At 43.6% G+C, this 144179-nt stretch overlaps 1 protein-coding gene and 2 non-coding genes across 3 annotated transcripts; 2 read left to right on the top strand and 1 right to left on the bottom strand.

Moving 5' to 3' along the window:
• Positions 1-72, top strand: trnae-uuc (transfer RNA glutamic acid (anticodon UUC)). Its single transcript has one exon. It is a non-coding gene; the product is annotated as a tRNA-Glu (tRNA).
• Positions 73-13114: 13042 nt separating this feature from the next.
• On the bottom strand, positions 13115-13186 carry trnae-uuc (transfer RNA glutamic acid (anticodon UUC)). The gene has a single exon. It is a non-coding gene; the product is annotated as a tRNA-Glu (tRNA).
• Positions 13187-51114: 37928 nt separating this feature from the next.
• LOC132883318 (histone-lysine N-methyltransferase PRDM9-like) lies at positions 51115-135104 on the top strand. The gene is made up of 17 exons (XM_060916777.1): positions 51115-51234; positions 78543-78890; positions 81397-81466; positions 81648-81751; positions 81843-82115; positions 83697-83790; positions 83930-83997; positions 84136-84318; positions 84444-84482; positions 84594-84719; positions 84807-84884; positions 84999-85121; positions 97226-97397; positions 101714-101985; positions 125051-125118; positions 125288-125466; positions 133186-135104. The coding sequence occupies exons 2-17, from the start codon at positions 78798-78800 to the stop codon at positions 134592-134594; spliced, it is 3351 nt and encodes a 1116-aa protein (XP_060772760.1). The 5' UTR covers positions 51115-51234; positions 78543-78797; the 3' UTR covers positions 134595-135104.
• Positions 135105-144179: the final 9075 nt, after the last annotated feature.

Here is a 144179-nt window from a genome sequence, read left to right as displayed (position 1 = left end):
TCCCATATGGTCTAGTGGTCAGGACTCCTGGTTTTCACCCAGGTGGCCTGGGTTTGACTCCCGGTATGGGAATGTGTCTTTATGTCACTCGAGTTGCAAGTCACATGACCTTGAGTGAAATCTTCATTCTATAGGCTCTTGCTTTCATGAGTCCTTTTGGTGTCATGATGGGACAAGAAGTCTGATGACAGTGCAGAAGATTCCAGGATTCACTCTTGGCTGACTCAGCTTATCTCTCTCTTACCCCATCTAACGTCCTGGGCATGGCTTTTTGTTAACTCCAATAAAGGCTGTACTCTGAATCTGACCACAGCAGCCAGTGTTCAGCGTTACAGCTATTTTTTAACACCGTGGGCTCAAACCTGTACAGAGGGAAAGAGTAATGGTCCGGGTTTTCACTACACCAGGCCAAATGGGTGCCAGTGCATCCAGCTGTTCTTCCAACATCTGATGTAGGGGTGGCTACCATGCCCATAACCATAGTAACCCTTTCACAGTACAGTTTGAACACACCAATCTCTGTATTCAATGCCATGTTCTATCTCCACCCATTCTTCTCAATCCATGTAACGGTAGTGGACAGAGACGATACCAAATACAGTGACATCACGACTGCTTTAAACCAGTGGCGGCACCGAAATTCTGTCTCTCTGGCGGTGGATTTCCTCTCTGGCGGTGGATTCCACACGTGAAAGAGAAGCCGTGCATTGGCGCTACAGAAGGACAGAGAACGAAGAACCAGCTATTGATACCAGACTTTAGCCAAAGTTCAATGTATTTGACCTTTGCAGAGTTGTAATAATAATTGAATTGGTTAGTTACTGCAGCCCACGCAGTGTTTCAAAGAGAAAAGGCAACCGGATTCCTTTTCCCTTTTTCAATGTCGACAAATTATAAACAAGATTCCTTCTAGATTATCAGACAGCCAACAGGACACCGAGGATCTTCAGCTGACAAGCTGTAAGGAACAAAACCGTCTTCATCCTAGATCTGCATCCCACGCTATCTTCGGAGAAGGCACACTTCAATCGCTAACAAGAGCAATCACCCAAGTGAGGCGAGCATCTGGACAAAATGTGTTAGTTTTTACTTGCAGTGAGTTAATAGTGTTCTTTATTTGAATTCATTTATGATTTAAATGTACACATTTTGATTCACATGAAAGTCAGTCTTAGACCACATGTTGTTTGATTTACTTTATTTGCGATCTGTATTTAGTTATTTTGTGCATGCATTCTCTCTCTCTCTTTTTAACTCCCTCCATCGTACTTCACTCCTCAACACTGGGATTTTAGTAGAATTTGGGTTTAAGGCCGAGCCAAGACTAGTTTGAACTACAGATTCCTTTGTTCAATTTCGCACGCCCTTTCTGTGCTGACCATCCACCTTTTGGGCATGGCTGCATTCCATTCGCATTACACACACACACACACACACACCCACAAACACGTGGTTTCCCTATCACATTTTTAACATCCACTCACCCCTACACTGCAAACTTGGATATAGCTTATTAATTCACCATTAGTGCCTTAGTTATCATCATATACACTACTGATTCTTATTTGTACATATTGTATCACCAGTTATATTGAACTATTCCTTGGCTGCTATCGTTGCTATATCCGATCAGTATTAGTTTGCTAATTCATGTCAGCTATTTCAATAAATGGTATCTTTTGAAGAAAGTCTCTCTCTCTCACTCTCTCTCTCTCTCTCTCTCTCTCTCTCTCTCTATATATATATATATATATATATATATATATATATATATATATATATATATATAGAGAGAGAGAGAGAGAGAGAGAGAGTTACGGGTAATAAGTTACGGGTAATAAGTCCTATTTCAATTGGTGTAGAAAAAGGATGCCACGGGCTGACTCCGAAAAGTGGGAGGAGCCGCCATGCTCCACTGATCAGCTACCGCCTGCCTGAAGCTGGGCAGCCCCCAGTCAATAGGGTGCTGATCTATCACGGTCTGCTGCTCCTTTGGGTGTAAGTGGTTTAGGGCGCTCACGCTTGACAAGCAGGCCGATACTCAGCACACCTGCTCTCACAGAGCAAAGGAAGTCTCCAGCACTTCGTATAGAAAGCTGGAACATTAGGACAATGTTAACAGGATTGTCAAATGACTTACAACTTATCGATGACAACCGAAAAACAGCTGTCGTTGATGCTGAACTTGCCAGACTAAACGTGGACATTGCTGCACTCCAAGAAACTAGACTTGCAAATGATGGCTCGTTACAAGAAAGCCAATACACCTTCTTCTGGAAGGGGAAACACCAGGATGACAGACATGAACACGGAGTTGGATTCGCAGTAAGAACATCTCTCCTAACCATGATAGAAGCACCTTCTGGCAGTACCGAACGGCTACTGTGCCTTTGTCTAAACTCCACAAACAGTCCAGTAAACCTTGTGTCTTTCTATGCACCCACACTTAAGTCCCCTACTGAGACAAAGGACAAGTTCTACAATGAGCTCGATGAGCTTATTAGTCAAATGTCTCCAACAGAGGACATCTACCTGCTTGGCGATTTCAACGCCAGAGTTGGCACTGAGCACGATGTCTGGCTGGCATGCATCGGCCACTTTGGAGAGGGCAAAATAAGTGAAAATGTACAGAGACTTTTGGAACTATGTTGTGCCAGGAACTTATGTATAACAAATACTTATTTCCCAAACAAGGAAAAGCACAAAGTCTCCTGGATGCACCCCAGATCACATCGATGGCACCAGCTTGACCTCATAATTACCAGAAGGAAAACCCTCCAAATGGTGCACAGCACACAGAACTATCACAGCGCTGACTGTGACTCCGATCATTCCCTTGTTATCAGCAAAATAGCGCTACAAGGAAGAAAACTACTGCACCATGCGAGGCCTAGGAGTCTCCCAAGGATAAACACTGCCTGTACTAAAGACATTGACAGTAAAAACAAATTCCATTCCTTTATCAACAGCCTGAGACTGGCCAGGGATGTTGTGTCAGCAGAAACACAATGGCAGCACCTCAGTGCTGCTATATACTAGTCTGCTATTGCCGCATTTGGGAGGAAGGAAAAGAGAAATGTTGACTGGTACAAAGCCAACCTTATGGTTATGGAGCCAGCAACCCGGGCCAAAAAAGAAGCATTAGTTAAATGGAAGAGGGACCCCACTTTGCAGAACTTACTCTTGCTAAAGAATGCTAAGGCTAGTAGTCAAAAACTAGCAAGGAAATGCGCAAATGACTATTGGCTATAGCTTTGCTCCTCCATAGAACATGCATCCTTGACTGGCAATGTTAGGGCCATGTCTGAAGGCATTAAGCAGGCCACTGGTCCGACCATAAAGAAAACAGCCCCCTTAAAAGCAAAAACTGGTGACACCATCACTGACCAACAGGGGCAGATGGATCGGTGGGTTGAACAATTCTTGGAGCTGTACTCCATGGAGAACACAGTATCCGAGGAGGCCATAAACAGCATTCCATCAATGACAGTCCTCGAAGAACTAGATACAGAGCCTACTATGGCAGAGTTAGAGAAGGCAATTGATGCCTTCTCTAGTGGAAAAGCACCAGGGAACGATGCAATCCCACCAGAGGTAGTTAAGGAAGGAAAACCAGTGCTTTACCTAACAACGTGTTTTCTTTCTCTCTCTCTCTCCCCCCCCCCAATCTGTCCCTCTGAGTTACATGTTGATCCTGGGATTGAGATGCTGGCCTCTTGTGCCCCTCGGCCCTGCTTGATCCATCCTGGTGCCCTGTGTCTGGTCGGAGTTTTATCGCCCCACTCCTGTGAAGGACGGCCCCATGAGGACAGTTGAGGGTTATACCTGTTAAAACTGTTAATATTATAGTCAGGCTGTCTGTTGTTGCCCAAATGAGGATGGGTTCCCTTTTGAGTCTGGTTCCTCTCGAGGTTTCTTCCTCATGTCGTCTGAGGGAGTTTTTCCTTGCCACTGTCGCCACAAGCTTCATCATTGGGGATAGATTAGGGATAAAATTAGCTCATGTTTTAAGTCGTTCAAATTCTGTAAAGCTGCTTTGCGACAATGTTTATTGTTAAAAGCACTGTACAAATAAACTTTGATTTGATTTGCTTCTCCCACACCTTTATGAACTTCTTTGCTTATGCTGGAACGAAGGTGAGGTGCCACAGAGCATGCGGGATGCCAATATTGTGACTTTATATAAAAACAAAGGGGATAGAACCGATTGCAACAACTATCATGGGATTTTGCATCTCAACATAGTTGGGAAGGTATTCGCTCATGTGGTTCTTGTCAGACTACAGGTACTAGCCGACCGTGTGTACCCAGAGGCACAGTGTGGGTTCAGAGTGGGGCGCTCCACTATCGACATGGTATTCTCAGTGAGACAGATACAGGAAAAGTGTCGAGAGCAGCGGAAACCACTCTACCTTGCTTTTGTCGACCTCACAAAGGCTTTCAATCTCGTAAGCCATAGTGGACTGTTCAGGCTACTTGAGAAGATAGGTTGCCCACCAAAGCTGCTCAGCATAATCAAGTCCTTCCACAGCAACATGAAAAGCACTGCCAGCTTTGAGGGTAGTACCTCCAAGCCTTTCCCGATTCTCAGTGGAGTTAAACAGGGCTGTGTACTTGCCCCAATGCTGTTCGGGATCTTTTTCTCACTGCTCTTGATGTATGCCTTCCAGTCCTCTGACGATGGGGTCACATCCACACCCGCCATGATGGCAAACTTTACAACCTGGCCTGCTTTCATGCCAAAACAAAGGTAACACGCCTGCTCCTTAGGGAGCTACTATTTGCCGATGACGCAGCCCTTGCGAGTCATACACCTGATGGACTCCAATGCCTGATGGACAGGTTCTCAAATGCCTGTAAAGAGTTTGCCTTAACAATCAGCATAAAGAAGACTGAGGTGATGGCCCAAGATGCTCCAATCCCTCCGTAATATCGATCAACGGCTCTTTGCTTGCTGTGACTGATCGATTCACATACCTGGGATCCACTGTCACAAACAACTTGTCTCTGGATGCTGAAATAAACACAAGAATTGGCAAAGCAGCCTCCGTTATGAGCAAACTCAACAAAAGAGTTTGGGGAAACAAAAACCTGACAATAAACACCAAGCTAAAGGTGTACCAGGCCTGTGTGCTAAGTACTCTCCTCTATGGCAGTGAAACACGGACGACATATGCCAAACAAGAGGCAAAGCTCAATGCCTTTTACATGCTGTGTCTTCACAGGATCCTAGGAATTAAATGGCAGGACAAGGTAACAAAAACTGGTGTTCTTGAGAGGTCCAGTTCCAGGACCTTATTTGCAACGATCAGTGAACGCCGCCTGATATGGCTTGGACATGTTCGCCATATGGGGAAAGGACATATTCCGAAAGATCTCCTATATGGGCAGCTTGAATGTGGTTCACATCCAACTGGTTGCCCGCACCTGAGGTACAGAGATGTGTGCAAGAGAGATCTTAAGTCGGCTAACATCAATGTAAACTCATGGGAGGAAACAGCAATTGACCAGTCAGCATGGAGACAAATTGTCAAAGCAGGGGTGAAGGAAGCTGAAGCTACCAGATCCCAACTCAGAGACCAGCGGCGACAGAAGGCACCTTCTGCCAACACCACCACATTCAGTTGTGCAGGATGTGGCAGAGACTGCCACTCTAGAATTGGCTTGTTCAGCCACCAAAGAAGATGCCGACCATGACCGAAACCCATCGTCTCTTTAAGACGGACGGAGGCCAATGATATATATATCAAGCTATGTTAGTTCAGAGTGCCACAGAGTAATTTTCTCACACACCAATCTGCATATTCCTAAAGGAATGTACTGTCTTGTACAGTGCCTTGCAAAAGTATTCATACCCCTTGAAATTTTCATATTTTTCCACCTTCCCACCACGAACTTAAAACTTTTTTATTGATATTTTATGTGAGAGACCAACACAGAGTAGCACATAATTGTGAAGTGAAATGAAAATGATAAATGCTCTTCAAAATTTTAAACAAATACAAATCCGAAAAATGTGGTGTGCATTAGTATTCAGCCCCCTGTACTCTTATACCTCTAAATACAATCCAGTGCAATCAATTGCCTTCAGAAGTCATCTAATTAGTTAAAAAAGTCCTAATGTGTGTAATTTTCTCTCAGCATAAATACACTTGTTCTGTGAAGGCCTCAGTGGTTTGTTAGAGAGCACTGAAGAACAAACAGCATCATGAAGACCAAAGAACTCACCAGACAGGTCAGGGATAAAGTTCTGGAGAAGTTTAAAGCAGGGTTAGGTTATAAAAAAATATCGCAAGCTTTGAACATCTCAAGAAGCACTGTTCAATCCATCATTCAAAAATGGAAAAAGTATGGCACAACTGCAAACCTACTAAGACATGGCTATCCACCTAAACTGACAGAGCGAGCAAGGAGAGCACTGGTCAGAGAAGCAGCCAAGAGGCCCATGATCACTCTGGAGGAGCTGCAGAAATCCACAGCTCAGGTGGGAGAATCTGTCTTATAGTTATAAGTAGTACACTCCACAAATCTGGCCTTTTTGGAAGAGTGGCAAGAAGAAAGCCATTGTTGAAAGACAGGCATAAGAAGTCCCGTTTGCAATTTGCCAGAAGCCATGTAGGGGACACAGCAAACATGTGGAAGAAGGTGCTTTGGTCAGATGAGACCAAAGTTGAACTTCTTGGCCTAAATGCAAAGCACTATGTGTGGTGGAAAACTAACACTGCTCATCACCCTGGACACACCATCCCCACTGTGAAACATGGTGGTGGCAGCATCATGCTACAGGGATGCTTTTCTTCAGCAGGGACAGGGAAGCTGGTCAGAGTTGATGGGAAGATGGAAGGAGCTAAATACAGGGCAATCCTGGAAGAAAACCTGTTGGAGGTTGCAAAAGACTTGAGACTGGGAAGGAGAGCCACCTTCCAGCAAGACAATGACCCTAAACATACAGCCAGAGCTACAATGGAATGGTTTAGATCAAAGAATATTCATGTGTTAGAATGGCCCAGTCAAAGTCCAGACCTAAATCCCATTGAGTATCTGTGGCAAAACTTGAAAATTGCTGTTCACAGACGCTCTCCATCCAATCTGGCTGAGCTTGAGCTATTTTGCAAAGAAAAATGGGCAAAAATTTCAGTGTCTAGATGTGCAAAGCTGGTAGAGACATACCACAAAAGACTTGCAGCTGTAATTGCAGCAAAAGGTGGCTCTACAAAGTATTGACGCAGGGGGGCTGAATACTAATGCACATCACATTTTTCAGATTTTTATTTGTTTAAAATTTTGAAGACCATTTATCATTTTCATTTCACTTCACAATTATGTGCTACTCTGTGTTGGTCTCTCACATAAAATCTCAATAAAAACTTTTGAGTTCGTGGTTGTAAGGTGGAAAAATGTGAAAAAGTTCAAGGGGTATGAATACTTTTGCAAGGCACTGTACAAGACAGTACGTTACTTTAGGAATATGCAGATTGGTGTGTGAGAAAATTACCCTGTGGCACTCTGAACTAACATAGCTTGATATATATATTATTGGCCTCTGTCCGTCTTAAAGAGACGATGGGTTTTGGTCATGGTCGGCATCTTCTTTGGTGGCTGAACAAGCCAATTCTAGAGTGGCAGTCTCTGCCACATCCTGCACAACTGAATGTGGTGGTGTTGGCAGAAGGTGCCTTCTGTCGCCGCTGGTCTCTGAGTTGGGATCTGGTAGCTTCAGCATCCTTCACCCCTGCTTTGACAATTTGTCTCCATGCTGACCGGTCAATCACTGTTTCCTCCCATGAGTTTACGTCGATGTTAGCCGACTTAAGATCTCTCTTGCACACATCTCTGTACCTCAGGTGCGGGTGACCAGTTGGACTTGAACCGCATTCAAAGCTGGCCATATAGGAGATCTTTTGGAATACGTCCTTTCCCCATATGGCGAACATGTCCAAGCCATGTCAGGCGGTGTTCACTGATCGTTGCAAATAAGGTCCTGGAACTGGACCTCTCGAGAACATCAGTTTTTGTTACCTTGTCTTGCCATTTAGTTCCTAGGATCCTGCGAAGACACCGCATGTGAAAGGCATTGAGCTTTGCCTCTTGTTTGGCATATGTCGTCCATGTTTCACTGCCATAGAGGAGTGTACTTAGCACACAGGCCTGGTACACCTTTAGCTTGGTGTTTATTGTCAGGTTTTTGTTTCCCCAAACTCTTTTGTTGAGTTTGCTCATAATGGAGGCTGCTTTGCCAATTCTTCTGTTTATTTCAGCATCCAGAGACAAGTTGTTTGTGACAGTGGATCCCAGGTATGTGAATCGATCAGTCACAGCAAGCAAAGAGCCGTTGATCGATATTACCAGAGGGCTTGGAGCATCTTGGGCCATCACCTCAGTCTTCTTTATGCTGATTGTTAAGGCAAACTCTTTACAGGCATTTGAAAACCTGTCCATCAGGCATTGGAGTCCATCAGGTGTATGACTCACAAGGGCTGCGTCATCGGCAAATAGTAGCTCCCTAAGGAGCATGCATGTTACTTTTGTTTTGGCGCATAAGCGGGCCAGGTTGTAAAGTTTGCCCATCATTGGAGGAGTGGAAGGCATACATCAAGAGCAGTGAGAAAAAGATCCTGAACAGCGTTGGGGCAAGTACACAGCCCTGTTTAATTCCACTGAGAATCGGGAAAGGCTTGGAGGTACTACCCTCAAAGCTGGCAGTGCTTTTCATGTTGCTGTGGAAGGACTTTATTATGCTGAGCAGCTTTGGTGGGCAACCTATCTTCTCAAGTAGCCTGAACAGTCCGCAATGGCTTATGAGATCGAAAGCCTTTGTGAGGTCGACAAAAGCAAGGTAGAGGGGTTTCCGCTGCTCCCGACACTTTTCCTGTAACTGTCCCACTGAGAATACCATGTCGATAGTGGAGCGCCCCACTCTGAACCCACACTGTGCCTCTCGGTAGACACAGTTGGCTAGTACCTGTAGTCTGACAAGAACCACATGAGCGAAGACCTTCCCAACTATGTTGAGATGCGAAATCCCATGAGAGTTGTTGCAATTGGTTCTATCCCCTTTATTTTTATACAAAGTCACAATATTGACATCCCGCATGCTCTGTGGCACCTCACCTTCGTTCCAGCATAAGCAAAGAAGTTCATAAAGGTGTGGGAGAAGTGCTGGTTTTCCTTCCTTAACTACCTCTGGTGGGATTGCATCGTTCCCTGGTGCTTTTCCACTAGAGAGGGCATCAATTGCCTTCTCTAACTCTGCCATAGTAGGCTCTGTATCTAGTTCTTCGAGGACTGTCATTGATGGAATGCTGTTTATGGCCTCCTCGGATACTGTGTTCTCCATGGAGTACAGCTCCAAGAATTGTTCAACCCACCGATCCACCTGTCCCTGTAGGTCAGTGATGTTGTCGCCAGTTTTTGCTTTTAAGGGGGCTGTTTTCTTTTTGGTCGGACCAGTGGCCCGCTTAATGCCATCATACATGGCCCTAACATTGCCAGTCAAGGATGCATGTTCTATGGAGGAGCAAAGCTGTAGCCAATAGTCATTTGCGCATTTCCTTGCTAGTTTTTGACTACTAGCCTTAGCGTTCTTTAGCAATAGTAAGTTCTGCAAAGTGGGGTCCCTCTTCCATTTAACTAATGCTTCTTTTTTGGCCTGGGTTGCTGGCTCCATAACCATAAGGTTGGCTTTGTGCCAGTCAACATTTCTCTTTTCCTTCCTCCCAAATGCGGCAATAGCAGACTAGTATATAGCAGCGCTGAGGTGCTGCCATTGTGTTTCTGCTGACACAACATCCCTGGCCAGTCTCAGGCCGTTGATAAGGGAATGGAATTTGTTTTTGTTGTCAATGTCTTTAGTACAGGCAGTGTTTATCCTTGGGATACTCCTAGGCCTCGCATGGTGCAGCAGTTTTCTTCCTTGTAGCACTATTTTGCTGATAACAAGGGAATGATCCGAGTCACAGTCAGTGCTGTGATAGCTCTGTGTGCTGTGCACCATTTGGAGGGTTTTCCTTCTGGTAATGACGAGGTCAAGCTGGTACCATCGATGTGATCTGGGGTGCATCCAGGAGACTTTGTGCTTTTCCTTGTTTGGGAAATAAGTATTTGTTATACATAAGTTCCTGGCTCAACATAGTTCCAAAAGTCTCTGTCCGTTTTCATTTATTTTGCCCACTCCAAAGTGGCTGATGCATGCCGGCCAGACATTGTGCTCAGCGCCAACTCTGACGTTGAAATCGCCAAGCAGGTAGATGTCCTCTGTTGGAGACATTTGACTAATAAGCTCATCGAGCTCATTGTAGAACTTGTCCTTTGTCTCAGTAGGGGACTTAAGCATGGGTGCATAGAAAGACACAAGGTTTACTGGACTGTTTGTGGAGTTTAGACGAAGGCACAGTAGCCGTTCGGTACCTCCAGAAGGTGGTTAGGAGAGATGGTTAGGAGAGATGTTCTTACTGCGAACCCAACTCCATGTTCACATCTGTCATCCTGGTGTTTCCCCTTCCAGAAGAAGGTGTAATGGCTTTCTTGTAACGAGCCATCATTTGCAAGTCTAGTTTCTTGGAGTACAGCAATGTCCATGTTTAGTCTGGCAAGTTCAGCATCACTGACAGCTGTTTTTCAGTTGTCATCGATAAGTTGTAAGTCATTTGACAATCCTGTTAACATTGTCCTAATGTTCCAGCTTGCTATACGAAGTGCTGGAGACTTCCTCTGCTTTGTGCGAGCAGGTGTGCTGAGTATCGGCCTGCTTGTCAAGCGCGAGCACCCTAAGCCCCTTACACCCAAAGGAGCAGCAGACCGTGACGGATCAGCATCCTATTGACTGGGGGCTGCCCAGCTTCAGGCGTGCGGTAGCTGATCAGTGGAGCGTGGCAGCTCCTCCCACCATCGGAGTCAGCCCGTGGCATCCTTTTTCTATGCCAATTGAAATAGGACTTATTACCCGTAACTGCTGACTCCCGTGTTGTGCCCTTGCTTGTAACCACAAAGATGGAGTGACCTCTCCATGACGCAAAATGCCGGGGCAGGGTTATGGAGATCTTCAGTTGCCCAAGTGTCAGGACCCCCCTCTCGGCCTCGCTGATGTGGTCCAGAGGAAAGCAGTGCAGTACATCTGGCACCCACTTGGCTGCAGGAGCTGCCGGAAGAGTTCACTGGTAGCCCGGTCAAACCGCCTAACGGGGCTCCGCTCCGAGTTTTCTGTCAGGGTTTACTTCCTTAGCCTTCCACTATCCCTAGCACTCACAAGGCAGTGAGACTATTTACCCATAGTTGGGGCCCTTGACAGGTGCTGTCACTCCGGGCAGAGCGAGCCTGGGAGTAGTGATAGCTAAGGGGTCACTCCACTCTCCCCACAGCCAGACCATGGCCCTTTCACCGGTTGCAGTTTAACGTCATACCCAGGACAATATATATATATATATATATATATATATATATGAGAGAGAGAGAGAGAGAGAGAGAGAGAGAGTTTATTCCAAAGATACCATTTATTTAAATAGCTGACATGAATTAGCAAACTAATACTGATCGGATATAGCAACGATAGCATCCAAGGAATAGTTCAATATAACTGGTGATACAATATGTACAAATAAGAATCAGTAGTGTATATGATGATAACTAAGGCACTAATGGTGATCAGAAGTAATAAGCTATATCCAAGTTTGCAGTGTAGGGGTGAGTGGATGTTAAAAATGTGATAGGGAATCCACATGTTTGTGGGTGGGTGTGGGTGTGAGTGTGTGTGTGGAATGCGAATGGAATGCAGCTGTGCCCAAAAGGTGGATGGTCAGCATAGGAAGGGCGTGCGAAATTGCACAAAGGAATCTGTAGTTCAAACTAGTCTTGGCTCGGCCTTAAACCCAAATTCTATTCAAATCCCAGTGTTGAGGAGTGAAGTACGATGGAGGGAGTTAAAAAGAGAGAGAGAGAATGCATGCACAAAATAACTAAATACAGATCGTAAATAAAGTAAATCAAACAACACGTGGTCTAAGACTGACTTTCATGTGAATCAAAATGTGTACATTTAAATCATAAATGAATTCAAATAAAGAACACTATTAACTCACTGCAAGTAAAAACTAACACATTTTGCCCAGATGCTCGCCTCACTTGGGTGATCACTCTTGTTAGCGATTGAAGTGTGCCTTCTCTAAAGATAGCACGGAATGCAGATCCAGGATGAAGACAGTTTTGTTCCTTACAGCTTGTCAGCTGAAGATCCTCAGTGTCCTGTTGGCTGTCCAATAATCTGGAAGGAATCTTGTTTATTATTCGTCGATATTGAAAAAGGGAAAAGGAATCCGGTCACCTTTTCTCTTTGAAACACTGCGTAGGCTGCAGGAACTAACCAGTTCAATTATTATTACAACTCTGCGAAGGTCAAATACATTGAACTTTGGCTAAAGTCCGGTATCAATAGCTGGTTCTTCGTTCTCTGTCCTTCTGTAGCGCCAATGCATGGCTTCTCTTTCACGTGTGGAATCCACCGCCAGAGAGGAACTCCACCGCCAGAGGGACAGAATTTCGGTGCCGCCACTGGTTTAAAGCAGTTGTGACATCACTGTATTTTGTATCTGGTATCATCTCTGTCCAATACCATTACAGGGATTCAGAAGAATGGGCAGAGATAGAACATGGCATCGAGTACAGAGATTGATGTGTTCAAACTGTACTGTGAAAGGGTTACTATGGTTATGGGCATGGTAGCTGCCCCTACATCAGATGTTGGAAGAACAGCTGGATGCACTGGCACCCATTTGGCCTGGTGTAGTGAAAACCAGGATGCTTACTGTTTCCCTCTGTACAGGTTTGAGCCCACGGTGTTAAAAATTAGCTGTAACGCTGAACACCGGCTGCTGTGGTCAGATTCAGAGTACAGCCCTTGTACTTTGTTGGATTTAACAAACAGCCAGGCCCAGGGCCTTAGATGGGGTAAGAGAGAGCTAAGGTGAGTAGGCCAGGAGTGAATCCTGGAATCTTCTGCACTGTCATCAGACTTCTTGTCCCATCATGACACCAAAATGACTCAAGAAAGCAAGAGCCTATAGAATGAAGATTTCACTCAAGGTCATGTGACTTGCAACTCAAGTGACACAACAAAGACACAGTCCCATACCAGGAGTTGAACCCAGGGCACCTGGGTGAAAACCAGGAATCCTGACCACTAGACCATATGGGACAGCCTTGAGGTGAAAAGGCCACCTTTGAAGTGCTTAGGCCATTGGTGAGAACTCAGGCATTTTCCAGAAAAGTAGCTGTTATTTTTTATTTTATTTAATCAGGCTGGAAAAGATTACAAAACCATCTCTAAATAGTTTGGACTCCATCAATCCACAGTCAGACAGACTGTGTACAAATGGAGGAAATTCAAGACCATTGTTACTATCCCCAGGAGTGGTCAAACAACAAAGATCAATCCAAGAGCAAGGTGTGTAATAGTCGGCGAGGTCACAAAGGACCCCAGGGTAACTTCTAAGCAACTGAAGGCCTCTCTCACATTGGCTAATGTTAATGTTCATGAGTCCACCATCAGGAGAACACTGAACAACAATGGTGTGCATGGCAGGGTTGCAAGGAGAAAGCCACTGCTCTCCAAAAAGAACATTGCTGCTCATCTGCAGTTTGCTAAAGATCACGTGGACAAAACAGAAGGCTATTGGAAAAATGTTCCGTGGACGAATGAGATCAAAAAAGAACTTTTTGGTTTAAATGAGAAACATTATGTTTGGAGAAAGGAAAACACTGCATTCCAGACTAATAACCTTATCCCATCTGTGAAACATGGTGGTGGTAGTATCATGGTTTGGGCCTGGTTTGCTGCATCTGGGCCAGCACGGCTTGCCATCATTGAGGGAACAATGAATTCTGAATTATACCAGCGATTTCTAAAGGAAAATGTCAGGACATCTGTCCATGAACTGAATCTCAAGAGAAGGTGGGTCATGCAGCAAGACAACGACCCTAAGCACACAAGTCGTTCTACCAAAGAATGGTTAAAGAAGAATAAAGTTAATGTTTTGGAATGGCCAAGTCAAAGTCCTGACCTTAATCCAATGGAAATGTTGTGGAAGGACCTGAAGTGAGCAGTTCATGCGAGGAAACCCACCAACTTCCCAGAGTTGATGCTGTTCTGTATGGAGGAATGGGCTAAAATTCCTCCAAGCCAGTGTGCAGGACTGATCAACAGTTACCGGAAACATTTAGTTGCATTTATCGCTGCACAAGGGGGTCACACCAGATACTGAAAGCAAAGGTTGACATACTTTGGCCACTCACAGATATGTAATATTGGATCATTTTCCTCAATAAATAAATGACCAAGTATAATATTTTTGTCTCATTTGTTTAACTGGGTTCTCTTTATCTACTTTTAGGACTTGTGTGAACATCTGATGATGTTTTCAGTCATATTTATGCAGAAATATAGAAAATTCTAAAGGATTCACAAAGTTCCAAGCACCACTGTAAGAGTGATGCAGAACTGAGTGGAGATGTTATCTGTAAGAAAATTTTCCCTCTCTCAAAGGGTTGCTGGTCACAGCCCATGGTCAGACTCTGAGCAGAAGCTTCAAGCTTTTTTCAGTGTGAACAATGAGTCTTGTACAAAGTGCTGTATGGGGTAAGAGAGAACCAAGCAGCAATGCGAGAAGCATCCGATCCGAGGTCACACGCACCAACCATCATGCCCCAAGCCGACGTAAGGTTTCAGGCAGCGGTGATCCTTTCTCATTTTTCTATCCCTCACAAGCCATGCTAACAGTTGCAATCCATGGACAAACTCAGAGATGAAGAGTGATTCAGTGAAACTGAAATTTCAATAATATAACCCAGATTCCAACCAGGGTGACGGAGATGCCAGAACAGAATCCAATCGCTTCCCTGATTACGGCTCTCCAGACTCTGAGTTATCTGTGTTCCCCTTCCAGAAAATCAGCTGCTGGTTGAAGCATTTTGTGGTCACCCAAGCATCTAACAGAGAATCTTCTAATTTGTCGTCAGACCCGTTATCCATTGCGCCACTGGCCCAAGTGGAGCCATGGTAAGTGAGATCCAAACTTCGTATGATTTTCCATTTAGTCACTGTTCAATAGTGAGATGGAAAATGCAATACCGAGACCCAGATTCAAGCCAGGGTTGCTGCAGCTACAACAGACAGTATAAACCACAATGCTATCACTGCACACCACCTCCCAAGGCCAGAGTGCATGATCAGGTTGCCACAAACTCAGTGGTTAGACATGGATCAGGCCATCCCGGCCCACTTTTGGCCTGGTGTTGTGAGAACAGTCAGCTTTTTAGTTCAGTTCAGTTCAATTTCATTGCTCATTTTATGTTAACACATGGCCAACTTACAATGAAATGCAGTGAACGAGATAAGAACCAGAAACAAGTCTCTCAGCACTGGAGCCCGACAGGAGTTTAACAGAATATCAGTTTAAAAAAAAGATTCAAAGTCCTCAAGATAAAAAAAATGGAAGTTAAATTCAAGTGAAAATAGAAATAACTGAGATGTACGCATGCATTGTCTCATGGGGGTAGTGTGGGGAGGGGGTGTAGCATAGCACAAGCACCTGTATTCGGTCCCCCCAGGATTTTGCGGGCTTTTTTTGTGATTGTTGTGGGCTAAAATGTCTGATGTTGCGGGGGGTGGTTTCCAAAAAATTGCGATGAAATTTGCGGTATTTTTTACGTTTTTGTTGCGATTACATTGCGGGAGGAAGTGAAAGTTGCGAGAAATTGTTGCAATTTTCTCTTTTTGTGATTAAAATTGAGTATGTTAAATATTAAGATATTACTGAAAAACTTTTGATTAAAAAAAACAAAGACACTGAGAAATGGTCCTCAAAACAACTTTACCAATATAAAAGATTACCAGGACTACAAAAATGCAGAAAAATAGGCTTTACTTATCCAAATGCACCTGTTGGTTCAAAGGTTAAAGTGCATAGAACCTCACAGCACAACATGAAGTTACCTTAAAATATCATATAAATGCCTCAGCTTTCATGTAAAAAAAAAACTATTAATACTAGTACTGTGTGCAGGCAGTCTCTCCTGAAGACTAAATTAAACAATAATTATAAACTAATAAAATAAATGGCTCAGGCTTCATAGAAAAAAAAACAATTAAACAGAATCTCACAGTATGATGCTGAAGCTGCCTAAACAATGGAAAATAAAATACCATTTTGGCAAAAATGTTGGCATCCATTAATTTCTTGTATTAAGTAAAAAAATAATGTAAAGTGCACACAGTCCTTCACTGTAAACATAACACACTTTCAGTAACAGAATTTAAGCCTACATAAACACTGACTCGCACATGCTGCTTCTCTTGAACAGTGTTGCCAGATACTGCTGACGTTTTCCAGTCCAAAATATGTTCAAAACCCGCCAAAATGCACTTAAAACCACCTAAAATGTAAAATGTACTTGATGCCTATCTTGTAAAGTAAAAATATGCAGCTAAAGATCAGTATACTATTTGTAAATCGAACAACAAAGCAAACAACTTCTAAATGGCAACATGAGCCTGTCAGGGCTGGAGGTGAAAAATCTGCTGTCTGGTACTCGGCTCCATATGGTTGAATCAGATTATAACTTTGCAATCATCTGCTGGGTTCTGAATCCTACATGCACCAGTAGGCGATGCACATGCAGAATATTATGTAGGCTATGTTAGGCTACGATGCATATCGAACATCTGCATTGCTGAGGTTATTTATTTTTTATTTGTCTTTTATTTATTTATCTTTTTATGTATCCTGTTTGTTTTATTAATTTTATAGGCCTAGTTAATCTGCTTAATTTATTTTTGTCTACATCCATGTATTTTCTTCATCTGTTATCCTGATTTTTGTGGATTTGTTAGATTGTACCTGTTTTATATACTTCATTTAAAAAAAAAGTTAGGCTATGATGCATGGCTGAATGTAACATGAGAAGAGAAAATGGAGAATGGATTGCATCATTCTTATTTACTAGTTTATGAGTTCAGTTTCTGCACTACATTACACACATTCATATTAGTCTTACAGTTACATCGACATTTTTTTGTTTAAATAATACTTAGAGATTAATGTTTATTGTAAATGATTAATTTATGCCAATGATAAAAACCCGCCGAACGAACGTCAAACCCGCCCAATTTTTGTCAACCAGCCCAAGCCATTTTTTGCCCGCAAAGTAGAATTCAAAACCACCCAACAATCTGGCAACAATGCTCTTGAACGTATACATGGAAGTAAGGCAGAAGGTAGTTTGTCGATGTCACCTCAAGACGACGCCAATGATTGGTCAAATTTGCGGGAAAGTTGCGGTGATTGGATATAATTGCAACACCGCCCTGAATTCGTGGGGATTGGTTGAATTTGCATTGAAGTTGCAAATCGCAACATCGCGAAATCCTGGAGGGTCTGTGTATTACACATCGGGAAAATTTGACATGTGCAGCTACCAGTGATTGCACTTTGTTGAAGACAAATTAAGTACTGACCATGTAAACAGAGTTTTGATATGTGTTGGTAAATGTGGAAACAGTAAATATGTAAATGTTTTGGTGATATGTAAATAGAGTCTTGAGATATGTTGGTGATATGTAAACGGAGTCTTGTGAAATAAACAGAGTCTTGTGATATGTCGATTGTGGACCTGTAGTAGTTTGAAATGATGTTTGCCTTCATGCCAAACTTCTTCAGCCTCCTAAGGAAGCACAGCTGCTGGCGAGCTTTCCTGACCACAGTGTGGAACTTGAAGCTGCTGATCCTTTTGACCTCATCTTCGTTGATGTAGATGGCCTAGTGTGTCCTCCCTTGCTGCCTCCTGTAGTCCACTATCATGTCCTTAGTTTTCCTGACGTTGAGAGAGAGGTTGTTGTTCTGGCACCAGCTGGCTAACGCCTTCACTTCCTCTCTGCATGCCGTCTCATCATTGTCTGTAAGGAGGCCCGAGATGGTTGTGTCATCAGCAATCTTGATGATGATGTTGGCGCTGTATTTAGCAGTACAGTCGTGGGCGAACAAGGAGTACATGAAGGGACTGAGCACACAGCCCAGTGGCGCACCTGTGTTCAGGATAAGCGAGGAGGAAGTGTGGCTACCGATTATCACCACCTGGGGTCTGCCTATCAGAAAGTCAAAGATCCATCTGCAAATGGTCATCTGCTCATGAAATCGTTAAATATTTCGTCATGATTGCATTTTCTCTGCTCATCCCAAGGCAGTTTTACTTATTAAGTGCAAATTTGCAGCTAAATGCTTTCAAGATCTTGCAACCTGATTTGATTTTGGTTGCTGGTCACAGCCCATGGTCAGACTGTGAGCTGAGCTTTGTCAGAGATAGCTTTCAGAAAACAGGTTTCAGTGGCCTTTTTGAAGGACGCTTTAGCTTCAGAAAATGTTAAATGTAACTCAAAGAATGTTGAACCTTGGTCCTATCTACTGAGCTGTGCAAGGCAAGGCAAGTTTTTATTTATATAGCACATTTCATACACAGTGGCAGTTCAATGTGCTTTACAGAAGTAAAAGCAAAACAGTAAACAATAGAAAATAAAATTACATAAAATAAATGGGGAAGAAAATTAATAAGAATTAAACAATAGTAGAAATAAAATAATAAAATGAGATAAAAGTTCAATAAAAAACAGCAGAATAAAATAGAATAAAAGTTAAGTAAAATTTAAAACATGGAGAGACTGTAAAAGTAAAGAGTTTAAAACATGTAGAGATGACAATATTAATAATTTAGCAGAAAGCATCTGAAAACAGCTTGGTCTTTAGTCTAGATTTGAAGCTGCCAACAGCAGGAGCATTTTTGATGTCCTCTGGCAGTTGGTTCCATAGCTGTACTGCATAGTTGCTAAAAGCTGCTTCACCACACTTTGTTTTAACAACAGGTTTTACCAGTAAATTTTTCTGCTGCGATCTGGTAGATCTGATTGGGTTAGGCCGCTGCAACATATCAGAGAGGTAATTGGGCCCTGTACCATTTAGAGATTTGTACACCAGCAGCAATGCTTTAAAGTCAATTCTGTAGCTTACTGGAAGCCAGTGAAGGGACCTTAGAATGCAGGCTCTAAGATGAGCTGTATTGAACCATAGGATATGTATTTTCTTTTAGAACGTGAAGAATTTTGTCCATCAGCTCACTTTGAAAATGTTACCAGAATTTTGTCAATGAGGTCATTTGGAAAAATGTTACCGTTGGAAACAGTTGGTGCATTATCAAATGCAAAATACGATAAAGGAGACTCCAAATGTTTGAGCAACTGAAATCCTATAATCAGGCAAGAATGGGACAACATTTCTCTTTCAAAACTACAGCACTTGGTCTCCTCAGTTCCCAAACTTTTACAGAGTTTTGTTAAAACAAGAGGTGATGCAGCACAGTGGTAAACATGCCCCTGTCCCAACTTTTTGAAATGTGTTCCTGGCATCAAATTCACAATTAGCATATCTTTTTCAAACAACAATAAAATTTCTCAGTTTCAACATTTGATATGTTTTCTTTGGACTGTTTTCAATGAAAGATAGGGTTTCCCTGATTTACAAACCAACACATTCTATTTTTATTTATATTTTACACAGCGTCCTCACCAAAATTATTATAGTTTTGAAATTTTCATCAGTTTTTTTTAGTTGTTCAGTTTGTTTTAAAATTTCAGTTTAGTTCTTCATTCATTTTACAAGCGCATAGGTAGGTTTAGCTTTATTTTGAGGAATTGACTAATTTTAGTTTAGTTTTTAATTTGGTTTAGTTTTTCAGGTCAAGTCACAGATATCCCATAATAACTAGATAGGACACAACATTATCTGACTCAAGAGCTCAAGGATGCAAGAAACAAACTGTGGCCGTTGGTTGAACAGGCTGGGAAAAAGGGCAAGAAAGCAGGCTTCAAAGGTCCCTCTGCATACATCTCAAGATTTTTGAAATCTTGAAATCACCTCGAAAACTCGCAATGCAGTGCATCTAACATTGCTGAGTATTTGTGGAGGTGATCGGCCGATCTTGTCGCTGCTTTTAGTGTTGGCAAGTGAGTCAAAACGTTCTCCTTCACCTGACTTGAGAGAAGCTGTAACTTTCTCATGAAAGCCTTCACCGTGCTGTACATCTCATGCACAAACAGTCCCTTGCACTGCAGTTTGACATTTAGTTCATTCATTAGTGCAGTCACGTCCACGGCGAATCCGAGATCTGCCACCCACTCATCATCTGAATGCTCTGGAATGTCATGTCCTTTCGTTGCACAGAAATCCTGAATCTGTTCCCTCAGATCCCAGACACTTTTCAATACTTTGCCGAGGCTGAGCCACCTGACAGCGCAGTGGTAGCTTACGTCGCCATGTTCACTCTCGTTTTCCTCCAACAGTGCAACAAATTGCCTGTGGTTTAATGCTCTTGCTCTGATGAAGTTAACTACTTTAGTTACAACATCCACAACATGGTTCATTTTCAACACAGTCTTACACAGCACCTCCTGGTGTATGATGCAATGCAAAAATGTCAACTTCTGCTCGGGGTTGATTTCACTTACTTTGTCCTGCATTCTTTTTAAAAGTCCAACATTTTTCCCTGTCAGATTCGGATAACCATCTGTTGTTACGCCAGCCAACTTGTCCCATTTCAGTCCTAATTTGTCCAAACATGCAGTTACCTCTGTGAACAAGTCCTTGCCGGTGGTTGTCCCTTTCATTGACTGCATCAATGCCAGCTCCTCGGTGATTTGGAAGTTTTTCGTTATCCCTCATAAGAAGATGAGTAGCTGGGCAGTGTCACGTACATCGCAGCTCTCATCCAAAGCCAGAGAAAAACAATCGAATTCGGCAGCTTTTCCCTTCAGCTGAAGCTCCAAGTTCTCAGCAATATCCTCAACCCGCCTCATTACAGTGCTCCGGGAGAGTGCAACATCTTCATAAGCACCCTTTTTTTCTGGGCACATCAGCGCAGCAGAGTCCACTAAACACTCCTTAACGAACTCCCCATCGGAAAACGGTTTGCTTCTCCGGACGATTTTATGAGCAATTACAAAACTTGTCTTAACGGCAGCATCTCTGTTGGCATGACATTTTGTAAAAAGTCCTTGTTGGGCTTGCAGTTTTGCTAGCAATGTATCAGCCTCTCGTGCACACTCTTCATCCGTTAGATTTTTGTATTTCTCCTCATGCTTGGTCGCGAAGTGGCGATTCAGATTATAATCTTTAATAACAGCAACTTGAGTCCCACAAACTAAGCAGACAGCTTTACCTTGGATTTCTGTAAATAAATACTTGGCAGTCCATGTTTTGTTGAAAACATGACCTTCAATATCAACTTTTCTCTTTTTAGCTGACATGCCTGACTGACAACGACGTGCTGGCTATCCTCATTTGTTGCAGTTGACGTTCACGTACAGCTCACAGCTCGCACATTTGAACGTAACCATGAACGTAGCGCTTTCAAAATAAAAGTTGCACCATTATATTGTACTCAGAATATGGTGGTTTCCCCATTTATTTTGTAATTTATAATTGGCCTCGCGGGCCAGACAGGGACACACAACGGGCCGGATGTGGCCCGTGGGCCATAGAATGCCCAGGTCTATTCCAGCAGCTTATGGATAGGGTCCTCCACCCCCACGCCACCTATGCGGCCGCATACCTGGACGACATCATTATTTATAGTAATGACTGGCCGCAGCACCTAGAACACCTAAGGGCCGTTCATAGGTCACTGAGGCGAGCGGGTCTCACAGCCAACCTGAACAAGTGTGAGATTGGGCAGGTGGAAATATGGTATCTGGGCTTCCACTTGGGCAGTAGGCAGGTGCATCCCCAAATCAATAAGACAGCAGCGATTGTGGCCTGCCCGAGGCCCAAGACCAAAAAGGGGGTGAGACAGTTCCTGGGGCTGGCTGGCTACTATCGTAGGTTTATACCTAATTATTCGGACGTCACCAGCCCACTGACTGATCTCACTAAAAAGGGGGCACCAGATCCGGTCCAGTGGATGGAGCAATGCCAGCGGGCTTTCTCTAAGGTAAAGGCTGCACTGTGTGGGGGGGACACTATTACACTATTAAGACACTATTAAGTTCAAGGTGGTCCACAGGCCGGGGGCGCAGATGGTCATGGCGGATTTCCTCTCCCATGGGGGGGGTCAGCTGCAGGCTGGATGGCTCCCTGGCCTGAGTCGGGCGGTGGGGGTATGTGGCAGCGGGGGCATGGTCAAGCATTGGTCTGTGAATGGAGGGCGGAGTCAGGGAAGGTAAGTGGCAGAATCACTGCTCCTGACGGGAATTAACCTGTGTTTGTGTGTCTTCCCCAGTGACCACACCCTATAAGAGGAGAGGGAGAGCAGAGGAAGGGGGCTCTCCCACAACCAGAACACTTGTGTGTGTGTGTGTGTGCATGCATGGGAGAATAAATGTAAACGTGAAAAGCTAAAATAAAAGGGTTCTTGCAAACTCAGTTCTGGCCTGCCGTGCTTCTGTGCTCCACCCACCTTAACTATTTCTACATGTATGTATAACGGCAGATTTTGTTTGCATGTTTTGGTTGCTGGATCTTTCTCCTCACTTTCTTCTAACGTTTGTAAAGTGGGAACCTTGGGAGAGATTTTGGAAAACGTTCCCTTTTGGTTGTATTAAAGTTCCCCTTACTATTGCAATACAAGAAAACTTTGGAAAACCTGATTACAATATTCTGGTTGGGTTCTTTGAGCATTAGCTACAGACATACAGTCAAGAGTGAATTTGAGTAAATAAAAGTCAAATTTGAGGGTTAGATGAGGACATACAGTCAGTCGCAAACTGTTATGCAACTTAGCAAGAGTTAACTGCCTTGGTGAATGAATATCACTAAATTCACATTTGTTTGCTTGTTGTAATATCAGCACAATAAGCTGGCATCAAAAGGAGCAACCTGCCAGAAAAACTGCATTAAGGAGGAGATGAGGAGAGTGCAGAGGGAGCTGAAGAGGGGGATAAGGAGAGGCAAGGACAGCTACAGGAGGAGCACCTCAAGGGGAGCAACACCGGAGAGGTATGGAGAGGCCTGAAAACCATCCCTGGCCACACAAAGGACAGTGGGAGTGGCCCTGTATCTGGGGGCCAAGACTGGGCAAATGAGTTCAATCTCTTTTTCAACAGATTTGACTGTGCCACCCCACCCTTCCCCACTCACCATAGTCCTGACCGGTCTGTGATATTACTCCCCCCCCCATAATACCTCTGACACCAACAGCTCCCTCCTCACACCACATCACTCCCTGTAATAAAAATAAAAATAAAACCTACAATAGAAATAATGCAAAAATCTTACTAAAAAGTATGCCCCTTTCTCAAGAGTGTCAAGCTAAATTCTTAGGCATAATAATAGATGACAAACTGACCTGGAAACCACATATAGCCATGTTATGTAATAAAATATCTAAAACTATTGGACTTATGGGAAAAGTCAAACATCTTCTCATGCAACAAACCATTATCACCATATACAATAGCTTAATATACCCATATCTGACCTATGGAAATATTGTATGGGGATGTGCCTACAAAACTACACTACAGCCCCTAATACTACTCCAAAGAAGATTTGTTCGTATGGCCACCGGATCCAGTTTTTATGCCCATTCTTTACCTCTATTTACAAAGCTTAAGATTTTAAATATTATTGATATCAATAGACTTCAGCTAAATATCTTCACTTTCCAATTTCTTAGAAATTCTCTTCCAGACACGTTTGATAGTTTTTTAAATCTTAATTCCCAATTTCATGCTTACCAAACTCGACAAAGCGACCAACTACATATCCCCCTAGTGCGAACATCCCTAGGTCAAAAGAGTGTTCAATACAAATGTGTAATTGAATGGAATAACCTCCCCCTCCACCTTAAAAGTTTTACATCCATGATTAGTTTTAAACGTAATCTCAAAAACCACCTATTTTCATTCCCCAGCCACACTTGACCATTATCTTTAAATATAGTTCAGTCTTGGATCTGTTAGGACTGGGACTGTTTTGGCCTCTAGAGGCCGCTGTTATTTCCTTTTTGTGTCATGTTTGTTTTGGCCTCTAGAGGCCACCACTGTTCCTGTGTTTTGTGTCTGTGTTAATTGCCTGTTTAGTCCTGATTATTTTCACCTGTGTTCAATTTAGTTTGTGTATTTATACCCCCTGAGTTCAGTCCTCTTGTCACGGAGTCTTTGTGCTGTTATGTTTATCTCCAGTTTCCTCTGTACCGTGTTCTTTGTTTTGCACTTTGCTTTTCTGGTTTTTTGGCTTTTGTTTTGTACTTTTGGATTATGACTTTTTGGATTTTTTTTGTGTATATATTGTAAATAAACCTTTTGATACTTTTTTCTACTTCTGCCTCACGCCTCTGCATTTGAGTCATCCCCCGGGTGGCCTAGTGGGGGTTTGCTGGATTATCACACCAATGAATCAGGTTCGAATCCCAGCAAAACCCTCACAGAAAGACTCCATCATGACAGACTCCGTCATGACAGACTCAGCAGAGGTTGCTTCAACTGTCTACCCAGCCAACCTTCAGGGAATCATGGCAGCTTTGACACGCTTCGGAGTGACCATGGACGCTCTTGGACGTACGTTCACCAGCCAATGTGAGGCCCTTGCTCGCCACGAGGAACTGCTTCAGCAAATTGGGAAAACCCTGGCACAGCTGACATCTCTGCCTGCATATCCTGATCCAGCTCCTGCTCCAGTGCCTCCTGCTATGCTGCCTTCTTCACCTCACGAACCCAGCCTTTCTGCACCACAGAGGTATGACGGCAAGCACAGTGAGTGCCGAGAGTTCCTTACCCAGTGTCAACTCACCTTTGAGCTTCAGCCTACCACCTACACTACGGATCGCCGCAAGATTGCCTTTGTGATAACCTTATTAGCTGGTAAGGCGCGAGCCTGGGCTACTGCTATCTGGCAGAGACAGGGACCTGAGTGCCTTGATTTCCAGCTGTTTTCTGAAGAGATGCTTCGGGTCTTCGATCAGGCAGACATCAGTACCGACGCAGCCCGAAAGCTCATGTCCATCTGGCAAGAAGGAAGCGTCACAGATTACGCCATCTCGTTCTGGACGCTCGCAGCAGTAAGTGGATGGAACGAGACTGCCCTGGTGTCAGCCTTCCACCATGGTCTGTCTGACCCCATCAAGGATGGTCTGGCCTCTACTGGATGCCCAAGTGACCTCGAAACTCTCATCTCACATGCTATTCGTCTGGACAACAGGATTAGAGAACGCCGCCAAGTCTTGAGCCCCCCCAGCCTCCCTACCTCTACCTGGAGTCCGTCTACCTCCTTCAGTGACTGTCCAGAACCCATGCAAGTGGGTCGTACTTGCCTCTCCGCATCTGAGAGGGAGCGCAGAAGGAGGGACAAGTGCTGCATCTACTGTGGCAAGCCTGGTCACTTCCAAGCATCATGTCCCGAACTCTTGGGAAAAGGACCGCCCTGTCCAGCCGAGGGAGGGTTGTGACGGGGCCTACCCTCTCTCCTGGACTCCCTGGCCAAGGAATCTACATCCCGGTCTCCATCTCCTGGGGTGAGTCTGTCCATTCTTGTCAAGCTTTGTTAGACTCAGGGGCGGCTGGGAACTTTATGGATATTCACTTCGCCCAAAGTATCAATGTTCCGACTGCACCTCTTGAAGTCCCACTGTCTGTGTCTGCCCTCGATGGCCAAGCATTAGGTGATGGAAGAGTCACCCAAGTTACTTCTCCAGTCTTCCTCCAGTCTCAAGGTCACAAGGAAGAAATGTCCCTGCACCTGATTCCTTCACCTGAGTTCCCAGTTATTCTAGGCCTTCCTTGTTTACTCGCCACAACCCTCGCATAGACTGGGTAACAAGCCAGGTTGTGGAATGGGGCCCTGCATGCCATGCCTCTTGTCTGCTCTCTAGCTCCCCTGTGTCTCCTGCCGAGCCCCCTGATCTCACCATGTTATCTCAAGTTCCCACAGAGTACTGGGATCTCAAGGAGGTATTCAGCAAGAGCAGGGCCGCCGTTCTTCCTCCGCACCGGGCCTACGACTGTGCCATCAACTTGCTCCCTGGGACTACCCCTCCTCGTGGCAGACTGTTTTCCCTCTCTCAGCCAGAACGCAAGGCCATGGAGGAATACCTCAAAGACCCCCTGGTCTCTGGGTTCATTCGACCCTCCACCTCACCTGCTGGTGCCGGCTTCTTCTTTGTTGGCAAGAAGGATGGGGGGCTCTGACCATGTATTGACTACAGGGGCCTGAACAAGATCACTGTGCGCAACCGATATCCCCTCCCGCTGATGTCCACAGCTTTCGACCTGCTCCAAGGCGCCACCGTCTTCACCAAGTTGGACCTACGGAATGCATACCACCTCATCCGTATCCGACAGGGAGACGAGTGGAAGACTGCCTTTAACACCCTGTCTGGGCACTACGAATACCAGGTGATGCCCTTCGGACTCACCAACGCACCAGCTGTTTTTCAGGCCCTAATCAACGACGTCTTAAGGGACATGATTAACCTGTACGTTTTTGTCTACCTCGACGACATCCTTATTTTTTCCAAGACCGTGCAGGAGCACCGCCACCATGTCCGCCAGGTTCTCCAGAGGCTGCTACAGAACAATCTGTTCGCCAAGGCCCAGAAATGCGAATTTCATGTTCCCGAGGTCTCCTTTCTGGGATTTATTGTACGGACAGGCCAACTCCAAATGGACCCTGCCAAGACCCTGGCCGTCCAGGACTGGCCTACTCCCAAGTCCGTTAAGGAGGTTCAGCGGTTCTTTGGATTCGCTAACTTCTACCGCAAGTTCATCAGGAACTTCAGTTCTGTAGCAGCACCCATGTTGGACCTCACCAAAGGGACAGGTGGATCTTATGTCTGGTCTCCTCAGGCGGAAAAGGCGTTCAAAGACCTCAAGGACCACTTCTGCACGGCACCCATTCTGGTCCTCCCGGACACCTCCCAACCATTCATCGTGGAGGTGGACGCCTCGGACAGTGGTGTCGGCGCGGTGCTCTCTCAACGTTCGGAAGGAAAGCTGCACCCCTGCACTTACTTCTCCCACCGCCTGAGTCCTGCGGAGTCCCGGTACGATGTGGGGGATCGAGAACTGCTAGCGGTCAAACTGGCCCTTGAGGAGTGGAGGCACTGGCTGGAGGGAGTGCAACATCCATTCCTGGTTTGGACTGACCACAAGAACCTGGAGTACCTCCAGCAAGCCAAGAGACTGAACCCTCGACAGGCTAGGGGGGCCCTGTTTTTCAGTCAGTTTGACTTCACCCTCTCGTACCGCCCCGGCTCCAAGAACACCAAACCTGATGCACTGTCCAGGCTGTTCTCTGCCACTAACAGGGAGAGTGAAGTCGGGCCTATTATCCCTGTGTCCCGGATTGTGGCCCCTGTCCGCTGGGGTATAGAGGAGGCTGTCCGACGAGCCCAACGCCAGGACCCCGGTCCTGGGACGGGGCCACCGGGCCTCTTGTACGTCCCACATCAAGCCCAGGCCAAGGTTCTCCAGTGGGGCCACTCTTCCCCTCTCACTGCCCACCCGGGAGCTCGGAGGACCCTGGACTTCCTGAAAAGACGCTTCTGGTGGCCTAACATGGAGAAGGAAGTAAGGTCATTTGTCCTGTCCTGTGAGGTTTGCACCAGAACCAAGAACCCGCGACAGCATCCCCAGGGTCTCCTGCATCCTCTGACCATTCCCCGGCATCCCTGGTCCCACGTGGCAGTCGACTTCATCACGGGTCTCCCTGAGTCACAAGGTAACACGGTCATTTTGGTCATAGTTGACAGATTCTCCAAGGCCTGCCGCTTCATACCACTGTGCAAACTCCCCTCTGCTCTTGAAACAGCTAAACTTATGTTTAATCATGTCTTCCGAGTCTTTGGTCTCCCACAGGACATCGTCTCAGACCGAGGGCCCCAGTTCTCCTCCCGAGTGTGGCATGGGTTCTGCAAGGTCATCGGAGCCACTGCCAGCCTCTCCTCTGGGTTTCACCCACAGTCCAATGGTCAGACGGAGAGGCTCAACCAGGACCTGGAAACCATCCTGCGAGGCCTGGCTATGGATAACCCGACATCATGGAGCACCTGGCTGCCATGGGCGGAGTACGCCCACAACACCCTGCAGTCATCGGCCACCAAACTGTCGCCATTCCAGTGCCAATTCGGGTTCCAGCAACCTCTGTTCCCAGACCAGGAGGAGGATGCAGGGGTGCCCTCGGTCAACCAATATGTGAGACGGTGTCGCAAGACCTGAAGCAAGGTCAAGAAGACCCTCATACAGACCTCCAGAACCAACCAGACTCAGGCCAACCGCCATAGAAGACCTGCACACGCTTTCTGCCCTGGGCAGTGGGTTTGGCTGTCCACTAAGAACCTTCTGCTGCGGGTGGAGAACCGCAAGCTTGCTCCTCGCTACATTGGCCCCTTCAAGGTGGTGCGTAGGGTGAACCCTGTCTCCTACCGGCTCCAGTTACCCCGGACTCTGAGGATCAACCCCACTTTCCATGTTTCCCTGTTGCGGCCCGTACTGACGTCTATGTATGCCCCTGCCCCAGGAACCCCCCACCCCCCCGCATCTTCCAGGGTCAGACTGTGTTCACTGTGCATCGCCTGCTTGACTCCCGCCGGGTCCGCGGCGGGTTGCAATATCTGGTGGACTGGGAGGGCTATGGTCCTGAGGAGCGCTGCTGGGTTCCTGCTTGGGATGTCCTAGATAAAGAACTGTGTCGGGACTTCCATTTGGCCCATCCGGATCGCCCTGGGAATGTCAGGAGACGCTCCTGGGGGGGGGGGTCCTGTTAGGACTGGGACTGTTTTGGCCTCTAGAGGCCGCTGTTATTTCCTTTTTGTGTCATGTTTGTTTTGGCCTCTAGAGGCCACCACTGTTCCTGTGTTTTGTGTCTGTGTTAATTGCCTGTTTAGTCCTGATTATTTTCACCTGTGTTCAATTTAGTTTGTGTATTTATACCCCCTGAGTTCAGTCCTCTTGTCACGGAGTCTTTGTGCTGTTATGTTTATCTCCAGTTTCCTCTGTACCGTGTTCTTTGTTTTGCACTTTGCTTTTCTGGTTTTTTGGCTTTTGTTTTGTACTTTTGGATTATGACTTTTTGGATTTTTTTTGTGTATATATTGTAAATAAACCTTTTGATACTTTTTTCTACTTCTGCCTCATGCCTCTGCATTTGAGTCATCCCCCTGGTGGCCTAGTGGGAATTTGCTGGATTATCACACCAACAAACCAGGTTTGAATCCTAGCAAAACCCTAATGGGATTAAATTGTAAAATATTACATTGCACCAGGCTTCTGTTATTAGTACAATATTTATTCACCATTCAAAATCAATCAATTGTACTTTTTTTACTTTATGTATAGATCCTAGGTTACATTTTATTTGTTTCTTATTTTCACTCGTTAACTTATATTTTGTTATCTGCAATTGACATTGTTTATATTTATTTCAGTTATGATACCAGTTACAGTTTAATGTATAATTTTGTTACCAATTATTATATTATCTTTGTTATTATTTGTTATTATTTACTATTGTTAATATAGTTATTCTCTAATTTGTTAAATTTGTATTAATTACTTGTTAATTTCAACGTGGGAAGACTTAGAACAAGCCATTGTGCTTTTTTCTTCCCCCAGCACGTTTTCTGTTTTTGTTCCATTTATGTTTTCTTGTAAATCTCTTTTATCATGTGCAAATAAATAAATAAATAAATTTCAAAATTCTATGATATACATTTTTTCAAAACTTTACCTCATTTTTTTCTCTTCTGATCGCTTCAGTCAAATTTTTAGCTTATGTGAAGTCATAAATAAAAGGGTGAAATATTTATATGTACATTTTACATGTGTAAGCAGAGTGTTTACACTAAATAGCAATATTTTTCTCTCCAAAAAATGCAGCATTGTTTCAAATATATGTTGTGAGCTGTATTTTGAATTTGTATCAGCAAATTTGTATTATATCTGCTTATTACTAGCATGTAAACAAGGCTGTATTGTCAGAATTATTAACAGGCTAGCTAACATTTGAGAGATTACACATCTAGCTTCAGTTTGTTAGTTACTGTTATCCAAAATCTTGGGTAACAAGCTTTCTTTATTCTTGCTTTCTTTATTCTTGCACTTCAAGGTAATTTAAGGAATTCTTTTTTTATTCTTTAACTGAAGGATTTTTTTTTAAACACAAGTCTTAGCACTTTTACTTGGGTATAAAATTGGTCTGCTTCTACCACTTCTGGTCACATGCCTGCCACAGAATGAGAATAAATCAGTTGTGTTATAATAATGAATACATGCATGCTTGCCTTTGGCCCAGGCTCACCGGGGGTCCTTGTTCACCTTTGTCACCCTGAGATTGCTTTTGACAATATGTTGAATGATTTATCAGTGAATTGCTTCAATATGTTTGAAGATTCTGGGGTTGTTTCTTTCTCAATTATTATTATTATTATTTTGAGGCAGCACGGTGGTGTAGTGGTTAGCACTGTCACCTCACAGCAAGAAGGTCCGGGTTCGAGCCCCGTGGCCGGTGAGGGCCTTTCTGTGTGGAGTTTGCATGTTCTCCCCGTGTCCGCGTGGGTTTCCTCCAGGTGCTCTGGTTTCCCCCACAGTCCAAAGACATGCAGGTTAGGTTAACTGGTGACTCTAAAATTGACCGTAGGTGTGAATGTGAGTGTGAATGGTTGTCTGTGTCTATGTGTCAGCCCTGTGATGACCTGGCGACTTGTCCAGGGTGTACCCCGCCTTTTGCCCGTAGTCAGCTGGGATAGGCTCCAGCTTGCCTGCGACCCTGTAGAACAGGATAAAGCGGCTAGAGATAATGAGATGAGAGATGAGATGAGATTATTATTTTATTTATTTATTTATTTTGGGGGGTTGAGAAACAGCACATTGGTGTTTAATTATTTCACCATCTGGCACCTACTTGGTTAAAATAAACAGCAACTGTAATGTGCACAGAGTGTATAAAGCGCTCCATAGTGTTCTTTTTTTTCTGCCATCACTCCCGATGGCATTTTTTGAATATGCCACACAACAAAGCAAAATGCCCATTTCCTCTCCATGTTTTTTGAAAGAGCACAGACATTCTGCTTTGAACTGCCCTGAGTCAACACGAAATGTTTCTGTGAATTATGTGTTATGTGTTTTTATATCTTGTGCTTCAGAACAACATGGTGAAATATGTTAGAAAGCCATGAAATCGACTCTGATATTTCCTTATTCACTTACCAGGATCTTTGATACTAAAACAGCTCTGAGTTGGGAGTCTGAGACATGAGTAACACACTGTGACAACAACTGGGACTTAGGATGGGCATTATTTAATTCCGATAATGTCTATGTGCTCGTCTATGTGATAGAAAGACACTGATCAATGTTAAACTAGTGACAGAGCACTAAAAATCAAGCCTCTTATGGACAATTTTTGAGGTCAGGGAACGGTGGGCCAATGAGCTGCCTTCAGCAAATAAATTTATAGTAAGATAGATAGATGACGTTTATTGCCTCTGCTGGGAATTTTGGGAAAAAAAGTGGAGAGAAAAAGCAACAGATGCTTTTGATCTCTGGGTTCTGGGCCCAGTGCGGCACTCTGTTCACCACACACCCAAGATAGGACTCGAATCCACAATCCCTGGCTCATGGAAGATATTGGTGTAAAATCACTCAGAACTAGCAGAGGATGGTTTTGCGCCATCAACCTCTGGGTTATGGGCCCAGCACGCTCCCACTGCACCACTCTGCTCATTGCATGGCTTACCTGGGACTTGAACACATAATGCCTGGCTCATGGAAAACACTGGCATAAAAGACACCAGAGCTAGCAGAGGATGATTTTGATTCATCAATCACTGGGTTATGGGCCCAGCATGCTCCCGCTGCACCACTCTGCTAACCTCATGCCCCAAATGAGACTTGGGCCCCTACTGCCTGGCTCAAGGAAACCATTGACAGAAAAGACCTCAGAACAAGCAGAGAAAGGTTTTGCTCCATCGACTTGTGGGTCCAGCATGCTCCCACTGCACCACTCTGGTGACCTCACACCTCAGGTGGGACACAAGCCCACAATGCCTGGCTCATGGAAAGCATTGGCATCAAAGACCTCAGAACTAGCAAATGATGGTTTCAATCTCACGACCTCTGGGTAATGGGCCCAGCACACTCTTACTGCACTACTCAGCCCCTGTGGGACTCAAAGCCACAATTTCTGGTTTAAGAGGCTAGTGCCTTATCCATTGGGTCACCACTGTACCCTACTGAAATAGTAGAGTCACTCAGAAACTGCTAGGATTGTTCTTCAGATGTTTCTCATCTCAGCTACAGAATCTTCTTTTATGTGTACTCGATTTGCTCAGTTGAAATACTTTGCTGGGTCTGCACCAAAGTCAAACACTTGCAAAGTCTGGCTTTAATGTCAGCACATCCTCATTTCATGAATATCAATCATGAATACACATATACAAGTCAGAGCACTTGTTTAATTACGTATTATATCTTTTTATGTCTTGTGCTTAAGAACAACATGGTGAAAAATGTTAGAAAACCATGAAATCGACTCTGATTTTTCCTTATTCACTTTGATACCAAAACAGCTCTGAGTTGTGAGTCTTAGACATGAGTAACATACTGTGACAGCTGTTGGTACTGGGGGTGGGCCTTATTTCATTCCCATAATGTGTACGGTGAGGTGGCCAAGTGGTTAGGGTGCTTGACCGCTAAGTGAACGGTCCCTGGTTTGAGCCTCGCCTCGGATGGTGATCTGGGGCTCGCCTCTTGTCCACCCAGCAGTGAATGGGGACCTGGTGGAAACACTGGGGAAGTTAAAGGCAGCGAGGAAAGGAACTGGCCAGCATGCTGATGGCCAAGACAGAGTGTGCTTTCTAACAGGCACTCCCCAATGTATGTATGAAAATGTATATGGGACTCTTCGACTTTTGAATGTCTATGTGCTTGTCTTCGTGATACAAAGACACTGATCAATGCCAAACTCATGACAGAACACTGAAAATCAGGCCTCCTTGTGGACAATTTTCGAGGTCAGGGAATGGTGGGCCAGTGAGCTGCCTTCAGTAAATAAATTTATAGTCAGATAGATAAAGTTATTGCCTCTGCTGGGAATTTTGAGAACACCACTGTCAAGAAAAAGCAGCAGATGGTTTTGATCTCTGAGCCCAGCACACTTCTGGTGTGGAACTCTGCTTACCTGTCGTTCCACATGGGTCTTGAACCCACATTCCCTGGCTCATGGAAAACATTGGCATAAAAGAACACAGAACTAGCAGAAGATGGTTTCCATCCATCAACCTCTGGGTTTTGGGCCCAGCATGCCCCCATTGCACCACTATGTGCATCCGTTGTATACAGTGGTGCTTGAAAGTTTGTGAACTCTTTAGAATTTTCTATATTTCTGCATTAATATGACCTAAAACATCATCAGATCTTCATACAAGTCCTAAAAGTAGATAAAGAGAACCCAGTTAAAGAAATGAGACAAAAATATTATACTTGGTCATTTATTTATTGAGGAAAATGATCCAATATTACATATCTGTGAGTGGCAAAAGTATGTGAACCTCTAGGATTAGCAGTTAATTTGAAGGTGAAATTAGAGTCAGGTGTTTTCAATCAATGGGATGACAATCAGGTGTGAGTGGGCACCCTGTTTTATTTAAAGAACAGGGATCTATCAAAGTCTGATCTTCACAACACATGTTTGTGGAAGTGTATCATGGCACAAACAAAGGAGATTTCTGAGGACCTCAGAAAAAGCGTTGTTGATGCTCATCAGGCTGGAAAATGTTAGAAAACCATCTCTAAAGAGTTTGGACTCCACCAATCCACAGACAGATTGTGTACAAATGGAGGAAATTCAAGACCATTGTTACCCTCCCCAGGAGTGGTCGACCAATAAAAATCACTCCAAGAGCAAGGTGTGTAATAGACGGCGAGGTCACAAAGGATCCCAGGGTAACTTCTAAACAACTGAAGGCCTTTCTCACATTGGTTAATGTTAATGTTCATGAGTCCACCATCAGGAGAACACTGAACAACAATGGTGTGCATGGCAGGGTTGCAAGGAGAAAGCCACTGCTCTCCAAAAAGAACATTGCTGCTCGTCTGCCATTTGCTAAAGATCACGTGGACAAGCCAGAAGGCTATTGGAAAAATGTTTTGTGGACAGATGAGACCAAAATAGAACTTTTTGGATTAAATGAGAGGCATTATGTTTGGAGAAAGGAAAACACTGCATTCCAGCATAAGAACCTTATCCCATCTGTGAAACATAGTGGTGGTAGTATCATGGTTTGGGCTTGTTTTGCTGCATCTGGGCCAGGACAGCTTGCCATCATTGATGGAACAATGAATTCTGAATTATACCAGTGAATTCTAAAGGAAAACGTCAGGACATCTGTCCATGAACTGAATCTCAAGAGAAGGTGGGTCATGCAGCAAGACAACGACCCTAAGCACACAAGTCGTTCTACCAAAGAATGGCTAAAGAAGAATAAAGTTAATGTTTTGGAATGTCCTAGTCAAAGTCCTGACCTTAATCCAATCAAAATGTTGTGGAAGGACCTGAAGCGATTAGTTCATGTGAGGAAACCCACCAACATCCCAGAGTTGAAGCTGTTCTGTACGGAGGAACGGGCTAAAATTCCTCCAAGCCGGTGTGCAGGACTGATCAACAGTTACCGCAAACGTTTAGTTGCAGTTATTGCTGCACAAGGGGGTCACACCAGATACTGAAAGCAAAGGTTCACATACTTTTGCCACTCACAGATATGTAATATTGGATCATTTTCCTCAATAAATAAATGGCCAAGTATAATATTTTTGTCTCATTTGTTTAACTGGTTTCTATTTATTGACTTTTAGGACTTGTGTGAAAATCTGATGATGTTTTAGGTCATATTGATGTAGAAATAATGAAAATTCTGAAGGGTTCACAAACTTTCAAGCACCACTGTATGTGGTAAGGATCTTTCCCAGAATGCCCAACAAATGGACTGACAGCAAGAACAGGTGCTCTGTGGAGCTCCTGAGGAGTAAGCGCTTGATCATTCAACTTTGAGCAGTCCTGTTTTGAGTTATACTCCATGGTTTGATCCTTTTTCTGCTTCCGGTTGAGAGTATGTTGTGCACATTCTGGCTGCCACTTCTCATCGGAGATTTTTTATTTTATTTCTCTTTTTTCTCATTTCATTATCTCTAGCCACTTTATCCTGTTCTACAGGGTTGCAGGCAAGCTGGAGCCTATCCCAGCTGACTACGGGCAAAAGGCGGGGTACACCCTGGACAAATCGCCAGGCCATCACAGGGCTTTTAATTTTAATTTCAATTTAGAGTCACCAGTTAACCTAACCTGCATGTCTTTGGACTGTGGGGGAAACCGGAGCACCCGGAGGAAACCCACGTGGACACTGGGAGAACATGCAAACTCCACACAAAAAGGCCCTCGCCGCCCACGGGGCTCAAACCCGGACCTTCTTGCTGCGAGGCAACAGCGCTAACCACTACACCACCATGCCGCCCTAGTTCACCACCTTCCGTCCTATTTCACCACCTGCCGTCCTATATCAATAATACACTTCAACAGCAGAAGCATGTACACTAAGGCCCTGTCCACACGGCAACGGATTCAGGTGAATCTGATAAAATTGTTTATCGTTTTGGCCTGGCATCCACACGGCACCGGCGTTTTGGGTGCCCCAAAACGAAATCTTTTGAGAATGGGTTCCAGAGTGGAAAGATCTGGCAACGGCGCTGTTGCGAAGTCATCTGGATGAGTAGAACGGATTTGTTTACGATGACGTCACAACCACATGTCTGTGAGTGCTTCACGCCGGGCATAGACATATAAACATGGACGCCGCCTTCTGCGTAGAATCATACGTCATCCTCGCTGCCATATTGGATGGGGCAAAGCAGAAAATAAAGATGCCTCATTCATGTGCTGCGTTTAACTGTACCAACAGGTTTACCGTCCAAACGAGATCACATGGGATTACCTTTCACAGGTGAGACTGGAAAAATACTTTTCATTGTATTTGGTCATTATAACGTAATTTTACGAACAGATTTTTCTGACTTTGTGGCTAATATGAAGTCTCACGCATAATAGCCGCTCGGTGCAACCTGTCTCCAAACAATTTATAATTTATAAATAAATTTATAATTTATTTCATAGCCCACCCAACCAATTTCACCACCAGATGGTGATGGCACACTCAAAAATAGAAGAGATTGGAAGCATGTCAGACTGTGAAGCAATCACATGGAGCAATCCCATTGTAATATGGTTTAATTGAATTTTTTTCCATATAGCACTGTATATTGCAAAAATTGTTTTTGGAGACATTTTATAGCCTATCTGCACGGCATTTAATGAAAGTGATGTGGAGACGGCACGGCTTCAGCAGCGTAAGCACAGCACATTATTCTACACGATCCCCGCTGAGCTCGAAAACATGCCTTGATGTGTAGATATCGTTAGTAGCCTACGATAGTAGCAGCGGAATAAAAAAAAAAAAACTCCCACGGAATATTAACGGGTATTTCGCGCACTATTTATAACCATCACATTAAAAGTTATATGTGTTGTTTTGATGCCTGTTTGTTTCCCAAATATATATGTGTGTGTCTTAATTGGTGAATAAAAGGCATTGAGTTAAATATTATTGTAGAAAGGGGCTTTATGAAGTTCAGTCCATTTACTTGCATTGGTTTACGGGGAAGATTTGCCACATCCAATATGGGGGACACTCTGACGTATCCCAGCAACGGGGCCACCAGGCTCAATGCGGCATCTATGTTTATATGTCTATGACACCGGGTAGAAGAAAGGGTTTATGCGCATGCGTCTTACTTCTTCTATTGTTCTGGTGTCTCCGATTGGACCATCTTACAGCGTACGTAGAGGTGTGGCATGTGTATTGCATCGTTTTCAGCAAGCATTGCGTTGCCATATGTACCTGATATTTTACTGATCCGTTGCCCATGTGGACGCGATATTTAAAAAAAAAAATCTCGTTGCCGTTGTCGTGTGGATGTAGCCTAACTTCAAATACATCAAGAAATACTTAAGTCAGTTTATTCATCCATTCGGCATAATTGCCATATCGGAGACCTGGATTGACCTGGAGAAAGGAGTGGATTTTGAACTGACTGGATATGAATTTAATTCTATAAACAGGAAAAATAAAGGTGGTGGAGGAGTGGCGGTGTATGTGGACTGTAATTTGAATTATAAGTTAATAGATGGCATGACAACGGTGATTGATAACTTATTAGAATGTTTAACAATCGAAATTAATATTGAAAAAAGTAGAAATGTATTAATTAGCTGTATATATAGAGCGCCAGAAACTAGTATAGAGGCGTTTAAGGACTGGGTAGAAAAGACATTTACAGTAGATAATAAAAAAGTTATCTTCATTTGTGGGGATACTAATATTGATCTGTTGAACCCTAATAAGCACAGTATGACTGAGGAATTTATTAATACCATGTACAGTATGAGTCTCCACCCAAAAATTACCAGACCCACCAGAATTACTGACCATAGTGCTACCTTAATAGATAATATATTTACCAATGATATAGATAATAACATTATAAGTGGAATATTAATCAATGATATTAGTAATCATCTACCAGTTTTTACAATTTATGACTGTAATCATAAGAGAAATGTGACAGACCATAAACTTAAGTATAGAAGAGTTAGGACTGAGGAGGCCATGTTTGCATTAAATAATGATTTATTAATGCAAGACTGGGAATCAGTTTATATAGAGAATAGCATTGATAGAGCATATGATAACTTTTTAACACTTATATTGTGTTCGGGTCAAAATTGACCCGTTTTCAAGTTTGTAAAAAGTACCATTTGGATTTTTGTCCTGGAATGAGGCTTCATCTAATCCTCAGACACATCTGATTAAATGCAGCAAAATTGATTTTCACCATTTTAGTAAATTCTAAAGGTTTCAAAATAAAAAAGTTACATTTGTGGTGTTACGGGTCAAAAATGACCCGGCAGAGAAGACTGGCTGTTCTATGCATCACTTAAAAGCTATGGGTTGCTCTGGGGATCAATTATGGCCCAATATGCCCAGTTATGGCCCACATCACACACACACACACAGAAATACACATGCATGCAGATGTGCGCACGTACGCACGCACACGCGCGCGCGCACGCACACACACACACACACACACACACACACACACACACACACACAGGCCCTCTTCACACACACATGCACAGACAGAGAGACACAGGAACACACATGCATGCAGGCGCACACACACACACCGGCCCTCTACATCACCACCCCCCACGTGAACTCAAACTTTCTCGCAGCATATTGACACCCTCTGTAGGATGGGATATGATCAGTTGAATTCTGTAGGAGCATCAGTCAACATGAGCAAGAGGTATACTGTTCATGAGGCACTGGATCACATCTTTGGTCATGACAGCGATCCTGAAGACAGAGGGGAAAGTGAAGCTGAAGGGGATGTGTCTGAGGATGAGGATGAGGTTCAGCTTGACCCTGAACAAGACCAAACATCTGAGGAGGAGGACCCAGATGTCACAGATGCTGAAAGAAAGGTGTTCAAGTCAAGAAGAGGTGACATTTCATGGTCATCAAGCCCTCTTCAAACCCAATGCAGGGCACCAAGGGAGAACATCCTCAGAATGACTTCAAGTTCTACCAGATACGCTGTGTCACACGCCCAAGACATCAAGTCAACGTTTGAACTGTTCTTTCCACGACCTCTTCAGATTATGAGAGAGCTTCAGGCTACACCCACACCAGCATCCTGCTAAAAGAACCAGGCAGGGGATTGCAGGGGGAGCAAGAGAAAGAGGTGCCAGTCCTGCCCCTCCAACAAGGACAGGAAAACCAGCACCACTTGCCACACATGCAAGAAATGCATTTGCAAGGAGCACACTGTAAGCATCACATACTGTGATTCATGCATTTAAAAAAAACACACGCACACACATACACACACACACACAGTTCAAATTATGGTTAATAGACAACACATTGTTTCCAGTGTTTAGTTTATGGCTCATTCAGAACTACACACCTGCCCAGTTCAGTTTCATGCAGGCACACACACACACACTCACTCACTCACACACACAGTGTTGTTAATCATTGTTCATTTTATGGTTTAATTGGTTGGTTAATTGGTATGGTTAAATAAAAGTTGGTTTTATGGAAAGAAATTGACTTGTTGTCTTTATCCTACCATTTATCTATACGGGTCAGTTTTGACCCGTAACACCACAAATGTCACCATTGTTAATCATTTTAAATAAAAATAAAAAAAACACAAAGGTTTATTTTGGTAGGTGTACTCTAATATCAGTTTATAAGACATTTACAGTTTATAATTACTCATTCTATGAGTAAAAGAAATATAATAAGTGAATTTAAACAGTTTTTGTAATTAAAAAATGAGTGGTACATTTTAAGATACAAGGTCTGTGGAGCCAACTAAAAAAAATTCCAACAATAGTTCCATGGATATGAATACATACTAAGTTAGCAATGAGGTGAAAAACAATATTGGAAGAAAACTAGTGATTTTAAGCATTTTCAGGCTGATTTAAATCACAGGTCAAATTTGACCCGCTAACACTACAGATGTGAACAGCTTTCTAACACATTACAAGGGTTAAGTATATTCAAATTATTATATGATAAAAATTGCCCACTGAAGCAATATAGTACAAAACAAAACTATAATGACCAACCTTGGATTACTAAGGGATTACAAAATGCCTGTAGGAAGAAAAACACTCTATATTGAGAATTTATTAAATTAAGAACCAAAGATGCAGAAAATAAATATAAAAAATATAAAAACAAGTTGGCGGTGTAGTGGTTAGCGCTGGTGCCTCACAGCAAGAAGGTCTGGGTTCAAGCCCTGTGGCCAGCAAGGGCTTTTCTGTGCGGAGTTTGCATGTTCTCCAGGTGCTCTGGTTTCCCCCAAAGACATGCAGATTAGGTTAACTGGTGGCTCTAAATTGACTGTAGATGGAGTGTGAACGGTTGTCTGTGTGTCAGCCCTGTGATGACCTGGCGACTTGTCCAGGGTGTACCCCACCTTTTGCCCGTAGTCAGCTGGGATAGGCTCCAGCTTGCCTGCGACCCTGTAGAACAGGATAAGGCGAAGAGAGATAATGAGATGAGATAAAAACAAGTTAACGAGTATCATAAGGAGATGTAGGAAGGATTATTATGGTAAATTAATATATAATAACAAAATATTAAAGGAATATGGAATATATTAAATAGTATTATTAAAGATGGCTCTGGACAAATACATTACCCTAAATACTTTAATGACAAAGGTATTGAAAATTATAACATGGATGTAGTTGCTAATAGTTTTAATAATTTTTTTGTTAATGTTGGACCAGGACTAGCTAAAAATATCTCTGATCCGGGAACAAATGATTGTATAGATAATATAAAGAGGAATTCTTGTTCTATGTTTCTTACACCAGTAGATGAGAAGGAAATTATTGATATAGTTAATAAATGTAGTAATAAAATATTCACAAATTGTAATGATATTGATATGAAACTAGTGAAAGCTATTATTGGGGGGATTTCTAAACCATTAACATACATCTGTAACTTGTCATTTCAAACCGGTACATTTCCAAGCAATATGAAAATAGCAAAAGTAATTCCATTGTATAAATCTGAGGACAAACACAACTTCGCAAATTACAGACCTGTTACTTTACTTCCTCAATTCTCCAAAATTCTTGAAAAACTATTCAATAACAGATTAGATAAATTCATTGAAAAATACAAACTACTCAGTGATAGTCAATATGGATTTAGAGCAAATAGATCAACAGAGATGGCACTAATGGAATCAATTGAAGAAATCAGTAACTCTATAGATGATAAGAAATATGTCGCTGGCATATTTATTGATCTTCAAAAAGCTTTTGATACTATTAATCATGATATATTAATTAATAAGATGGAACAATATGGGATAAGGGGAGTTATATTAAATTGGATAAAAAGTAATTTGAGCAACAGGACACAATTTGTGAAGTTGGGTGAATCTGTCTCAACTCGTTTGAATATTGATTGTGGTGTCCCCCAGGGGTCAGTATTGGGTCCTAAACTGTTTATTCTTTATATAAATGATATGTGCAATGTATCAAAGATATTTAAGATGGTATTATTTGCAGATGGCACAAATATGTTTTGTTCTGGAACAAATTAATTTACATGAGTTAGAAAACATAATCTCTTCAGAATTGTGCAGGTTAAAAAGTTGGTTTGATCGAAATAAATTATCATTAAATCTGTCTAAAACAAAAATCATGTTATTTCATAATTATAAAATAAATAGGGCAATAAATGTACAGGTAGATGTGTTGATATTGAAAGAGTTTCTAATAATAACTTTCTTGGGGTAATAATAGATGATAGAATTAATTGGAAATCACATATAAAATACATAGTAATTAAACTATCAAGAAGCATACAGTATCTGTGTTGAGTATAGCTAAGCACTTCCTGGACTATAATTCACTCCGCATTTTTTACTGTTCCCTGGTTTTACCGTACTTAAATTACTGCTCAGTGATGTGGGGAAATACTTATAAATGTTCACTTCATGCAATAACTATACTTCAAAAAAGAGCTATAAGAATAATTCATAGTGCTGGTTACCGAGATCATACTAATTCACTATTCTTAAATTCAAAATGTTTAAAATTCATGGATATTATAGAATATAAAACTGCCTTAGTAATGTACAAAGTAAGGAATTATAAAGTACCAAGGAATATCCAAATAATGTTCTCGGATAGAGAGGGGGGCTATAATTTTAGGGGGAAATTGAAATTTAAAATTTGCAGTGCTAGGACAACGTTAAAAATGTTCAGTATTTCTATTTGTGGAGTAAAGCTATGGAACAGTTTGAATGTGGAGCTCATGAAATGTACAACTATAAACCAGTTAAAAAAAAGGTATAAGGAACAGATCTTTATGAGGTATAGGGAGGAGGAATTACAATAACATGCTATTGATAATATAAGTGTATATATGTGGGTATGGGTACATATGGATATATTATATAAAAAGTGAGTATTTTTGTGTATATATACAACCCCGATTCCAAAAAAGTTGGGACAAAGTACAAATTGTAAATAAAAATGGAATGCAATAATTTACAAATCTCAAATCTGATATTGTATTCACAATAGAACATAGAGAACATATCAAATGTCGAAAGTGAGACATTTTGAAATTTCATGCCAAATATTGGCTCATTTGAAATTTCATGACAGCAACACATCTCAAAAAAGTTGGGACAGGGGCAATAAGAGGCTGGAAAAGTTAAAGGTACAAAAAAGGAACAGCTGGAGGACCAAATTGCAACTCATTAGGTCAATTGGCAATAAGTCATTAACATGACTGGGTATAAAAAGAGCATCTTGGAGTGGCAGCGGCTCTCAGAAGTAAAGATGGGAAGAGGATCACCAATCCCCCTAATTCTGCGCCGACAAATAGTGGAGCAATATCAGAAAGGAGTTCGACAGTGTAAAATTGCAAAGAGTTTGAACATATCATCATCTACAGTGCATAATATCATCAAAAGATTCAGAGAATCTGGAAGAATCTCTGTGCGTAAGGGTCAAGGCCGGAAAACCATACTGGGTGCCCGTGATCTTCGGGCCCTTAGACGGCACTGCATCACATACAGGCATGCTTCTGTATTGGAAATCACAAAATGGGCTCAGGAATATTTCCAGAGAACATTATCTGTGAACACAATTCACCATGCCATCCGCCGTTGGCAGCTAAAGCTCTATAGTTCAAAGAAGAAGCCGTATCTAAACATGATCCAGAAGCGCAGACGTCTTCTCTGGGCCAAGGCTCATTTAAAATGGACTGTGGCAAAGTGGAAAACTGTTCTGTGGTCAGGCGAATCAAAATTTGAAGTTCTTTATGGAAATCAGGGACGCCGTGTCATTCGGACTAAAGAGGAGAAGGACGACCCAAGTTGTTATCAGCACTCAGTTCAGAAGCCTGCATCTCTGATGGTATGGGGTTGCATTAGTGCGTGTGGCATGGGCAGCTTACACATCTGGAAAGACACCATCAATGCTGAAAGGTATATCCAGGTTCTAGAGCAACATATGCTCCCATCCAGATGACGTCTCTTTCAGGGAAGACCTTGCATTTTCCAACATGACAATGCCAAACCACATACTGCATCAATTACAGTATCATGGCTGCGTAGAAGAAGGGTCCGGGTACTGAACTGGCCAGCCTGCAGTCCAGATCTTTCACCCATAGAAAACATTTGGCGCATCATAAAACGGAAGCTATGACAAAAAAGACCTAAGACAGTTGAGCAACTAGAATCCTACATTAGACAAGAATGGGTTAACATTCCTATCCCTAAACTTGAGCAACTTGTCTCCTCAGTCCCCAGACGTTTACAGACTGTTGTAAAGAGAAAAGGGGATGTCTCACAGTGGGAAACATGGCCTTGTCCCAACTTTTTTGAGATGTGTTGTTGTCATGAAATTTAAAATCACCTAATTTTTTTCTTTAAATGATACATTTTCTCAGTTTACACATTTGATATGTCATCTATGTTCTATTCTGAATAAAATATGGAATTTTGAAACTTCCACATCATTGCATTCCGTTTTTATTTACAATTTGTACTTTTGGAATCAGGGTTGTATATATATATATATATATATATATATATATATATATATATATATATATATATATAAAAGCATAATATGCATAATTATGATATGGGTGTCTGTGTACGTTTGGATGTGTATAGTTATAGGTATGTGTATATGTGTATATGTATGTACTGTATATATGTATTGTACAGTATGTGTGTATATATGCATAACCTAAGTATTTGTATATATGATTTGATTTGGTCGATATTATACCATGTTTGTATGTCTTGGTATGTTGGTATTGTTTTTTATTTTGCTTTCTTTCGTATATATAGTTTATTATGGTGGAAAGTGACGTTTGATTAGCGGTGGTATAGAGGGTTAGGATTTGATAAGTTATTTACTTCTTCCTAATCCTTTCCGAACATTATTATGTTATTGCCTTGTGGCTACGCTATTCTGTTTGTTTATGATGATGTTTTGATGATTGCATTTTTTATTTTTTTATTTTTTTGTTTTTTTTTTTGTTTGTTTTTATATCTTCTTTACTGTTCGGAATCAATCAATCTCTTTTTTATTTATTTTTTATTTTTTTCTTTTGTGTGTGTGTTTGTGTAGTTTGTTTTTGTTTGAGTGTTTTTGTCCACTGGTTGTGGTGTAGCTCTGGACCCAGTTTTGGGCGTTGGTTCCCTCCAGGCCTTGGTTCACCGTGGGTGATGCCTGTGCTCCTAGCTATGGATTGCAGTGAGCTCGTTGCTCATTTTAACATTGTGGTTGTCCAGCGCTCTGTGCTTTAGTGCTTGGCGTCGTGGTCCGAGTGATGTTGCCGGCGGCTGTGCTGGCAGTGTGGGACTTATTTTCATGCTCCTTTTCATGGGACTGTGGCTGCTACACCATTGGAATGACATCCTGGCCTCTGTTTGGTGGACTTTATTATTTATTTATTTGTTCCCTATAATTGTAAAGCCACCTTGGATAAACATTCAGTTTATTTCTCATGTCCATTGGTAATAAAGCACTTCAAATATTCAGTATGAACCTTAATACTTTCTTGAGACCATGATTTAAGTTATGATTTACCTCCACTGCTGCGTCACTGGGCTCGTGGTGGTTGTGGCCCCTAGTAGCGGCGACCTGCTATGATGGGTGTCCTTTATTTTTGTGCATGGAATGGGGCAAACCTAGTATGCATAATCTGACCAAAATAAACTATTAACACATGAAATTGATAGATTTTGTTATCTGGCAACATTTAGTTGAAACGTCATCAGTTTGGTGTTGGAGTAACATTATTGGATAAAACTTCAATTGGAATTGTGTGTGTGTGCATGCGCACACGCACGCTAACTACATACCTAGCTTCATTTGGAGTTCACTTCTTTGTCTCTTGATAGTCACTGTGAGGTACTGAAGTGGGCCAAGGCAAAACAGAGTGACACAACAGGTAGGATCTTTTCATTAGATGCGTTTTCAACATAGACCGAAATGAAATTAATTAATACATTTCAGTGGGTCAGGTATGCTTCTATTGCCTTAAAAATGATATTTATGGAAGATATATATATATATATATATATATTTTTTTTTTCTTTTATGAGCAACTATTATGAGGCCACTCAGTAGCCTATGGAGTTCATTCAATCCAAATGTTTGTGTTGAGAGAAATTGCATGCATCACTGTATCAGTATGGATTTATAACATTCTGTATGCACATTATGGATACTCCAGAGCCCTCCAGCAAACATCATCAATAATCAGGATTACAAAATGTATTCCTTTGTTTCCTCCATTTATTGACTTATTGTATGTGATCAAATGTATGCCTTGACGAATAACTACACTAGTTTTTTGATATAGTTACATAGTGCACTGCAAGAAATCCACTAAGTGTTTTTGGTTTCTTTTAGGCATCACACATTTATTAGAAAACACAGCAAATGTTCAAATATTCAAGTTAAATACTTAGCAACAGTATCAATAAATCCACACATGAACAATAGCTGATCACCACCTGGTGGTGAGTTGGATCCGCTGGCGGAGGAGGAAGCTGGACAGACCTGGCAGGCCCAAACGTATGGTGAGGGTCTGCTGGGAACGTCTGGCCGAGCAGTCTGTTAGGGAGGTCTTTAACTCCCACCTCCGGGAGAGCTTTTCCCAGCTTCCGAGGGAGGCGGGGGACATTGAGTCTGAGTGGACCATGTTCTCTACCTCCACTGTGGACGCAGCTGTTCGGAGCTGTGGCCTCAAGGTCTCCGGTGCCTGTCGTGGCGGCAATCCCTGAACCCGGTGGTGGACACCGGAAGTAAGGGATGCCGTCAAGCTGAAGAAGGAGTCCTATTGGGCCATGTTGACCTCCGGGACTCCTGAGGCAGCCGACGGGTATCGGCAGGCCAGGCGTGCTGCAGCTCAGGCAGTTGCGGAGGCAAAAACTCAGAACTGGGAGGAGTTCGGGGAGGCCATGGAGAATGACTATCGGTCGGCCTTGAAGAAATTCTGGCAAACCGTCCGGCGCCTCAGGAGGGGGAAGCAGTACTCTGCCAACACTGTTTACAGCGCGGGTGGGGAGCTGTTGACCTCGACTGGGGACATTGTCGGGCGGTGGAAGGAATACTTTAAGGATCTCCTCAATCCCACCGTCATGTCTTCCACTGAGGAGACTGAGGCTGATGACTCAGAGGTGGACTCGTCCATTACCCAAGCCGAAGTCACTGAGGTGGTTTGCAAGCTCCTCGGTGGCAAGGCACCGGGGGTGGATGAGATCCGCCCTGAGTATCTCAAGTCTCTGGATGTTGTGGGGCTGTCTTGGTTGACACGCCTCTGCAACATCGCGTGGCGGTCGGGGACAGTGCCTCTGGAGTGGCAGACTGGGGTGGTGGTCCCTCTTTTTAAGAAAGGGGACCGGAGAGTGTGCTCCAATTATAGGGGAATCACACTTCTCAGCCTCCCAGGGAAAGTTTACTCCAGGGTACTGGAGAGGAGAATTCGACCAATAGTTGAACCTCGGATCCAGGAGGAACAATGCGGTTTTCGTCCTGGTCGCGGAAAACTGGACCAGCTCTATACCCTTCATAGGGTGCTCGAGGGTTCATGGGAGTTTGCCCAACCAGTCCACATGTGCTTTGTGGATCTGGAGAAGGCATTCGACCGTGTCCCCCGTGGTATTCTGTGGGGGGTGCTTCGGGAGTATGGGGTTCGGGGCTCTTTGCTAAGGGCTGTCCGGTCCCTGTACGAACGGAGCAGGAGTCTGGTTCGCATTGCCGGCAGTAAGTCAGACCTGTTCCCAGTGCATGTTGGACTCCGGCAGGGCTGCCCTTTGTCACCAGTTCTGTTCATAATTTTTATGGACAGAATTTCTAGGCGCAGCCAGGGGCCGGAAGGAATCCTGTTTGGGAACCACAGGATTTCATCTCTGCTTTTTGCGGATGATGTTGTCCTGTTGGCTTCTTCAAACCAGGACCTTCAGCATGCACTCGGGCGGTTTGCAGTCGAGTGTGAAGCGGCTGGGATGAGAATCAGCACCTCCAAGTCCGAGGCCATGGTTCTCGACCGGAAAAGGGTGGCTTGCCCTCTCCAGGTTGGTGGAGAAGTCCTGCCTCAAGTGGAGGAGTTTAAGTATCTCGGGATCTTGTTCACGAGTGAGGGAAGGATGGAGCGTGAGATCGACAGGCGGATCGGTGCAGCCTCCGCAGTGATGCGGTCGCTTTACCGGTCTGTCGTGGTGAAGAAGGAGCTGAGCCAAAAGGCGAAGCTCTCAATTTACCTGTCGATCTACGTTCCGACTCTCACCTCTGTTCATGAGCTTTGGGTAATGACAGAAAGAACAAGATCGCGGATACAAGTGGCTGAAATGAGTTTCCTTCGCAGGGTGGCTGGGCGCTCCCTTAGAGATAGGGTGAGAAGCACAGTCACTCGGGAGGAGCTCGGAGTAGAGCCGCTGCTCCTCCACATCGAGAGGAACCAGCTGAGGTGGCTCGGGCATCTTTTTCGGATGCCTCCTGGACGCCTCCCTGGGGAGGTGTTCCAGGCATGTCCCCCTGGGAGGAGGCCCCGGGGAAGATCCAGGACATGCTGGAGGGACTATGTCTCTCGGCTGGCCTGGGAACGCCTCAGTGTTCTTCCCGAGGAGCTGGCCGAGGTGTCTGGGGAAAGGGAAGTTTGGGCTTCCATGCTTAGACTGCTGCCTCCGCGACCCGGTCCTGGATAAGCGGAAGAAGACAAGACGAGACGAGATGAACAATAGCAATGATATCTCTGACCACCGGCGGCACGGTGGTGTAGTGGTTAGCGCTGTCGCCTCACAGCAAGAAGGTCCGGGTTCGAGCCCCGTGGCCAGTGAGGGCCTTTCTGTGTGGAGTTTGCATGTTCTCCCCGTGTCCGCGTGGGTTTCCTCCGGGTGCTCCGGTTTCCCCCACAGTCCAAAGACATGCAGGTTAGGTTAACTGATGACTCTAAATTGACCGTAGGTGTGAATGTGAGTGTGAATGGTTGTCTGTGTCTATGTGTCAGCCCTGTGATGACCTGGCGACTTGTCCAGGGTGTACCCCGCCTTTCACCCGTAGTTAGCTGGGATAGGCTCCAGCTTCCCTGCGACCCTGTAGAACAGGATAAAGCGGCTACAGATAATGAGTGTGAGATCTCTGACCACAGCTAATGTGCAAAATATTAAAGTTAAATACTTAACAATATCAACAAATCCACACATGAACAATGGCAAAACATCTAGACTTAATTATACAATAAAGATACCTATGAAAAAAGGTGATTTTTTTCACACACAGTGTGATATCCGGACTTCATAATTCATCACACCTGCTCCTGCTTAGCAACTCCTAGAATGTTCACCTCTGCTGCACACATCAAAAAACTGACAGCTGCTCTAAGCTGCGCTAATTGAGGTATTTCACCTGACGTCACAGGGTCACGTGACGCCCCGGTGTCCGCCATTTTGAACGTCAAGCTAGCTAATGTCAACAACGGTAGCTGGTATGTTACTGTAGCAATGTTTACGTTCAGTCATTTGGATGACTGTTAAAACCTTTCAGTCTCAAGTTTTTTCTTTACTGGATTTACTAGTTTACTGAGCTAGCGCGCTCGGGCCAAGCTGGGAGCTAGTGCGCACCGGCCAAGCTGGGAGCTAGCGCGCTCGGGCCAAGCCGGGAGCTAGCGCGCTCGGGCCAAGCCGGGAGCTAGCGCGCTCGGGCCAAGCCGGGAGCTAGCGCGCTCGGGCCAAGCTGGGAGCTAGCGCGCTCGGGCCAAGCTGGGGGCTTGGCCAAGACCAAAGAGCTGTCAATGGACACCAGAAACAAAGATTGTAGACCTGCACCAGGCTGGGAAGACTGAATCTGCAATAGGTAAGCAGCTTGGTGTGAAGAAATCAACTGTGGGAGCAATTATTAGAAAATGGAAGCCATACAAGACCACTGATGATCTCCCTTGATCTGGGGCTCCACACAAGATCTCACCCCGTGGGGTCAAAATAATCACAAGAACGGTGAGCAAAAATCCCAGAACCACACGGGGGGGACCTAGTGAATGACCTGCAGAGAGCTGGGACCAAAATAACAAAGGCTAACACACTGTTACTGTTATCAGTAACACACTACACCACCAGGGACTCAAATCCTGCTTGGCCCGAGCGCGCTAGCTCCCAGCTTGGCCCGAGCGCGCTAGCCCCCAGCTTGGCCCGAGCTCGCTAGCTCCCAGCTTGGCCCGAGCTCGCTAGCTCCCAGCTTGGCCCGAGCGCGCTAGCTCCCAGCTTGGCCCGAGCGCGCTAGCTCCCAGCTTGGCCCGAGCGCGCTAGCTCCCAGCTTGGCCCGAGCGCGCTAGCTCCCAGCTTGGCCCGAGCGCGCTAGCTCCCAGCTTGGCCCGAGCGCGCTAGCTCAGTAAACTAGTAAATCCAGTAAAGGAAAAACTTGAGACTGAAAGGTTTTAACAGTCATCCAAATGACTGAACGTAAACATTGCTACAGTAACATACTAGCTACTGTTGTTGACATTAGCTAGTGCTAACAGCTAGCTGCTACTGCACTGCTACAACTACACCGACCCTAATAATACAGTTCTTAGTCATTGCCTGGTAACAGCAAATTTATAACGGGCCATGTCTCAACAGACTAAGAAGTTATTTCAATGACATTTAATAACATTTTGTTTATCCTGAGGACCGAAAGCAAATGAAAATGTGAACAAACCTTAGCTGTAATAAGATGGCGACCACCGGCTTCAGGGACGACCCGCTGATGTAGGCATGTTACCCAGCCTGACACAAATAGGCATCTAAACTCTTATACGCTTTCAGATCAATACCTGTGTATGGCGATGGGTCTTTAACGACATAGGTATACAGATCATATGGGCTGAAGTCAGGTAAAGACGAGGGCTTCGTGTACTTCCGTACGTCAGTGAACAATCCTGGTGGAAGAAGGTAAACGTCGTTCTCTAAGCCTGCTAACCTCAATTTTTGCAAATACCTCTCCCTCTGCTCGCCCTGTAAAGGCCCTACGTCGCTGGATAGTGAAGGTGTTTTCTGCATCTCGCTCCTTTTTCTTTTATGTTTTTCATTTGTCGCCTTCCTCGCATTCAAACTGATTCTAGACGTGCCGTCCAAAATGGCAGCATCACATGACTTGGTCACGTGGGTGAAATACCTCAATAGTGGCGCTGCGCACACACGGAGCTACACATTTCACTGTCCCGCGCCCAGAATCACACTGTACCATTAGTAAAAAGGGTGGAGGGGTGAAATGACAATATCAAAAATAATTCAAGAAAAATGTTATAGCAAATCATAACCATGTATAATTTGCATATTTTAACAGATGAAATGAAATATTTTATTTCAAAAACTTACACAAGGCAATACTATTAAAATAATATTAATATCCCTCACAGGCCCCCCTGTCAGTGCCAGGCCCTTAGAATCGTCCTAACTTTCCCCCCCTAGCGGCGCCCCTGGGTGCGTACATGCCCAGACACAAGTGTTCCTACTAAAGTGGCGGCTAAGGTGAAGTGTCATGCCGACCGAGGCTGTTGTGTTTCCCGCTTGTGGTCTCGTCACTCCCGGAAGGGGCAGTGCTGAAGTAAGTAGCTCGACTATGTAGCTCGATAGGGTTTACATGCACTAAGTAGCTCGGCAGAAATCGCATAATCTAGGTCGCGTAGCTCGATTACGAGAAATCAAGTTCGGTTCAATTTCAGCCGAGCTAAGGTGTTTCCATGGCATTTAGAACTTCGATTTCAGTCGAGCAACGGCAGAAATTCGATTTTCTGTGCATGTAAACGCACTGATTGGCTTTTGGGTTGGGCTGGGATAGGCGTCCTCCACCCTGAAACTCCGCTCCAGTCCAGGTGGTGGCGCTAACGCGTCCAGTAGCTGCTTCTCCAACCGCCAGTAAACATTGGAGAAGAACAAGACGAGGGAAAAATTAAAAACCCGCTGCTCGTCTGAGCCGCTTTAGCCCCTCGAGTTATAAAAATATAAACACGTTATTGTGTCTGGCTCTGAGGATTTAAAACCCTGAGGTAAGTTGAACTGAAGGTGTGCGGTCGAATCCCAAATATATCTCCACTTTACTGTTTTAGGACCTCCGTTCAGTATGAAATAATGCCGTGTGCACCCTAGATAGTGCACTATTTATCCACTCAGGAGAGAGTTGTAGTTTGGCTAACCTGCTTAGTTGTATATTGAAAGTATTTAAATCTTCACTGCAAGTTCATTTCCATCGCTTTCTTTTTTCTTCTAAATTGCAACTTCCTCGCAAGTCACCAACACTTCATTATAAAAGAAAGACAGGATGAGGTGAAAAATGAAATTTTGGCGAAAATTTCATCGTAGCATCTTAGCAAGTCATAGCAAGTGTACGGTTTATTTCTTATAGCTAACAGATATTAGCATACTTAAATTGTAAAAGAAAAGTGAAATCATTGAAGCTAGATATTGTTCTGTCGTTATTCCGGAAATGTATTTAATTATTTATGGTCGGTGTGTTTATATAAAAGCATGTTTAGCCGCGGTAAAAGCTAACGCAGTGACCGTGCTTTTTCTGTATAAAAACATTGAGCCAAGCTAACAGTGCTAACTGTGGTAATATGAATACATCTTTAACAAAAGTGAGATTATTGAAGCTAGATATTACTCTCTGGTGATTTTACAGTTGGTTTGTTTCTATACGAGAACAGGGTGATTCTCATGAAGCTGCAGTGAACATGTCCAGGACGCATTTTCCAAAATCAATGCTTAATTCACATAAACTCTGATATTTTGTGTAAAGAAAATAGGGAGCACTGTATGGACAAATGGTTTTCATCATATAAACTAATTTTTATATCAATTAAACAAAAAATCTATGGAAATTCTCATTACCGTTGTGTCCGCATCCCTTTTTTTAATGTTTACTTTAAATCATATAAAAATTCCTAATTGTATAAAAAAGTGTAAAGTTTTATTTTAAAACGTCTATATTTATGCATAATATTAATATTTTTGTGTTGAACAAAAAGTACTTGATTTTAAACAAAATAACTGTCCACACCAAATGTTTCTCATTACCGTTTCATGATTTCACCCCCCTATAAAAAGCACAAGGCCGGCACGGTGGTGTAGTGGTTAGCGCTGTCGCCTCACAGCAAGAAGGTCCTGGGTTCGAGCCCCGGGGCCGGCGAGGGGCCTTTCTGTGTGGAGTTTGCATGTTCTCCCCGTGTCCGCGTGGGTTTCCTCCGGGTGCTCCGGTTTCCCCCACAGTCCAAAGACATGCAGGTTAGGTTAACCGATGACTCTAAATTGAGCGTAGGTGTGAATGTGAGTGTGAATGGTTGTCTGTGTCTATGTGTCAGCCCTGTGATGACCTGGCGACTTGTCCAGGGTGTACCCCGCCTTTCGCCCGTAGTCAGCTGGGATAGGCTCCAGCTTGCCTGCGACCCTGTAGAAGGATAAAGCGGCTAGAGATGATGAGATGAGATAAAAAGCACACCGTGCCTTTAAATTGATCAGCTATCCCATGATGCATCACTTGAGATACAAGATTCAAAATGGAGACACGGTCAGTTGCTCACTCTTCTCTTACTTTGTGATATTTATGTTAATGTTGCTAAATCTGTCCTCAGTTACACTGTCTATTATCATTACCATTATGGTTTAATACTCATTACTTTTAAAAATAAAAAAATATATTATTTTATGATTATTATCACAATATAAGGCTTTAACGTGTGGCAAAGTTATAGGTTGCTAGCATGCTAGCATTTCAGGTTATTTGTGAAATTAGCCAAGAATATCTCATTACCGTTACTCAATAGGAGGCATTACCATGCAGTGTGAGGGCAATAAATAAATGTAAAAAAAAAAGTAATTGTCATGGACTGTACTGTTCATTTAATGGGATATTTTGTGGAAATATGAAATAAATTATCAAAAAAATGTTTTAACTCATGATCTAGCTTCATCATTTACTGTAACGGTGATGAGAATTATTCTGGATCATGTAAGCCTCAAATACGAATAAAATTCCATTAAAATATTTTTCCATTAAAAAAAGATCAACATAGTAAAGTTCACACTCTCTATTTTAGGCTCTCAACTTGAAAAAATATTGAAATGAGGTGAAAAACTTTGTTAATGTGAAGGTCTTCATGAGAATCACCCATTAAGCTGAGCTAAAACGCTAACGGAGCTAATTGCCTTTGAGCGGAGCACAAACAGCTGCCATTGTTGTCAAGAAAAGCTAATGGAGCTGATTGTGGTAATATGAATACATCTTTAACAAAAGTGAGATTATTGAAATTCAGCCTGTAGACATATTGAACAAAAATAGACAGGACATACGAGCCAACATATAAAGACACAACACGTTGAAATACACTAAACATTGAGAGAAAAAAATGAGATGGAGTGAACCAAAGAAGAGAGAGAGGCAGGCTTAAGGCCTCTGCATGCTCTTGCAACAAGGCTTTCGCAGATAGCTTTTCGCAGACAGCTGTAATTTATCGTTGAGCAGGGAGTAATAGACGTGCGCGATGTTATTCACCGCCACAACGCAAGGGGGTGCGAAATCGCTAGGAGTAGTTGGTGGGTGTGGTTAGTGGAGTGTTTATCCTCCAGTTACTTATAATGACTAGAACTGGAGTCGTATAGATGTACATACTTCCTCGATCAACTGTTCTTCGTGCTGCTTCATCTTCGCTCGTGTTTTTAAAAATGGCGGTCGTGAAAACAAACCAAACGGGAAAAGTAGGGAAGCGGAAGTGCGTGTACAGCGGATGTAGAGTGGACCAATCAGAGCCCTCTTGTCTGTGACGCTGTCTGCGAGGCTTCTGCGGTGGTCACAGTTTTTGGGAGGTGCGCGCAGAGCGTCTGCGAAGGTGGGGGGCTACGCAGACGCCATCTGTGAGGACTGCGTTGTCAGCATAAATTGGCCTTTAGAAAGGGAAAAAGATGTGGAGACAGAGTTCGATGCATCAGAGCCAGTACAGTAAGTTAGGGGGAGAGAATGGTGACAAAATTACAGTCAAGATAGATATTGGCGTGGGGTATGAGTTGCTATAACCAGGTTCAAGATTCAAGATGTTTATTTGTCATATACACAATAACAGACACAGCGCTTTATTATTGGGTAATGAAATTCTTATTTTGCAACTGGGTCATTCCATGTCAATTCACACAAATGCCCAAAACCTCCCCAGTGACACCTCTTCAATTTGCCTTATTTTTATTTTCTTAGTGCCTTATGATGTCAAATGAAAGAATCCAAAATTTTAGCTTCCTAGCTCGAACGTTTTTTGAGTTATGGCCCTTCAAAGTTTGGGTGCCACGCCCACTTTTGGGGTCTGGAAATTGCGCACTTAATTTGCAAGCATTTTTGGAGGCCCATATTTTTTGTTCTAAGGGGGATATAGACCTGTAAATTGCTATATCTATGTATTCTGGCCCTGTCTGTGATTCTGCACCTAAAAATAGCACAGGCTTACTAACTTTATAGATATTAACCCCTTAAAAGTGGATTTTTTTTAATGACAATAATTTTTTTGACATTTTGGGGGTCCATATCTTGGAAAGTTTTTATGTTGATGGGGTTTCAACTGATTTATCATATTTGGGAACTCTACTGTGTACTTGGAGAGTTTCAGGGCACTCAGAGGTTTGGTGGGGGTACAGGAGGGCCCCAAATATGGCTTCGGGACAAAATTACCATTTGGTACGTCCTACTTCAGGCCATTAATTGGCTATGTGGGCACATGATGACTGGAATGAACCTTTAACCCTATCAACAGACACCTTTTATCAAACTTTTAAGCCAATAAAAACTTTGATTATCCAACTCCTTCAATATAAACTAAGCATTTGTATATGGTACTATTTTTGTATATTTTCTGAAAAATCCTCTGGAAAGTCTGGAAAGTAGGTCAACTGTTTTGACTGCCTATTCATGATTAATGTAGGGGCAGTTGGTGTTAAGTGATCAATCTCATTAAATCAGTCTCGTTAATAATCTCATTAAATCAGTCTCATTGAATCGGTCTCATTAATTACTACTATTAATTTTGGTGCTTAATAATAAATTACCAAACAGCTAAATTATGGTATAATACAAATTATTATGATCACTTACCGTATTACATAACTCATATGCACCTTGGAATTCTTTTGAGATTGGGCTATTTCAAAAATATTTGGCACAACAAATAAACACACAGTTTCAATAATTGAATTTATTACAACAAAGATAAAAATGAATAATGGCAGTTGAAATATATACATATGATATATACTTGATGAGCGTGTGTGTGTGCGTGTAGGGGGAGGTGACCACGTGTTTCTAAGTAGGACAAAAGAGTTAGCTTTATGGCCCTTTTCCACTACCCTTTTTCAGCTCACTTCAGCCCGACACGGCTCGCGTTTCGACTACCAAAAACCAGCACGACTCAGCTCGTTTCAGCCCTGCTTAGCCCCTAAAACTCGCACCGTTTTGGAGTGAGGTTGAAGCGAGCCAAACCGTGCTGACTGAGGTTGGGGGCGTGAGCAGACACTCCCCTGTGCACTGATTGGTGAGGAGGAGTGTCCTCACATGCCCACACACGCCCCGCGAGCGCGCTGGGATCTGTAAACACCGCAAACCCAGAAGAAGAATAATTATGAATTACGAGAATTTCTGAAGCCTTATGCGCCTCGCCTCATCTATACGCTCTTGCCAGTATCTGTCCGCGTTGTCGGTGACAACAAGCCACAGCACCAAGACAAGCAACACTAACGACTCCATGTCCTCCATGTTTATTGTTTACTATTCGGGTCGTGAGACTACCGCTGAAAAGCTCACTGAATCAGTGACATACAGAGCATCGTGGACGAGTTCGCGGAGCGCAAGGCTCGTCGTATGCCCTTCAAATAATGCGCGCAGTAGGCTATTGATGTTTTATTATGAGCCATGTACAGTATGTCGCCTAATGTTTTTTTTTTTGTTTCTGAGTTACATGTTCGTTTGAAGGACTTAATGTACAAACTAACATAGTTGCACCCCGGAGTGTTGAAATTGGTAAACACAGTGCATTCAGTGAGGTTTGCACCGCCCTCCTTTTATTTCTGACTTCCTGTCAGCGTTGCAACCTCTGAGCGCTCATTCGTATGCCCTTCAAATAATGTGCGCAGTATAGGCTATTGATGTTTTATTATGAGCCATGTACAGTATCCTAATGTTTTTTGTTTCTGAGTTACATGTTCGTTTGAAGGACTTGGGCCCAATCCCAATTCTAATTTCTACCCCTACCCCTCCGCCTTCCCCTCCGCCTTCCCCTTGGCCCTTCCCCTTGAAACTGAGCTACAAGGGATAGGGCTTGAAATTCAACCCTTACGTATTGGGATAGCCCTTCAACGATCGCATACGTCATCGCGTACCTCCGTCAGCGTTTACGTTAGCGAAACGCGACGCGTCATTGGCTGCGACCAGCCGCTACAGTCAGAGCCAGAACAGAAATCTCTGCTGGCAGGGTGTGATTTGTTAACTAACACCACTGAATGGGATATCTTTGGCGCTTCGTGCACCACATCCGACAGAATGAGGTGTCAGAACACTCATGTAAACAATAAAAGCGAGAATAACAGAACAAAACGTACGCAGTAAAGCAACCGAAAACAATACTCACTCCCAAAGCTTTTAAGCAGCAGCTTGGATTTCAGAAATCGCTGCTCATTCTCAGCTCGAAAGCGAATCAAGCGGCGTGTTTCCTCTGGATAACAACTTAAAACACGTAAATAATGGAGAAAATACATTTATGACAATCTTTCCCCGCGGGAACCGCCATCTTTATGAAATCCGCATGAAATCTCGCTGAAATCCGCATGGCATTGTGGGAAATCACTCAAACCCCTTCGTTCGGAGTCTGCTCCAGGAAAATCTCCGTTTGGAGGGGTACAGAAGCCCTACGCCTTCCCCTACCCCTCCGCGTTAACTGGGATTGGGACACCCCTACCCCTTCACGTGAACGCGCAAAATGGAGGGGAAGGGCTAAGGGGTACGTCCAAGGGGTGAAATGGGATTCGGCCTTGATGTACTAAATAACATAGTTGCACCCGGTAGTGTTGAAATTGGTAAACACCGCAGTTGCGGACATTTTGTAGCCTAAAATGATGTTATGATAAGCTTTAATAAAGGGCCCGGTCATTTGCCCCGCCCCCGGCCCGGCTCTGACTTGTTCCGCCACTGTCACTGTTGTCACTGTTTGCGCTGCTTAACGGCATCACATGACGTCCACCCACTTTCACTAACTCCACCCAATGTGTCCACCCACTTCCAGCCAGCACGGTTCAGCGCGGTTGTAGTCGAAATGCAACTCCAACAGCCCCGCTCAGCTCGACTCGGCACGGCACGGCTCAGCCGCGTTTGTAGTGGAAAAGCGGCATTAGTTGCTAGCTAAGGTGTGTGTGTGTGTGTCCACGTGGTGGAGGCCTAGCTTGGTTGCTAGCTAAGACAAAGGAATGTTATCTAAGTAGAACAAAGGATTAGTTCTGTTGCTAACTAAGGTGTGTTTGTGGGTGTGAGGCCTTGTGACCACGTGGTGTAGGCCTTGTGGCCTAAACAAAAGGTTAGCCTAGCTTGCGAACGAGACAAAAGAATTAGCCGTGTGTTGCTAGCTAAGCTAGCTTATAACACTACTAAATCCACTGGAATCTTGATGAGGTCAAAATATGTGTAATAATGAAATTAAGGGAATAGAGGAAAGCATGCAAAAGCCTATCTATTAAGCAATTGAGAGATCAAAACAAAATAGAACAATCAATTCAACACTGAGTGTTTGCAGTGTACACAATTAAACAATTCCTGAGTTTAATTCACATTCCTTACTAAAGCTAATTCCTAAGACTAGTTTTGCCCAATTGCCAGTCTCTTACTTCAGTATTTTGCTCCCAGTGCAAGATTACAGAGATGTTCTGAAACTTTGAGTCCACAGGAGCACGTGAGTTGCTTCTGTAGAAAGCAGAGAATTCTTGGTCTGACGCTTCGTAGTTCGTGGGAAGAAAGTCTCTAATCAAACAATGTGCATAGCGCTTTTAGTTAGAAGGAAATCCGGTTGCTTCTAACTTTAAATGAACTGTTTTGGGCGGCAGTTCGTAACGTTACTATAATAGACAAACAAAACCGGCTGTAGCTCAACCGAGAGAGAGAGAGAGAGAGAACGATTTAAGTAGTTCTACCGTGGCCAAGGGTAAACAAAAACCATGTTGAATCGTTTTCTTGGGAGAAAGACATCTTTATCTTGGGGGCTCTGACGAGCGGTCCTCCTTGTGTCCGTGTGCTTGAGTTCACGCGGAGCCAAAAGAGGAAGTCGGAAGTGTTGCTCAGTTATTTATGCCTTCATTGAGTATGTGCCGTAGGTGATCCCGTCCCGCCGTGAGGTAGGCCATCGCGGAAGTGGGTTGATGGGATTTGTAGTTCTTAGGCGGACTGTGGTTGCGTCACTTATAGATTCATGTAGAGCCTCTGAATTTCCGTTTCAAAAAACAGCAAATTCCGTTTCGGAGGATAGTGAATTCTATTTCAATTCCGTTTCAGATAATTTTATATTTAATTTAGAAAAAAACTAATAAAATTTAAAAACTGTGACATTTAGCCCACTTTGTTATATGTTACAATAAAATTATATTTTATTTGATGTTTATATCTTTGATTTTGCTACAATTAATAACTCGTATGCTTTCGCAAATGCTTTTTTTTTGGCACTGAAAACTAGGTTTAAGATTATTTCAAGTACATTTTAACATATGAAGTTATTGTTTCAGGTATCTGGTGGTGGGGAGGCTTCTGCATAGCTTTATTGTGGCTGTTTGAATGTTGCTAGCACCAGCCTCTTGTGCTCGAAATGTAGTTTATATTTAAAGAAGCCTCCCCAAACTTGACAGCCAGAGACCTCTGCTCTCTCCCCAAAGAACCAGCGCGGGCAGGGCCCGCTAGCCCCGCGCCTCGGGACGTAATTCGCCCCGAGGCGAGCTGCGGCACTGCGCTTAGGTTTCCTTTCAATCCAGGGCTCCAGCCCGACTTTGGACGCCCGTAGCTCGGGCAGGGGAGGTCCCAGCCGCCCCAAACTTGACAGCCAGAGACCTCTGCCCTCTCCCCAAAGAGCCAGTGCTGCCAGGGCCCGCTAGCCCCGCGCCTCGGGACATAATTCGCTCCTTGGCGAGCCGCGGCGCTGCGCTTAGGTTTCGCTTCTATCCAGGGCTCCAGCCTGACTTTGGGACGCCCATAGCTCGGGCAGGGGAGATCCCAGCCACCCCAAACTTGACAGCCAGAGACCTCTGCCCTCTCCCCAAAGAACCAGTCCTGCCAGGGCCTGCTAGCCCTGCACATCGGGATGAAGAGCCACGGTGCTCTGCTTTAGTTTTGTTTTCCCATCGGCGGCTCCAGCCCCACTTTGGACGCCCATAGCTCGGGCAGGGGAGGTCCCAGCCTCCCCAAGCTTAGAATGTGTAGATTCTATTTCTGACAATAAATTCCGTTTCAGATGCATAATTCCACAATTTCCGTCCGTTTTCCGCGATCGCGGATTTTCAGTCCCTCTACTCATGGAGGAAGTGACGTAGGTCAACGCGGAAGTTGGTTGGTGGGATCTGTAGTTTCTTAAAGGGACTGTGGCGTTGTACTTGCATTAAGGTAGTAAAAGCACACCCATATAGTGATTTTAATCATGTGATGGTATCGGTGGCACTGTGAAGCGCCTGGTTCCCCGAGCAAGTCTGCAGGCCACTGATGATGATCACATTCTCACTGCTCAACAGATGTATCAATGGGCAAGCAAACATATTGAGAGTGTGAAATTCTTATTTGTTACCAGCGAGGGTATCTCTCTTCATGAGAAAGAGTTCGAACTTGACGGCAGGTATTCATCAGCCAAGGCAATATCTGGTACTTGGTCTCATCACAGCTTCATACCTATTTCCAGTGGAAAACTGGAGATGCGGAAGATTTCTCAGGACTTGACATTTTCCATTGTGTCGGTGGGTGCCACTGATGGTACTGATTCTACTGCAACCCCAAGTCATGCTTGTGATGGTGCAGAGGATTTCAGTTCATATCAGCCTGGGCAATATATTGCTTGTGTGTATGACAACAACTGGTATGTGGCAAACATTGTCGACCGTTCTGATGAACACAGTGCGTTTTACATGCACATAGAGAAAATCGAATTTCTGCCGTAGCTCGACTGAAATCGAAGTTCTAAATGCCATGGAAACACCTTAGCTCGGCTGAAATCGAACCGAACTGGATTTCTCGTAATCGAGCTACGCGACCTAGATTATGCGATTGTAGCCGAGCTACTTAGTGCATGTAAACTCTATCGAGCTACGTAGTCGAGCTACTTCAGCACTGCCCCTTCCGGAAGTGACGAGACCACAAGCGGGAAACACGACAGCCTCGGTCGGCATGACACTTCACCTTAGCCGCCACTTTATTAGGAACACTTGTGTCTGGGCATGTATGCACCCATTTCCAATTAGTTGGTAGGTTATTAGCATGTTAGCAGGCTAACAGTTAATATGTTCACCATTACAGATCAACTTCAACTTAGTGGCCATTTTATTCGGAACACTTCTGTTCATACATACACTCTTCTTGTGAACACGGAACTGATAACTTTGTTTATACTCTTGAATAGCTCTTCTTCATGACGACAACCGGAAGTGTACCAACACGATGGGGTGTGTAGCGCCACCTGTGGCTCGGGTGCACAATGTGCCTCACACAATAGCTCGATTTCCTTGTGTGCATGTAGGATTGGATTTCTCTGGCACCCCTGCTGGGACCCTTAGCTCGATTACCGACAGTAGCTCGATTTGGATGTGCATGTAAACGCACTGAATGATGTATATTGTCATTTCATGAAATGGTCAAACACGACTCTGTCTTGGCCTGCTGAACACCGCCAAAATCCACCATGCTGCGTGCCATTTCAAGGCTTTATATGTCGTGTAAATGCGCCAGAGATTCAAGGTCGTAGTGCTCGGCATTATAAACTTGTTGCGGTTGATGTAGAAAGAATTGAGACGCTTCTTCCAAAGTACATTCATGCTTAACTGTCAGTGTCAGTCAGCAAGCCTGGTTATGGTTTTATATTGAATTGAATCGTTTTGTATTGTGCCTACATGTATTTTACAGCAGTAAATGGCGTTCATGCCTCATTAAAATTGTCTGATCTGATCACATGACTAATTTATTCTTAAGTAAGTGTAGTTTAAGTTACGTGTGTACAGTGTGCAAAGGGTTAATAAATGTAAACTGTCAGTTTATATATTCAAATGTGTGTTCAGTGATATTATCCTTATTTTAATCTTACTATTTTATAATTTGAATGTGTTTTAGTACCTTTTGATTTGAATTGGCAGTTAAGACAATAGCTGACCTACTTTCCGGACTTTTCAGAAAATATGCAAAAATAGTACCATATACAAATGCTTAGTTTATATTGAAGGAGTTGGATAATCAAAGTTTTTATTGGCTTAAAAGTTTGATAAAAGGTGTCTGTTGATAGGGTTAAAGGCTCATTCTAGTCATCATGTGCCCACATGGCCAACTAATGGCCTGAAGTAGGACGTACCAAATGGTAATTTTGTCCCGAAGCTATATTTGGGGCCCTCCTGTACCCCCACCAAACCTCTGAGTGCCCTGAAACTCTCCAAGTACACAGTAGAGTTCCCAAATATGATAAATCAGTTGAAACCCCATCAACACACAAACTTTCCAAGATATGGACCCCTGAAATGTCAAAAAAAAAATTGTCATTAAAAAAAATCCACTTCTAAGGGCTTAATATCTCTAAAGTTAGTAGACTTGTGCTATTATTAGGTGCAGAATCAGATAGACAGGGCCAGAATACATAGATATAGCAATTTACAGGTCTATATCCCCCTTAGAACAAAATATATGGGCCTCCAAAAATGCTTGCAAATTAAGTGTACATTTCCCAGACCCCAAAAGTGGGTGTGGCACCCAAACTTTGAAGGGCCAAAATTCAAAAACCGTTCCAGCTAGGAAGCTAAAATTTTGGATTCTTTCTTTTGACATCATAAGGCACTAATAAAATAAATATCAGGCAAATTGGTGTCACTGGGGAGGGTGTGTGAATTGACATGGAATGACCCAACTGCCCGAGCAAACTATGCTTACCAATATAAAAAGAAATATATGAAATATAAAGTGCATATGGAATGCAAAATATAAAAGTAGAATGAAAAATGAAGATAACATTTAAAAAAAGGGGGGGGGGGGACAATGTACAAATATAGAGGTAGATATACCGTGCAATGTCTTGTGCAAAATTGCTAATATAATCCGTGGTTCAATGCCTGATGGAAATATAGAGGTAGATGGTGATTATAATCTGTGGTTCAAAAGCCTGATGGCCTGGGGGTAAAAACTGTTTCAGTCTAGTAGTCCTTGCTTTCACACTCCTTTAGCGTCTGCCAGATAGTAGGAGCGTGAATAGTCTGTGTTGTGGGTGTGTTTGGTCCCTGATGATGCTCTGTGCCCTTTTTGTGACCCGGGTGTTGTAAATGTCCTGTAGTGGGGGGAGGACAGCTCCACAGATGAACTGTGCCATTTTAATGACACAATGGAGAGCCTTTCTGTCCTGAGTTCCCGTACCACACAGTGATGGAATTTGTCAGGACACTCTCCACTGTGCACCTGTAGAAGTTGCTGAGGAGTTTGGTGGACAGTCCAAATTTCCTCAGCTTCCTCAGGAAGAAGAGTCTCTGTTGAGCCTTCTTGATGGTCTGTTGTGTGTCCAGGTGAGATCCTCACTGATGTGAGTTCCGAGGAATTTAAATGTTTTCACCCTCTCCACCTGTGTCCCGTTGATGTGCAGCGAGGCGTGCTGGTCTCTCCTCCTCTTCCTCGGGTCAATAATCATCTCCTTGGTCTTCTCAGCATTCAAGGAGAGGTTATTTTCCTGGCACCAGGAGACCAGCTGAGCCACCTCCTCCCTGTAGACTCTCTCATCTCCGCCGGTGATCAGCCCAATGACAGTGGTGTCGTCAGCGAACTTGATGATAGAAGTGTTGCTCTGGGTGGGGGTGCAGTCGTAGGTGAAGAGGGTGTACAGGAGTGGACTGAGCACACAGCCTTGGGGGGGGGTCCCTGTGCTCACTGTCTTGGTGCTGGATATTCTGGTACCGACTCTGACAGCCTGGGGTCTGTTTGTGAGAAAGTCCAGGACCCAGCAGCAGACGGAGGATGTCAGTCCAAGGCTGGAGAGCTTCTCTGTCAGTCTGCTGGGGATGACTGTGTTGAAGGCTGAACTGTAGTCCACAAGCAGCATTCGGACATGGGTGTCCCTGTGTTCCAGGTGTGACAAGGCTGTGTGGATGGCTGCATTGACGGCATCATCAGTTGAACGGTTCTGACGATATGCAAATTGAAGGGGTCTATTGTGTCTGGGATGCCCTTTTTGATGTATGACATGACTATCCTCTCAAAACACTTCATTACAACTGAAGTGAGTGCAATTGGGCGATAGTCATTCAGGCATGTTATATTGTTTTTCTTTGGGAGGGGCACTATGGTGGTGGTCTTGAAGCATGTGGGCACAGAAGACATGGAGAGGGACAGGTTGAAAATGTCTGTGAAGACCTCTGCTAACTGTGTGGAGCAGGCCCTCAAAGCACGGCCGGGGATGTTGTCAGGGCCGGCTGCCTTTCGGGGGTTAGTCCTCCTGAAGACCTTGCTCACCTCGGTTATGGTCACAATAGGTGAAGAGCTCTGTGCTGCCTCTGTTGGTAGAATCCCTCGGTGTTGGTTGGTGTTGAGGGTGTCGAAGCGAGCATAGAACTCGTTCAGCTCATCTGGTGATGCGTTGTGGTTGGCTGTGACCCTGCTGTTCTTCTGCTGGAAATTGATGTGTTGCAGGCCCTGCCACATGCATCTGGAGTCTGAGGTGTTGTAATATCCTTCCAGCTTCAGTCTGCACTGCCTCTTGGCTTCCCTGATGGATCTGCGGAGGTCATATCTGGCCTTTTTATATCCATCTCCGTCACCAGAGGCAAAAGCGGTGGAGCGTGCATGTAGCATGGAGCATACTTCACTGTTAATCCAAGGTTTTTGGTTAGGATGTATTTTGCAGCGCTTGGTGGGGACAATGTCATTAATACACGTACTGATGTAGCTGGTGACCACAGATGCATATTCTTCTAAATCCACCGAACAGTCTTCTCTCAAAGCAGCCGTCTTAAACACATCCCAGTTTGTAGAACTGAAGCAGTCCTGGAGCACCAGCTCAGTCCCTTCATTCCAAACTTTAACAGTTTTACTCACTGTGGGGGCTTGTTTGAAAAGGGCCTTGTAGGCTGGGTAGAGGAACACAGATGTGGTCAGACTGTCCAAAGTGGGGGCAGGGCACAGCCTTGTAGCCATTTCTCACGTTGCTGTAGACATGGTCCAGGATGTTGTTGTCCCTTGTCAGAAAGCTCACGTGTTGATGGTACTTTGGTAGCACAGTCTTGAGGTTGCAATGATTAAAATCCCTGGCCACGATGAACACACCATCTGGGTGTGTGGTCTCGTGTTTGCCAATGATGTCATGTAGTAGTCCTAGCGCTGTAGTGCGGTCGGCCCACGGCGGGATGTAAACAGCCAGCATAAACACAGCACTGAACTCCCTCGGTAGATAAAAGGGTCTGCACTTCACCATCAGCACTTCAATGTCCGCACAACAGTGTTTTTCAACCACCTGTACGTCTGTATACCATCTGTTGTTAACATAAACACACACACCGCCACCTTTGTTTTTACCGGAAGCAGATGTGCGGTCTCCGCGGTGCATGGAGTGGGTTTGTAGTTCAATGGCCGGGTCTGGCAGGCTTGCAGTAGTCCAGGTTTCCGTAAAAATCAGGGCACAACACACTCTGATCTCACGTTGAGATGTTATCCTGGTTCTCAGCTCATCCATCTTATTCTTGAGCGAGCAAACGTTAGCTAGCAGAAGGCTAGGTAGCGGTTGTCTTGTAGCTCTAGCCTTTAGCCTAGCATGTAGCCCGCCTCTCTTACCGCGCCTCCGTTTTGGGTGCGTGGATCATCGGCCGTTTCGCCTACTCGAGTCTGGTGATGATGCGGCCTGCCGGATGGTGTCGGTGTAGCTTCGGTCGGTGTCGGTGATGAGAAGAAAGCTACAGTCCAGAAGGACTGGCCTTGGCCCGTGGTGAATTTTACCAATGTCCAGAAGTGTGTCTTTGCTGTAGGTGATCCTAGTGTACAAGCACTGAGCATTTGTCACAATCAAAATTACTAAAACAATAAAGACAATCGGTGTCGGGAGCGCGTCGCAAACACGTTCACCACGGGGGGCACCATTGTGCAGCTATGGTGGTGATATTGCGGTCGCAGTAGAGTGTTCCATTAACATAAAGCTTGTCGACAGACAGTGTAGCTCATTTACCTTCTTACCTGAGTTGTTTCATTATAGGCAAGAGAGCTGCTCTTCTTTCCCGGATTTCTCGTGGGAATTGGTCGTTTAGTCCATATGATGTACCTTTCAGTTCTTTTCCTTTGCTTTTAATAAGTTCTTTGTGCTTGTAGTGTTTGAATTTGGCTATTATCGGAGGTGGCTTTTTATTGTCTTTGGAAGTGAGACGGTGGACTTGATGAAAGGTAATCCTGTTGACTGCGTCCGATGGGATTTTCAGAGATGACTACATGAATTCTTTCACAGCTTTATCAGGATCATCAGGTATAGTTGTTGATAGTGGGATTCCTGAAAAAATGAGGTGGTCGCGCATGCTGCGGCATTGGAGGTCTAGTATTTTTTTTTTTTCTTTCATGATTCTATTTTTGCTAGTGAGATGAGTTACCTGGTTGGATAAGTTTGTGACCTTTCCTTTTAGTTCACTGTTTTCTAATACGAGTGTGTCGATCTGTGATTGAGAGAATGCGAGACTGGCTTTTAATTTGAGGCGGCGATGTTACACTGAGTCTATCGTGAGACTTTGGGTGAGATCCAACATGGCGGCGCGCTGAATACCGTTTGTAAACACAGGATTACAGGAATATTCTTTTCCTTCTGTTTAAACTGGTTATTATCCCTCAACAAGAACCGGCCAATCTGTTTACCTTTTCCGACGGCCACTTCATTCCGGACACTATGACATCTGAACCCAGCAAGAAACGCTCAACACGTGACTGGTCAACTGAGACAGACGAGGCTCCAGAGACTAGGGGTGGGCGATACTGGGAATTTTGGTATTGATCCGATACCAAGTAAATACAGGGCTAGTATCGCCGATACTGATAGTGATACTTTTTACTTGAAATGTTATCATTGAATAATTTTGTGATTTTGCCTTTTTTAGTTACGAGTATGATAAAACATAGGACAAAGATTTTAGGCAAATAAAAATGTTTTTTATTAACTAACTACAACAATATAAAACAATGTAACAGTATATTAATAATAAAATAATTCCCTTATCACCTTCTGCTACACAAAATTGTTTAAGAAAAAAGTCACTAATGCAAAATAACAAAAAAGCAACAATGTAACAAAAATTTAAATATAACAATGTCAACACCACAAAAATACCTTCCATTGCACGCAAATATTTGTGAAAAATAAAGTCAGTAATAAAGTAACAAAGTCAGTAGTGCAAAATAAGTAAACAAAAGCAACAAGAGGGGCGGGGCTGCCCCCCTTTCTGTGATTCCGACCCCCCTTTCTGTGATTCCCACCCCCCTTTCTGTGATTCCCGTCCCCGTTTAATTTCTGCCGCCCCTTTACAAAAGGAAGAGACGTCCCTTTGTTTTCTTTGTGACAGATAGCCTTTCTCTGTTGGAGTACCAACAACGCGGCAACACCCGAGTGTGAAACTCATTTACCAGCAGTTAGTTTAGTCAGTCTGACGATTATAGTCTAAGAAAAGCGTTTCACACTTCGGCGTTTTTGACACATTGTTCTTGCGCCGGGAGATAACACGCTGTGGCAGCGGGGGCGTGGTCAAGCATCGGTCTGTGACGGGAGGGCGGAGTCAGGGAAGGTAAGTGGCAGAATCACTACACCTGTCATTAATTAATGTGATTGTATGTCTTCCCAGTGACCGCGCCCTATTTAAGGAGAGAGAGCGAGAGCAGAGGGAGCTCTCTCCCGAACCAGACGGCTGGTGTGTGTGCGTGTGTGAGAGTATATATGAACGCTGAAAAGCTGAATAAAAGAGTTTTGTGAACTCAGTTCTGGCCTGCTGTCCTTCTGTGCTCCACCCACCTACATGAACTGTCACAGTGGTGCTGAAACCCGGGAGAGCACGGAAGGACGGCAGGCCAGAACTGAGTTCACAAAACTCTTATTCAGCTTTTCAGCGTTCATACAGTGGGGCAAAAAAGTATTTAGTCAGCCACCAATTGTGCAAGTTCTCCCACTTAAAAAGATGAGAGGCCTGTAATTTTCATCATAGGTATACCTCAACTATGAGAGACAGAATGGGGGGAAAGAATCCAGGAAATCACATTGTAGGATTTTTAATGAATTAATTGGTAAATTCCTCAGTAAAATAAGTATTTGGTTACCTACAAACAAGCAAGATTTCTGGCTCTCACAGACCTGTAACTTCTTTAAGAGGCTCCTCTGTCCTCCACTCGTTACCTGTATTAATGGCACTTGTTTGAACTCGTTATCAGTATAAAAGACACCTGTCCACAACCTCAAACAGTCACATTCCAAACTCCACTATGGCCAAGACCAAAGAGCTGTCAAAGGACACCAGAAACAAAATTGTAGACCTGCACCAGGCTGGGAAGACTGAATCTGCAATAGGTAAGCAGCTTGGTGTGAAGAAATCAACTGTGGGAGCAATTATTAGAAAATGGAAGCCATACAAGACCACTGATGATCTCCCTCAATCTGGGGCTCCACGCAAGATCTCACCCCGTGGGGTCAAAATAATCACAAGAACGGTGAGCAAAAATCCCAGAACCACACGGGGGGGACCTAGTGAATGACCTGCAGAGAGCTGGGACCAAAGTAACAAAGGCTAACACACTGTTACTGTTATCAGTAACACACTACACCACCAGGGACTCAAATCCTGCAGTGCCAGACGTGTCCCCCTGCTTAAGCCAGTACATGTCCAGGCCCGTCTGAAGTTTGCTAGAGAGCATTTGGATGATCCAGAAGAGGATTGGGAGAATGTCATATGGTCAGATGAAACCAAAATAGAACTTTTTGGTAAAAATTCAACTTGTCGTGTTTGGAGGAGAAAGAATGCTGAGTTGTATCCAAAGAACACCATACCTACTGTGAAGCATGGGGGTGGAAACATCATGCTTTGGGGCTGTTTTTCTGCAAAGGGACCAGGACGACTGATCTGTGTAAAGGAAAGAATGAATGGGGCCATGTATCGTGAGATTTTGAGTGAAAACCTCCTTCCATCAGCAAGGGCATTGAAGATGAAATGTGGCTGGGTCTTTCAGCATGACAATGATCCCAAACACACCGCCCGGGCAATGAAGGAGTGGCTTCGTAAGAAGCGTTTCAAGGTCCTGGAGTGGCCTAGCCAGTCTCCAGATCTCAACCCCATAGAAAATCTTTGGAGGGAGTTGAAAGTCCGTGTTGCCCAGTGATAGCCCCAAAACATCACTGCTCTAGAGGAGATCTGCATGGAGGAATGGACCAAAATACCAGCAACAGTGTGTGAAAACCTTGTGAAGACTTACAGAAAACGTTTGACCTCTGTCATTGCCAACAAAGGGTATATAACAGAGTATTGAGATGAACTTTTGTTATTGACCAAATACTTATTTTCCACCATAATTTGCAAATAAATTCTTTAAAAATCAGACAATGTGATTTTCTGGATTTTTTTTTCTCATTTTGTCTCTCATAGTTGAGGTATACCTATGATGAAAATTACAGGCCTCTCTCATCTTTTTAAGTGGGAGAACTTGCACAATTGGTGACTGACTAAATACTTTTTTGCCCCACTGTATATACTCGCGCACACACATCAGCCGTCTGGTTCGGGAGAGAGCTCCCTCTGCTCTCGCTCTCTCTTCTTAAATAGGCCATGGTCACTGGGAAGACACACAAACACATTAATTAATGACCGATGTAGTGATTCTGCCACTTACCTTCCCTGACTCCGCCCTCCTGTCACAGACCACGCCCCCGCTGCCACACACGCCTTTATAATAACGTGTGAATCGACACCAAGTTCGAGATAACTGATTTGTTATTGTCGGCAGAGAAATAAAGGATAAAAACAAAAAGTTCAAAGTTGGTGCGGCAAATATGGCCATGGAGCGGTGTAAATATGGCCATCAGGGTTTTTTCTAGAAAAATTTAGTATGAGGGCGCTCACCATGGTAAGGGAGCAAAGTGGGGGGGGGGGGTGATGGTGCCGGTTGTGTCCCCCCCCCCCCCCCCCGCCGTGCAAAGCCTTTGAAAAATGCTCCAATGGGACATTCTGAGGCTATCTGAGAGGGAAATTGTAACAAATTGTCCGTCAACATTGAAAAAGAAAGAAGTAATCTTCTTCTGCCCCGGACAGTCTTTGGCTTTCTTCCGCTTCGTGCCGCGGGATGACATCTTTAAATGCCCAAGTGTCAACAAAAACAACTCGAACTACTTCTGTCAAAAGCTCCCGCGCCGGTGGGTGAAAGGTCATTCAGTCTCGAGAAACTCGCTCTACAAGTCAGCTGACCTTGTATCTAACCCATGTCAAATCTCGCGAGAGCAACCGCGACAAGTAAACAGCATGGCGCCTCGGTCTGGAAAACGCCAATTCGGATTGTTTTTGCACCGTCTGGCGGTGTATCTACTATGATTGGAATATTTTTGGAGCAATTATAATGTATTTGATGATCAGACACATTGTCACGTAGTGTTGCTGGGATGTTTTCACGGAGTCGGTAAGGGGGCGCACGCCGAGAGTAAGAGGGCGCAGCGCCCCTGTTCCCCCGTTTAGACGAAAGCCTGGCCATGGAGCAGTGTAAATATAGTTAAAACAACATCTTTTCAATGTACTTTACTCTCTAAAAAAAAAAATTATTTTTTCCAGGGGTGCCTGCAATTACATTTCCATTTCAAACAATGTCAGCTTTTGTGGAGCAGTGTGAGTATAGTTAATACAAAAACTTCTGTACTTTTCTGTTCTTTTTTTGTAGTTTGCTAAATAAAAAAAAATATTTTTTCCAGTTCCATTTCAAACAATGTGTCTGAATATGATGTGTAAGTGTGTAATGTATGATGTGTTTTGTACCAGTCCAGTTGATTCCTCTATTCTAAATGATTACTATTTGAGAGTATTTTATGCAAATGTTATGCAAATTAAATATGTAAATTTATGCAAATTTGTTTCAAGGTCATCCGATTGACCCCCACCCCCCTATATTTTCAATCCGTGGAGAACCCTGAATGTAATAAATACAATATAAACAACACAAAAAAAATACCTTCCATTGCACGCATATCTGTGTGAAAAATAGTCAGTAGTGCAAATCGGGTGTAAACTACAAGTGGCTTGTAACCTTTGGCTCTTTGCGCACAAAGCCCTCCAAGGAAGTATCCCTTGAGGTGCCCTTTTGGCTTTGTTCCCATGTTGATAACAGATTAAGGTTTTTGTTCAGGAACAGTAACATTACATTCTTCCCTTTGATTGCACTTCTTCTCAGAGTTATTAACTGTCCCGCCTTAGAGAAAATCCTTTCTTTCTCAGTCAGTGCTCTGACTCTCCGCTTTCCGACAAAGCAGGGAGGGGGAGGGGCAAGGTGTGAGCGGCAGAGAGAGGTGTACACAGACAGATTGAGAGAGAAACTACGCTCGCATGAACTCTGAGTAAATTCGAGTAATTCACTGGACGTATTGAAGAGAAACTGCGACGAAAGTTTCGATTCCGATACTCACCTTGGTGTCGATACTATCGATACTCAGATCGATACACCCACCCCTGCCAGAGACTCCCCCCGCTATCAGTACCGCCAAGGTCACATCCATCGAGGTCAGTTTACTGGAGTCCAAAAACCACAAACTTTATATACTTGAACATCTTCATGAGGACGTCAAGGAATTAAAAGCCAGTCTCGCATTCTCTCAATCACAGATATGAATACATCCTTAACAAAAGTGAGATTATTGAAGCTAGATATTACTCTCTGGTGATTTTACGGTAGGTTTGTTTCTATACAAGAACATTAAGCCGAGCTAAAAAGCTAACGATGCCAACTGCCTTTAGACAGAGCTAGGCGAACGGCGCGAAAAGCCGCCATTGTGATCATGAAAAGCTAATGTAGCTAATTGCCTTTAGACGGAGCTAGGCGAGCGGCACGAAAAGCTGCCATTGCTCTCACCGACCGCTAGCAGCCTGAACTGTACTGACAAGCAAACAAGCTTAAACAAAATTCAGATCATTGAAGGTAGACATTACTCTCATGATTTGGGGATAGAATTTGTTTTACAGGGATGAGAATTTTCCGTCGATCGGCGGATTTCCGACTTTTTCAGACCAAAATGATCGTTTTTGAGATCGATGTAAATCCGTTGAGAAATTTTCGGGGGGGTGATTAACGATCTGTGGTCACCTTATAACGCAGACATCTCAAGTCTCCCAGAACTTCCGGGAGTCCCCTGCACATTGATAGAAGCAAGCAAGAGCGTGCGCGCGCAACATTAAGGTCTGCATCACGCATCTTAGAATGTGCGTGCGCGAGGGAGACTGTGTGCAGTGTTGCCAGATATTGCTGACGTTTTCCATCCCAAAATATGTTCAAAACCTGCCAAAATGCACTTAAAACCACCCAATGTGGCAACACTGCCTGTGTGGCTGTTCATGTAGCGCATGCCAGACAAAGAGCATCCTGATTGGGTTACTCAGCAAAATAGGCCAATCAGCTTTCAGTGTGGGCGGGCTTTTATCCCTTTTCTCGAGGACCGACTGGCATAGCAGAGAGAGAGCGCGTGCCCCACAAAACGAAAGTACAAAACCCACTTCAGCTCAGATTACACAAAATAATCTCCCTGTCTAATAAGGGTAGAAAATAATGACAGTTTCACGCGATGTACTGTTGGCAGCAGTGATTTCAGCATTGCCCATGGTGGCTTAAATGATTGTAAAGGACATGCTGAGGTGAGCCGGGCGGCACGGTGGTGTAGTGGTTAGCGCTGTCGCCTCACAGCAAGAAGGTCCGGGTTCGAGCCCCGTGGCCGGCGAGGGCCTTTCTGTGTGGAGTTTGCATGTTCTCCCCGTGTCCGCGTGGGTTTCCTCCGGGTGCTCCGGTTTCCCCCACAGTCCAAAGACATGCAGGTTAGGTTAACTGGTGACTCTAAATTGACCGTAGGTGTGAGGTGTGAATGGTTGTCTGTGTCTATGTGTCAGCCCTGTGATGACTTGGCGACTTGTCCAGGGTGTACCCCGCCTTTCGCCCGTAGTCAGCTGGGATGGGCTCCAGCTTGCCTGCGACCCTGTAGAACAGGATAAAGCGGCTAGAGATAATGAGATGAGATGTTGAGGTGAGGAGTGTCATTTCTTGTGTATTATATTTAGGCAGAGGTGTCAAGTAACGAAGTACAAATACTTCGTTACTTTACTTAAGTAGAAATTTTGGTACTTCTTTACTGGAGTAATAATTTTTCAACCTACTTTTTACCTCTACTCGTTACATTTTCAAGCATTTACTTTTACTTCGTTACGTTTATAATAGTCTCGTTACTTGCATTTCATTGCGCCAGTCTTTATATTACTTATATTACTTTGTCCACCTAATAAACTGCCACTCAGGGCGCTCCAAGCACACAGCAATCCGAGCTCTGACTTCGACACCGTTAGTAAATTGCGGGCTCTCATTCGTTTGTCAGGAGTGGAATTCCCCCCCCCCCGAACCATATATGGCATTCTCTTTTCTGAGTCAGGTTAAGTTTACAAACGCAGTTATGGTATCTTGGTGGGTGTTAGTGAGTAAAGTGACAGGCAGGGCTCGAAATTAACTTTTTTTCTTTGTGTCCCCCAGTGGTCCCGAATTCTGTGTTGTATTTTCCCGAATGGAAGCAATAGTGTCCCCATTTTTTTCCTCTCTGAAATAACCAGTGGTTAATGTTATCATATGAAGTTACTATTATATTTGTAACTATGCGATTTTGAACCCTTTATATCATTTTTACAATAAGTCACAAGCGACACATGTCCTATACATCATCTACTTCAAAATTACAGTTATTGCATTTTCAGTTTATTAAACTTTGGCAATCTCACTGTATGAATAGATACCCGTTTATTTAAAGGGGCCAACTAGCTCATTCAGAAAATGTTTCAACTCACTACATCTGCAGTACACTTTAGTTGAAAATAAGACCCCTTTTATGTTCATTTCATCTACTTATACCTTGAATATCTGTTGGCACTTATAAGGCCAACTTATAATTTTCACCATTACCGTTATCCATTTTTATGAACTTTCCGTTATCCATTACCGTTATCCATTTTTATGAACTTTCCGTTATCCATTTTATGAACTTTCGCTGCCGAAACGTGGGTGCAAATGTTAGCACCATCAGCATAGTGGCAGGTCCGAGCCTAGTTGTGCTGCTGACTGACTAAACTTTCTGAACTAGAAAGACACCAAGAAAACTCACTTATTCTGTTGAACGGTATCTTCCGTCAATATCATCCACATCATTCCTGTTGTATTTTATAACGTGTCTAACAGTGTTCATTAAGTTCATTCAGTTGCTAGCGTTGCCTGCAGACCAGGCGATGACACTTTGGATCCTGAAGGTCCCGGAGACGTTATGTCTGGGTTTTCAGTTTCTTCCCCGCGGTCGGTCCGCTTCAACCACTTAAGCATTTTTGTTCTGGCAAGAGTCGGCGCAGCGTGTGCGGTAGCAATTCCATTCCAAGTCCATATAACGCGGACTCCGGCCGAAGATTCTAGAACAGAATGCGCTGCTCTGTAGCCTACGGATGCAGGTGCATCGAAAGTGTAGCTACTATGTATTTTTCGCTGTTAACGTTTTAAAATTAAAATTGACAAATTAGGTGAATGTCTACGTATGTGTTACGGCTTTGTAAATAATATTAATGTAGAACTTTTTTCTAGATCTATTTTTTTCCATTGTCCCGGGATTGTCCCAGATATGATAATTTTGTGTCCCGATGACATTTTTTATGGTCCCCGGGACGTCGGGACACCGTTAGTTTCGAGCGCTGGTGACAGGTCTTAGCTTAGTAAACGTTATATTAGCTTGTAGTGTGTCGGCATTCCAGCGGCCGCCCTTTCTCTCCTCGCCTGTGTTCAGCCTCGCATTGCTGGAACACAAACATTCTGTTGACTTCTCTCGGTGAGCCAGTAACTAGTAGGAATGAGAGTGTTTTTCTTGTATTTTAACTGGAACCTGCTGCCTCTACTGCACGTCCCATATGAAAAAGAAAAAAACTGCAATTTTACAGTAGTGTTAGTGTAGTATTCATTCATTCATAGCATTCAAATACTGTATTATTACTGCTGTTTAGACAGTGAATGCAATGCAACTTTGGACACAAAATGATTGCCAGCATACTGCAAAAATATTGCGTTATACAATATTTTGGACATTACAATGTTTTTTTTTTTTTTTTAATATATACATTTTCAATAAAAATGTATTGATAACTAACTTCTGAGGTATGAAGTTTTACACCATTACAACACTTACAGACAGGCTTTTAGGCAGGATTTTTTTTTAGGGAGTCTAACTTTTTTGCAGGTGTCACTGTATGTGGCGAGGTGTAGCGGCGCGTTGAGCGCCGCTGGCACGAGTGTTTTAGGGGGTTCCGGGGGTACTCCCCCGGAAAATTTTGAAATTTCTAATGCTCTCAAATGCTATTTCCTTCATTTTGACAGCAAATTTTGAGCAATACAGCCAAGTGTTTTTGCCTTTGTTACAACATTCTTGTATCAATAGTAAGGCTGGACTGGGGGGAGGCATGTGTGCATGGAAAAATTCAAGCCAGATTCATTTTAGGTAAAACAACTTTGGGAACACCAAAACAAAATACACTGCAAACTGCGTATATTTTTAATGAATATTATTATTAAAATGGGTATATTTCTGGGATTTTTTGAGCTGGAGTTGCATATTAAGCATGACAAATTAGCTATAAAGCTTTCTGATCGCAGAATACTACATAAATAAAGCTTGTTGTAGCTGTGTTTGTCTCAGTCAGTAGTGCACCTATTGCAATTGCATTACATGTGACAACCAACCCCGAACACAGTGTGACAACCAACCCCGGCTGACCAGTTTTGCTTTCAAAGCCGCTAGCGTCCAAAGATTTAGTATAACAAAGAAAAAAACACACAGGAAATATGGCTAAGTCTTCAAACATTATAATGGTATTCGTTTTTTCAATAGAAACCCATTAATTACAAAGCTAGAAGGTAAAAACCAAGGTACTAAAAATTTACATTTAGGTATGAAAAACCTTCAAATTGTTCTCACCTTTGAAATGCATGCAACACACAATAACTTTTCAGGTAGAATGACCCCAGTACTAATTCTAAACATTTCTATCTTGGTGGAATTGAGCAGCGCCCTATGGTGGCTGAGATATGACGAATGTGACAACCATAACTTGTGACAACCAACCCCGGTCATCCCTATTTATTCATGCAAGAAACCTGGCTGTCTAGTTATGGGATTGTGATAGTTTTTTGACATTCCAAGCCTATCAACAGTTACAGAAGAAAAAAAAAAAACTTACATGAGTTCTCTTCTGAAAGAAGTTGGAAATCGTTGTTTGCCTTCCTCTTTTCTTCATTTTCTTCCTGTCATGCCCAAAAAACTCAGAAAAATCTATCTTCTATCTTCCTTACCAAATATCCCACGTGTTCGTCCTTTTCACGTGCGTTCTTTGGAATCCCAGCATCCTTTAGAACGTGTCGTATTTGATTATTGTTTAGCCTACTAGAAATACTACCCGCCGGCTCGACTACCACACTCTCCACTACGTAGCCTGTAATGTTGGGAAAATCTGCATGAAAATGTGTTATTTACTGTTAAAAGGATTTATTCGGGATAAATAACATGTCAGGTAAGGCCGGTTTTCTATAGACTACATTCCACATTTAGCTGCGGCAATATAGTCTACGGCTATATTGTCTGGATATTTATGCCAGTGTCTCCTAGGCATACATCTTTTCCCCCTCTGCTCTGGGAACGCATATTACAAGTGCTTTGTACACCAAATTTATTTAATAACCCATTTATTTATAACGAGGGCTCTCACAACTTTGAAATTAGTGCAGCCATAGAAACGCGTGTTTCTGTAGCTCTGCGGCGGGTGCCTATATTTTGTACTCTGGGCTCGTGCTGTTGCTATGGTAACCCTGGGCGTCTTCGGGAAAGACAGCTGTCAAAGCGAGACTTCTGAAATTTCCAAAATGGCGGTGTCAACAAAGCTTGTAGATCCTCGGAAAGCTCAGACTCGGCGATTTTTTTTAACATATTCAGCTAAGTTACCGGACATAACACGGGCGGAAATATTAGGGCGTCTTTAGGGCGTCGTACTAAAAAGTAGGGCGTCCAATTTCTTGTTTTTTTCAGTACAGGGCGTCGAAAAGACGCCCAGACGCCCCTCTATCTAAAAGCCTGCTTACAGACAACAAGTCATTATTACTTGTGCTCCATGAAACACATTTTAATGGGTCAGTAGAATGGACTGTATGTGGACTTCTAGGCTGCGCCTTTGTCCTTAATAGCATTTTTTCCTCTTTCATTACTTTTACTTTTGTACTTTAAAGTAGTTTAGAAATCAGTATACTTTTTACTTTTACTTGAGTAAAAAGCTTCAGTTGATACTTTTACTTCATGAAAAGTATTTCTAAACCACAGTACTTCTACTTGAGTAATAAATGGTAATACTTTTGACACCTCTGTATTTAGGTCTACAACAGGCTGTCATGAAAAGACCAAACTTATTGAAGATTTCCGTAAAGTAACAACGTATGAATATACATCATATATATCAAATGCACGTCATATAAAAGTGTGTATCTTTTTATAAATGAGGTTAGCTTGTCTAATGTAGCATGTTGGGGAGAATCATAGTATCATATCTATATTTCTGATAAAATTTTAGGTATGATACCGTGTATAACTCTCCTCCTTATTGCTCATTTCATGGGGGCAATTCATTGAATTGCTGGCATGTGCCGCGCGGGAGTGTCTGCCCACATTTTTTTTAGGCCGAGATGAACTTGTAGTTTTTGATTTAAAATTTTTTTTTTCCAATTTGTAATGCCCATTGTACATGTCTGTTCTTTAACTCAAAATCACCATCTCGATCTTCAAATTGACCGTATGGTATATGCATTACATTACATTACACAACATCCTGTCCAGATAAAACCTAGTTAGTACACACAGCAGTTGAAAGGGAAGTGATGAGTGATGTTGAATGTTGCCTGCTTAATATGCGAGACCTCCTGCTACCATGATAACATCAGAAGAAAGCTTCAGAGAATTATATGACAGAACTTTTTTCTGGTAAACTTTATTGTAAAGGATTAGGGTATTCAAAGACATGAATAGCAAAAATGCAGAAATATAATACTGTAGAGCTCGTTTATAGTAAAAGGTGCATTGATTTTTTTGAAATCATCAAATGTGAATTGATTAAAAACAAGTCTCTTGTACCATATTAATCATTTTCACCTGGTAGTCCACCAAGAAGGGGAATTTATTTCCAAATACATTGCAACTTTTTGCTGATAAAATTAATGGTTTTGGGGTAAAAAATAAAAAAATAGCCAAAAACCAGGCCCCGCCCTGGTTTTTTCAGACTTATTAAATATTTTTCATTCTCATCCCTGGTTTTAACTGTTGGTGTATTTCTAAACAAGAAGATTAAAGATGAAAGCTATATATTTATCTATCTATTCAGACTACATTGTTACATTCTCCTTCTGTCCAGGGAAAACCACATTTCTCCATGTTTGTTTGATTGTTTGTGATAAACTGTGATTAAATGTCTCTGTATGGACTTAGAAAGAAATTACATTTAAATGTAATATATATGATTTAACAACCTACATTGATTAAATAGAAAAGCGAGCATTTTCATACATGACTACTTTGACTTTTAGTAATTAATGTACATTTTGATGATAAAATCCTGCACATTAGCTTAAGTTAGTAGTATTACTTGTGGTGGTATATTTATAGTGTTGATGTGATTCTTTGTCTTGAGGAAAAAAAATGTAGTTTACTGATAAGTCAGCAGGCCCTGCTCTGCTCTCTCACAAATGCACATTACAAAAAGTAAACATGTTTAACGTGTCTGTTATGCTGTTGGCTTGTTGCTGACTCAGAGTAACAGAGGGACATTTCTATTTTTATTGCAGGTTTTCTTTGATTGATTGATTGAAGGTTTTGATCATCATCTTCGAGATTCATCGCCCTCAACTCCTCACCCTCAGGACTCCTGGAGCAGTTTGTTTACACACACACCATCACCACATCATCCTTTCTTCCACTCTCGATATTATATTAGGTTATTTTAGATTAATTTACATTAAGTAGTTAGGTTAAGGTTTAGGTTACTTAACCTATTATCTTTGGAAGAAGTTTTTTTTTTTTTTTGTCTTCTGTCCAGCAGGATGCCGAGGAAGGGAAGGAGGTCCGAGGCAGCGAGGCGCCGATGGAGGAAGCGCAACCTGGAGGAGCCAACTCCAGTCACTTCCCCCCCGAAGGTATTTACACAGTAGATAAGCTTCTGTGTCACAGTGACAACTGTCTGCATGAAAATAGCAGTAGAAATGTCACATATTGCTTTCTTTTTAACTGCTGAGTTCAGTATGTAACTGCCATGACTTAGATTTCTTTGGTGTTGATGTTTCATCAGACGGTCCAGACAGAGTGCGAATTACCCCACCATAATTGGGGGGTACCATCATGGTCCACTATCATATCAATCCCCCCCCCCGGTCCTCTCCCGTCTCGTCTATGGAAGTCGGTGTCAGTAACTCAACACAATAACTCTGAACAATAATTTTTAATGATTTTTAATGTCATTAAGAAGCACGACAAACCATACAGTACTACCACAGAAGAAAAACAGCAGTACAACCTGATAACCACCTTTGTCAGAACAAACTGGGTATCAACATTACAAATGAGTCACATACAGTATATACACACATACAGAACCGTCCTACTGAATGTCTTGCTCTCTTTCGTCCTGCTGTGCCTCTCCTGTCTGCTGGGAACCCATTTTCTTTATTCACATGAACAGTGTATAAAACCGAACTGCACCTACACTTGTACTGTAATTGTCTGTAGATCTTAGTGCTAATATTTACTACTCTTTTAGCACCAAAAAAATGCCTGATGTCTGGCCCTTTTCTTTTCCTCATGTTTGGCCTACTGTATCTGTGAATAAACTCAAACGGGGTACTCAGATGAAGCTATGACTATCTTAAAAATAATACAAAAGGAATGTAAGTAAAAACAATAGAAAACATCCATGTACTATTTTGCCTAGGCTAGCCTACTACCTGGCTCTTTTTATGTTGCCCCCAGTCCCCAGAGGTTCTGATTGTAATTTTACATAGGCTTAGCTAGGCCTACACCAGAACTTCTTGTGCCTAATCACACACACAGGATGGGCCTATGTGCCAAATGAATTTCAGAAGGGCACAATTTATTCATGATAAAATGAGAATGGAAACATATGGAGTTCTTCTCCTTTGAAATGAGAATCATTTCTATACCACACTGTAATAAGCTTGATTTAAATAGAGACTTAGCTTATCTTGCTAACTAACGTTAACGTCCGTCCACTGGAGCCTTCTGGCCTCAGTGGGTAAGTAATTCAACGTATAAAGATGTGACATGAGCTGAAAGAACAAATCACTTTAATAAATGAAAGTTGTAAAATAACACATTTTCAACAGGCTAAAAGTTGGTTAGCAACTAACATTACCAGTGCACGTCTTCTGCTGCAAACCACAGACTATAAATTGCTGCAAACCCATGGACTGTATCTGATGAATCAACTGAATACGGTGTGGACTAGAAGCTATTGCTTCTAGCACAGGGCTTTTCAAAGTGTGAGGCGCGTCTCCCCTAGGGGGCGCCAGAGTTCTTCAGGGGGGGCGCAACGTGAGGAAAAATAAACCAAAATAAGTTACTGTTGCGGACATTTAGCGAACTTCAGCTAGCCTTTGCCAGAGATAAAATGGATCGATTTTTGGCACCTAAAGCTACAGTGAGTGAGGAGACAGAGTCTGGGCCAAGCAAAAAAAGAAGGAAGTATGACCACGATTATTTAAAGTTTGGATCTTCATGGACTGGATCTGAAGATGCTCCACTGCCACAGTGTGTTGTCTGCCAAGAGGTGCTAGCTAACGATGCTATGAGAAGTTTAAAATGTGTAAAACAAGATGTTTAAAAAAAGCACAGATGTTTTAAATGTGTAAAAAAAGATGTTTTCAAAAAAGCACAGATGTTTAAAATGTGTAAAATAAAAATGTGTACAACAACCTTTTTTTTTAAATACAAATGGAACATTAAGTATAGCAACAACAAAAATTGTGTGTGGGGGGGGGCGCTGTTGTTTATTTGCTCTCTGCGGTGGGGGGGGGGGCTGACTCTCCCACACTTTGAGAACCCCTGCTCTAGTGCGTTCTAGCGCTGCTGTGACTAAAAATGGTACAGTCCACAATAGGGGTGTCTGTCTGAAATCGATTTACATTAAAATGTTCCTACAATAAGAATGCCGAATGGGAGTTGGTTTGAATTATATATTCCTTTTCACAATATCAGAAAAAATATCGGACCCCCCCAAAACTTATATTTTTGTCTCTTTGGGGGGTACTGGGTCTTCATTGGGGGGTATAGTACCCCCCAGTACCCCCCGTAATTCGAACTATGGGTCCAGACGGTGTCCACCCCACCGGACGCAGGGTCCAGGACCAGGGAGACCCACCCCCCCTGCTCTCAAGCTCCAGTCAGCAACGTATGTTCCTGTCACAACTCACACACAGAGAGTTATTTTAAAGAACGCAGACAGTGTTTACACTGAGACACTGTCTGAGGTTTAATATGTTTACAGTCACACATCGTCTTGTATTTAAAATGTGTTTGTTTGAACTTGTCTGGTTTTATCTTAGCTTTGTTTGATTTAACTATGTTCTTTTTATGTGATGCAAAGTCACCTTGAGTGTTTTGAAAGACACTTATTTTATGTGTCATCAGGTGGTTGGATCTTCACCCCCAGCCCAGCCTTTCGGGAGCCTGGGTGATGTGCGTCCCGAAGTTCGTGCACGTGAGTATCCACTTGTTTTATCCCTAAATGATCAATAAACTAATTCATCATCAATATTAAACTTTTTAAACTGGTTTTCTTTTCTGTACTGTTTTGCTCATATAAACGAATGATTGTTGACATTTCCTGGTTTGTTTTCAATTCAATAATACCGTTATCTGTTTTGTCCTTTACTAAACAGGCCGCGGTACCGGGTTCCGCCATCGGGTGCGGAGGTGGCCAACTTCGAAGCTCACTGGACGGAGCCACAAGTTGGTCATCCCACCGGAGTCTCCTGACAAGAAGGTGTTATTATTGTCCAGTTTATGAAGAAAGTAATTGATCTTGAGAGGGATTAATGATTTTCATGCTAAAGAAATTTTCTTTGTTGTTGCAGTTCATTCTGATTGTCGGGGACTCCCACCTCCGGTCCATCGCAGATGGTTTCACCGTGATGCCAGAAGGAAAGTTTTCTTTTGGTGTCCTGTCGACCCATGGGGCCCACGCCGCTCAGCTGCGGACTGAGGTCCTACATGCTAATGTTCCTCGGTCCCCTGACGCTGTTTGTGTTCTTGCCCCTAGCAACAACCTGACCGCGAGCAGGACCATCGACGAGGCAGCCGTCGATTACGCAAGTTTCCTCACTGCTGTGAGGAGCCGCTGGCCGGAGGTACGTGTTATTTCATGTCTCGCTTGTCCTGTATTCGTAGGACTTTAACAACACTAGAGGTACATTGACTAAAGTCATTGATTAAAGTTATAAATGACATGCGTCTTAATACTGATGCAGGCAAAACATCGGTCCTGGTGTTACTGGACCTCAGTGCAGCTTTTGATACTGTTGATCACAACATACTGCTATATCGACTTGAACACTGGGTTGGGTTGACTGGTAAAGTTATCAATTGGTTAAAATCATAGTTAAAAGATAGAAGCTTCTTTGTTACCATGGGAAATTGTTCCTCGACATCAATGTCCTTGACCTGTGGTATCCCGCAGGGGTCGATCCTTGGACCATTTATTATTCAACCTTTGTATGCTCCCACTTGGACAAATTATCAAGAACAACTCAATTTTGTATCACTGCTATGCAGATGACACCCAAATTTACTTTGCTTTATCACCTAATGATTATACCCCCCTTGAATGTCTCTACCAGTGTATCGACCAAATCAACAACTGGAGGTCACAAAATTTTCTCCACCTGAACACAGATAAAACAGAATTACTTCTATTTGGGGAAAAAAGATGAAAGACTCAGGATTACCACTATTCTTGACACAAAGGGGATTAAAACAAAAGATATGGTTAAAAATCTTGGTGTTTTCATTGACAGCGAGCTAAACTTTGACAGTCACATGAAAGCAATCACTAAATCGGCATTTTATCACCTAAAAAACATTTCCAAACTAAGAGGACTTGTGTCAAAAAATGATCTGGAAAAACTTATCCATGCCTTCATCTCTAGTAGGGTTGATTACTGCAATGGCCTTTTCACAGGCCTGCCAAAAAAGACCATCAAACGACTTCAGCTGGTTCAAAATGCAGCGGCGAGGGTTCTCACACGAACAAAAAGAACAGAGCACATTACTGCATTTCTAAGGTCCCTTCACTGGCTTCCAGTAAGCTACAGAATTGACTTTAAAGCATTGCTGCTGATGTACAAATCTCTAAATGGTACAGGGCCCAATTACCTCTCTGATATGTTGCAGCGGCCTAACCCAATCAGATCTACCAGATCGCAGCAGCAAAATTTACTGGTAAAACCTGTTGTTAAAACAAAGTGTGGTGAAGCAGCTTTTAGCTACTATGCAGTACAGCTATGGAACCAACTGCCAGAGGACATCAAAAATGCTCCTGCTGTTGGCAGCTTCAAATCTAGACGAAAGACCAAGCTGTTCTCAGATGCTTTCTGCTAATTGATAAATATCCTCATCTTTACATGTTTTAAACTTTACTTAACTTTTATTCCATTTTATTCTGCTGTTTTCACTGAACTTTCTCTCTTCTTCCCCCTTTATTTTATGTAATTTTATTTTCTACTGTTTACTGTTTTGCTTTTACCTCTGTAAAGCACATTGAACTGCCACTGTGTATGAAGTGCGCTATAGAAATAAACTTGCCTTGCCTTACTCTAAGATTAAACGTATGAGCTTTTAATAAATCATGTGCATTTATTGTAACGTGTGTGATTTTGAATGAAAATGTCAATTGATAACAAACGTGTTTTCTAAAATTTTGTTTTCTACAGGTCTTTGTGCTGGATTTCCCCCCCCGTCTCCAGGAGGATGAGACATACCAGGTCCTCCTTCGTCAAGAGTACCACCGCGTGGCGGCTCGTATGGGTGTGTAAGCACATCATGTCAATAAAAACAAGAAAAAGAAATGTACTTAAAAATGTCTGTGAAGATATAGTAATGAACATAGTCATAATACATGTGTGGGTGTTGTAATGACTTATTTTTTTCTTTTTTATATTTTTAGGTGTGAGGTACTTCTCTGCGGCGGAGCACTTCCCCCTTACGCGCTTGGATCTGTGGAGCAGAGACGGCGTAAGTAGAATATCTATGTGTGACACAAAAGTCTAATTTGCTATAATTTCTTGTGTGCTGATATGAACCAGTCAACACAAGCTACTTTTTTATAGTTGAACTTTGTCTGTAAATGGATTTGTATTGTCATGTCTGCAGATTCACCTGAGCGATCGTGAGGGGATGGGCATCCTTACCCAGCTGCTGTGGACCGCCACGGAGCAGTTCCTGGAGACACCACCACCTCCCCCGGTTTCTCCTAAGCTGGTTGTGAAGAGAGAGGTACGTGCTCCTCTGTCTCCTGACCCCTTCCAGTGGAAGGTCGTTGGTCAGAGCAGCAAGGTTAAAGGTTTTTTTTTTTTTTTTTTTTAATTATATTGTGTGTTTGTGTACGTTTTGGTGAACAGGTTCACAGTTGTAATTAAAAAGCATCTATTTAATCAAATATGTGATGTTAATTTTCCCAGTTGCAGGTTCCTGGTCAGGCCAGCTTGGCTCAGCAGCAGGTGAGTTATTTTTTTTAACAATAAGTTAACTGGTTTATTTAGTATTTAAAGTTTGTATATTTGACCAGACAAATATTGATGCGTATTTGTTTGTTTTTTTGTTTTTCATAGGAGGAGTCCTTCCTCCCACTGAACCCAGTGTGGTTTAGTAGCATGATCCTTCGTGCTATGGAGGAGGTGTCTCCTTCTCAGCTGTCTGGTGTGGAGGACTGCAAGTCTCCTCCAGCACGCAAGAAGGTAAATTGATGTCTCTTCTCGGCTGTATTATAAAGTTTCTCCTTGTTCCCTACAGTTACTGATGCTATGTTTTATTTGACTTTGCAGGTGGCCTCCCCAGCGGCAGCCAGGCGTCGTAGGACCGCGGAGAGATGCCCCCCCCACCGCCAGTCTCCTGTGAACAACGTATGTCACACAACTGACACACACAGTCAGTGTTTACAGTTGACACGGTGTCTTCATGGAGACATAACTAGACTCTGTCTGAATTTTAATATATTTGTTCTCATCTGTCAACAGCTGGTTGGATCCCCTCCAGCCAGGCTGTCACAGAGACTGCAGGACGACGCCCCCTCCAGCCCGGTTCCACGGTCCAGGACCACGGATGGACCAGCCCCCCGCACCCAAACTTCAGTGACCAACGTATGTAAAATTTCCCATTCATTTCAATGGGAGAAGGTGAAAAAAATCGCACATTTTCAACGTTTTTCAAACATCCGCTGCTCTGGCATGCTTTCACCTAGAGACATGATTCAAACTTCAAAACGGAGACAAAATTCTCCTGTGTGGATGTGGCATTCAACTTTTTTGCTAGGTTGTATACTTTTTGATCAGTCACAGATCAATTCTGGAGAAATCCAGACTTTATAATGAGTGTCTATGCAGTCGAGCTAGAGTGTACACAGCTTTAAAAAATGCTCTTCATTTCTTATTAAAACTGTTTTCAGCCACAAATTTCACTCTACACATATAATTTTCTCAAAAGTTGGAGTCACACTTGTCTTGATTCACACAATGTGTCTACCTAAATGGTAGGATTTACATTTTCTGCACGAGAAGCCTCAAAGTGACAGGTTCACAGCCCAACTGCCCAATTGACTCCCATTATAATCCCGAGAGCGATTTTACTACAAAATCAGAAATGTCAGTTGTTTTCAACTTGCTCTATTGTCCACATTTTTTACATTAGGGACAAAAAAGATTACATCAGTGTGTTGAGAGCCTTGTTGCACTCAATGTGAAAGAATTTTGTGAATACCTCCTTTCGTTTTCATGTAAATCACCGTTGTTCGGAGAAGAAAATTTGAGAAAAAGCTCTCTTTGCCTGTAATATTATGTCTCTGCTCTGCACCTGAGCACGGTCACCAAGGCAACCAGCTCCAGTCAGGGAACAGATGGGGGAGGGGCTGCTCTCTCTCTCAAACACACACATGATCATAGCATCGGAGCATCATAGCAAGTCACACATTCACACAGTACAGTACAACTCCTGCAATAGCGACTGCTACGCCCACTGTATCACTCTCACGATTTCCCACAGGGGAATTGTCTAGTTAGTGATGCTGTGCTATGCATTGCAAACTATTGACTCCCATACAGTTAGGTCCATATATATATTTGGACACTGACACAAATTTTGTTTTTATTACCTGTTTACTGAAACATATTCTAGTTATATAATGGACATAAAATCCAGACTTTCAGCTTTCATTTGAGGGTATCCACATTAAAATTGGATGAAGGGTTTAGGAGTTTCAGCTCCTTAACATGTGCCACCCTGTTTTTAAAGGGACCAAAAGTAATTGGGCAATTGACTCAAAGGCTATTTCATGGGCAGGTGTGGGAAATTCCTTTGTTATGTCATTCTCAATTAAGCAGATAAAAGGCCTGGAGTTGATTTGAGGTGTGGTGCTTGCATTTGGAAGATTTTGCTGTGAAGAAAACATGCAGTCAAAGGAGCTCTCCATGCAGGTGAAACAAGCCATCCTTAAGCTGTGAAAACAGAAAAAATCCATCCGAGAAATTGCTACAATATTAGGAGTGGCAAAATCTACAGTTTGGTACATCCTGAGAAAGAAAGAAAGCACTGGTGAGCTCATCAATGCAAAAAGACCTGGACGCCCACAGAAGACAACAGTAGTGGATGATCGCAGAATATTTTCCATGGTGAAGAGAAACCCCTTCACAACAGCCAACCAAGTGAACAACACTCTCCAGGAGGTAGGCGTATCAATATCCAAATCTACCATAAAGAGAAGACTGCATGAAAGTAAATACAGAGGGTTCACTGCACGGTGCAAGCCACTCATAAGCCTCAAGAATAAAAAGGCCAGATTGGACTTTGCTAAAAAACATCTAAAAAAGCCAGCACAGTTCTGGAAGAACATTCTTTGGACAGATGAAACCAAGATCAACCTCTACCAGAATGATGAAAAGAAAAAAGTATGGCAAAGGCATGGTACAGCTCATGATCCAAAGCATACCACATCATCTGTAAAACACGGTGGAGGCAGTGTGATGGCTTGGGCATGCATGGCTGCCAGTGGCACTGGGTTACTAGTATTTATTGATGTGACACAAGACAGAAGCAGCCGGATGAATTCTGAGGTATTCAGAGACGTACTGTGTGCTCAAATCCAGCCAAACTGATTGGTTGGCGTTTCATAATACAGATGGACAGTGACCCAAAACATAAAGCCAAAGCAACCCAGGAGTTTATTAAAGCAAAGAAGTGGATTATTCTTGAATGGCCAAGTCAGTCACCTGATCTCAACCCAATTGAGCATGCATTTCACTTGTTAAAGACTAAACTTCAGACAGAAAGGCCCACAAACAAACAGCAACTGAAAAACGCTGCAGTAAAGGCCTGGCAGAGCATTAAAAAGGAGGAAACGCAGCGTCTGGTGATGTCCATGAGTTCAAGACTTCAGGCAGTCATTGCCAACAAAGGGTTTTCAACCAAGTATTAGAAATGAACATTTTATTTACAATTATTTAATTTGTCCAATTACTTTTGAGCCCCTGAAATGAAGGGATTGTGTTTAAAAAAAATGCTTTAGCTCCTCACATTTTTTGCAATTGTTTTGTTCAACCCACTGAATTAAAGCTGAAAGTCTGAACTTCAACTGCATCTGAATTGTTTTGTTCAAAATTCATTGTGGTAATGTATAGAACCAAAATTAGAAAAATGTTGCCTCTGTCCAAATATTTATGGACCTAACTGTTATTCGAAATCGAAATTTGTACGCAAGATGAATAAGAAGAAACACGCAGAAGAACAGGAGTTTGCTGTGCTTTGCACTGCAAACTATTGACTCCCAATAACTGTACATCGCACACAGACAAACAATATATCAAACGTGCAGCTCGATTGGACTCGCTATGCTATTACGTAGTGGATGTTCATTATGTCTAACTATTACAAATATTTTAAGTTCGTTTCTTAGACAAGGATATTTTTTAAGCTTGTTACCTCGTTAACAGTTTCGGCGAGAATCTCCCGCCTTCTTCAGAAACAGTCACCAGATGTCGAGTGGTGACGTGCCTTATCAGCTGATGTTGCATTACGGAGGCGTGAACGTCCCGCCCAATTTGACAGGTAGTCCACGCCTCCTGCTGTCAGGTCGCTCCTCCAGGACGGCACTCCAGGTGAGCGACAGCACGTACGCTCCCTCATCCCGGTTCATCGTCCTCTGCGCCCGCTTTCGTATCTCCACTGCCTCTAAAATCCAACGCTGGAATCTATTTTCTTCAGCGCGAATGTCTCTGGCCTCTTCCCAATTCATTATGTGATTTTGCCGTTTGCAGTGGTCTGAAATGGCTGATTTTAGGTTTTCTTGGTTTGCTTTTTCTTTTTCGGATCTTGTGAGTCTTTTTGTTGTTTCTTTTTCACATTCTATTTGGTGTTCTTTCCTTCGAGTATGGAAGCATCTGCCCGTTTCACCAATATAGACTTTATTACATGAACGGCAAGGGATTTTATAGATGACGTTGCATTTATTGTCCAGTTGTATTTTGTCTTTGGGGTGAACTAGCAGCTGTCGGAGGTTCTTGTATGGTTTGACCGGGGTGTTGATGTGGTATTTCCTCATGGATCGTTGGATGCGTTCTGTGGCTCCTTTTATGTATGGTAGTGTGACAAAGCCCCGGTTTGTTTTTTTCGGTGTTTTTTCTTGTTTGTTTTTTTTCTTTTATTTGTGTCTGTAATTTCCCTTTCCGAATTGCCCACGGTGGATATTGGCAGTTTTTTAATGCCTGTTGGATGTGTTGGTCCTCCTCCTGTCTATCTTTCTCCTCTGTGATGCTCTGTGCTCGGTCGTATAGTGTTCTGATTACTGACATTTTGTGTGCGATGGGATGTTCAGATGTCCAGAGAAGATATTGGTCGGTATGTGTAGGTTTTCTGTATGTTGTAATTCTAATATTACCTTCTTCTGTGTGGTGTATTTTTAGGTCCAGAAATGCTATTGTCTTGTCCATTTCCTCTTTGTGTGTGAATTTGATGTTGCCTGTCTTGTCTATGGAGTTTAAATGATCCGTGAGTTGTTGTGTGTGGCCTGTTTTTGGTTATTTCAAGAATGTCGTCAACGTATCTTTTCCAGAAGATAGGTTTGCAGTCATCCGGTGCTGTTTCTATGGCTCGGGTTTCCAGATCCTCCATAAAAAAGTTGCATCGAGTGGCAGATAGCGGGTCCCCCATTGCAAATCCCTCTTTTTGTCTGTAGATTGTACCTCTGAATTGGAAATATGTGGACATGGAAATGAAATGTAATAGTTTTGTTATGTCCTGTGCTGTAAGTTTTGTACGTTTTTTCAAGGTTCTGTCTGCTTTTAACCGGTTTTCTACTATGTTGAGAGTGTTTGTGACCGGTGTTTTTGTAAAGAGGGATATGACATCATGTGATACAAAGATTTCGTCCTTTTTTATCTTGATTTCCTTTAATTCTTTCGCCAGTTGTTTTGAGTTTTTGCAGTGGTATTCCGTAAGTCCGAGGAGTGGTTTGATTATGTCTGCCAGCGTCTTGGAAAGGTTGTAGGTAACTGATCCTATCGTGTCTACTATGGGTCTTAGTGGTGCTCTGGGTTTATGAATTTTCAGTGTGCCGTATATCCGGGGGGTGATGTTTGCTGTGGGGACAAGGTGGTTGTATGTTTGTTTATCGATTTTGTTGTCATCCAGTAACGGTTTGAGTAATAGCTTTCACATAATGAATTGGGAAGAGGCCAGAGTCATTCGCGCTGAAGAAAATAGATTCCAGCGTTGGATTTTAGAGGCAGTGGAGATACGTAAGCGGGCGCAGAGGACGATGAACCGGGACGAGGGAGCGTATGCACTGTCGCACACCTGGAGCGCCGTCCTGGAGGAGCGACCTGACAGCAGGAGGCGTGAACTACCTGTCAAATTGGGCGGGGCGTTCACGCCTCCGTAACGCAACATCAGCTGATAAGGCACGTCACCACTCGACATCTGGTGACTGTTTCTGAAGAAGGCGGGAGATTCTCGCCGAAACTGTTAACGAGGTAACAAGCTTAAAAAATATCCTTGTCTAAGAAACGAACTTAAAATATTCGCTATGCTATTACTTTGTTCATCATTCTACTTCGCGAAAAAATCACGCAAAATTTCCCATTCATTTCAATTGGAATAAATGAAAAAAAATCGCACATTTTTATCGTTTTTCAAACATCCGCTGCTCTGGCATGCTTTCACCTAGAGACATGATTCAAACTTTAAAATGGAGACAAAATTCTCCTGTGTGGATCTGGCATTCAACTTTTTTTTGCTAGGTTCTATACTTTTTGATCAGTCACAGATCAATCACCATGATCAATTCTGGAGAAATTCAGACTTTATACTGAGTGTCTATGATGTTGCACTTCAGTGAAGGTGATCCAGTTAGAGTGTAGACAGCTTGAAAAAAAAGCTCTAAATTTCTCATTTAAACTGTGTTTTCAGCCACAAATTTCACTCTCTGTAAAGGAAATTTCTAATAAATACTTCAGAACGCTTAGCAGTCGTCTTTTCAGTTATTATAGTAGATCATATAAACAGATATATAAAATAGGAAGGGAAAGAAGAAGAGAAGATACCACTTCTGATGCCGAGAGTACGCACACTCCGAGTTGTGTTTTAGGAATGTTATCTATTATACTCTGAAGGCATTCGCTCACTGCTTGTGTCTTCACGTGATTGGCTCAAGACTTTCTATGAAGTTTTACTAATGAGTGCACCTGGCATGCTTTGGTACGTGTAGGCAGATGCAAGTTAGGGAGAGCTCAAGCTCCCTGCTCATCACCACCGAGGTCAGGAAAGGTGGTTACATCATGAGAAGATGCGTAGTTAGGATGAACTCAAGCACCCTGCTCATTACCACCAAGGCCACAGAAAAGCGATTACAACATTGGAAAAAACATCTTTCTCAGTATATTAGGCCACTTGAGCTCAACACACAAACACAGAGAATAGGAATGTTCATCCACTAAATTTCCCTCACATTCTCCCCCCTTTTTATCCTACAGGATAATAATTGCTAAAGGAAATGTACCCAATTTCAGTGATGAGAGTTCCCAGAGAGATTCGACTTAACACGTCATTGAGTGTACAGGGATAATGCTAAGGCTGTTTTGTAAGACATGGACGTCTTAAGTTAACATTAGCAAGCTATATACATAGATCAGGAATAATAGAACAGGAAACAACTGTAAATGAAAGTGTTTTAAGTTAGGACTAATTCATGTCAACTGTGCTGATGTTATCAAACGGTGGGTTATAGTCTTCGTGTGGGTTTGGAGGCCAGTCAGGTAAGTCGTCGGAGTCTGTTTTCCCATCTGGTAACCAGTATTTGTCAGCTGCCTCTGAAACACAGACATACAACATTGACAGAAAACAGGGAGCAAACATAGCATCACAATCACTAAGCCCAGGACCGGTATGGTGGATAGAATCAGAGTCTTCATCCACTCAACCAACACCATCAGCTGTCTTCAACTCCTCCATGTTCATCTGCTCATAATTGTTCAGCAACCTTGCGCATCTTGTTCAGTGCCTCAGTGATGTTACCGAGTTAACCCTTGCCCTTCTTGACGTGTATTGGTGCTCAGAGGGCGGGCATGCCCTATCAGCCCTCGTCCCACCTCACCGGGACTTGGAGGAAATTCGAAACCCTAAGACTTTATTGGCTAGACACTGAAATACTCTTCCCTATTGAGGGTGTGTACGTGATTGATGTGATACTTGCACTGTTCCATGCAGTGATTCCTTTCTTCCTCACGAGCTTTAGTCAGCGTCTGGTCACTTAGGCCTTCCTCTTCCTCCTGCTCAGCCGGTTCAGGAACCCTCCTGTAGTGGCTAGTGTGGATCCACATCACACTGCCTGTGACCTTCACTGCCATTGGGGTCATGAGCAGGACCTGGAATTGGCCATTCCACCGTGGCTTGTTCCACTTGGTTCATTGGAAGTCCTTAGCCACGATCCAATCCCCTGGTTGTAGATCATGCAGAGGTCCCTCAGCGGGTTTGGGAAGTGCTTCTTTTACCTGTTTGTGGATAGATTTCAAAGCAGAGGACAACGTTGCACAGTAATTCAACATTGCATCATCACACAGTGTGGTGTCCGGCAGTGTTCCTTGAACTGGCCCTATCCCTGTGTTGGGTACTCGTCCAAACAGAATTCGAAAATGGGCTTAACCCATGTTTAGGTCTAGTTTGCATCCTCATTTGTGTGAGTACTACAGGGAGGACCTTTGTCCATCCTAGCCCTGTTTCTGCACAAGCTTTGCTTAGTTTATTTTAAGGGGCCCATTTTCCCTCTCTAAGTGTCAGTTCAATGAAGTCCATTTGGAGATGATCAAATGGTTTGTCTGGTATTGGGTGTGCTGCTTGAGTTAGTTTGATACCTTGACCTGCATTATGTTGTGCGCATATCAAGCATTGCTTGCAATATTTCGCAGCATAATTTGAAAATCCCTCTATGAACCATCTCTTTGTTACTTCTGCTACCATCCCCCCTTTTGACACATGGGTGAGCCCATTGTGCCAATTTTGCATAGAAAGGGAACATGTATTTTCGTAGACAGGGACGGCCCGAGGGACAAACCCAGACCGAGTTTGCAAAGATACAGCCTGCCTGTTTCCAGACTCGTCTCTCGTCCTGGGTGGCAGTGCTCTGAAGGTCCGCTAGCTGTAAACAGGGGGTAGAAACCTGAGGAAAGGCGAGGTTAGAGGGTGAACTGGAAGTTGAGGCTGCACACTTGGCTGCCGCGTCCGCCCTGGCATTCCCTTGAGACACAAGATCAGTATTGTTAGTATGGGCAGCACACTTACACACAGCAATGGCTCTAGGGAGTAGAATAGCATCCAACAACTCAGAGACCAGTGTATGATGTGCAATGGGAGATCCTGTGCTAGTGAGAATTTCTGTGTTTCCAAATAGTGCCAAAATTGTGCACAACACCAAACGTGTACCTACTGTCCGTAAAAATATTGACAGATCACCCTGCAGCCAATTTGCATGTCTCAATAAGGGCACAGAGCTCTGCGGCCTGTGCCGACAGGTTTGAGGACAGACACGACGCCTTGAGGACCTCGTGATCTGAGACTACGGCAAAACCTACTTTCTTCTTTCCCGTCTCTGGAGGCTGAACCATCCACATAGAGGACCATGTCTGGATTTTCCAAAGGGTCGCTCTTTAAATCTGCCCTGGGGGAACAAAAATCGTTAGTGAGAGCAACACAGTCATGTGGCTCTCCATCGTCCTCTGTAGGGAGAAGAGAGGCAGAATTCAGAACAGAACAACGTTTCACAATGATGTTAGGCATATCAAGTATGACAGTGTTATACTTCAACCATCTCTGTGCTGACAAATGTGACATCTTTTTCTCCAACAGAAGCAGGGAGACAGCATGTGGGACCAAAAGGGTGAGGTTAGAATACCCCGCAATATTTCTGGAGGCAGTTACCGCCTTTTCAGCTGCAGCAACTGCACGCAGGCAAACAGGAAGTCCAGCCGCCACTGGATCCAGCCTGCTGGAGAAGTAAGCTACAGGTCTCAATCTATCCCTGTGTTTCTGCAAAAGAACAGAGGTCATGAAACCCTTCTTTTCATCTACAGTTTGAACAAATGGTTTATTGGGGTCAGGCAGTCCCAGAGCGGGTGTGGTCTGCAGAGTGCTCTTTAGGGACGTCAGGCGCGCATGGGACAGCTGCAGCATTGACTGCTTGCAGATCTTGGACAAACCTCCACTCATCGGGCTGGGACGGTTTTCTTGCCTTCTTAACTGGAAAAAATAGGAGTGCGCACTGGTGGAGAGTCCTGGCAAGGGACAATTACATCTGCCTTCAGCAACGAATCAAAGACCGGTCTTATACCTGTGATTGCTTCTGGTTTGAGTGGGTACTGGGTCTGTCTAGGCCTGAAATCTGATTTTGGGGTGATCACCACTGGTTCAGCATTCTTTATTAGGCCCACATCATGTTTACCCTTCACCCAAATGGAATTTGGAACTCCTGCCAGTTTGGGGTGCACCTCTGCTGGAGTTATGCCTGTGGAAACAGAGACAAACAGGCCACTATGGCCGGGGTCCCCAGGACCCTGGTCATCAGTGGCTAATATTACGCTGCGCTTAACATGGCATGACTTTGTTGTAGACCCCAAGCTTTTTGCAAAACAACACACTAGGGTCCTCTGTTTGGGACCACTCATTGCCATTGGCTGCGCACTTCTTGACCCACTTCCCCACGTCTTTCCAATGGGCGGCTCGCGGTTTTGCTAATGAGACCTGGGGTATAGAATTAACAATGTCAAAGAGATCATGTTGGCAGCAGTCAACCTCGGAGTCCTCTGTTATGAGGCCGCGCATAACATGTTTGAGAACACTGCGATGAGCATTGATGCAGCTGTTTGGACAACGAGTAAAATGGACCTGCACAGCACAATAATGTTTAGACCAATATGTAGTTTTGAGGGTCAATCGTTCATGTGCATCGGGGTCTGCAAACCAAGTATTTTCAAACTCTACATCTTGCCCTTGTTGAACATGTACTGTGCAATGTAAATCTTCCTCTTTCCTATAGTCTGTGTCAACAGTAGAGCCGCCAGACATACACATTACAGAGGGCTTCCAAACCCATACTGCACACCGCACATTTCACTTACTTCAATTGTTAGTCCATCTGGAGTGGACGTGAGATTTACTCCTAATTTGCACATTAAATCACGTGCTAACAAATTTACTGGACATGTATGTGGGATGAGAAATGAGTGGGACGTAACTATTCCTCCCTCGCTTTCACACGGGAGGTTGACTGAGAAAGTTTCGGTTACAGGTCGTCCTGAGATGCCCACTGTCTGAATAGAATTTGAGCTGAGCGGTGGGTCTACTGGAAGTACCCCATGTTGTATCACTGAGTGTCCTGCTCCAGAATCTACTAAAAAGGTTAACACATGCCCACATACAGTGAGGGGCATACAAGGGAGTTTAGAGAAGGGAGTAGTTGTGTATTTTAACAAACTTAATGCAACTTCAGGTGTATCTATTTGGACTGGTGTATCGGGCATTTCTGTGTAGTCTTGCTGTTGCATGCAGGTGCTGCTACTAATGTGTTTAACGTTATGTGAATGCTCCTGTCTGTGTATGTGTATCATCAGGTGTGTGCGTGTATTACCTCCCCTGTTCTCTGTGCGGGGCCCGTTCCTCGAATCCGCCCATCAGTCTGCTTTGCTGTACTCCTCACAGGGCCTCTGGCTGCTTCTGTGGAGACAATCTCGAGCAATGTGTCCCTTCTGATTGCGGTTGTAGCAGGTTGCGCCTTTTATCCAGGACGAGTCACCCCAGGTCGTCCTGCCTCGGCCCCTACCTCGACCTCTTCCTCTAGGTCCAGGCTGAGCAGTCTGGAGAAGAGTGAGAGTGGCGGCGTGTAGGTCTTGGTCTCTTTGTGCCGACTTTGTCTTCTCCTTCTCTTTCAGCAGCCTTTCTGCATGCACAGCGTACTGCTCGATCTTGGTGAGGCTCAGGAGTGCCCTCCACTGCAGCCAGGGTCATGGGCCTGGTCAGACCACTGTATTTTTTTTTTTTCTTTTCTCTTCTCATGCGCGGCGGTGAGATGGGCGAGAAATGCTGACACCACTTCACTATCTTGCTTACACATACTGATCTTGGTAATGTCTATGTTCAAGGGAAAGCACTGTCCAGACGAGCACAGAGAGCAGTGATGGTATCTCTATACTCACCATTGCCAGCCGCGCTCCAGTCTGGTGTAGTCATTCGCTGGTCAGCTTCCGGCCACTCTCTGGAAACCTTGTTCCAATCTATACCCATCTTGGTCATGAGTAGGCGGCGAAGTTCATGGGTGGTCGGTCGGAATTCTCTGCAAAATATCAACAGCTCATTACCAAATCTCTTTCCTCCTACCTCTGACATTGGGAAGAGAATCCATGCTTTCCTTCATGTCAGCTGTCGTCCAGGGTCTGCGGACTAGAAGCACGCTGTCGGCTCCAGCCACTTCCACCATTGGAAGATGAAGAACTTCAGACTTTAGGTTACAGCCTTGTGGACCCACTGGTGAGCATGTGGTCAGGTCCAGGAGGGTGTCTCTTCCATCACCATATGCAAGACCGGATCTCGTGTGTGATGGAGAAGCGCTGAGAGGCGCTGATGCTGGAGGCAGCTGGTAGGCTGGGAGAGATTCCAGAGGCTGAGGTTTTTTTTTTTTTTTTTGGTCTTGACTTCTCCCCCTTTCTGTGGGTGAAGCGTTTGTGGGAGTGATGCTCTGCCTTGCTGAGGAGGCAGTGTGTGTCGGGGTGGTGGGGCAGACTCCAGGTCAGGGTCCATCTTAAATTTCAAACACTGAGAAGAGGGTGAGAGCCCTGCCTGTCGTGTCTCTCTTTTGTACTTTCTCTTAAGTATTTCTTCTTTCCATTCAGAAAACGCCCTCCAGTCCCCTAAGAACTTAACATTATCTGCAGACTCTTCTTTTTCCTTCTGTTTCAACTTTTCTTCTAACTGTCCTATCTGCCTGGGACTAAAACTGCCCTTCTCAGGGAATTCTAAGTCCTTTACCCATATATCAAACTGTGCTAAACAATCCTCGCCATACGAGGATTTCATAAACTGGATGTTTGGGCTGTCATAGAAACATCCAATTCTTATTATAGCACATGTAGCCTCACACTTATTTACTTTTTTTTTTTCTTTCCCTAACTTACCATTTCTGTTCCTCATTGTACACTGTTATATCAATAGGTTATGACAACAATGGCTGAGTTTTATTTATCAGGATCACAAGAAGAATAGGTTGGACTATGTCCAAAAATGCGACACAATAATCCTTTAGGTGTGTTCTTATTAGTAAATAATTTATCTGGCATTTGCCTTAAGCTAAAAGTAGGTATCATTTAGCACAACAACCTCAAAGACAACTCACGCATGTGTACAAAAGCTGTTTCTCTGTTTCAGAATTTGGAGAACAGTACTCTGTTAATTCATCAATATTTTGTATTGAGTATTTCTACTTTTTTGTATAGCTCGGGGAACAGGCACAGTCTCAATGTAATGAATCCTGTGTGATGACCCTGTGCAGGTAGCAGACAGTTTAGCCTGTCCGTCTGCTCCCTGGCCTTGGCTCTGGATTGTCGTGGATTAGCTAGGCCTGTTCTGAGACTATGAGCTATGCTGCGAGAAATGAGAGCAGCATCTTCCCGGGTAGGATGGATACCGTCCCGCCCTAACAGATTTGTTTGATCTTTAGCTGTGTGAGGACATGAAAACAGAGACATCCATGGATGGAGAGACTTCAGAAGCCTGTGTGAAGAAAGAGGAGACGCTGGAGCTGAAGATCTACAGCTATGGAGCCGATCTCGACAACCCACCTGAAGGTCTCTCCGTTAAAGTGGAAGATCCTGACGATAAAGACTATCTCTGTAAGACATTAGGCCACTCTGGTGCTCAGTAACACTCACTGTTTGTTCTACCCTGCACACTATCTGGTGCACTAAAAGTGCAATACAGTACATTTGGCATGTAGCCTCAGTCTCTCAATTTTAATCAACAAATTTGACATTGAAATTTAGATTTTTTTTATTGATTAAAGTATGAACTTTGTTTATAGAGCATGTAACATGGTAGCAAGGAGGGAAACTGTTTGTTTATTTATTTTAAAGGAACAGTCCACCGTACTTCCATAATGAAATATGCTCTTATCTGAATTGAGACGAGCTGCTCCGTACCTCTCTGAGCTTTGCGCGACCTCCCAGTCAGTCAGATGCAGTCAGACGCGCTGTCACTCCTGTTAGCAATGTAGCTAGGCTCAGCATGGCCAATGGTATTTTTTGGGGCTGTAGTTAGATGCGACCAAACTCTTCCGCGTTTTTCCTGTTTACATAGGTTTATATGACCAGTGATATGAAACAAGTTCAGTTACACAAATTGAAACAGCGATTTTCTATGCTATGGAAAGTCCGCACTATAATGACAGGCGTACTAACACCTTCCGCGCGCTTCGGCAGCGCATTGATACCTGAGCTCCGTATCAATGCGCTGCCGAAGCGCGCAGAAGGTGTTAATACGCCTGTCATTATAGTGCGGACTTTCCATAGCATAGAAAATCGCTGTTTCAATTTGTGTAACTGAACTTGTTTCATATCACTGGTCATATAAACCTATGTAAACAGGAAAAATGTGGAAGAGTTTGGTCGCATCTAACTACAGCCCCAAAAAATACCATTGGCCATGCTGAGCCTAGCTACATTGCTAACAGGAGTGACAGCGCATCTGACTGCATCTGACTGACTGGGAGGTCGCGCAAAGCTCAGAGAGGTACGGAGCAGCTCGTCTCAATTCAGATAAAAGCATATTTCATTATGGAAGTATGGTGGACTGTTCCTTTAAATACTTTAGTCGTTATAAACTGAGGATGTTAACCTGAACAAAAAAAGCATGGAATATCACACGATGGGTGTGTATTAAAAAAAATCTATGCTGCGTAGTTTTATTTTCATATTACAGCATGGCCCAAAATGTATGATTCCCTTCAAACCATAGTGATTTGCTTGTTATTGCAATTTTTAATTTATTAATGAATGACACATTCAATGTTTGATTTGTTTCTGTTTACATTTAGTGTTGCAGAATGTCTGTCATTCTCTCCAGCCACTCCTGTGTTTTATTCTGAGACAAAAAAAAAAAAAATGTGAGATGTTGTGTGACCTGAGAAACCAGAAAGCACAAAGTCCTCTGTCCTGAAGACTCTTCCATCTTGGGGAAATTTACTGACTGATACCTGGGTCTCCTTCCATAAATGTTAAATAAATGTGTCGTAACGTCTTCACCACATTAGAAGATTATAAGGTTTTTTTTTTCCTCCCTCTTTCTTCCAACCGTTTGTCGTCCAGTGTGGTCACCTGCTAGTATCCACCCACTAGCCAGGTCTCTCGAACCATGTGAGTGAAGGCTAACATGTACTTCCTCCAAGACATGTAAAGCCATCAAACTCCTCTTTTTCAATTGCAGCTCATGCTGTGTCACATGATAGCAAAACACACCTGGAGGACAGTGCTATGTGCTCTGTTCCCCACATGCATAAGCTTGCAGAAGATCCCAACCAGCTGTGATTTAATAGGGGACAGAGAGTATGCCCCTTATTATGCCTCTGGAATGGAATGTTCAGTCAGAGACAGTGGGTGTGAGAGACAGGAGTCCAAGTATACGGATTTCGGGGCATCACAGTGGCGCAGCTCCGGGGTCCTGGATTCGATTTTAAGCTCGGGTTGCTGTCTGTCCCCGTTGGACTGTGTTGGACTATTTATTTATTTACTTACTTTCTTACTTACTGTGTGGACAGAAGAAGAAGAAACTTTTTATTTGTCACATGCACACTTCATGCACAGTGAAATTCATCCTCTGCATTTAACCCATCTGAAGCAGTGAACTCGCGCGCGCGCGCGCGCGCGCGCGCACACACCCAGAGCAGTGGGCAGCCACACCAGAGCGCCCGGGGAGCAGTTAGGGGTCAGGTACCATGCTCAAGGGCACCTCAGCCCAAGGCCGCCCCACGTTAACCTAACTGCATGTCTTTGGACTGTGGGGGAAACCGGAGCACCCGGAGGAAACCCACGCAGACATGGGGAGAACATGCAAACTCCACACAGAAAGGCCCTCGCCGGCCGCTGGGTTCGAACCCAGAACCTTCTTGCTATGAGGCAACCGTGCTAACCACTATACCACCGTGCCGCAGTTAATTTTGTTTGCACCTGCATGTGATTTTCATAACAAATTTGGAAAATTCTGTTCCCCAGAAGATAAGCAAACAAGTAGCTGAATTTAAAACAACCCTGACCAGGCAAGTCCTAAGAGAATACTGTAAATACATCATGCAGTGCCAGAGTCATGTTAATGAACATTTGTTTTATTTTGCCCTGCAAGCTTGTATCTGACCATTTGTTTACTCCCACAAGGAAGTAAAAAAACTCATATTTGTATCCAGTACTGGCACAAAATATGGAAATGCCTAGGAAAAGATCGATTTTTGCATACTTAATCCGTGCAAACGACATCAGAATCTGCACTGAAGGCAACTGAAATACATTATGAAGATACAGAGACACCTTTTAACCTCAATTTTATACTTTACCCATGAAAATACTAGCAGTTTTGGCCATCGTTGTATGATAAACATCATAAAAATATTGGAAATGGTATCTTTCGTTTAGTTTAGCCCCAAAAACCACAATCACTCCTTGTTGGGCAATCCTACCATGATGTGCTAATTATTCCACAGGTGAAAACCATTAACTAAATCATGTGGTCTCTACAAATAATTCATTAGAAAAAGTATTTATCCTCTGACTACAGCCAGGCAACAGGCAGAAATGGCATCAGAGAGAGAAACTATAGAAGAGCAGGGTATTAGGATGAAAGTTTTGTGGGAGGAGGGCCATTCATAATGAGCCATAGCAAAGAAACTGCATGTGACCCACAGTGCTGTCTGAAAATGCCTCAAGCATCACCAGAAGACTGGGAACTTCAAGAACATTTCAGGCAGAGGAAGGAAGACAAAGTTGACTAAAGCTGATGTCCAGTACCTCAAAACTACATCCCTACGAGAGAGGAAGAAATCCAGCAAGGAACTGGCACAGGACCTCCAAGATGCTACAGACAAGGATGTCTCCCCACACCTGGTTAGGAAGATGCTCTCAGCAGAAGGCCTCAAAGGTCATGTGTCAGTGTGCAAAACTTTTGTTGAGAGGTGGAAATAAGCAGAAGAGACTTAACTGGGCAAAAATTCACAGGAGTTGGACTTCTGAGCAGTGGAAAAGGGTCCTGTTCTCAGATGAGAAGAAATTTTGAATTATTTTGCAACGCTATGCAACAGTAAGTCAGGTGCAGAAAGGGGGAAAGATGCAAGGCAAACTGTATTTCTCCCACAGTAAAACATGGCGGAGGGGTCCTGCAAATATGGGGAGCCATCACCTACAATGGAGTTGGTCATCTCTACAAAATAGATGGGACCCTCACTGCTGACAAGTACAGACAAATCCTTATCCATCATGCTGTGGCTTCTGGAAGAGCTCTCATTGGCAACAACTTTATCTTCCAGCAAGATAATGACCCAAAACACACAACCAGGATGGTTAAACAGTATTTACAAAACAAAGAACAAGATGGCAGCTTGGCAATTCTTGATTGGCCATCCCAAAGTCCTGACATGAATATAATTGAGCAAGTCTGGAACTACATGGAGCGAGAGAAGTTGAAAAGGGCTCCTTCAAACCTGCCACAGCTCTGGGAAGTGTTGCAAGATATATGGAGATCAATTCCACTTGATTTTATTCATAAACTTTATGATAGCATGCCTGATCGTGTCAGTGCACTTCAGTGTCAAGGGGTTCCATACCAAATATTGATAATATTTTAGAATGATTTACTCTGGTTACTTGTAACATCTGTTTGTTATGATGAAAATGTTTAGTTTATTAAGAGAACTTGAGAACAAAAGGTCAAATTGTGGTGTTTTGTCATTTTGGTAGGTGTTTCCATATTTTTTGCCAATACTGGTACTTTGTTGTGTCCTGTTTGATCCCAGTCCTGATGGACACCTAGTCTCAACCAGATGCTCAGTGAACCTTACTGGCAAGCTTTCTTAGGATAATCTTTATACAGTGCTAATGTACCGTATATGGTCTTAGATAGACACACATTTGGGCCTCATTTCTTCCTGTTGTGTTTTCTCTACTCCCAGACTGTGAAGTTTGCAAATCCTTCTTCCTCAACAATTGCGAGGTTCATGGACCACCCCTCTTCATCCCCGATACTCCTGTTCCCATGGGAGTCCCTGACCGAGCCAGACAAACACTTCCTCCTGGGCTAGAAATCCAGAAGTCCAGTATTCCTGATGCAGGCCTGGGAGTGTTTAATAAGGGGGAGACTGTTCCAGTAGGTGCACACTTTGGCCCCTGCCAGGGAGAGCTGGTGAACAGAGAGGAAGCCAAGAACAGTGGAGACTCCTCAGTTGTGAGTTTGTCATAAATTTTATTATAAAGGTTGTATATTTTTATGTAACAAAATATGATGACTAGATGAAGGTAGCTCCAATTAATATCAATTTCCTCTTGCAGATATGTGGAGTAGTGGTGTAAATCCAGGGATGAGAATTTTCCGCCGATTGGCGGATTTCCGACTTTTTCAGACCAAAATGATTGTTTTTGAGATCGATCTAAATCCGTTGAGAATTTTTTTTTGGGGGGGGGTTATGATTAATGATCTGTGGTCACCTTATAATGCAGACATCCCAAGTCTCCCGGAAGTTCCGTGAGTCTCCTGCATATTGATCGAAGCGAGCAAAAGCGTGCGTGCGCAACATTAAGGTCTGCATCACGCATCTTAGAATGTGCGCGCGCGAGGGGGTGCGCGAGGGAGACTGTGTGCAGTGTTGCCAGATACTGCTGACGTTTTCCAGCCCAAAATAGGTTCAAAACCTGCCAAAATGCACTTAAAACCACCCAATCTGGCAACACTGCCTGTGTGCCTGTTCATGTAGCGCATGCCAGACAAAGAGCATCTTGATTGGGTTACTCAGCAAAATAAGCCAATCAGCTTTCAGTGTGGGCGGGCTTTTATCTCTTCTTGAAGACCGGAGTTTTCAGTTGAGTCAGTGCAGCCTACAGGATCGGCATGGCAGAGAGAGAGCGCGCGCCCCAAAAAATATGCATCAATTACATGTCCTATACAAGTGTGTATCTTTTTATAAAAGGGGTTAGCTTATCTAATGTAGCATGTTGGGGAGAATCATACAACCCCGATTCCAAAAAAGTTGGGACAAAGTACAAATTGTAAATAAAAACGGAATGCAATGATGTGGAAGTTTCAAAATTCCATATTTTATTCAGAATAGAACATAGATGACACATCAAATGTTTAAACTGAGAAACTGTATCATTTAAAGAGAAAAATTAGGTGATTTTAAATTTTATGACAACACCACATCTCAAAAAAGTTGGGACAAGGCCATGTTTCCCACTGTGAGACATCCCCTTTTCTCTTTACAACAGTCTGTGAACGTCTGGGGACTGAGCAGACAAGTTGCTCAAGTTTAGGGATAGGAATATTAACCCATTCTTGTCTAATGTAGGATTCTAGTTGCTCAACTGTCTTAGGTCTTTTTTGTCGTATCTTCTGTTTTATGATGCGCCAAATGTTTTCTATGGGTGAAAGATCTGGACTGCAGGCTGGCCAGTTCAGTACCCGGACCCTTCTTCTACGCAGCCATGATGCTGTAATTGATGCAGTATGTGGTTTGGCATTGTCATGTTGGAAAATGCAAGGTCTTCCCTGAAAGAGACGTCGTCTGGATGGGAGCATATGTTGCTCTAGAACCTGGATATGCCTTTCAGCATTGATGGTGTCTTTCCAGATGTGTAAGCTGCCCATGCCACACGCACTAATGCAACCCCATACCATCAGAGATGCAGGCTTCTGAACTGAGCACTCATAACAACTTGGGTCGTCCTTCTCCTCTTTAGTCCGAATGACACGGCGTCCCTGATTTCCATAAAGAACTTCAAATTTTGATTTGTCTGACCACAGAACAGTTTTCCACTTTGCCACAGTCCATTTTAAATGAGCCTTGGCCCAGAGAAGACGTCTGCGCTTCTGGATCATGTTTAGATACGGCTTCTTCTTTGAACTATAGAGCTTTAGCTGGCAACGGCGGATGGCACGGTGAGTTGTGTTCACAGATAATGTTCTCTGGAAATATTCCTGAGCCCATTTTGTGATTTCCAATACAGAAGCATGCCTGTATGTGATGCAGTGCCGTCTAAAGGCCCGAAGATCACGGGCACCCAGTATGGTTTTCCGGCCTTGACCCTTACGCACAGAGATTCTTCCAGATTCTCTGAATCTTTTGATGATGATATGCACTGTAGATGATGATGATGATGATCTGTTCAAACTCTTTGCAATTTTACACTGTCGAACTCCTTTCTGATATTGCTCCACTATTTGTCGGCGCAGAATTAGGGGGATTGGTGATCCTCTTCCCATCTTTACTTCTGAGAGCCGCTGCCACTCCAAGATGCTCTTTTTATACCCAGTCATGTTAATGACCTATTGCCAATTGACCTCATGAGTTGCAATTTGGTTCTCCAGCTGTTCCTTTTTTGTACCTTTAACTTTTCCAGCCTCTTATTGCCCCTGTCCCAACTTTTTTGAGATGTGTTGCTGTCATGAAATTTCAAATGAGCCAATATTTGGCATGAAATTTCAAAATGTCTCACTTTCGACATTTGATATGTTGTCTATGTTCTATTGTGAATACAATATCAGTTTTTGAGATTTGTAAATTATTGCATTCCGTTTTTTACAATTTGTACTTTGTCCCAACTTTTTTGGAATCGGGGTTGTAGTATCATCAGGCCCGTTTCAAGCTATTTGGGGGCCCTCGGCAAAGGGGGATCTGGGGCCCATAATTATCCCCCCCTCGACAAAAGGCCTTATGGCCGCCTACCCACTGAAGACTTAATAAATAAACATCACACATTGTAATCATTCTTACGATTTTTACTTAATAAATGAACTCTTTACATTATTATAAATAATTATCAAACCCAATTAAACACAAGAATAGACTATATATCAAATATGAAAATAATACAAAGTAATATAAAATGTGCAAATAACACAACACTAAATATTTACAGTATATACACAAGTAGAAATAACTTCAAATGGTGATTAAATGATTACAAACATGAATAAGAATCTTAATAAGAACCAGCACACACAGAAAAGTGCAAAAGGTATAGAAAAACACACAATTTAAGAATACACAACTAGAATCATGGGCAAAATGTCTAAAACTGCTGCTTGCGGGCTTTGGCTTCAGCAAAGGCAGCCACAATACCCTCCATGTCCAAAGACCTGCGGACATCACATTCAATTGACATCAGTGCCAGTCCGGAGAGCCTCTCTTGGCCCATGTAAAAAAAGAGCTTTCTTGTGAGCCATCCCCTGTCCTACTCCACTCATGCTCATGACACACTAGCTACTTCTGATGAAAGCCATGCAGCTCGCTGAAACTAACTATGACATTTTGATAAACACTAAGTTAATCTGGGAGAAGTTGACAGTCTTTCACCTATTTGTATGGCACATATTAGAATTTTTAGCCAGTCCTTGCAAGTTTGTAAGCCTGTTGTGCATGACAACGTTTACATCACTGTTATAAACACTGTCTACAAGATAACTACCATTAACGTAAGCTAGCTACCAAATTTGCTTGTTGACACGCTTGGTATTAATGTGTGTACATTCTCACTTACCAGTGTCTTGTTTTTTCTGTCTTCCTCTTCCCTTTTCTTCTTTCTCTTCTGGCTCCCTGAGGGGTAATTTCGCTTCATATTTGATTATTGTTTTTTTGCCGCGGAGCTCTGCAACCACTTGACTGGACGGAGATGGGCATTGAGGGGTTGACAACAGACGGTCATTGCACTTTTCGGCCAAAGCATGTAGGGAGGCGCTGTTGTGCATTAGGGGGGCCCCCCTTGGAACTAGGGTATTTCAACAAGTGTCATTAGGCGCTGCGCTGCCGCGCTCAAAAAGTTGTCATTGCTATTGAATACATAACCAGTCGTTCGACAGCGGGGGCCTTTCGAGGGCTGGGGCCCTAGGCAATTGCCAAGTCTGCCTACCTTCTTGCAACGGGTCTGAGTATCATATCTATATTTTTGATGAAATTTTAAGTATGATAGCATGTATAACTCTCCTACTTATTGCTCATTTCATAGGGGTATGGAATTGCTGGCATGTGCCGCGCGGGATCGTCTGCCCAAATTTTTTAGGCCGAGATGAACTTGTAGTTTTTGATTTAAAAAAAAAATTTCCAAAATGTAATGCCCATTGTACATGCCTGTTCTTTAATTCAAAATCACCATCTCGATCTTCAAATTGACCGTATGGTATCTGTATTACATTACACAACATCCTGTCCAGATAAAACCTAGTTAGTACACATAACAGTTGAAAGGGAAGTGATAAGTGATGTTGAATGTTGCCTGCTTAATATGCAAGACCTCTTGCTACCATGATGACATCAGAAGAAAGCTTAAGAGAATTATATGATAGAACTTTTTTTCTGGTTTGCACTTCATTTTAAAGGATTAGAGTATTCAAAGACATGAATAGCTAAAATGCAGAAATATAATACTGTAGAGCTCGTTTATATTAAAAGGTGCATTTGATTTTTTTTTTTAAATCACCAAATGTGAATTGATTAAAAACAAGTCTCTTGTACCATATTAATCATTTTCACCTGGGAGTCCACCAAGAAGGGGAATTTATTTCCAAATAAATTGCAAATTTTTGCTGATAAAATTAATGGTTTTGGGGTAAAAAAAAAAATCCAAAAATCATTAGCCCCATGGGCCCCGTCCCCCCCGGGCGCCGCCCCGGTTTTTTCAGACTTTTAAAATATTTTTCATTCTCATCCCTGAAATCGCAAGTTTGAGCACAATCCGGTCCAACATCGGTTCTTTTAGCTAGTGTGGTGGAACTTGCCTGTTAATAAAAATACTAGTAACACCTCAGTGCTCAAGTTGTCTGTGTCTATGCGTCAGCCCTGTGATGACCTGGCGACTTGTCCAGGGTGTACCCCGCCTTTCGCCCGTAGTCAGCTGGGATAGGCTCCAGCTTGCCTGTGACCCTGTAGAACAGGATAAAGCGGCTACAGATGATGAGATGAGACAGTATATACCCGGTGTGCTGTGAGACAAAGTGAAGTGTGCTGTGGAATTTTGAGCAACCCCATGCACTTTCATGCAGGCTCATGAAATATAATTTTTTTTAAATACAACAATGACTGTACTTTTTTCATTAAAAATGTTTGTAGGTAGTCACTTTTAACTTTTTTTTTTTTTTTTTTTTTTAGCTAAATGGCCTTTAATCCCATTTTGAAAATAAATTTGAGTCCAGGGAGGAGGATTATTATTGTAGCGACCAGAAAAGGCAGTAGCTTTCGTTGTTGCCAGTTCCACGGAGCCTTGCCAGAGTGCAAAGGCTCATGGGGCTGTTAATGTTAAAGCTTGGAGAACAGTAGGGGCTAAATAGCAATGAGCCACCTTGACCAAGACTCCTGCAGTAATTGACCACCTCTGTCCAGTATTTCTGATAGACATGTATCTTGCAGTAAAATAAAACATGTAGAACCATGTTATGTACAGAGCATAGGATGTCGCATAAGTCAATCAGTCCCTGTCCCAGTCCACCATCCCACCCTGCCTGAAGTCCTCTACCATCTTCCATTGCCAAAAAAAGACCATTAGCAGCCTGAATGACCACTGACCAGTGGCACTTACACCCGTCATCATGAAGCGCTTTGAGCAACTGGTTCAGACTTGCATCATCTCAAGTCCCCCACTCATGTTAGACACCAGTATACTTATAGAGCTAATGGGTCTACAGAGGACGCCATAGCAACAACTCTCCACACTGCCCTCACTCACCTTGAGCAGCAGGAGAGCTATGCTAGGCTGTTCTTTGTGGACTTTAGCTCAGCATTCAACACCATTCTCCCTCACAGACTGGTGTCCAACCTGACAGACCTGGGACTGTCTTAATCCATCTGCCTCTGGATAAAGGACTTCCTGTCTGATTGCCTCAGCAATGGCTCCCCACTCTTCACCCTCTAGTCAAGTCAAGTTTATTTGTATAGCGCTTTTAACAATAGACATTGTCGCAAAGCAGCTTTACAGAATTTGAACGACTTAAAACATGAGCTAATTTTATCCCTAATCTATCCCCAATGAGCAAACCTGTGGCAAGGAAAAACTCCCTCAGACGACATGAGAGAGAAACCTCGAGAGGAACCAGACTCAAAAGGGAACCCATCCTCATTTGGGTGATAAGAGACAATGTGATTCTAACATTTTTAACATGAAATCAGTTTTGTTGATGTTCTAACTCTTCATTGATGGAAACTTGAGTGCAAAACTGTTCATGACAACTGCAGTCCTAAAGTTGGCAAGTCAGCTGTAGTCCTCAGCCATAAAAGCATTACTGTAAGAATCCAGAGTGTCTTCCACGTGTGACTTTCAACTGTCCATATGGGGCCGTCCTCCACAGGAGCGATGTGATGAGACTCCAACCAGATGTAGGGCATCAGAATGGATCAGGCAGGTCTGAGGAGCAGAAGAGGTCAGGATTGCCATGTAACTAAGAGGGACAGATGGGGGGAGAGAAAGAGAAAACACAGGTTGTTGGGTATGCCCAATGTCACCTGATGAGTAGGAACAGTAAACATTTTGCACTGAGTACAAGCAGGGACTCCGGCAACTAACTATGTCAGCATAACTAAAAGGGGAGAGCCAGAAGGTAACACATGAGGGAGCCCCGGGACATAAAGCAGCAGCCACGACAGGATCAACAAACTCGAGCGAGCAAGTGAGTGGGGAACTGACAGCATCCATACATCCCAGTTTACCAAAACAATCTGTCTGAGGACCCTCCAGATCTACTCCTTTCCCTCATAAACGCTCTTAACAAAAGGCTTGGCTAAACAGATATGCGTTCAGCCGAGACTTAAACACTGAGACTGTGTCTGATTCCTGAACACTACTTGGAAGGCTGTTCCATAACTTTGGGGCTTTGTAAGAAAAGGTTCCGCCCCCTGATGTAGCCTTCACTATACGAGGTACCAGCAGATAGCCTGCACCTTTTAGACCATTCAGTGCTTTCAAGGTCAAGAATAGTATTATACAATCAATGTGAAATTTGATTGGGAGCCAATGCAGTGTGGATAAGACTGATGGGGTCATATTTTCTAGCTCTAGTAAGGACTCTTGCTGCTGCATTTTGAACTAATTGGAGCTTGTTTATACACTTATTGGAACATCCAGACAGTAAGGCATTACAATAATCCAACCTGGAGGTAACAAAAGCATGAACTAGTTTTTCTGCGTCGTGTAGTGACATTGAATTTCTTCTCTTAGAAATATTTCTGTGATGAAAGAAAGCTAACCGGGTAATGTTTATTGATGTGAGTTTCGAATGAAAGACTGGGGTCAATAATCACTCCGAGGTCTTTTACTGCTGCACGTGAAGAAACAGAAAGGCCATCCAGAGTTACTGTGGAATCAGAAAACTTACTTCTAGCTGCATGTGGTCCAAGTACAAGTACTTCAGTCTTGTCAGAGTTAAGCAGAAGGAAGTTAATAAGCATCCCATGTCTAATGTCCTTCACACATTCCTCAATTCTATTAAGCTGGTGTCTCTCATCAGGTTTTGTAGAAACATACAACTGTGTGTCATCAGCATAACAGTGGAAACGAATATGTTTATGAATATCACCCAGAGGATGGATATATATATATATATATATATATATATATATATATATATATATATATATATATATATATATATATATATATATAAAATCTCCTTCTCACCCCCGGCGGGGGGGGTGGTATCCATGTCATCCTCAAGCTCGGGTCTTCTACCAGAGGCCTGGGAGTTTGAGGGTTCTGCGCAGTACCTTCGATGTTCCTAGGACTGCGCTCTTCTGGACTGAGGCTTCAGATGTTGTTCCTGGGATTTGCTGGAGCCACTGTCCCAGTTTGGGGGTTACTGCCCCAAGTGTCCCCACTACCACGGGGACCACGCAACCCTTGACCTTCCACATCGTTCCAGCTGCTCTTTCAACACTTGATACGTCTCAAGTTTCTCATGTTCCTTCTTCCTGATGTTGGCGTCAGCTGGGATCGCTACATCTATCACCACCACCCTCTTCTGCTCTTTGTCCACCACCACTATGTCTGGTTGGTTAGCCAGGATCTGTTTGTCAGTCTGGAAGCTGAAGTCCCACAGAACCTTGGCCCTGTTGTTCTCAGCCACCTTCTGTGGTATGGCCCATTGGGACTTGGGTACTTCTATTCCATACTGGTTGCAGATGTTCCTGTATACTATCCCAGCCACTTGGTTGTGCCTCTCCATGTACGCTGATCCAGCTAGCATCTTTATATATATATATATCAGAGCTTTACATTAACTTTTTTGCTCACCGGCCAGTGTGGCTAGTGGTTTTCCTGAGTCACTAACCATTCAGCCTTTTCACTAGCCACAATTTTGTTGCCAGGAAGTCGCAGTTTTTTCTTCACAATGATACGTTAAAGTTCGGAAGATCTAGATTTAATCATGAATGGCAGCGTATAATGTATCTCTACAGTAGCGCTCAAGTATTCAGTGCTGTTAAGGTCGCTCCCTATATGAAAACATGGAACCAATTCAGACAAAAATATAAGCAGAGTTTTCTGTTTATTGAACTCAAATTCAAGCCCCTTACAATATGAAATATCGTATAATATGAAAAATAACCTTCAGTACAACTGAACTGATTCTAATATTAAAAGTCCAATTCAAAACATTTATCATTGAAAAACATTTGATGTTTTGATATGCAAGTATTATGTATATTATGTATTATCTATTAAGTGTGTGTGTGTGTGTGAGAACATGTGCAGAGAGAGACATTAAATGTCCTCATTACATTCATCATCAGATGAGTCTGAATGGTCCATGAAAAATGGTCTTCGTGACCTGAGGCTTCCAGCAGGTCATGAGTTGATAGCTGGGGCGGATCAACTTCTTTACAATCACATGAACGTTTCTAAATGGCAGTTCCATCCTCTCCAGCTCAGCCGACTTCACGACAGCCAGGGACTGAAAGCAATGCTGCCCTGTAGTGAACCAGCCGTCTTCGCCGGTTTTGATGTTATAGTACCGATGTGTGCATTTGACTTTTTGTGGTCCTTGATAATTTCGAACTTAAAATTACTGGTGCCTGTCTTTGCCAGACTTTCTACAGTCTTCGCAGTACATGGTATGGTTTTGCTATGAACGAGCCAATCTGGGTGGCACGGTGGTGTAGTGGTTAGCGCTGTTGCCTCACAGCAAGAAGGTCCGGGTTCGAGCCCCGTGGCCGGCGAGGGCCTTTCTGTGCGGAGTTTGCATGTTCTCCCCGTGTCCGCCTGAGTTTTCTCCGGGTGCTCCGGTTTCCCCCACAGTCCAAAGACATGCAGGTTAGGTTAACTGGTGGCTCTAAATTGACCGTAGGTGTGAATGTGAGTGTGAATGGTTGTCTGTGTCGGCCATGTGATGACCTGGTGACTTGTCCAGGGTGTACCCTGCCTTTCGCACGCAGTAGTCAGCTGGGATAGACTCCTGCGACCCTGTAGAACAGGGTAAAGCGGCTCGAGATAATGAGATGAGATCTCTTGTGTGGTGTGTAATTCACCCCTCTTATTTAAATATGGCGAAAATTTTTCACCGCGCGCTTTGCCCATCACGGACCTCGGTGATTTTTAAAATGCTGCTCCGGCCCTGCTCATTTCTGCCCCTTTTTTCCTGAGCAGCAGGGTTTGAAACTCCAGCTATATGCTGCCACACAGTGTGCTTGTCAGTCATCAGCAACTTTGTTGCTTTGTTCATTAACCGCAAGTTACCGTATCATTTGATTTTATCTGAGACGTTAACGAACGTTCTAAACAATTCTAACATGTCAGTGTTTGCGCAGGTGCTCATGGGAGTTGTAGGCGTGTAATATTACATTGCAATGTGTTTATCAGATGCCTTCAGAGAAAACTGCAATTAAAATAGTCATACCACAGAATAAACCACCCGCCAAAGTGGCTAGTGAGACTAAAGTTATTACCCGCCAAAGCCGAATTTTACCCGCATTTGGCGGGTGCTAATGTAAAGCCCTGATAGATATATATGCGCAGTATGTCCTAGAAAAATCACCATTTACCTGATAGCAATCAGTTAAATAAGAGCTGAGCCAGGAGAGGGCCGTTCCCTTAACTCCCACAACATTTTCTAGTCCATCCAGAAGAATGGAATGATCAATGGTATCAAATGCTGCACTAAGGTCAAGCAACACAAGCAGCGAGAGACAGCCCTGATCAGACACCAACAGTAGGTCGTTTACTACTTTAACCAGAGCTGTCTCTGTGCTATGATGAGGTCTAAATCCTGACTGATACATTTCATGGATGTTATTCCTATGTAAATATGAGCATAACTGCTGTGCCACAGCTTTATTTAGGATTAAACAAGTTGTTCTTCGACACTTACAACTGCACCCTGCTCGCTCCCGTAATGGCATCATATTTGCGGATGATACTACCATAGTGGGGCTCATCTCTGGGGGGGGAAGGAGTCTGCTTATCAGCACAAGGCTGAGCAGCTGTCTGGGTGGTGCTGAGACAACAAACCTGGTCCTCAACCACCAAAACCAAGGAGCTGATCATAGACTTCAGGAAAAAGAAAACGGACTTTCAGCCTATTCTCATCAGTGCGCAATATGTGGAGAGCATCCTGGACTTCTGGTTCCTAGGGGTGCATATAGAGGAGGAGCTGACCTGGAGCTCTAATGCCACACAAGTGATAAAGAACGCACAGCAGAGACTTTACTTCCTGATGATCCTCAGGATGAACGACCTCCCTCAAAAACTGCTTGTGTCCTTCTATTGTTGGTCCATAGAGAACATACTTACATACATACTGCATCAGTGTGTGGTTTGTCAGCTGCACAGGAGCAGAGAAAAAAGTGCTCCAGAGGGTTGTCACCACCACCCAGATGATCATCGGATGCCCTCTTCCCTGCCTGGAAGAGCTTTACAGTTCCTGCTGACTCAAAAGAACCCTCAGTATATTAAAAGATCCGTCCCACCCCAGAAATTCTCTGTTTGAACTGCTGCCCTTGGGCAGGCAGTTCAGGTCAATTAAGAAATGGACAAATAGACCCCTTGCACATGACGTTACGCATCACGTGATAATTGACCCCCAGGTGAAAAGACACCAGTTTTCGTGTAAGCAAGGCTTAACCAGTCTTAAATATGGTTCATTTTTGTGCTGTTTTTGGTTGTTCCAATCATTTAAATTGAGGAATAGATAAGATATTACCATTTCCCTGCTATGAAGAAAAAGGTTAACAAAGAGAAGCAAATGCTTCAAGAACAATGAAGAAATGAGTGGTTAAGGAGAATACAGCGAGAGGAGCTAACCCTGAAAATTGCAGAGAAATTTGTGACTATTTAAAATGTATTTTTTAAAAAATAGACAGGCGCAACAGAGTATGGAAGTGTTTAAGAATCTCCTTTTATTTCTGCTCACATTTGAATTAGCTTCTTCATGAAAGTGTTCAGACAAAATCAAATGATTTTCTTCCAAATGAACCAACTTCCTCATTTGACATGGAAAACCCAGATTGGGCACGAAACAACGCTGACATAATTCGTTAAACCCAACAAGGAGCGACATGCTCCTGATGCATCCTGAAAGAACAAAGGATTAAGAGCAAAAAGTGCTGAAGCTTTGCTTCTGTTATCAGAGGAACTCAGTCCTGTGCAAAATGTCAAGCCAGAGTGTAGTAATGAACCTACAGTTTGAAAGAGTTCTACACAAACGCACTGAACTTCACAACAGCTGCAGGCATGTGAAATGGAAATAAATCGACTAAGGCAGGAAAAACTATTTTGGATAAAATTGTTACTGTCTGTTGCACACTTATCAACCTGTGTGACTCAGTTGTGCCTTTTGAATAGAGAATAAATGAAGAGGGAACTGAACATGAACAGTTTATTGAAATTATTATTACAAGGGTGATTATAGTTAGCTATATGATTATAGTTAGCTATATGACTACAGCTACAACTGGAATGTGCCGATTCTGTTTGCATTTGTAATTATTGTACCATCCACTATTAGATAAAATTAAAATAAAATCTTACAACATTGTTTGAAAGTCTAGAGCAAGATAACGTTATTTTACAAATAATACTTCAGAGATTTGTTTCTTTTTTAACTAATCATAAATATCAATGTATAAATGAGTGCAAATAGCTCTGTAACTTGATGTCCTTGAGGTTGTTGAGACATGGCGGGCCGGGAATACCATCTCGCCCACAGTTCAAGTAGTAGTCCTTTGAGAGTAAATGCTCAGGCTTTTGCAGCATTCTGTTCCCTAAAGCTGATGTCGGTAAAAATTCTTTACACAAAGGTTTTCTTCTTTATGTAGTGGGGTGTGCAGTTTTTTTTTTTTAAACTGTTTTTCCATGTCCGGATTCTTCAGGAAAAGGAAAGTACATTCCAACATGTAGCTAACACTAGGCCACAAATCTGTACCATCACTCCATTGGTTTTGAGGAATTTTGTACAGATCATAGCCACTAATAAACTCTAATTTCCATGTATCCTTCACTTCTTTATAACTAAGATTATCCAAGTAATCTGTTAGTAGAGCTTTTTTAGCTGTAGTCTTCTTCAGACAACAGCAACGGATGTCTGACGTCTTTGCTTGGCTTCAGTATGTGAACAGTATGTAAACAAAGTTTGCTTGTCCCCCAGGCATAGGGTAGGGTAGTGACCGTTGCTAACGTAAATGTGATGTCAGTGTAAGGGGTCTATAGACTGAAAGAGCTTCTACCCAAGAGCCATAACTGCACTAAACAGTGCTTCTTTTAAAGGGACCGTGCAATTTAAAAAAAAAAAACAACAGTGTGTGAATGTTTTGTGCGTGTATGTCTTTTTAGAGTTTTTGAGTTGTTAATATATATTATATGGACATATTTTAGAGGCGGCACGGTGGTGTAGTGGTTAGCGCTGTCGCCTCACAGCAAGAAGGTCCTGGGTTTGAGCCCCGGGGCCGGCGAGGGCCTTTCTGTGTGGAGTTTGCATGTTCTCCCCGTGTCCGCGTGGGTTTCCTCCGGGTGCTCCGGTTTCCCCCACAGTCCAAAGACATGCAGGTTAGGTTAACTGGTGACTCTAAATTGACCGTAGGTGTGAATGTGAGTGTGAATGGTTGTCTGTGTCTATGTGTCAGCCCTGTGATGACCTGGCGACTTGTCCAGGGTGAACCCCGCCTTTCGCCCGTAGTCAGCTGGGATAGGCTCCAGCTTGCCTGCGACCCTGTAGAAGGATAAAGCGGCTAGAGATGAGATGGACACATTTTATTTCTTTATTTTTAATAAGCAGATGTTGCACTGGTAGGATGGCATCCGATTTCGTTGTACGATATGCAGTGACACGTTTTTATATTCAGAAGTGGAGCTCTCCGTCTCATGATTTCTCCTTCCACACACACTTGCCACATTTAGTTCACTACCTGTCAAGTCAAGTTAAACATGTAAAAACAAAAATGTCCAAGTCTATTGCAATACTTCATAAAACTAAACACATTCTAAGCCAAAAATCATTGCACGCACTTTATTCTCTGCTTGTTCCATACATAACTTATTGTGTGGAGGTCTGGGGAAATGCATGTAAAACAATCACAAACCCGATCTTCATATTGCAGAAAAGAGCTATTAGGATCATACACAACGTATGTTATCGTGAACAAACCAATCAGTTGTTTATAAACTTGAATGGCCTTAAATTTCGTGATTTTGTGGATTACAAAATTGCTCAATTTGTTTAAAATCAAAAACAAAACTATCCCTGACTGTATTCAGAGATTCTTTCAAATCAGAGAGTCATTGAGTTGAGAGGAACTCGTATGTTTGTTAAAACAAAGTTCAGAACAAATGTGAAACAGGGGTGTATATCTAATAACAGGAGTTAATTTATGGCATGGTCTTGAAAATGAAATTAAACTGTGTAACACGCTTAAAGGCCTTAAAAAAGCATACAAACATAAGATTATCAGTAAATACAAAACTGAGATATGAAATATGTTTGGAAAAAAATGGTTTGATTTAAATTTGATCCAGCTACTTGATATGTAACGCTTCAGATTACGAAAACGGCAAAATCCAATATGTATGTTTTGATGTTCATTTGAAATTGAAAGCTGTAAAATTGCATTGAACAAAATGTAACGGATACTGTTGTTACTATTTTATTTTTTTTCCTTTTTGTTTCTTTCCTTAATTCCTTTGGCATAAAAAAAAAGATTTATTAATTTATGAAATGTGATGAGGGTAGACGCAATAAGCTTTTGCTTCAGTCTAATCCTTTTCGGTCTTTCTTGCTGATATGTATGTAACCAGTGTGTATGTTATTGAAAGTTGAAACTACCAAAATAAATAATTAAATCTAAAAAATAAGCAGATGTTGCACTGGTAGGATGGCGTCCAATTTCGTTGCAATGAGACACTTTTCTATTCAAAAGCGGAGCTCTCCGTCTCATGATTTCTCCTTCCACACACACTTGCCGCATTAGTTCACTACCCGTCAAGTTTATTTTTGAACATCAACATGCTTCTAGGATATGTTGCATAATCACGGTCACCTACTTCTATGTTTGAGTTGAGAGAGATTTCTTTCACAGCTACCGTAACTTGCAAAAGAACAGGTAGCTTTTCCACTGGCAGTAGTTATAAAAAAAAAAAGACCGAATAATAGTGTTTCCCTCAGGATTTTGTGAAACTAGGGTCAGTGACCCTTGCTCTGGGGGCATGCTCCCCTGTGAGATAATTTTGTTTATTTTAAAGTTAAATGTATCAAACTGGTGCACTTTGAGAGCAAAATTAAGAGTTTTAGATCTATGAAGAACTTGTACAAAACAATTTTGTGCTTTTAGTAATTTAAGCATACACACACTGGTTGTATCGATATGAATGGTGATGCCACAGCAAAAAGGCCACACTCACAAAGTATGGTTAAGGAGTTTAACAGTTCATAAACGGTTAAAAAAATGACTAGAGCATACACTTCATCCCTCAAAGAAATGAAGCAGAAGTGGTTACCTGTGTTCAACTTGTTTATTTATTTTTTTTTAGAAAATTTAAAATATTTAATAGAGAGCATGCATTTTAGCCAAAAATAAACCTATTTTGAACTCTGGTTAGAGCATGCACTTGTGTTTTGAATGACGAATACATGCTACCGGATGTGTTAGCAACTTTTCTGATTCAAATAAGCTAAAACTCTACAAATTTAACCGTGCACTGTTTTAAAGCGAGGATATGAGATTCGGACATGCTGATGTTAACGTTCTCTAAGCTCAAGTTTGATGAATGCTAATTATCAATGCTAACTTCTTCATTGATGTTATGTTTGCTGTTTTAAATTGATAACCATAGTATTGTGTTTGGACTAGTGGATGACTGGAGTGGACACTGTAAAGTTAATGTTATCAGTCTCAAATCAAATAGTGTTTGTGTTCTGAAAATGCTTCCGTCACTACAGTCTAGGTACCTCATGGAAAACACTGTAATGAGCATTGCCTCACGTTTTTAATAAATTATACAATTGCCTGTCTGATTTACTTATCTGTTTTAATAATTATTTGACAATCTGCTGAAGTGCAATCTGGGTCAAATTTTGCAAATGACCTTCTAGCCCATCATAATGTGTGTGACATTCTTCATAATCGATAGCCAACTTTTAATTTGGTGTGCCTTGACATTCTGATTTGACCTTTGATGTGCTTCAGCCCCAACAAGCTTGGAAATCTCTGGTACATATGATAGTCAGTTATGGTTGGGCAAGTTACAGCAGTTTTAAATGAACATGCAGCCTAGCCCATCTCTAAAGTCCTTCCCGCTCCATGCAGTCAGGCGCATTGGGCGGCACTGACCTTCGTTTCCATAGCCCTCGGCCTCTCACCTATACAGCGAGGGTTACAGGGGGGCTAGTCCTCTGGTAACCGCAAGAGGCAACAGCCTAGTCTATAGCTATGTTTTAATGTCCATTTTAAGCTCTTCATTCTGGTCCGTGAAAATGGCATTGCAGGCCAATTCAGGGTGCTGATGCCCAAACAGTATGTAGATTTTCTTTTTTTAAACATTTAGAAGCCTCTGCCTCTAATGCCTGGTTTGTTTGTTTTTTTGGCCCCTCCTTTAATTTTTGACCTTTCCATGGCTTTTGTTTCACTGCTGCACACTGCTTTTGCATTAGTGTAGAATGTTAATGTGCATTAGCTAACTTGGTTGTGATTGACCGGTGAGAACACGTATGCTGTCATGTGAACCTGAAATGACAGGCCCACAGAGAGGGCCGGTAAAAGCACGGCAAAACAAAATCTCTGTTCATTATGCCCTGATGAATAAACGTGACCCAAGATAGCTGGTTCTGTTCAGACAGTCATCCTAGCTTACTTCTCAAGGGAATTTTTACAGCTAGGGGAAATATCCTTTGCAAAATCCATTCCAGTATGTTGCCTTCCCGCTTTTTCACATTCCTGACCGTAGTTGGGAAGCGGGAGTGAATCCGGTTTGCTAGACTCGCTTACTTCCCTGCTCGCATGGCTTTCATAATGCTCCTGGATTCTAACGGGTATATGAGTCAGGACACACACACGGCATTGGTCTGAACAAAGTAACGTCTTCATATGAAAATAGTGCTCATCACCATTAGTCGTGGCTAACTCCACATACAGTGCTCAGCGTAAATGAGTACACCCCCTTTAAAAAGTAACATTTTAGACAATATCTAAATGAACACAATTTCCAAAATGTTGACAAGACAAAGTTTAAAATAACATCTGTAACTTATAACGTGAAAGTAAGGTTAATAATATAACTTAGTGTAACGGTTTCGACTAGGGGTGGAGCACAGAGGACGGCAGGACAGAGATCAGGTTTGTAAATTAAGGCTTTTATTGCCACACGTTTCAGTCTAACAATATGCTTCACACAGATGCACACGCACAACCGGCATCTGGTTTCGGGATCAGCTCCTCTGCTCTCGCTCTCCCTCCCTAAATAGGGCGCGGTCACTGGGAAGACACACACAAACAAAGGTTAATTGCCGTCAGGTGTAGTGATTCTGCCACTTACCTTCCCTGACTCCGCCCTCCTGTCACAGACGGGCGCTTGACCACGCCCCCGCTGCCACACTTAGATTACACATTTTTCAGTTTTACTCAAATTAAGGTGGTGTAAAAATGAGTACACCCCACAACAAAAACTACGACTACATCTAGTACTTTCTGTGGCCTCCATGATTTTTAATGACAACCCCAAGTCTTCTAGGCATGGAATGAATGCGGGTGGCTGTCCGGCCCGCAGCTGACTCTCTCCCCCCCGACGGGAGAGGAAGTCTGCCACGACTATCTGTGCCCCCGGCCTGTGGACCACCTTAAAATTGAAGGGTTGGAGTGCCAGATACCAACGGGTGATCCACGCGTTGGCATCTTTCATGCGGTGGAGCCACTGGAGAGGCGCGTGGTCCGAACAGAGGGTGAAAGGGCGCCCCAGCAGGTAGTAACGGAGGGCGAGGACCGCCCACTTGATCGCCAGGCACTCCTTTTCAATGGTGCTATAGCGCCCCTCACGCACTGACAGCTTCCTACTGATGTAGAGGACGGGGCGGTCCTCCCCCTCCACCTCCTGGGACAAAACTGCCCCCAGCCCTCTGTCCGACGCATCGGTCTGCAACATAAAGGGGAGAGAAAAGTCAGGGGAGTGTAAAAGTGGCCCCCCACACAGTGCAGCCTTTACCTCTGAAAAAGCCCGCTGGCATTGCTCCGTCCACTGGACTGGATCTGGGGCCCCCTTTTTAGTGAGATCAGTCAGCGGGCTGGTGACGTCCGAATAATTGGGTATAAACCTACAGTAATCGCCAGCCAGCCCCAGGAACTGTCTCACCCCCTTTTTGGTCTTGGGCCTCAGGCAGGCCACAATCGCTGCCATCTTATTAATTTGGGGACGCACCTGCCCGTTGCCCAAGTGGAATCCCAGATACCGTACTTCCACCCGCCCAATCGCACACTTCTTTGGGTTGGCTGTGAGCCCCTAAGGACCTAAGGACGGCCCTTAGATGTTCAAGGTGCCTCGGCCAGTCATTACTATAGATGATATCTAGATATGCGGCCGCATAAGTGGCGTGGGGGCGGAGGACTCTATCCATCAGCCGCTGAAATGTAGCGGGCGCCCCAAACAGCCCAAACGGAAGGGTGACACATTGGTGTAAACCAAACGGTGTGGAAAAGGCTGTTTTTTCTCGGGATAGGGGAGTCAAGGGGATCTGCCCATATTCCTTCGTCAAATCCAGTGTCGAATAAAAGCGAGCAGTGTCGAGTCGATCGAGCAACTCATCGAATTTAGACACCGCGTTGACTTTTCTGTAGTCCACACAGAACCGGACCGACCCGTCGGCCTTGGGTACCAAGACCACCAGGCTGCTCCAGTCACTGTGGGACTCCTCGACGATGCCCATTTCGAGCATGGTCTCGAGTTCTTCCCGAACCACCTTTTTTTGTGTGTTCGGGTAGTCTGTAAGGGCGGCTACGCACTACTACCCCCGGGGGCATCTCTATGTGGTGCTGTATGAGGTTAGTGCGACCGGGCAGGGGCGAGAACACATCCGTAAACTCGGTCTGCAACTGGGTGACCTCCGTGAGCTGGGTCGGGGAGAGGTGGTCTCCACAGGGGACCGGAGGGGTACGTGATGTCGATGCCCCTTTTTGAACCTCCGGCCCCAGCTCCGCCTTCTCCGGAACCACCGACACCAACGCCACGGGGACCTCCTCCTTCCAGAGTTTAAGCAGATTGAGGTGGTAAATTTGTAGCACCCCACCCCTGTCCATTCGCCTTACCTTGTAGTCGACGTCCCCGACTCGCTGTGTGACCTCAAAGGGTCCTTGCCACTTGGCGATCAATTTGGAGCTCGAAGTGGGCAACAGTACGAGTACTTTATCTCTCTGGGTGAACTCCCTAAGGCACGTACCCTTGTTGTACAGGCGGGCTTGCCATTCCTGGGCCTGCCGCAAATTCTCCTGGGTTAGGTGGGTGAGCGTGTGGAGTTTTGCGTGCAGGTCCATAACGTATTGAATTTCGTTCTTGCTTTGTGAAGGTCCCTCCTCCCAATTTTCCTGCAGCAGGTCTAGGATGCCGCGTGGCTTACGCCCATGTAATAATTCGAACGGGGAGAACCCCGTGGAGGCTTGGGGAACCTCTCGCACTGAGAGCAACAAGGGCTCGAGCCACTTATCCCAATTACGTGTGTCCTCACTTACGAATTTTTTAAATGATATTTTTGAGGGTGCGATTGAACCGTTCCACTAAACCGTCCGTTTGTGGGTGATACACACTGGTGCGGATCGGCTTAATCCCCAATAACCCATACAGTTTGCGCAGTGTCCGTGACACAAATGTAATGCCTTGATCATTCAGATCAGTCAGATCTCTTTCGGGATTCCGACTCGGGAGATGACGCGGAAGAGTGCCTCTGCAATACTGCGTGCTGAGATATTGCGCAGAGGCACTGCTTCTGGGTATCGCGTTGCATAGTCCACCAGAACTAATATAAAGCGGTACCCCCGTGCTGACCGATCTAATGGCCCGACGAGATCCATCCCAATTCTTTCAAACGGGGTCTCGATCAATGGAAGAGGGCACAAAGGTGCTTTTGGAATGGCCGCTGGATTTACTAACTGGCATTCGCGGCATGCCGTACACCACCTACGAACATCGCCGCGAATCCCCGGCCAATAGAATCGGGCCATTATTTGGGCTAGTGTCTTATCCTGCCCCAAGTGTCCAGCCATGGGATTAAATTGAGCCGCCTGGAATACCAATTCCCGGCGGCTCTTCGGAATCAAAAGCTGCGTGACTTGCTCTTTAGTTTGAGTGTCCTGCGTCACTCGGTATAACCTATCCTTCATAATCGCGAAGTAGGGGAAGGACGGGGTGGCGTTCGGCTGGAGCGTTTGACCATCGATTACTCTCACTTGATCAAACGCATATCGCAGAGTCTCGTCCCGCGATTGCTGTAATGGGAAATCTGCGAGGGATTCCCCAATAGTGAGAGGAGGGGCCAGCGGCTCGTCACTCTGACGCGGAGATGACGCAGACGGCTCTGTGACGGCTGCTCCCGCCAAAGCGACACTGGGCCCTCCCCCCGTTACATGGCAGGACCCACTCTTGACTGAGTGCGTCATTAAATCCTGAAATCCTGGCCAATCAGTCCCCAAAATCAAAGAGTGGGTAAGGTGAGGATTAACCGCCGCCTTCACTATACCTTTTTCCCCTCTGAAAAAAATGTGGACCGGCACCAAAGGGTAGCTGTGAACATCCCCGTGCACACACAACACCTTCACCCCCTGTGCTCCCCCCAATGCCTCGTTTTGCACCAGGCTTTGGTGAATTGAGGTCTGATTACAGCCAGAATCCACCAACGCCTGATATGTATCCCCTTGGATACTCGCCGGTATGCGATACGCTCCGGCCCGATTGAGGGCGGCCTCTGGCGTGTCGGGGATCCGAACCACCGCGCCCACTTCCATCGCCGTGCACTGCTGTTGAAAGTGGCCCGGCTCCCCGCAGCGCCAGCAAACCGGCCCGGGCTTTCCCTCTGCACCGGTGTTCTGGGGCTCACTCACCTGAGGGGGGGGTGAGAGACAGGCAGAGAAGGGAGAAACAGGAGGGCACCGCGGGTGCGGCGGGCCGGCCCCCGCCTCCGCGGTGGGCCGGCCCCCGCCTCCGCGGTGGGGGAATGGGGCAAGGACGGGACACAAGAGGAGGGGGAGAGAGAGAAGGGAAGATGCCGTCTGCTGTCCTGCCGCCGGGACAGCCGCCAAATGGTCCTCCGCCAGCTCGACTGCCTGATCCAGCGACGCCAGGCGGTGGCACTGGACCCACTCCGCCGTTCCTGCTGGCAAGCGCTCGATGAACTGTTCCAGCACCACCTGGTCGATGATTCCCTCGGCGTCACGGTTGTCGGCCCTCAACCACCGCCAGCAGGTGTCCCGGAGCAGCTGGCCAAACGCGAACGGCCGGTTGACTTCATCCAAGCGCAATGCGCGGAAGCGCTGGCGCTGCTGTTCTGGGGTGCGCCCCATGCGCTGGAGGACGGCCCGGCGGAGGTCCGCGTAGGCCAGCCGGCGGTCGGTGGGGAGCTGTAGCGCTGCCAGCTGCGCCTCTCCCGTTAGCAGGGGGAGGAGGCGCGCTGCCAGCTGCGCCTCTCCCGTTAGCAGGGGGAGGAGGCGCGCTGCTCCATCGGCCACCCCGAGGCTTCTGCGACTTGCTCCAAGAGCGTGATGAACGCCTCGGGGTCATCCTGCGGGCCCATCTTGGTGACTGTGAGGGGAGACGGGCCTGCGGTAGGAGCGCTGGTGGACCCCGCCGATGCGAGGAGGTGCCGGAACGCCTCTCGGTCTTCTTGTTGGGCCAGCACCAGGGCCTCGAAGCGTCGCTCTTGTTCCTTCCGGAGGATGACGAGCGCCTGGTGCTGGCTTTGCTGGGCCGTGGCGAGGGCGTGGACCAGGTCAGTGAACGGGGAGGACTCCATGGGGCTGATCGGCTGGCGCTCCACTCTCCCAGGTTTCGGCACCACTGTAACGGTTTCGACTAGGGGTGGAGCACAGAGGACGGCAGGACAGAGATCACGTTTGTAAATTAAGGCTTTTATTGCCACACTTTTCAGTCTAACAATATGCTTCACACAGATGCGCGCGCGCACACAACCGGCATCTGGTTTCGGGGTCAGCTCCTCTGCTCGGTCTACCTCCCTAAATAGGGCGCGGTCACTGGGAAGACACACACAAACACAGGTTAATTGCCGTCAGGTGTAGTGATTCTGCCACTTACCTTCCCTGACTCCGCCCTCCTGTCACAGACCGGCACTTGACCATGCCCCCGCTGCCACACTTAGATTACACATTTTTCAGTTTTACTCAAATTAAGGTGGTGTAAAAATGAGTACACCCCACAACAAAAACTACGACTACATCTAGTACTTTCTGTGGCCTCCATGATTTTTAATGACAACCCCAAGTCTTCTAGGCATGGAATGAACAAGTTGGCGACATTTTGCAACATCAGTCTTTCTCCATTCTTCAACAATGACCTCTTTTAGTGACCGGATGCTGGATGGAGCGCGATGCTCAACTTGTCTCTTCAGAACTCCCCATAGGTGTTCGATTGGGTTCAGATCAGGAGACATACTTGGCCACTGAATCACGTTCACCCTGTTCTTCTTCAGAAATCCAACAGTGGCCTTAGATGTGTGTTTAGGATCGTTGTCATGTTGGAAAAGTGCACGATGACCAAGGGCACAGAGTGATGGTAGCATCTTCTCTTTCAGTATCGAGCAATACATCTGTGAATTCATGATGCCATCAATGAAATGCAGCTCCCCGACACCAGCAGCACTCATGCAGCCCCACATAAGGACACTGCCACCCCCATGCTTCACAGTAGGTATGGTGTTCTTTGGATGCAACTCAGCATTCTTTCTCCTCCAAACACAACAATTTGAGTTTTTACCAAAAGTTCTATTTTGGTTTCATCTGACGATATGACATTCTCCCAATCCTCTTCTGGATCATCCAAATGCTCTCTGGCAAACTTCAGATGGGCCTGGACATGTACTGGCTTAAGCAGGGGGACACGTCTGGCACTGCAGGATTTGAGTCCCTGGTGGCGTAGTGTGTTACTGATGGTAGCCTTTGTTACTTTGGTCCCAGCTCTCTGCGGGTCATTCACTAGGTCCCCCCCGTGTGGTTCTGGGATTTTTGCTCACCGTTCTTGTGATTATTTTGACCCCACGGGGTGAGATCTTGCGTGGAGCCCCAGATCGAGGGAGATTATCAGTGGTCTTGCATGTCTTCCATTTTCTAATAATTGCTCCCACAGTTGATTTCTTCACACCAAGCTGCTTACCTATTGCAGATTCAGTCTTCCCAGCCTGGGGCAGGCCTACAATTTTGTTTCTGGTGTCCTTTGACAGCTCTTTGGTCTTGGCCATAGTGGAGTTTGGAGTGTGACTGTTTGAGGTTGTGGACAGGTGTCTTTTATACTGATAACGAGTGGAGGACAGAGGAGCCTCTTAAAGAAGTTACAGGTCTGTGAGAGCCAGAAATCTTGCTTGTTTGTAGGTAACCAAATACTTATTTTACTGAGGAATTTACCAATTAATTCATTAAAAATCCTACAATGTGATTTCCTGGATTCTTTCCCCCATTCTGTCTCTCATAGTTGAAGTGTACCTATGATGAAAATTACAGGCCTCTCATCTTTTTAAGTGGGAGAACTTGCACAATTGGTGGCTGACTAAATACTTTTTTGCCCCACTGTATTGATTTCATGTAATAAAAAAAAAAGTAAATGTGATTTTTTTTTTTTTTTTTTTTTTACAGGTATACAGGAGCATGCAGTGTGAAGAATACATCAATGCCAAAAGAGAGATGCATGTGAATTGGATGAGGTGAGCAGTACACCAGCTGTTGGGTCATTTTAGTGATTTGATTTTACAGCTCCTCTTTTGTTGGAAGAACTTTATCTTCATGTCATTGATATCTCCACCATGCTTTCTCCAAGTCTGTAACTCTGATCTGATTTTTACCTTTTTCTGAAACGTTGCCTCACTCTTTTAGGTATGTGAATTGTGCCCGTAATGAAGAAGAACAAAATCTTGTGGCATTTGAGTATCAAGGGGGAATTCTGTATCGTTGCTGTCGATCCATTAACCCAGGACAGGAGCTCTTGGTGTGGTATGAAGAGGAATACACCAGAGAACTCAGTCCTGCACCTACAGGAACAACCAGACAGCAAGGTGTTACTTTTGTCTAAGAGGTTATAGAGGTTATTTTCTGCATCATTTCGTGACGTTTCTGAGCCTACCAGTGTTTCTGGGATGAAAGCTGTTGTACAATGCAGTCTGCAATAACTAGAGTATTCCTCAGAGAACTCATTTTGGCCTGTTACACTAACCAGGTAGGTCTTCTCGATCATATGACCGTGATCAACCAGAGAGGGTGAAGTCTATCAGCTTCCTTTGAGACACGTGAAGTCCGCCCACTGCATATCTTGCTATTGCGAAACTGACTACAGTGTTGCTTGAAAGTTTGTGAACCCTTTAGAATTTTCTATATTTCTGCATAAATATGACCTAAAACATCATCAGATTTTCACCCAAGTCCTAAAAGTAGATAAAGAGAATCCAGTTAAACAAATGAGACAAAAATATTATACTTGGTCATTTATTTATTGAGAGAAATGATCCAATATTACATATCTGTGAGTGGCAAAAGTATGTGAACCTTTGCTTTCAGTATCTGGTGTGACCCCCTTGTGCAGCAATAACTGCAACTAAACGTTTGCGGTAACTGTTGATCAGTCCTGCACACCGGCTTGGAGGAATTTTAGCCCGTTCCTCCATACAGAACAGCTTCAACTCTGGGATGTTGGTGGGTTTCCTAACATGAACTGCTCGCTTCAGGTCCTTCCACAACATTTTGATTGGATTAAGGTCAGGACTTTGACTTGCCCATTCCAAAACATTAACTTTTTTCTTTAACCATTCTTTGGTCATTCAAGCACACACAAACCCCTCCACCACAATAAGGTGGCAGTTCTTGTGTGCTTGAATGATCCTAGGAGCTATGTTGTCGGGGGCATTATGCCCCTGTTAGGGTTTCCCAAGGCAGACAGGTCCTAGGTGACAGGCCAGACCAAGAGCAGTTCACCAAAAAACCCCTATGGAGAAAAAATCCAGGACCGTGACGTCGCCCGGTAGGACGCAGCCGGGGCCCCACCCTGGAGCCAGGCCCGGGGTTGGGGCTCGTATGCGAGCGCTTGGTGGCCGGGCCTTTGCCCATGGGGCCCGGCCGGGCTCAGCCCGAAGAGGTGACGTGGGCCCGACCTCCTGTGGGTTCACCACCCACAGAGGTAGCAGTAGGGGTTTGGTGCAGTGTGGATTGGGTGGCAGTCGAAGGCAGGGGCCTCGACGACCTGATCCCCGGACACAGCGGCTGGCTGTTGGGACATGGAATGTCACTTCGCTGGGGGGGAAGGAGCCTGAGCTTGTGCGGGAGGTTGAGAGGTACCGGCTAGAGATAGTCGGGCTCACCTCCACGCACAGCTTGGGCTCTGGAACCCAGCTCCTCGAGAGGGGCTGGACTTTCCACTTCTCTGGAGTCGCCCGTGGTGAGCGGCGGCGGGCTGGTGTGGGCTTCCTTATAGCTCCCCAGCTCAGCCGCCATGTGTTGGAGTTTACCCCAGTGAACGAGAGGGTCGCCTCTCTGCGCCTTCGGATTGGGGAGAGGGCTCTTGCTGTTGTTTGTGCCTACGGGCCAAATAGCAGTATAGAGTATCCGGCCTTCTTGGAGTCCCTGGGAGAGGTACTGAGGGGTGCTCAGACTGGGGACTCCATTGTGCTACTGGGGGACTTCAATGCTCACGTGGGCGATGACAGTGACACCTGGAGGGGCGTGGTTGGGAGGAACGGCCTCCCCGATCTGAACCCGAGTGGTGTTTTGTTATTGGACTTCTGTGCTAGTCACAGTTTGTCCATAACGAACACCATGTTCGAGCATAGGGGTGTCCATAAGTGCACGTGGCACCAGGACACCTTAGGTCGGAGGTCGATGATCGACTTTGTAGTCGTGTCATCTGATCTCCGACCCTATGTCTTGGACACTCGGGTGAAGAGAGGGGCTGAGTTGTCAACTGATCACCACCTGGTGGTGAGTTGGATCCGCTGGCGGAGGAGGAAGCTGGACAGACCTGGCAGGCCCAAACGTATGGTGAGGGTCTGCTGGGAACGTCTGGCCGAGCACTCTGTTGGGGAGGTCTTTAACTCCCACCTCCGGGAGAGCTTTTCCCAGCTTCCGAGGGAGGCGGGGGACATTGAGTCTGAGTGGACCATGTTCTCTACCTCCATTGTGGATGCAGCTGTTCGGAGCTGTGGCCGCAAGGTCTCCGGTGCCTGTCGTGGCGGCAATCCCCGAACCCGGTGGTGGACACCGGAAGTAAGGGATGCCGTCAAGCTGAAGAAGGAGTCCTATCGGGCCATGTTGACCTCCGGGACTCCTGAGGCAGCCGACGGGTATCGGCAGGCCAGGCGCGCTGCAGCTCGGGCAGTTGCGGAGGCAAAAACTCGGAACTGGGAGGAGTTCGGGGAGGCCATGGAGAAGGACTATCGGTCGGCTTCGAAGAAATTCTGGCAGACCGTCCGGCGCCTCAGGAGGGGGAAGCAGTACTCTGCCTACACTGTTTACAGTGCGGGTGGGGAGCTGTTGACCTCGACTGGGGACATTGTCGGGCGGTGGAAGGAATACTTTGAGGATCTCCTCAATCCCACCGTCATGTCTTCCACTGAGGAGACTGAGGCTGATGACTCAGAGGTGGACTCGTCCATTACCCAAGCCGAAGTCACTGAGGTAGTTTGCAAGCTCCTCGGTGGCAAGGCACCGGGGGTGGATGAGATCCGCCCTGAGTATCTCAAGTCTCTGGATGTTGTGGGGCTGTCTTGGTTGACACGCCTCTGCAACATCGCGTGGCGGTCGGGGACAGTGCCTCTGGAGTGGCAGACTGGGGTGGTGGTCCCTCTTTTTAAGAAAGGGGACCGGAGAGTGTGCTCCAATTACAGGGGAATCACACTTCTCAGCCTCCCAGGGAAAGTTTACTCCAGGGTACTGGAGAGGAGAATTCGACCAATAGTCGAACCTCAGATCCAGGAGGAACAATGCGGTTTTCGTCCTGGTCGCGGAACACTGGACCAGCTCTATACCCTTCATAGGGTGCTCGAGGGTTCATGGGAGTTTGCCCAACCAGTCCACATGTGCTTTGTGGATCTGGAGAAGGCATTCGACCGTGTCCCCCGTGGTATTCTGTGGGGGGTGCTTCGGGAGTATGGGGTTCGGGGCTCTTTGCTAAGGGCTGTCCGGTCCCTGTATGAACAGAGCAGGAGTCTGGTTCGCATTGCCGGCAGTAAGTCAGACCTGTTCCCAGTGCATGTTGGACTCCGTCAGGGCTGCCCGTTGTCACCGGTTCTGTTCATAATTTTTATGGACAGAATTTCTAGGCGCAGCCAGGGGCCGGAAGGAATCCTGTTTGGGAACCACAGGATTTCATCTCTGCTTTTTGCGGATGATGTTGTCCTGTTGGCTTCTTCAAACCAGGACCTTCAGCATGCACTGGGGCGGTTTGCAGTCGAGTGTGAAGCGGCTGGGATGAGAATCAGCACCTCCAAGTCCGAGGCCATGGTTCTCGACCGGAAAAGGGTGGCTTGCCCTCTCCAGGTTGGTGGAGAAGTCCTGCCTCAAGTGGAGGAGTTTAAGTATCTTGGGATCTTGTTCACGAGTGAGGGAAGGATGGAGCGTGAGATCGACAGGCGGATCGGTGCAGCCTCCGCAGTGATGCGGTCGCTTTACCGGTCCGTCGTGGTGAAGAAGGAGCTGAGCCAAAAGGCGAAGCTCTCAATTTACCAGTCGATCTACGTTCCGACTCTCACCTATGGTCATGAGCTTTGGGTAATGACAGAAAGAACAAGATCGCGGATACAAGCGGCTGAAATGAGTTTCCTTCGCAGGGTGGCTGGGCGCTCCCTTAGAGATAGGGTGAGAAGCACAGTCACTCGGGAGGAGCTCAGAGTAGAGCCGCTGCTCCTCCACATCGAGAGGAACCAGCTGAGGTGGCTCGGGCATCTTTTTCGGATGCCTCCTGGACGCCTCCCTGGGGAGGTGTTCCAGGCATGTCCCCCCGGGAGGAGGCCCCGGGGAAGACCCAGGACACGCTGGAGGGACTATGTCTCTCGGCTGGCCTGGGAACGCCTCGGTGTTCTTCCCGAGGAGCTGGCCGAGGTGTCTGGGGAAAGGGAAGTTTGGGCTTCCATGCTTAGACTGCTGCCTCCGCGACCCGGTCCTGGATAAGCGGAAGAAGACGAGACGAGACGAGACATTCTTTGGTAGAACAACTTGTGTGCTTAGGGTCGGCTGCATGACCCACCTTCTATTGAGTGTCAGTTCATGGACAGATGTCCTGAGATTTTCCTTTAGAATTCACTGGTATAATTGAGAATTCATTGTTCCATCAATGATGGCGAGCTGTCCTGGCCCAGATGCATCAAAACAGGCCCAAACCATGATACCACCACCACCACCACCATGTTTCACAGATGGGATAAGGTTCTTATGCTGGAATGCAGTGTTTTCCTTTCTCCAAACATAACGCTTTTCATTTAAACCAAAAAGTTCTATTTTGTTCTCATCCATCCACAAAACTTTTTTTCCAATAGCTTTCTGGCTTGTCCACATGATCTTTAGCAAACTGCAGACGAGCAGCAATGTTCTTTTTGGAGAGCAGTGGCTTTCTCCTTGCAGCCCTACCATGCACACCATTGTTGTTCTGTGTTCTCCTGATGGTGGACTCATGAACAGTAACATTTAGCCGATGTGAGAGAGGCCTTCAGTTGCTTAGAAGTTACTCTGGGGTCCTTTGTGACTTCGCCGACTATTACACGCCTTGCTCTTGGAGTGATCTCTGTTGGTTGACCACTCCTGGGGAGGGTAACAACGGTCTTGAATTTCCTCTACTTTTACACAATCTGTCTGACTGTGGATTGGTGGAGTCCAAACTCTTTAGAGACGGTTTTGTAACCTTTTCCAGCCTGATGAGCATCAACAATGCTTTTTCTGAGGTCCTCAGAAATCTCCTTTGTTCGTGCCATGATACACTTCCACAAACATGTGTTGTGAAGGTCAGACTTTAATATATCCCTGTTTTTTAAATAAAACAGGGTGCCCACTCACACCTGATTGTCATCCCATTGATTGAAAACACCTGACTCTCTAATTTCACCTTCAAATTAACTGCTAATCCTAGAGGTTCACATACTTTTTTGCCACTCACAGATATGTAATATTGGATCGCTTTCCTCAATAAATAAATGACCAAGTATAATATTGTTGTCTCACTTGTTTAAGTAGGTTCTCTTTATCTACTTTTAGGACTTGTGTGAAAATCTGATGTTGTTTTCGGTCATATTTATGCAGAAATATAGAAAATTCTAAAGGATTCACAAACTTTCAAGCACCACTGTATATAGTAAACCACAAGGTATTGTTGTTTTATTCATCATGCCCAGTTTAACCAGAAGTAGCATAAAATGCATGCCCTGTGGATCCCGAGTGGCACAGCAGAAAAGTGTTGTCTCCGTCATCTTCCCCATCATCCAGATAATGCCACTTTCAAATCCTGATGACGCCACAATCATCTGTGGTTGGAAGCTCGAGAGCAAAATTGTCTGGGCTGTCTGGGAGGGAGAGATGGCATGCTCTCTCTTCTTTGCCCTGTCAGTTACACTGGCCAGTCATGGGTGTGTGAGAGCACATTTAATAGGAAGTAAGTGGATTGGGCTTTCGTCCAAGTGTGCTTTGCAGCCCCCGACATTGTATGAGTAAAACGTGGTCAACTGGTGTTTCTTGTCTTGGAGGAAGAACATGATAGCCCTCCCTGGTTGGTATCTGTTATGTGATACTGGAGAGGAGTCTGATGGGTGGGAATTGGCCATGGCTAAATTGGGGAGAAATCGGGGGGGGGAGATGCCCTGTCACAGCAAACACATAATATAGGATAATATCAGACCTCCCCATATTACAGAAACACTGGTGGGGGGGGCGTCATTATAATACCTTCAGTGCAATATAACAAGCTGGCTGGAAAGAAGTGAGTTGAACACACACATGCAGTGTGTCTGAACCAAGCGAAGTTGTTAATTGGATAATGCAGATGTCACTCAAACCCATCAACCATTATAAAAATCAATTGCAACACATTTGCTTTATTTCAGGAGCGTATGTGATGGTTATGTTATCAAGCAATAACAATTTTAGTATTTTTATGGAATTCAATAATTCCACAAGAGTCATACCATGGAGAACTTATCTTTTTAATTATGTTAAATTTTAGCTCCTTAAAGTGTATATCACGGGTAAATTCATGAGCAAGATCAATGTAATTCTCGTATTTTATATTAAACTTTGGTTAAATATCTATAACATTCTGCATTCTCTGAAATTTTTTTTACCTTGCGCAATACCAGAAAAATTCAGTTGAAATCAAGCCATTTGAGGTGAATTGGTCCGCCTCTGGAAAAACTTGGCATTTGAATTTCCCGGCAAACACTGATTTACGTGATGTCGCGTGCGGAACGCCTCCCTCTGAATCCTACGTCAGCGCTGGTTTGTTTATGAGAAAATGACCTGGTGGTTTTCTGCAAATTTCTTCGTTATCGTGTAATTATTAAAATGGTTAACAGATGTATCGTAGGAGGGTGTAGCAACACCAGTCTTGATGGGATTAGTACTCATTGTTTCCCAAAAGCCCGGACAATGAGAGAGAAATGGGAGCGCTTGTTCTACACAGGCTGTGCACTGAAACCATGCAAGCTCTCACAGCCTGCTGGCGCTTCCGCAGGTGACGTCACGAATCTGGCTCCAGACTCCCTTGGGATTTTTCCAGACGCATTTTATTTTATTTTTTTCTGCTGTTGACAGATGGTCTTGTGCAAAATTACCCTTCTGGATGAGTGTGTAAAGGGACATACTTTTCATATATAAAAAAAATAAATAAATAAATTGGTCCAGGATATGCACTTTAAACTCTTGCAGCTGAAGAACTTCAACATGTTAAGGAACAAATAGCGTCTGATGAATTAACGAACAATTAAACACATGGAGGTTTGGTTGCTTTATTACTACAAATCACACCGTGGCGTTCTTCAAATACTGCAGTAAGGAAATTCCTACTGCTGCAGACCTACTTGAATGCCATCTGAACAGATGCAGTGTGTCCTTTTTTTTTTTTTTTTTTTTTTTTTTTTAATACGCCTACATTTAAATTAAATGACTATTGTTATGTGTCTTAATTTATGGATGTTGGCTTGCTTTCATCAATTACATTAATATGAATCAACTGGGCTTCACAAAATCCCACAAAACTTAATTTCATGAAATTTGTGTGTAATTGAAATTAATGTGTTTTAAACTTGACAACCTAATCCATATAAAAAATCCAGATAGAAAATACATATTTGCTTGTGTAAATGCTACTAGAAACTATTTGCAAATAAATCTATCCATATCCAGTTTGATAAATAAGGCCCATTTTTGGATCTTTCAGAACCTTGAATGTGAGGGCTGAGTTTCCTTCTCAATCCTGGATGAGATGTAAATAAGGCTAGGCTTGCCATTACCTCGACTTGACATGATGTCCAACAAGAACCAACAACTCCCCTTTGGTCGCTCAGACCCATGGGGCTATGGCCAATGCTGTGCATAGCTGCTGTTCCAGGACCTTATTGAATCTCCCAGTATTCCAAGCTAGAGGCTGCTATGTCTTAGTCTGCAACCTTTTGTTTTTGTCTCAGTCTTAATTCATGTAGAATCTTAAGTTTCAGTAAAAGCACTCCTTACATTGGGTTAGTGTTATATTTTATAATCTTGTTGCATTTCATGTTCAATTTGTTATTTTTGTCCTTTCATTTCTCCAGAAGTAAAGAACGCTCTGCTGCAAGTCTTTTCATGCTCCACATGCCCTCGTTCCGATGCATCTCCAATTTACCTCGACAAGCATATCCAGAGATGCCACTATGAAGAGTACGTGAGACTGCGAGAATCAGGAGAGATTAAATATAAGCTTCAGATCCCCTCCAAATGCTCCAGTCGTCAACCAACATCAACTGATGATATCCATTCTGATACTTCCCATAATGATATACAGAAGGAAATTCACCACTGCTCAGATTGTGGAAAGAGTTTTAGTTATCAGAATGCACTCAAGACACACCAGTGCATTCACACAGGAGTAGATCCACATCACTGCTCACAGCGTGGTAGGAATTTTACTTACCAGAGTGCTCTCAAAACACAACAGCGCGTTCACGCAAGAGAGAAGCCGTATCACTGCTCACAGTGTGGGAAGAGTTTTACTGAACAGTGTAATCTCCGACAACACCAGCGCATTCACACAGGAGAGAAGCCGTATCACTGCTCACAGTGTGGGAAGAGTTTTACTTGTCAGAGTCATCTCCGACAACACCAGCGCATTCACACAGGAGAGAAGCCGTATCACTGCTCACAGTGTGGGAAGAGTTTTACTCAGCAGAGTAATCTCCAAACACACCAGCGCCTTCACACAGGAGAGAAGCCGTATCACTGCTCACAGTGTGGGAAGAGTTTTACTTGTCAGAGTGCTCTCCAACGACACCAGCGCATTCACACAGGAGAGAAGCCGTTTCACTGCTCACAGTGTGGGAAGAGTTTTACTCAGCAGAGTGCTCTCCAAACACACCAGCGCATTCACACAGGAGAGAAGCCGTATCACTGCTCACAGTGTGGGAAGAGTTTTACTCAACAGAGTGATCTCCGACTACACCAGCGCATTCACACAGGAGAGAAGCCGTATCACTGCTCACAGTGTGGGAAGAGTTTTACTCAGCAGAGTGCTCTCCAAACACACCAGCGCATTCACACAGGAGAGAAGCCGTATCACTGCTCACAGTGTGGGAAGAGTTTTACTCAACAGAGTGCTCTCCAACGACACCAGCGCATTCACACAGGAGAGAAGCCGTATCGCTGCTCACAGTGTGGGAAGAGTTTTACTCAGCAGAGTGCTCTCCAAACACACCAGCGCATTCACACAGGAGAGAAGCCGTATCACTGCTCACAGTGTGGGAAGAGTTTTACTCATCTGCGGACTCTCCAACGACACCAGCGCATTCACACAGGAGAGAAGCCGTATCACTGCTCACGGTGTGGGAAGAGTTTTACTCAACAGAGTGATCTCCGACTACACCAGCGCCTTCACACAGGAGAGAAGCCGTATCACTGCTCACAGTGTGGGAAGAGTTTTACTCAGCAGAGTGCTCTCCAAACACACCAGCACATTCACACAGGATAGAAGCCGTATCACTGCTCACAGTGTGGGAAGAGTTTTACTCATCTGCGGACTCTCCAGCGACACCAACGCATTCACACAGGAGAGAAGCCGTATCACTGCTCACAGTGTGGGAAGATGTTTGCTTGTTTAGTTACATTTAAGACCTTCAGGTGCACTAACTCAGAGACACTGCATGATTTAAAGTTGTCAAATTAAATATGGTTATTAGTTTTGACTGAAAATGACCTGTACTTTGAACTTTATTGTTCATGTTACACTGGTCAACAATTTTTCAGAAGTTGTCTGCTTCAGAGATGAAGTTGGCTATTATGAAATTTGGTGTGTTGAATTAGAAGTGACAGTTAATCAGCTGATTGGCTATGGCTTCCAAGATATTTAAGATTTTAAATTTTATACTTATGTACATTGTGTAGATCGTAATGTTTTAAATATAAATTGTAAAACTAGGTCTCGTGTTTATGGTCGGTTTACATGATATTTCACCTGTTTTCTTTATGTAACACTAGAAAATCAGCCAAAATTTTATATAAATAAAATGTATTATGAACAAAATTACTGAATAGGTTTAGTCCTTATTCTGTGTGTATGCAGTGGGTTTTTATTTATTTATTGGCAGCTTGTCTCTTGTGTTCATGAAACGGAGCATCTCTTGTCAAGCAAAGACTTGATCTCGAGTGCATAGCACTGTATGAATTTTTTTTTTGAGCTGATATAAGACCAGTTTGTTCAGCAGAGTGATGTCAGTTGACTTATGAATGCATCATCAGTGACTTCTAGGAATAACCTAATGTCATGTATGATGCAATACCGGCTTCAGATTGCATCATTCATTGTTTTGCCAAAAAAGTAAGTACTATCCAAACCCACTCATAGATTTATTCATAGAGCCAATCTTGAAAACGAGCCAATGAACAATTTTAAGTTTCATTTTCGTTCTCAGCGATCCAGAACTAGTAAAATTTGACTATATTTCAGAAGCATTTTGGCTGTAGACCAGTGTTCTATACACTGTTTTTAAATATGTAACCTTATAGTGATGTTTAAAATGAGACTGTTAATGTTTTCTTTTGCTCTTTAGTCATTAATTACCACCATACAAATAATGATTTAACTGTAACACTTATCAGTGTAGTACTGCAGCATGAGACTAATTGTTCATGTAATTATTACTGATCAGGATTTTAATGTTTAATGGAAATGTCGATCAAACCAAATGAGTACGGAGCACTTAAATGAAGCTCGTCGAAAGCCTCGGTCACAACCGGCCGTACATGCTCCTACGGCCGGTCTACGTGCAAAAAACGCACGGAGGGCACGCGTGTGACGTTGTTTGGGTTCACCCAGAAAGAGACCCCGAGATTCCTTCGTGAGTCCCCTCGGATCCGGGACGAGAATGATCAGGTCGAGAGAAACAGACAAGGAACCAGAGGTTTCACATGCCGGTTTATTCGCACAGTCACTTCGTCAAAGATGAAAGATTACAAACACCTTTTATAACAAATCATAATCTCTCCAAACGGCTATTGTGTCTGTCAAATGTGTGTGTTTGTATGTGACCTCAGAGGGGGGGTGTTTGTGTCTATGGGAGGGTGTGAGTGAGTGACATCATTTTGATAGGTGTCTATGTGCTAGGTCGGCAAATCACATCTTAATTCCATATGTATGTGTGTGTGAATGAAACCTTCAATCATAAGCAAAATAATATTTCAGCAATTTCATTTACGCACGTCAAAGCGCGTGAGATGTTTTTACGACAATGTTTTAAACAAAGACTATGTTTGGTCTCACAAAGAAGTGTTCCTTCTCCACTGGACGAAGGTCAGGCTACAGGAACAGTTTAAAATCACTGCCATAGTATATGCAATAGTCCAAAATAATAAAGGATCTTAAAAAGCTCTAAAATATACTATAAGTAATATATACTATAATAATGTATACTATAACTATACTATACAAATATAAGAGTCTTAACTCTTTGTTCAGCAATAAGGCTACCATTACATCCAACATTAAAGTGTGTGTGAGTCGATCTGACACTAAAACAGACCTTGGTGGGTCCTTCAGACACTTCTCTGTTCAAAGTACACATTTCATAAACAAAATGTTCCCAAACAATGTCCAGCCGAGACAGAAGGTCATTTTTAACTGAACCTTAAGTTAACTCTTAATTTTGTCACCATTTTAATAATAATACTTATAAGAATAATAAGAGGGCGGCACGGTAGTGTAGTGGTTAGCGCTGTCGCCTCACAGCAAGAAGGTCCTGGGTTCGAGCCCTGGGGCCGGCGAGGGCCTTTCTGTGCGGAGTTTGCATGTTCTCCCCGTGTCCGCGTGGGTTTCCTCCGGGTGCTCCGGTTTCCCCCACAGTCCAAAGACATGCAGGTTAGGTTAACTGGTGACTCTAAATTGACCGTAGGTGTGAATGTGAGTGTGAATGGTTGTCTGTGTCTATGTGTCAGCCCTGTGATGACCTGGCGACTTGTCCAGGGTGTACCCCGCCTTTCGCCCATAGTCAGCTGGGATAGGCTCCAGCTTGCCTGCCACCCTGTAGAAGGATAAAGCGGCTAGAGATAATGAGATGAGAATAAGAAGAATAATACTTATATAAACCTAACAATCCCCCCCTTTGATAATAGTATCACTATTATCAAATCCTAGCATCCTCATGATCATATATGTGATTACATCGAGAATTAATCCTGAGTTAATCTTTGCCCTTCTTGACGTATATTGGTACTCAGAGGGCGGGCATGCCCAATCAGCCCTCGTCCCACCTCATCGGAGCTTAGAGAAACTCAAAACCTCTTAATTCCCAGATACACGCTACTTCCTTCAGAGTAATTTGTTCTAAAACAGTGAGGGAAAAATGAAATTAGAAGGCATATCGACCTATAGTGAGAACAGAGTCCTGTAAGAATACAGAGTTTCAGAGCATGGAGATATGTAATAATAGTAGAAAACGGCATCAGAGGAAAGACATAACACATTCGTGTGGTGTGCGCTTGTGCAGTCCAGTTAGCGAAGTTAGTCCAGAAGATGTTGTCTCGAAGTCCAGCTCGAGCGGGTAACCCTGCCCCGATCAATGAAGTGGTCCTGAAGGCTCGGGCGGGTAACCCTGCCCCGAGCAAAGATGAAGCAGTCACGAAACCCGTGATGAGGACTGTCATGGTTGTAGTGAGGATGATTGGTTCCAAATGGGGCGCAAGATCTCTTCCCCTCTTTGTTCACAACGTCTTGAGGATTCTCAGTCGAATCTGTGTAGAGCTCAGAAATAGAGAGAGAGAGAGAAAACTGGCCAGAGGGAGACTAGATAGGGACACAAAAAGCGTTAATAGCAGCAAACTTGTTATTGTAACACAACTTTATGGAGCCTTCTTCAAGCGAGTGGCATGGATCCACTGTGGAAAAAGATCAGTTAAAACAGCAGTAGAAGTAATGGCGACTATGTCTGCAGGCCCATTATATTGTTTTCCCAATTGTCCAAATCATTACTTTAAAAAAATCACACCAGCACCTGTCTCCCACGTGAAAGGGGTGTGTGGTGGAGATAATATTGTATTATTGACCTTGGTACAAATTTTATGCAACTTATCTATAAGGGCTGCAGAATACTCATCCATATGCATTTTCAAATCAGAGGTACCCGGAGCCGGAGTTCCCTTCTTCCAGGGGAGAATTTCTTGGTGTCACACGAATTTCAGCCAGAATGAATTATGGATTACAGAACCAAACCTGTGTCCTGCATGACCTTAATTAATTTGTCTTTCAATGTTCGATTAGTACGTTCTACGATACCAGAGGATTTAGGAATGTGAAAACACCAGTTTAGTTTAGAGATACTTACAAAGGTTTTGTGTGACTTTTGAGGTGAAAGGGGTACCCTTGTCTGAGTCTATGGCATTTGAAACCCCATAACAATAATAATTATTATTGATTTCTTATTATTTTATTGTTATTTTATTGTTCTGCTTTTATTGTTTGTTTTTCTTTTTTACTGTCCAGTGTTCTTAGGTACCTTGAAAGGCACTTATAAATAAAATGTATCATTATTATTATTATTATAACGAGGTATCAAAACGAGTAACTACCTTCGTGTTCTCTCGAGAACAGGGAAAAACTTCTGCCCATTTAGAGAATTTGTCCACAATCAAGATGACAACAATCAAATGAGAAAGGAAGAGCGTATGTCTCATGCAGAATATCAGGCTGATATTGATTGAACACACAAAATAACCACAGAGGTGTGATATTATAAATTATAAAACAAGAACCGTCTGAGGGTTTAGAACAAAAACCAACACCAACAAAGAGTACATCCCCCATCCCTAGAGGGCTGGAGGGAAGAGATCAGACCTGATACTAGTAGTATGTACAATTTTTTAGACAGCCAATATCAATGTCATCCCAAGTGTCATCCTGAGAATTAAGGAGGCGTGCGAGAGCGCGACCTACATTATCAAAAGAGGATGTGACACGAATTTCGAGATTGTTAGTAGAACAGTCATATGTTAATCTAATTATCTATTAAATTACTGATTAATTAATTTAATGGGTCTGTCAATTTTACAACCATCAAAGCACATGTGGAGACAGCCCCCAGACTGGAAGGGCTTGAAGTGAGCAGGTAACCCAGGGGCGGAACAAAGGGTGCTTCTGAGGGAGTGATAAGCGACTACCATAGCGTCAGTCCAGGTCAAAGGATGTTGCAGTGGAGGAGGTTTTGTGTCTAGAATGACAGCCTTGAGAAAGTTCAAAACTCCAAAAGTTCAAATACTTAAGTGTCCATACAATATTGCAGCTTGGTTCTGGAAACCTTAAAGCCCTTATGCGCCAGATGTTGGAGCAGGCGCAAGTGTCAGTGTCTTTGGCAGATTTCTGGTGACTCAGCAGATACCAGAACACACAGACCACGGAGTCCTGAGGGAGGGAGAAGGTCACAGAGCGCGTTATGAATTACAGCTGAAAAAAAAAAACAGCAGGAGAGTCAAATGAAACCTTGAGTCCAAACGCTATCTCCTCATGTGCGTGGAAAAAAAAAAGGCAGAACAGAGATCATTAATGGCAGGAACCTGTGATATTACGGAAGAAACGATCAATTCATTAGTCTTATGTAAATCTTGTGTAAAGTGTCTCACCACGCCTTGCTCGAGAAGAGACTGTAGGATGACATGGATCCAGAGAGAGAGGTATTGCTTATTATAAACAGGATGCACATGAATAGTTTCATGTCAGTTTAAGTTTCAGGTTGCAGTGCAACAAAATGCGAAAAGGTTCCAGGACAATGAATACTTATACAAGCCAATGTATCATAATCATGATAATTTATGAAGTTTTTTTCTTAATGGCTAAACAAAGATAAACCCAAGTCTCCGATTTATAAACAAAAAGTTATTTAAGTAAACGTTTAACTGTTTCTTGCTGAAAAAAATTATGGTTAACTAAATACATTAAAAGCCTATCTATTCCATATCCTCTGTGGTTTTTAAAGGCAAAAGTATGGAGGTTTAAAACTCAGCAAACAGTTAATCAGAGCATTTCATATCAATAGTTTGAAATTAGGAGGAACATGTTTAAGCTTAGCCTCATAAGGAGATAAAAAAACAGGGCAAATTGAAATGACAAACAATTTCACTGAATGTAATTTGAATAAAATTGAATAGCTGATAAGCACTCTTTATTGGATTCGATATGTGACAGAGACTGAAAATACATTTTTAATTCAATTAACAGTATTAATGAGAATTGGTTGTCTGTCTTGGACATTTTGACTTTATGTATATGGAATTTACCTAATAATATAAAGAGATTACTTATTAAATTTATTATTGTGAGAAAGTGCCAAAAATAATGATTTTCTCTGCTCATTGCAGATTTCTGTGGCTGTCCTTGCCTGCTGTTCTTGCATGAGTTATTTGTTTATATTATAGCTATCTGTAACAGTCTGGGAGTCTTATCTCAATGCTGACTGAGAAAGAGACAGAGCATATTGCTACGGAACAATTATTCAAAATATTATATATTATAATAGGACGACAATTATTCAAAAAATGTCAAAAAATGAAGTAAAGAGCGGGTTAGCTCGCTGTTGAACTAATTTCATGCTTCCCAGACAAGACAAGTCCACATTTCGCTAAAACGCGTCAGAAACAGGAGTATATAGGATATTTAAAGGCTAGAATTACATATGATTAATAAAAATACCACTACACCAGCGGCGGTGAGAGCGCTGAATCCTAACCACTAGACCACCACACGATTAGTTTTAAAATGTTTTAGATCAACATTAAACATTAGGTTAAACATTAAACTTTTCGGCATTTCCATTCACACGTAGGGTAAATATATTTGATGCCTTTTATTATGCCTTTAAACAGGAAGTGGTATAATACTCAATATTTTAAAAGTGATTCCTGATAAATATCTTCAAATCTGAAAGTGATATTTGATTTGGCTGAATTAATCAAACTCTAAGCCTTAAATATATTTCTTCTGTTTTTACCATGTCTGTTTAATTTAAGTGAATGTTTTAAAATGGTTTTTGTGTTGTATTTGATTTCATTATTTCATTATTTAAGGTCTGAATGCATAGAATTACTGCCAAATCTGATGAGACGAGAGTTTTGCCCTAAAGAGCTGTTTTTTCTTTTATCCAGTGCGCATGCCCAGTTCACAAGCATCATGGGAACTGGAGTTCTCATAATTTCGTATTCATCATTTATAAGATCTAGACATGAAACTGTATTAGTAGCTGTATTATTAATTATTAAAACGCATTAATAGTCTTGTAGAGTGCTCGCGGACCACTCGTGACTTTCCTGATAACCTTCCAGTTACAAGTTTCGGACTATCAACACACAAGGAATATAAAATAAAATGCAGATGATCTACTCACCAAACGCTGAAACTAATTGATTAGGAAGCAGATTTTTCCTCTGATGATGTTAAGGGAAGAGGATCTCTTCTCTTGGGTTTCTAACAGTGATGAGATTCACAAACGATTCGGATCTTCTTCGGGACGAAACAAATGACTCGATCGAGCGAATCGATACAAATGCATCAACGGCATTTGTTGAGTTCATGCACACGTAATGGGTTGAGGAAAGTTCATACTTTAATTTCATGCAGCATGAAAGTGTGATTATTGTTTACAATTTGAAAACAGGAATACAAATAAGGTTTCCGTAGTTTCTGAAGAATCAAGAGTGAATCAAGTAAATTGATTCACACGCATACGAGTTTGTTCTAAAGAATCGATTCAGTGAAGCTTTCGTTGAGATTAAAATGCACAATATACAGAATGTCTGTATTTTATACGGATTTGATTCAATAAACATAGTATACGGGCGTACAAATAAAGTTATACAGATTCTTTTTAACAAAAAAACCTTCAATATTTATTTAGAGCTATAATCAATTCCCACGATGATAGAAGAGCACATAACATTTACACTTTGTGGGTTTTTTTTGTCAAACATTGAAGCTTTGTATTCATTCTTAAAGTTTATTGAATAAAAAGTACCTGGGATATATCATTGTTAATTATCATTCAAATTTTAGGTAAATCATTTTAATTTGCATCTTATAAGGATTTTATAAGGGAAATAAGGACTTGGGAAGTTGGTTATACAGATTTGACTGACCAAAGGTTTGACATTTATGCGCACCAGGAACACAGTTCTGACTGTTCATGTCCAGAGTACTGATTTGTTGTTTCATTATTTTGTGCATATCCAGTAATGCCTTATATAAATGCTATAACAATTAAAGATACATTACACAGCTCCGAGAGATTGCGAATACCTGGATGAGGATAAATCAAAACTGAGCCGGCCAAATTGTCTAGAATCTGTGTAGAATGCTAAAGTACATCCAATCCCGTGGGTTTTTTCTCGGGGTCCGGGTACCTTAATACAATAATACAATTAATATAATACAATTAATATAATACAATTTTTTATAATACAATTTTCCCCCCATGGTGGCTGCACGAAGGAATCAAAGATTAAAAGCGCGCTCTTCTCGTGACAGCTCTCCCGTGGAGTGTCTTCATGAGGCTCACCGTCCCGTAAACAATTACGAGGTTTACCAGTCCAATCCCGTGGCTCTACCAGCCCCGTCTCGTCCCGTAAACAAGAGTCTAAAAAGTCTAAAATCTAAAAAGTCTACGAGGTTCCCCAAAACGTCCTGTGCCTCTACACGAGGTTTACCAACCTGAATTAGGTCTCTTTTCTTTTTTGAAATTACTCCCAACCAGGCGGAAGTCTAACCAATCAAATTATAAATTAAAATTAAAATAATTTACTCACCTGGTTGGCAGTATCCCACTTCTGACACCAAATTGTTGGGGTTCACCCAGAAAGAGACCCCGAGATTCCTTCGTGAGTCCCCTCGGATCCGGGACGAGAATGATCAGGTCGAGAGAAACAGACAAGGAACCAGAGGTTTCACATGCCGGTTTATTCGCACAGTCACTTCGTCAAAGATGAAAGATTACAAACACCTTTTATAACAAATCATAATCTCTCCAAACGGCTATTGTGTCTGTCAAATGTGTGTGTTTGTATGTGACCTCAGAGAGGGGTGTGTGTGTGTGTTTCTATGGGAGGGTGAGTGAGTGACATCATCTTGATATCTGTGTCTATGTGCTAGGTCAGCAAATCACATCTTAATTCCATATGTATGTGTGTGAATGAAACCTTCAATCATAAGCAAAATAATATTTCAGCAATTCAGCAATTTCATTTACGCACGTCAAAGCGCGCGAGATGTTTTTACGACAATGTTTTAAACAAAGACTATGTTTGGTCTAACAAAGAAGTGTTCCTTCTCCACTGGACGAAGGTCAGGCTACAGGAACAGTTTAAAATCACTGCCATAGTATATGCAATCGTCCAAAATAATAAAGGATCTTAAAAAGCTCTAAAATATACTATAAGTAATATATACTATAATATATACTATAATAATATATACTATAACTATACTATAAAAATATGAGTCTTAACTCTTTGTTCAGCAATAAGGCTACCATTACATCCAACATTAAAGTGTGTGTGAGTCGATCTGACACTAAAACAGACCTTGGTGGGTCCTTCAGACACTTCTCTGTTCAAAATACACATTTCATAAACAAAATGTTCCCAAACAATGTCCAGCCGAGACAGAAGGTCATTTTTAATTGAACCTTAAGTTAACTCTTAATTTTGTCACCATTTTAATAATAATACTTATAAGAATAATAAGAATAATACTTATATAAACCTAACAGACATGCTGATTTTCGAGCCGTAGACTGGCCGCAGACTGGCCGCAGAGGTTCTTTGTCATGTCAAACAAACTCTACGGGCGCTTACGTTTTTTTCAGGTTGCAAGACAAACTTACGGCCTCGTGTGTCTTCCGTACGGCCGATGTGCGTCTTTCGTACGATTTGCTGGTGTCAGGTTTGGGCAAAATGTCAGTTTTTTTCGTAAGTCGCACTTGCGGACTCCATATGTGTGTCGTGCATACGTACATACATACGTAATTAGTGCGGCCAATGCACGTTCAGACATTTCGTATGTCATCCATGCGTGTCAAGTAAGTCG

Source organism: Neoarius graeffei, chromosome 1, assembly GCF_027579695.1.
Source record: "Neoarius graeffei isolate fNeoGra1 chromosome 1, fNeoGra1.pri, whole genome shotgun sequence".
Taxonomy (NCBI): Eukaryota; Metazoa; Chordata; class Actinopteri; order Siluriformes; family Ariidae; genus Neoarius; species Neoarius graeffei.
This window is presented reverse-complemented; position numbering and strand designations above follow the sequence as displayed.

What these genes read in the sequence shown, in the direction of transcription:
- LOC132883318 (XM_060916777.1), top strand. Translation starts at nt 78,798, where the DNA reads ATGCCGAGGAAGGGAAGGAGGTCCGAGGCAGCGAGGCGCCGATGGAGG. An exon ending in CCAGCTTGGCTCAGCAGCAG is followed by an intron (nt 84,483 to 84,593) that starts GTGAGTTATTTT and finishes TGTTTTTCATAG; the next exon opens with GAGGAGTCCTTCCTCCCACT. An exon ending in TGACGATAAAGACTATCTCT is followed by an intron (nt 97,398 to 101,713) that starts GTAAGACATTAG and finishes CTCTACTCCCAG; the next exon opens with ACTGTGAAGTTTGCAAATCC.